General features: G+C 43.5%; 3 protein-coding genes across 9 annotated transcripts; all 3 read left to right on the top strand.

The window, feature by feature from the left end:
- Positions 1 to 256: 256 nt before the first annotated feature.
- On the top strand, positions 257 to 38,442 carry SLC22A16 (solute carrier family 22 member 16). 2 transcript variants are annotated; one of them, XM_065632866.1, is made up of 8 exons: positions 257 to 370; positions 19,502 to 19,978; positions 22,825 to 22,942; positions 24,855 to 25,404; positions 27,252 to 27,379; positions 27,772 to 27,881; positions 28,351 to 28,450; positions 34,115 to 38,442. In XM_065632866.1, the coding sequence occupies exons 1-8, from the start codon at positions 321 to 323 to the stop codon at positions 34,325 to 34,327; spliced, it is 1,746 nt and encodes a 581-aa protein (XP_065488938.1). In that variant the 5' UTR covers positions 257 to 320; the 3' UTR covers positions 34,328 to 38,442. The 2 variants fall into 2 exon arrangements, with proteins under 2 accessions (XP_065488938.1, XP_065488939.1); XM_065632867.1 differs by lacking the exon at positions 27,252 to 27,379 and having other exon boundaries at positions 34,115 to 34,289.
- A 3,477-nt stretch (positions 38,443 to 41,919) lies between these two features.
- Positions 41,920 to 58,832, top strand: DDO (D-aspartate oxidase). 6 transcript variants are annotated; one of them, XR_010605939.1, is made up of 7 exons: positions 41,920 to 42,135; positions 47,058 to 47,261; positions 47,459 to 47,567; positions 48,204 to 48,386; positions 50,932 to 51,088; positions 57,119 to 57,417; positions 57,532 to 58,831. XR_010605939.1 is itself a non-coding variant. In XM_065631412.1 (6 exons), the coding sequence occupies exons 2-6, from the start codon at positions 47,090 to 47,092 to the stop codon at positions 57,170 to 57,172; spliced, it is 675 nt and encodes a 224-aa protein (XP_065487484.1). In that variant the 5' UTR covers positions 41,920 to 42,135; positions 47,058 to 47,089; the 3' UTR covers positions 57,173 to 58,832. The 6 variants fall into 6 exon arrangements, 4 of the variants coding, with proteins under 4 accessions (XP_065487484.1, XP_065487483.1, XP_065487486.1 ...); XR_010605938.1 differs by having other exon boundaries at positions 57,842 to 58,816; XM_065631412.1 differs by having other exon boundaries at positions 57,119 to 58,832.
- A 6,394-nt stretch (positions 58,833 to 65,226) lies between these two features.
- METTL24 (methyltransferase like 24) lies at positions 65,227 to 116,086 on the top strand. The gene is made up of 5 exons (XM_065632203.1): positions 65,227 to 65,547; positions 87,812 to 87,910; positions 90,873 to 91,012; positions 96,508 to 96,736; positions 114,675 to 116,086. The coding sequence occupies exons 1-5, from the start codon at positions 65,248 to 65,250 to the stop codon at positions 115,011 to 115,013; spliced, it is 1,107 nt and encodes a 368-aa protein (XP_065488275.1). The 5' UTR covers positions 65,227 to 65,247; the 3' UTR covers positions 115,014 to 116,086.
- The last annotated feature ends 4,254 nt before the right edge of the window (positions 116,087 to 120,340 follow it).

The raw sequence follows: 120,340 nt of genomic DNA, 5'->3' as shown, positions 1-120,340 counted from the left end.
ATCGAGAGCCCTGAAGCTGTAACACGGGTATTTATCATCTCTGCTGCCCGCTGCCGCCGAGGCGAGCCCGCCCGGCTCCCCCTGCTCGGCGGGCGCTGCTCCCGCTGCGCTCCGGCAGAAGCGGCCGCCGGGACTGGAGCTGCCGCCCGTCCCGCCGGGCACCGACCATTGGGCAGCGCCCCGCCCGCTGCGGGGCCGGCGGGCGGGGCGGGGCGCGATGTCCCGCTGGGGGCGGGCGGCGGGGACGGGTCGGGACGGCGCCTCTTCTCCGCGCCTCCCGGACAGCGAGACCCAGGCTCCCGGCTTGCTGCCGTCCCGCCATGGCTCCCAGCTCCGAGCGGCTCTTCGACTCCCTGGGACACTTCGGCAGGTACCGAGGCAACTCCGTCCTGTCCCAAGCGGGGACCCGCTCGCACGGGCGGACAGACGCGGGGACTGTCACACATCCCCCAGCAGGGACTGGCGGACACCTACACAGGCAGGGTGTCAGAGCTACCTACCCCTACAGGGACCCACAGGCACACGTGGGCTGATACGGGGAGATATCACCGCATCGCGTGTGCCGACAGCATTGCTTGTAGTGCCGGGTGGTTCTCACACACAGACTGACACACGGGCACACACACAGAGGAACTGACACATGCACTGCACACATGCGCTCACACGCACTGCACCCCGCTGTATAAACTCACACTGCACAGACAGGCACTGGCACGTGTTTGCACCACTCTGCACACCCCTGTATATAGTTTTCCATATGCATGCTGCGATGCACATGTACGGCCACACACACTATGCACATACACCTGTATACGTGCCACATTCACATATGCAGATACAACCTATTCACACGTAGGCTCACACGCCTGTAGGCACCGTGTGCGTTCATTACACTATGCACACATGCTTGGCCACTTAACAGTCACACATTTCTTAGACATACAAGCGTGCACACACACATACACACTTGTGCAACACAGAAATACACAGATGTACACACACACAGAGCCCTGGGCCCTGGAGCAGTCTGGGCACTTCAGAGGCGATAAGAGAGTACAAGCAGTACATATAGGAGTGTTGCGTGACACACGGATGGGCTGTTTCTGCATAGGGACACAGGCTTCTTGTGTGCAATAGATGGCATGTTTTTACTGAGGTTGGGCTTGTTGCATGTGATACATGGACATGGAGTATATCTATATGTATTTATTGGCAAATTATTATCTTTACAGTAGGTAGTGTGATGCATTGTGACAAGTTTTCTTTGATGTGTTTCATGGCTATGATGTGGGTGCGTACAGGTCTGAGTGTGTTGGATGGGATACACAGATGGGGGGTGGGATGTGTGCATGCTTCTGTAGCTGTTGGTGCAGGGCTGGTGTGTGAGATTGCTAATAGCAGGTAGTGGAGAAGAAACGATTGGCAAGGAAATGAAATTTTAGAGGATATGAATTGTAAGACTAAGAGACCCATCCTCACAGCAGGTTCTGTTGTGTACTTCCACTTTGCACTTATCATGGATTTTGCAGGTGCATACTCCTCAGAGCCGATGTCTGGAATAGACCCATGGGTCACATGCTGGCTATGAGTTCAATCTGTTGCGTTGCAGCGTTGTGCTTTCTAACTCGATCACTGCAGACTAGCCTAACCCACTATGTTGATCTTTTTTCTCTATCCGGGGCAGGCAGGAGCAGCATTTTGAACAAAGTCTCCTTTTAATGGGAGAAGTGCATACCTGAGATCTACAGCAGAACAGGCTCTTAATAGTATGAGTGAGCAGTAGTGGTGGGTATCCACAACCTCTGCAGATGGTTAGGATGGAAAGACTTTCTCTTTGCTTAACTGGGACCTGTGCTTAAAATACATGTTCGGCCAAGTTGTGACTTACATGCACATCTGTCTGAACAATATCTCATTCATTATCTATTCTGGGTCAGCAAGAAAAATACCTTGTTCTGTGTGGATCAGGAGAGAAATCCTAGCAATAAGTTTATTTTGCTGCTACTCTTCTGTCTTGCTTGCTCTTTGTGGGAAGCAGGCACTTGACACTGAATACTGAAATAGCACAAAAGTATTTATTCTTAACTACTGAAATAATTTTCCTACTTGAGAATATTTAACACTACTTTAGATAAAGTTTTAACAACTACTTCTTGCAGTTAAAGGGAGAACGATTCTACAGTGATAACCTCGCGTTTAGGGGCCAGATTATTTGAGATGCAGTTCAACAGGGGTTGCTTTAGGTTTAGGACCTTTGAGATGAACTGCAGTCTACCAAAATTTACATAATCATGTTCGACTCATAGCAGTTCAAGATTTCAAAGACCATAAAGCTAAAAGTAAGTGTAATAGTAGCTCCTGAAAGATGCACATATTTAAAAATTGTAAAAACCTCTTTGATACTTCTAGAGAAATTATTATACTTTGTATAAAAAGTTGCTCTTAACTGTAACTAGGAAGTCAGTTCTGATTAGTTTGTATTTATGCATCATCATGACACTGACAGATAATCGATCATTTCTTCAGTCTCACTTCTGTGCCTGGCAAAATTATGGAAAAGATTATTCTGGCAGTTACTGAAAAACATCTGAATGACAATGCAGTCATTGGTCCCAGCCAGCATGGGTTAATGAGAGGAAAGTCCTACTTAACAAACTTAATTTCTTTCTACAACAAGGTTATCCACCTAGTTGACCAAGGGAAGCCTGTTGATGTGATCTTTTTGGATTTCACCAAAGCCTTGATACCATCTCTCACAGTCTCCTCCTGGACCAGATGTCCAGCACACAGCTGGATAAACACACAATGCAGTGGGTGAGCAATTGACTGATGGGCCGGGCTCAAAGGGTTCTAGTAAATGCGGTTATGTCAGGCTGGTGAACAGTCACTTGTGGGGTTCCATAGGGATCCATCTTAGGGCCAGCACTCTTCAATGTCTTCATAAGTGACTTGGACACAGGACTTGAGGGAATACTAAGTTTGCCAATGACACAAAATGGGGCATAGCTGTTGACACTCTCAAGGGCAGAGAGGCCCTGCAGAGGGATCTGGACAAATTGGAAAACTGGGCAAACACCAACCACATGAAGTTCAACAAGGGCAAGATCTGGAGTCTGCACCTGGGACATGGCAACCCTGGCTGTATGTACAGACTGGGGGACGAGATGCTGGAGAGCAGCTCCATGGAGACGGATCTGGGGGTTCTGGTTGACAGCAAACTGAACATGAGCCAACAGTGTCCCTGGCAGCCAAAGGGCCACCCGTGTCCTGGGTGCATCCAGCACAGCATTGCCAGCCGGGCAGGGAGGTGACTGTCCCGCTCTGCTCTGCACTGGTACGGCCTCACCTGGAGCACTGGGTGCAGTTCTGGGCACCACGGGATAAAAAGGATATTAAGCTACTGGGGAGTGTCCAGAAGAGGGGTACAAAGTCAGTGAAGGGTTTGGAGGGGAAGCCATATGAGGAGCAGCTAAAGTCACTTGGTGTGTTCAGCATGGAGAAGACTGAGGGGAGACCTCATGGCGGCTACAGCTTCCTCACAAGGGGAGGAGGAGGAGCAGGTGCTGAGCTCTTCTCTTTAGTGACCAATGACGGAACCCAAGGGAATGGCAAGAAAATGTGCTGGGGAGGTTTAGGTTGGACATCAGGAAAAGGTTCTTCCCCCAGAGGGTGGTGGAGCGCTGGAACAGGCTCCCCAGGGAGGTGTCACGGCCCCAAGCCTGACAGTGTTCAAGAAGAGACTGGACAAGGCCTCAGACACACGGTGTGACCTGTGGGGTTGCCATATGCAGGGACACGAGTTGAACTCAATGATCCTTGTGAGTCCCTTCCAACTCAGGATATTCTGTGATTCTATGATTCAGTTCAAGCAATTCTTATAAGGCCCATACAACCTATGCACTACATATAGATTCTATAGATTTGCCACAGTCAGATTCTGAGCCATCCAAGCATGACTGTTAGTATTTTCAGACTGTTTTTGTTTTCTTAAACTCTGACATATGCAGTAAAGAATGGCCAGCTGTTAATGTTAATGTGTATATAAATATATGCATGGAGTATGGATGCATTATTTATGTATAATGTATATAACTCTATATAAAATCTATTCATATACTACAATATATGAATCTTTCTGTTTGATAAAGGTTATGAATTTTGCAGAATTGACATTCACATAGATGCCGACGATATGTTGCTTTCCTTGTTGACTTTCCTTCAGAAGTCCCAGCGATGCTATAATTCCTACTAGGGTCTTGAGACATGGATGAACAACTATAAAAATGTAACAGCTTCTATTTCCTTTGTCATTAAAGGCAGACTTTATGCCTGTCTTTGAATTTGGGCATGGGTAGAATCTGTGCCCCATAAATTCAAGAAGGTTGTTTTAAACATCGTCCTTGAGTCTGTCTCTGGAGCATGAGTTCACTGCTTGCTATCGAAGAGGTGATAAAAAAAAAATCCCATTTGCCTCAAAAAAACTCCTCTGTAATGAGTTGCCAGGCCTCAAAGCTCCTAATTTACCTGCATCGAACTGCACCTTTCACAGGTACAGCCGTTCCTGCCAGACTGTGTCTATGGGCTCTCCCTCACTACCCCTGCCCCTTCCCCAGTCCCTTTCTGCCCCACCACTCCAACTGTGAAAACCTGCCCAGGGGCCTGTCAGGTAAAGAGGATATAGTCACGCAGTTGTGGTCACTGGTAGCCCCTGTACTGGGAAAGGGGAGACATGACTGCTGGGTGTAAGGTTGGTGGCACAGCGCGTGCGTATATCCTGATGGGGAGATGTGCCTTGGGCCCTGCTGGGCTGGCTCACACCGCCCACACATCAAGCTCTCAGGTAAACTAAAGAGCTTTTAATAACTTTAGTGATTTTAATCTACCAGCAGGACACAGAACTTGCTTATTGGGTTGCTGGTGAGAAATAGTCTATGTATTTTGCAGCTCTGATCTATACCATGGCAGAGTGCTGGAGACATGATCTAATCAGCAATAGCTGTCTAGAGACAAACCTGGTAAGGCGTCTCTTAAGTGTGGATTAGAGTAGGTTTTGATTTCCCAGCTGGAACATCTGGTAGCTATGAGATACAGTTTACATGTTATGTAGAATTTTCTCTATCATATAGAGTTTTCAAATCTCGGCTTATACTTTAGCTAAAAGCAGGTGGTAAAAATCATCAGAGAGAGAGGGGAAGATTGGGTGTCACAGGCACTATTTCCAGGTTTTGTAATGAAGTATTTCTAGAATCTTTTAAAAGATTGTCCTTTAAAGTATTATATCTCTTACAAAATTGAGTAAGTTATCCAGATTTCCAAATGTTGGTTTTATAAATAATGTATTTTACTATCAGTTAGGCTATTTAATAAATTAACAGTAACTGCCCTTTACTGAAATGTTTGTGTATTTATCCAGTTTTTAACATCTTTACATTGTTGCCTTATATGAACCTGTTGCCTGGTCAGTGGAGTTGCTACAATTCGTAGTTTAGAAGCAATAAATACAAGGGTTAGCACTGACTGCTAGTAGGAGCAGAGAAGCAGGACAGGCTGCCTGTTTGGATAGGGTGTGCACCTGTTGCAGCCAAAGATGGAGTTCAGTAGAGATTACTACACTTATCAACCGCTTCAATATTTTCTGTTAATTTAATTGGAACTTTTCTAGTGTTCAGAAATAGATCAGAGACTACACTTGGCTCATAAAGAAAGTGGCTTGACTTTCGCAGAGATTCTTTCAGTGGATTTCTACAATGCAGACTCTGCTGGTCAGCGCTAACATCGTTTCTCTTCTCCCTGCTCTGTAGGGCTATTGGTTTACTTCTAAATTCCTACACCAAACTGTCTATCTTCTTTTCACATCTCAGAACTTTTCCAGGCTCCTATTTTCATGCTGATGCCCTTATCCTCTCTCTTGTTTCATAGCTCACAGCTCTTGTTGTGATCACATTACGTCTTCGGCAAATTGTGCTGTGTACATGATACTTCAATGAATTCTTGGGTTTGTATCAAATAACAAAGAGTCCCAAGTATCTCAAAGAACATGTCCACTGTTTCTTTTCACAAAAAGAATATCAGAATACTTTCAAGCAATGATTTTTCAAACTCATATATTTTACAGATGTCTTGAGAAGTTCTTCCCCAAGAAAAATACATTTTTCAAGCAGAGGAGTGCACTTGCTTGACATGCAAATAAATTGGTTTAGTCAGTATGGAGAAACAGACAATCATATTCAGCATTTGAACAGATTACTAGCTTTAACTTAGGAAATGGAAACATTACAGGCTTCATCTGAAAGAGTAATACATTTAGTGTTTAGTACATCCTGCACAAAATCAATATTTTTAAACAAGGTCATGTGAATTTCTGTTTAAGCTTTGAGTCATTTCCTGAAGATGAACAAAATGCTATGGTCTAGAAGTTGTTTTCAAGAGAACTTCTTTTCTCCAGACACCGGCTACTTTATACCGTGGAAAAGTTTATCGCAACATATCTGTCATTCAGTTTTCAAAATGTATAACTGGACAGCTGTTTGTGTTTACTGGAATGTGCCAGACGGAAGAATCTCATTTCTAAGTCCTCCTTTGGCTCCTAGTCAGGGGTGGTGTTTGACAGAAATGCTTGGTAAATGTTCTTCAGCTTTATAACTGCACTATATTATGTCATTTGAATCAGCCTGTGCTGATCTCAAATCTTCATAGGACAAAAAAAATATACTTGGCTACATTTCATTTTTTTTCCTTTTTTTGGTGGGAGGGTGGGCGTCCAGATATTTTGCAAAGAGTGTTTGATCCCTTTGGTTGAATAGCATCATAATAGCCTTGGAGAAGTGAGACAAGCCATGTGTTTTCACAGAACGGACTCTACCAGCTTAAACAAAGATCTTATTATCTATGCCTGACCAGGCAAAAGCAGAAATACTCTCAAGACTCAGAACCGAAGTCGGACACTGGCAAGTGCTCCTGGATAATGGTGAGAACACAGTAGCAGCCCAGTCTGCAAGAGGTCCTAACAGTATTTGCTGGGATCCAGGTCACATTGGAGGCAGTCTAGCACAGGATCTGCATAGACAAAAGTGTATTGCATCAGATTGTGCTGGCAACCTCCTCCTGCCTGTTTCTGGATTGAAAAAGTAGATTATAATAATAGAGGTAGATTAAAAAGTAGATTACAACAATAGGAAAAGAAGGAAATAAAACCAGGATGAAAATGTATTTGTCTATGGTATTATCCATTGCTCCTCTAAGGCTACAATCTGCAATACAAGCAACACTCAGACTTTAAGCTAGTAAATCAATTACGATTTGTAAACCAGCTGCTGAGATTTAAACTGAACCTCTGAAATGTTGGCAACTCCCCAGGGTGGCTTCTAGACAGAGTTATAACATGACATAGTTATGGCAGCATAAGGCAATTATTACACACAGGGAGCTAATGATCCACTGCTTCATGCCCAAAATATTATGGTGTGAATGCAAATGAAATATATAAGGCACTGCACAGTGTGTTCCCTGTAATATGGTGTCTGGGACCAGAATATCACTCCTATAAAAGCTCTGTCAATAATTTTCTTATAATAGTCATGATTTTCAGCAGTATTATGATATCTCAAAGTTGGAAGGAGATGTTTTATAAAGGGCCTCAGAAGCCTTCAGCACATGCTGTGAAAATTTCTGTGCTACCATATTGCTATGCACACCAAGAATGGAACTGAGATATGTGCACAGCTGACATTTTATTTGAGGTAGCTTGAGGCATGAAGCTATAGCAGCTGAGCAAGACTACGAGATGCTCAGCTTCTCAGAAATACATAAAAAATAGCAAGACAGAAAATATCAACTGAGGTAATTATGTCTCAGTTGCAAGGCCAAGACTGGTAAAAGTGTGATGACAAACTATCCAAGACAGAGATTTACAAGCACTATTAATGATGGTTGATCTGTCAGATTGTCCATATACTTGGAGAGAAATCTCAGCTGTCTTCGAAAAATATTGAAATTACCTAGAGAGCTAATGTGTATGTTATTATCATACATTGACAGCCAAACAATTACACTCACCTCATTCAGAGCAGATGTTCTCTGAAAATCACATGCAATGAAAATGTGGTTTGAGGAAACTAGAAGCACCATCCATTGGATCACAGACGAAACCCTTTCCTCAAGAAAATATTTACATTAGGAAGTGAGGTTGGGTTTCCTCTTCCTGTTATTTGGAGGCATTACTATTAGGTAGCAGCATCAGAAGTGCACCTCTGGCAGCAGTGTTGAGGCAGGAATAGAGGCCAAGGCCTGGAGAATAGATGGAAAATGCTGATAAGGCAGCAGAAAGTAGAAAACAAGTGCCAAAGAAGTGCTTCAAAGAACTGGGAATAATTTGCCACTCTATTAAGAGCAGTCAGCACCACGCATTGCATGGAGCTCAGTGCCATTTAAATGTCTTGTATCCATGATGGCCTGGACTTTTCCAGCCATGTTGCAAGGTCCTTCTTTTCTCTAAGTTGTGAAAGAGATTTGCAGGGATCTTGGTTCCAACTTGATCCATCTCTATAAAGCCTACGGTGGCTCTGTGGGGAAATCAGTTGCCCAAATCAAGGCACTAGTGAGCTCAGCTCAATAACTTTACAGACCTGACATCTGTCCTTAGTCACCTTGTCAAGGGGGAGAATTAGACCCTTTAAGGGCATGATCCATCTGCCTTATTGTCATTAAGTGGTTTAGGAGAAGATGGATGTTGCACCTAGATTAGTCTGTGCTTCCCCATTGCGTGAAAAGGGGATCTAGAGAAGTAGTGTAGATGTATATGGATCGCATACTGTATGCAGCATATTACTTCCAAGTGTATGGTATTCATTCTTTACTTTCAGCCTCAACTGACTAATGAAGGCTTACCTAGAAGGTTGAGATGTGGGAAATGCTTCTGGCACGACACTTTCTGTGTCACAGCATCAGCCAGCATCTTTCTCTGAAGATGATGTGAAGCAGATACCAAGAGCCTTGCATTGCTCTGCTGTATGTCAGACATCAGAAAAACTGTCACGTATGCAACAATACTAATGTTACAATGCTTGCTACGTTATTGGTTTTCCATCCACAATCCTTGTTCTCGATTCTTTGAATACAGGTAATTCCAGGAAAGATTGATTTAGGCCAGCTGTTGAAACGAGAGCATTAAGATCAGAGAAATAAGAGATCAAGCCTGCTCTGAAAACACAGGAATCCCAAAGGTACAGAAAGTGAGGGAATAAAACCTGCAACTGACTTTCTGAGAAGGAAAAAGGAAGATTAATGCAGTCATTTAGAACTTACAAAGTAGGCAGAAATGCCTTTTTTTTAGCCTTTAAATTGCAGGCATAGATCTTTATGTCCTTTATGAAAAATTACTAATAATATTCATTTAGCCCTTGTTATTAGATAAATATTAGTATATCTGTGATGTAATATTTTGTTTGTTGGATGTCTGGCTAATGCTAGAGAGAAGTCAAATACAAAAGGTGAAAAATAAGCAATAATAAATAAGCAATTTCAAAAGCATTCTCTGACACAAAGCCACTGGATGTATGGTGAAATTATACTGATGGGACCACATTTCATTTAAATAACTTATATTCATGGCTTCTATTCCAGAACAAATTATTGGCTGGATTTTTTTCTGCATCTTTGGAACTGGTTTAGGTCAGCAGTGCTGGCCAATACCGTGAAGTTGTTACAACTCCATCCTTCCAAGAGAGAGAATTTGTGTTAGTCCCAGGGTCAGAGCAACTGGAACCTCATCTCATTTACACTTGTATTTTAGGCTCTTTGGAGAACTGTCATCTTTTGTAGATAAGTGTAGCCGAGCTCAGTTCTGTCTCATTTATCCATTGAGAAGAGAGGGGGCAATTGGTACAAAAATAGATTCATGCAGAAGAATCCTAGTAGGTCTGAGCAGAATCCATCTTCTTTATTGGATTATTGTGGAGAACAAGGGCCATATATTGCTTCTAAATATTTATATAAGGTCAGAAAATGGCATTATTCCAGATTCCTTCCTTGTATGAGCTACCACGACAGAAAGATTCAAGGAAAGAATCTGAAAGTAGTGTGGAAGTATAAGCAGGTAAAAGAGCATTACAGAATATATTTAATAAGAGGTCAAAGTGCATTCTTAGCCTTGGAAACAGTTAAATCTGTAATTTGCATTTATTTGTTTTTAATGTAAATTACTTCCAATTTTAACTCTATAAAGAAGAAAGGAATTAGAATCATCTTCCTTCAATGACAGGAAATAAAAAGGTTCCCTGCTTTCCATTAAAAAATCAAGAACAATATAGAATAACTCAGTCTGTTGGTCATGGAAGAGATAAATGACCAATAAAACTAAGGAAAAATATCTTTTATTTGAGGAGATCAATAATGCTGTTGTGATTTTGACTTGTCTTCTTTAGAGAGGCTGTAGAAAATTTCTTTGTCTAATTAAAATCAAAGGCAGTATGTCAAATATCCAAGATCTATTACATCAACTTTTTGGCGTTTCATACTATTTTATGTACTCTGCAATGTGTAAATCTCTCAGAGGAGAGAAAACAGAAATATTTTTCTTGTCCACTGAAGGCATAGGCTAGCCAAATCAATATCCAGGAAAGAAGAATATCCATACTATCCATGGCCACTATGTTTAAATTAATTATGCAGATTTCTTACTTGTTTTACCTTTTCCTATGAGAACTTTCAAAAACCTATAAGAAACTGTTTTTTACAATCATCTTCCAAGCAAGGAGGAATGAATTTATGTAGAATTCAGACTGAAAATGAGATGTCTGCATCCAAATCATCTTAGGTGTTAATATGAGTAGAAACCAAAAAAAAGAGTCCTTAAAACACATAATTTAATTAAGACAACAGTAAGGTTTAATTATTTTCCAGAATAGTCTACGAAGAACAGGTTGCTAGTTGCTTCAGAATTGACAGTTTTCAGCACTGTGAAGTAGATATTCAATCCACGTTATTTGTACCTACAGCTATTCCAGGTTCAAAGTTTTGAAACAGAAATTTTAAGTGGAATAACAATTAAGTAAGCACATAATTCATATGAAAAACAATGAGCTTTATTTCGGAATTATAGACAGAAAAAAAATCAGATAAAAAAAAGTAAACTTCCATAGTTCAAAGAAAGTGAGTGCAATGTGTCAGAAAATATCTGATTTGCTAAACGGGTAAGGGAGAGTGAAATACCACAGTTTATACATGAAGTACTGCCTATGTAGATGGAATCTAAATAAAAACATTTGCATTCTATTAGATGCTTTACAAGATGTGATGTGAAATAATTTGCTTACATAAGCTGATGGAAATGCTACAGCGTGGAAGGGAATTAAATAGCTAATTTCAATTTGTCTCCCCAAAGAGAGGGTGACGAAAAGAAAACAGTGTTGCCAAAGACCCTGGAATTGAGTTTTCCCTGTAAAAAGTAATGTTAGTAATATATAATGCAGACAGAGTACATGCTAATTTTCTAAATGGTAGGTGTTCATTAAAATGCTGTTCCTAGAATGGAAGCATAAAAGTACAGAGCTGGAAGTGTTACTACTGTTAAATGCAACCACTTTCCTGTGTTTAGCACTGATCCAAATAATTCCACAACAAACACAAATAACTTTAAAACTGCATGGGCATGTTCTTTTTAAGTAAATCACCCAGTATATACCCTTGACATATGTAAAGCAGGATGGACAAGTGGCTAATTGGACTGAAATAGCCCGACTCCAGCTCTGCCTCTGGAAGGTGTTGGAATCACTATTGCAGTTGTCGTCCCCTCCTGCTTGCCTGCCCTGCTCCCAGCGGGATTGCTGCTCCACTAGTAACTGCTGGAGCCCCACGTGAAGCTGTGACCTCAAGCTCGAGGATTGCTTTGCTGGCACTTGCGTGGGTGCAAATCTACCAGAACTATAGACATTTATTTCATATTGATTTTGATAATCAAAAAGAAGGCTAACCTGAAGAAGGTTAGAAATTGATGTGCACCTTTTAATATTTGACTATTATTTTCAGTGATAGTTTTAAATTTCTGCTTTTTTCTCCTCCCTTTTATTGATTTATTTCTACTAGTTATAAGGTAGATACTATAAATATGTTAAGGAGAAAAACTGTAGTTTCTCCTCACAGCAAGCAAGCAACATATTTGGTTGGCAGTTGTTATACAGGCAGGTCTTGTAGGTCTCTCTCATCGCTAGATAATCCGTCTGTGGATGGATCCCTCCATGGCAGGTTACATAGCATTTATCTTCCTTTCACTTAAGGAGCCTAGAGCATGGTGCAAGAGCTGTGCTAATCTCTAATGTTGCCAAACTGTTCCAACTCCATTGCTGACTTCTTCAGAATCCCTTGCAGTTTAAGTGTGCAGGACAGCTAGTGAATCTAGCCCCAGCAATTAAACAGTTACCGCTCCCAGTGCTGTGCTGTCCCTCAATCAGAAGTTACTTACACAGTAAAGAGTGGAACGTGTGTGTGTATTCTGGGTGCTCGAGTGCGAATCCAGAGCCTTTGTGCCTGGTCCAGTTCTGTTGTCCCAAAAGGTGGGATCATTACCCAGCATGCAGATACCAATGCACACACAGGGTTGAGGTATTTGCTTTATTTACAGTTCTGCACAGAAAAGGGTGCTGGGCGATCTTTCACAAAGCTAGTACGTCAGAAGTAGGCTGAGTTATTATACATATTTATACATTTAAACTTTTAACCACTCCTAACATATTATACGTATTTATGCGTACTCAAAGTTCATTGGTCTAAACTTTGCTCACTTCGATTTGAAGGTACAGTCTGCTTTTATTCTTCTATGCATGCTCAGTGAGTAGTGGGTTTTTCTGAGTAGGGGGCGTTTTTTGAGTCAGAGGTCACAATCTTCCCCTGCCACCTTTACCTTTCCCCTCGTTCCTATACCCTTCATTTCTGCCTTGGCAATCATCTGTCCTTTGGCCACCAGAGCTTCGAATTCCTCATTTATCTTCCTTTTTATCCTTCAGGGGAGAGTTAAATTTCAACCGAAGGTTCAACCAAGCAAGCATCTCCACATAATACTAATCCTAAGGTCTAGGCAATAAATCATTACATTTACAGTCATATAGTAGCAAAAGCGATTCGAATTACTTATTCATCTATATCAAAATTCAAAAACCGAGACATCAGTTCCACTGTCAGTTGAAGCAGGAGATGGGGCGTTGCACTGAAGTGGCTTAGGTGTGACCACACCATCCTTCTGGCTGGCTCTCCCCTGGGTGCAGTAGCCCTTGGCAGCAAGAAACATTGGGGCATCTTGAACGGCAGCTGCTCTTTCTCCTGTGCATGTCTGTCCATAGATGAAAGCTATGCTTACTAAACTGTTGAAACCCAGCAAAATGCATCAGCTGGGTTATTTTGTCACAAGTGAGAACAGAAACCTAATGTGCATGATTTAGATAGTCAAAACCAAAGAACTGTTGCACTAATTGAAAAAAAAAAAAGTATGGCACTTAATTCTGTAGCCCTAATTTTAGATTTTTACACTGATGCAACTTTCTACATCTATGTTTAAACTGGATATCCAACACAGTATCTTCTTCCTCTGAAAACAAATTCTCGAAATAACCACCCGTTGATGTGGGCTGACTCCGTGTCTGTGTAGTTTAAACTGCCCTTAGGAGGTACTGAAATTTAAAAAGTAAATGTGTAATTGCATCACAGCTTTTTGGTTTAGAGTGGAAAGAATGCTGAATGGCTTTTCTCACATTAAAAAACAAACAAACAAACAAACAACAAAACACACAGGATGGAATATAGAGGTGAAAGTGGTTACTAAACACAAATTCGTTCAGAAATAGTAACTATCTGGAAATTTATTTCCACTGAAGCCATCCTGTTGAATGCACACTGCACAACAGAAGCATACTGTGTCTTCTGACTAAGCAATTTTCTAACAAGGTGAAGGGAAAAACAGTAAAAATAGTTGTAAAACCTATGGAATAGTACAAATATTTTGCTAATCACAGAACAGCCTTTTGACTCTATCCTACACTAAAAGGATTTTAAAATTTTTACATTAGCTTTTTAGGAGTATCTAGTAAGTCTTCCTCTCTTCTCAGACAAGGAAATAAATATTATCAGAAACATATTTTATTTAACATACGATTAGTGTCTAAAACCAAGTTTTGTCCCAGCTATATGTTGTAATAACTGACAATGGTAAAAGTATTCCGAGGTTGGGGACTTATTCTCTAACATATATGCAGCAATATCCACTTCAGGTATTTTTGCATGCCACATGTACCACCTTTCAAATAGACTTGTGCAGATTGTTTGCACAGATGCAATACAAATTGGATCAAGCAACTGATCTGGCTTGTTTGATTTATTTTTTTTTTAGTCATCATCTATTCTGACTGTTTTTTTCAAGTCGGATCAGTTTCCCAGATAAATTTCACAGCTGGTCCACATTAAAAGTACCACCAAAACTGAGGGTAGAATGCAAGGGATGAATAAATAGTGGGAAAGGAGAAGGGAGGAAATATCTTACAGTGACAGTGCCAGAGAATATGTTGTGTCATGAGATTACAGCCAGAGCAACAGTGGTCTGAGATCTAGTTCATTATTTTTATGGAATAATATTTCTTCAGTTCAGGTACTGACATGATGATATTACCAGTTGCCTTTCTTACTGGTGAGATCTTAAAATGTGTGCAGAAGAGTCAGAAAATGTAAGTATTTTTTACTATAAGCTGTAAATTGAAAAAAAGAATAACCGAGCAGAAATTTCACCAAAATATTTTAAGAAAGAGAGGAATATTTTCATGTCGTGTCTTGCTCAAGCTTTTGTGAAGACAGTTTTATGCTCATTTGACTTCTGGCATTCATTAAGTGTCTCTATACTGGAGCAGTAACCTATAAAGTCTTCTTGACTTCTATATTTGACGCTCCTGGCAAGAGTAACAAAACGTACTTGCCAAATAATTATCTCCCATGGCAAGTCACTGGAGAGATGGAAAAATACTGAGAGAGATTATCATACCTTTTAGGACAGTCATCTTTCCACAGATCTTAAAAAAAAATATTAAAAAGAAAAAAATCTGTAAAATAGGTTGTTGAAAACTACTGTTTACAACAATGTGTGCTATGTAATCTGATGTATGTGAAGATAACTGGCATATAAAGTACCCTTGCCAAAAACTGCCCTTTTTGAGATCAGTCCAGGAAAACAGATCACAGAATTTGCTTTCTTTTGGCGAATTTCAAGAGTATTTATTGCTACCACAGTGGTATTTTCTTACCATTTAGATGCATGAGCAGCAGTCTTTATTCAGGGAAATTTAATTTTTAAAAAAGGAGTTTGGTGAGGTTACTAAAGGGATTATATTACGTTTGCCTGCAAGAGAGAGATTTAAGCTTAGTAATAAAGGAGTTTCTTATCAGTCCGGTGTTCTTAAATTAAGAATTCAGGAAAAAGGTTAATATTTACAACTGGTAGCAAGGGCAGCATAGACTTTAACCTGTGCCTGAGGGTCAGTGAAACATATAACTTGTATAGGTTCTGCGTGTCCCCCTGCCCAGCACAGCCTGTGGCAGGGGCTGCTCCAGGGCCCCTGAGCGGGACCAGCTGGGCTCCCCCAGCATCGAGTCCTCCTGCAAAGAGAAGCTGCTCAGCCCTCTCCTAAGCATAGGCCCAGAAACAGCCCCAGGGTTTTAAAACTGAGAAAGAGGTCTGAGGTAAAACTTGTGCACGCAAAGGTCCAAAGGGAGGGATGCCAGGCTAGCAGTAGAGCAGGCAGCAGCTTCGTGTTCCTCCTTGCTCAGCACTGTCTGCGGCCCCAACCTCTGTTCCAGCAAACCTGTGTCCACCATGAGGCTGAGCCTGTGTCTTTCTCTGTCCCTTGTCAATCTTCAGCTGTTCTGGAAAGCAAAGTTCATTGCATCTTCAGTATTCTCCCATCCCACCTCTTGTCCTCCCTACGTACTTTTCATGCGTTCTCTATGTTGTCACTAACGACCTAATTAATTCCTTTTTGGTAGCTATGCAATTTAACAAATTGCCTGACTTCTATGCAACTGGTCTTTATGGAGTAGAATCTCTTCCTGCCCACAGGAGATTCTCAGCAGCTCATAAGGCTGGACTTTTCAATCTAGCATCAGTGGGGATGCTGTTACAACACTGCTGTACTTGGCAATGAGCAAAAGAGGGCTTTCAGGTTGTGTTTTTCTGTGTGTGTACTTTACATAAATATGTATACAGAGAGAGACTTAACCAGCCCATTGTGGAATTTTACTGGAGAGAGCAGGAGGTAGTTTTTACAGGCCGGGGAGCAGCCCATCAGTGTGGTTGCAGGGCTGTGGGATTCCTTCAGCCACTGGTACTGCCAAAATTTTCTAGCTTCAGATCAGGCCTTATTCCTCTGTGTTCCTGCTTCCCCTGCCTGCTTCTTGGCTTTTTTTTTTTGTTGAGCAGTTAGAGGTTAAAAACTGCAGTGCAATGAAGCCTGACGGATTCTGCAACAACATGGCCATTTTGATGTAAAAACGTTTTCCTGTTTGTAAATGAAGCCACGAATAGCATAAGTTATGTCTATTAGTGTAAATCTGGCATTCTGTTTGACTTTTTGTGTTCACTTAGCATAGATGCTGCAAATTAGATAAGAAAAATAATGATACTACAGAGTGGGTTTCTTCATTGGAACTGAATAAGATTTTTGTGACATTGAAAATGGAATAACGTTTTTACAAGAATCAGTTATATCTAGTTCTAAGTTAAACCCTTGGAAGATGGGCGAAATATGGCATGACACAGCTATTTCTTTAAAATAAATCCTTAATTGCTTTTTATAGAGGTGGAAATTGCTCTATAGGACAGAAAGGAAAAATGAGAAAAGGGTAAGGGACTGTAATTTGTATAGTGTTATAATGTAACTAGAAGGGAGTAACTGATAATTCTGTACAGCAAAGTGATGAAAGACAAGGAATATTTATTCAAGGTTGCACAAGGATGTTTTATAAGCTGCTAATAGTCTTAGACTGGAAAAGGGGACATTGAGATTAGATTTAATGAGAAACTTTCCAACAGAAAGATTTGACCGTGGAGCAATCTGTCAAAATGGTTATTGAAGTACGATCACAAGAAATGTTCAGGAAGAGATAAGATAAAACTCCCAAGGGAGCAGTTAGTGCAGAGATTAGCTAAACCTGATCCAAATCATAGCCTTTGTGATACTCTTGGGATTTGGGTTTTTGAAAAATAATGTAGTGTATTGGTTCATGCCATCTTCTCAGTCTGTATCCTTACAAGTTGTTATCTTTGTTCAAGCCTCTCCAATAAGAAAGGGCATAAATATATCTTTCCTGCTCAGTCTTACTTGTTAGAAGAGAAATTATGACCTTAATATTTCTTGTACTGCGAGAGCTAATTAGAAAACTCAAGATGAATGTGTGGGAGTTTGAAATTATTTAATTCTTCCTCCGTCTGGGAAATACCAACTGGGCTATCTGACACAGCTGAATTTGGTTGTTGAATTTGGTCTTGCCCTGCTACTTCTAAAACAAGTTTGTGTCTTTTGATGAGACCAGTTAAAATAAAACTAGAACAAGTAAAAAATGTTGCTGACCATTTTTGTCTGCAGGAATAGGGGGACAAAGGTTACATTTCAGAATAATATCTTTTTCTGTGGTCCAAGATAATCCAAAAGCTTTTCAGAGCACATTTAGCCTTGCTTTGATTTATGGCTAGCTGCTTAGTCCTCAAGAAGCTGTCCTCTTGAGAGAGGATTGATAGGCTTAAGGGACGCTGTAGTTACATTCGGCTTCTCTTGACCATATCTCTTATGAGGTTTGTTGGGCAAGAGCAGCACAGCACCTGTGTGAGGATTGCCTTGCAGAGTCTTCAAGAGAGAAGTGGAGCCAGCTTTTGAGCTGCCACAGTGGGTTTAGCAATCCATCCCTCTCCTCAGACTGCTCTGGAAAAGTCAGTACAGCTGTCACCAAGAGAAAGTGCGATATAAAGTACCGCATCTGAACAGCAACAATGCCATTGGAAAGACAGGATAGGCAACTGGGTTTACATTTAGCAAGGAAAGAAATAAGCTAAAAGGTAGAGGAGAATGAGGATGGTGAACTGAGTTACGTTATACAAGAGAACTGTTTAATCAAAGGTTAATTGGACATTAAGAAAATGTATCCAGCAAATTCTATTTAAATACTTTGGTTATAGATAGTTTAGAAATTAATTAGTAATTGTGATGGTAGATGATTTGAAAGTCCTAGGCTAGGTACTGTTGCAATCTTTGTTCCAGGAATTCAAGGCTAGGTTAGACACATTTTGGAGAGGAGTGATCTGAAGGTCGCATTTGTTACAGGGCCTGAAATTGCCCAGATTTTTTCCACAAGACAATTCAAGGCAATTGTTTCGTGGGCATAATTTCCTATAACTCCAGCAGATACAGCCTCTGACCATTTTTTAAAAGCTGCTTTTTGTTTCATACTATCGAGGCCCACTGCATATTACAATGAGGATGTACATAGATTAATAGAAGCTCATTAAGTGCTTCTTCAAATTAGTACAATTGATCAGCCTTCAGGAAATAAAAAACAGAGAAGAAACCAAAGCTATGTTGTCTTTTCTGAACAGAATTGTATTAATTATGTGCATAATTCTAACAATTAATTGAGGAAAAGACTCCTTATGCTTATCAGAAACTGTCTAGAATTTGCAGTGATACTAGAGTTCATTGCAAGTCTTTTCAAATTCAGAATACATGTGCAATTTGTATACTAAGATTTATTTGCATCTCAAGCATGTTTTAAAAGCTGTTAAAATGCCAAAATTCAGGCTATGCATAAATCATTCTTTTACCGTGTTTGCTTTATGATACAATCTTTAATGGATAACTGCACACCCCCTCCAAGCCAAAACCCAAACCAGTTTACAGCTATGTTTTGGTACAAAACATTTTGCACTGTTCAGATTCTATCTCTCTCTACATGTGTCTACGTGTATTTTCTCTTTGTCTTTTGGAGGCAATAAAGAGAGATGGAAGACAGATGAAATACAGTTATATAGCTACAATTAGGTGAAATAAAGGGCATAATGTGATTAGTTTGGTTTATCTGATGCACATATCTCTATCCCTTGGAACCTGAGGTTGCAACATTTTGGGTGGTCTAGCCATTCCAGTAATCTAAGGCCTTATTTTGAGGGGATGTACTACAAAGAATTGGAGGGTAGAAGGTTGCTTCTAACTAAGTGCTTAAGTTCAGAATTGTTTCTTGTTAAATGATCTCTGCGTATGGCTAAACACTTGACTAAGAGCAGCATTTATTTCCTGAGAATAGATTACTTCTGCTGCTGTGGATCTTTTCTCATCTTTGGTCCCTTGAAGCAACACTGCATAACAAACCACTAGACACTTTAACGATGTCTTCATTTACTGATCCTAACAAAACAATTATGTTGGGGCTTTTTGTCACGTATAGAGGGCTTTTCTTCAGTAAACTTTTTTCTTTCCCTTTACAGATTGCAAGCATGTGTTTATTTTGCCTCTGTTTTTCAAGCTATGTCATGTGGTATCCATTACTTAGCATCTGTGTTCATGGCTGTTACTCCTAACTTTGTATGTGGGATCCCTGGAAATGTGAGTAATGTTCTTTTCTACAACTCCTCTGAATCAAGTATAGAGGACATCTGGACACTATGGACATCAACAGAAAATTACATTGTAGTCCAGCTGGAAAATGGAGAAATTTGGGAACTTAATCAATGCAGCAGGTCCAAACGAGAAGTCGGGTTGGATGTGGCATATGAATACAATGGCAACAAGTCCATATTTTCTTGTTCTGATGGATTTCTCTATGATGATACAAAGTGGAAGAGCACTGTTGTTACGCAGTGGGATCTGGTCTGTGACCGAGAATGGCTTGCAAAATTAATCCAGCCTACATTCATGCTTGGAGTCTTGATTGGAGCAGTGATTTTTGGTGACATTGCTGACAGGTAAAGTGCCATTCTCTGAAAACTGTAGCTTCAAACTGCAGTAACTCCATGTGTATCTATCTGTTTTGTTGTTTTCATTCATTGTGTATTCATAGTTATGTATTCACAATTCAGGAGGTTTGGATATTGTTTTGTTCACAGAGGTGTTTAACTCAATTTCTTTTTCTGGTAGCAAATACTGGTTTTAAAATGTATTTGCAAATCGTTCGCTTTTAGGGTTTTTTTCCTGCTTTAGATCATCCATCGTTCTAGGCCTTGATTCCTCAAACTGCCCTGTGCAGCTAGTATTTGCCCTTAGATTTTTTTTTTAAAAAAAACAGGAATAGCAATAATTAGTAATAATAGCAACAAGCCTGGGAGTAGATTTTCACCTTGTTTTTCATGAGGAGATCTTCCTCATGGGAACATAGATTTTTATTTCTGAATATGATAAACAGCTGAAGAGCTACTGGAATGTTAAAAATCCTGTATTTTAAAATCACAAATTTCCTAACCTTTGTCACGAGTACAGCTCTGTGGGGCTGATGCAACAGCTTCGAGGGTTTGATCAGGCCCCATGTTCTGAAAACAAACACCTGTACACTATTTTTCCTTGCTGTCCAATTGTAGTTTTTCCCTGAAAGGTTAACTTAAACTTCATTCTCCTGAAAGTTAGCCCAGATAGGAGGAAAAATGGTTGTCCATGAGCTGTGCTGTAGTTTCATTTATTTACCAGCATGTACAAAGTTCTGTTTGAGCAGGAGAGTCAGTCCGTGAAGGGTCTCGACCTGAGCAGCCCCTTGCTCACAGTGCCCGGGCTGTTCTTCAGCCGCTCCCCCGCGGCATTTCCACCCGGACATTACCTGGGATCACACACCGAGATCTGGCATCAGAGCTGGACTCAGCAGCAGCAGAGAGATCCAGGATGTACGTCTGTATCCTCCTGCTTCTCTTGGTTTTCTCTCTCCACGCAAACACACGTATTCCTCCCTCAGAAGAAGGACCAGCTGTGCCCCTCTATCCATACAAGAGTCAAACCCCTAAGCTATGTTGTACTTGGTTTTATCTCAGGCAGTTTATGTACCTGTGTTTTGCTTTGAAGACTGGTTTAGCATCATTTATCTCTTTCTATAAAGAAGCTTGTTGACTAACAACACTTGTTAGTTAGGTGGAGGGTGATGTTTTATCCCACAGTAACAGTATAAGCAGAAAAAGGAGACCAGAGTGTTGTTTTCTGATTCTTGTTCATTAGCACAATGCTATGGTGCAACAGTTACAACATGGGAACGCAAAAGGAAAAATTATCTTTTTTTTTTTAAGTTTGGCTTTTAGGACACATGGAATCAATCTTGCCTCCTGATCCAAGTCTTTGTAAAACCAAATTTAATACAAAACCAGAATATAATGCCAACATTTGTTCTGCATCCCTTTAAAACATTCATAGCTTTATTAATTAATACTCAGACATGATTTATAAGGTTATGATCATATTGTTCTCATTTCCATTAATTCAAGCCATGGACAACCAGTTAAGATAATCCACACATTCTGAGTTGCAGATCTACAACTGTAGATTTTACAGCTGAAAAATATTGTTTTCTGACACATCCTGGCTGGTGGGAAATAAGTTTGTGGGTTCCCCCCATTCCCAATTAACAGATTTCCCATCAGCAGAACTCTGACAGCTGGGACTCACTGGGACCTCTTCTGGCAGGAATCAGAGACCAAATGTGCGTGACTCCAGGTCAAGGTTGGAGAAAAACAGGAGTTGTTTTAATGTAGTACCAAGTACTCACAGACTAAAAACGACAAACAAGCCCACAATCCTGAAAGTCCTTAAACTCTCTGTCTAAATGTAATATCCACATCTGTGAAAAGCTGTTTGCAGTGGAGCAGATAATAAGAGTCCAAGGGAATATTACCAGGGAAGAAAAACAATTCCACACATTTTGTATTACAGGATATTTGTAGATAGAATATAATGAATCCTCAACAGAGTCTTGTATATCTACTGCAGATTTCTAGGATTTTCTCCTCAGATGAGCTGCTTATTGATAGCATGTGCTCACTTACTTAGGGACAATGGGCTCTACTTGGTATATTTTCTCCCAGAGACACAAGAAGATGGTGGGAAGCTTTGATGGTGGGAAGCTAGTATCTGACATGGGGTTTTTTGTTGTTATTTGGATTTGGGGTTTTTTGGGGTTTTTTGTTTGTTTTGTTTTGTTTTGTTTGTTTTGTGTTTGGGTTTTTTGTGGGTTTTTTGTTGTTTTTTTGTGGTTAGTATACTAGTGTCCTGGATTTTTGTGTTTCAATATGCATGTATGTGTGCTGTGATGCAAACTATATAATTGTCATTTATTAGAGAATTCAACTTGAAATAACTGGACAAAGATATGTCACAGAAGCCTTTCATTACTATCCAAATTTGTTGTTACTTTGGCAAGAGCATGTATCACAGCTAACTTTTGTTTGAAATTATTAACTAGACATTACTTAACATAAAATATCTGAAAAAGCAAGCCTTACCTACTGTCCTCATAAATAAGACAGAGTAAATCTGCAGATTAGTTATGTAGAAGTTAGACTTGAAACTGGAGGTGAACATATGTAATGACCACTTCTGCACATTGCTTCCAGCCAAGAATTGTGGAATGGAATTTCCATCCATAAGAGCTTCCTTTTTCTTGGAAGCTGGAATTACTGAAAAATTAATACAGGTAACTAAACCAGAGTTTCTATGGTGAGTGAAAGTTTCAAGTACAGTATTTTCAGACTCATTTCCAGATAGGCTCTCTGGAGTTGCAGGTGTATTTTAATAGATTGTTTGTGCTTGTTCGTAATTTTATTACTGCTGTAATTTGCAGACTGGGAAGACAGCGTGTTATATGGTTCACAAGTGCTGGTCAGTTTTTATTTGGCATCGCAGTGGCCTTCACATATGACTACTACAGTTTCGTGATTGTGCGCTTTCTCCTTGCTATGGTAAGAAAGGATGTTCACCCTGGCTATTTTAATGTGTCATTTCCTACCCCTTCTCAGGAAAACCTCCCTTTTTTAATTGTTTCCTCCCCTACTTCATTATTCTAAAGCCCCCTCTGTTGCACTTATTTCAGCAGAGCAGGGAGAGTCTGAATGTTCTTGGACCACAGCACTTTTCTTCTTTGAATTAATAGAAAGCGTCTGTATGAAGCAGTGTTTGGTACTTCCTCCATCCCAACCTCTGCTGGACTGGTAATTAAATACCAAGTGTGAGCAGCAAACTCTGGATTCTGCATCGCAGCTGCTGTTGCATTGCTCCTTATTGCTAGAAATGGTGTACATTTTTCCTGAAGTAACAAATCTACAATAAGCAGGATTTTTACCTCTACCATTTTGAAGTGATGGAGGAGAGATGCACATTTTCTCTTCCATGCATCTCTTTGGTCTTTTGAGCTGCATCTGGAATACTAAATACATAGGGAGACATGTTTAACACCTAGATGTTTATACTGTACTTAAGGGTATTCCAGTATATGTGCTTATGTGTATCTATACACATACTTTTATATGTATGTATGACATATATGCAGCATCTGATACATATTCGATGTTTATACATAGTAACTGATTTTAAATTACTATTTTACATCCCAAAATATAATATTTTTAGTCTTTCACTATATAATGCATAAAGAAATTAGAATACTATTAGAAGAAAAATTACGTAACTTATTTGAAGTAGGTTAGGAATTTGAAAATAATCACATAATTTATTTTATTCTTGCTGACGGTGCATTAGTCAAGACAGGACCTTGCACCTGGAGCTCCCTTTGCCTGATTAGAGCTCAGAAGGATTTCCTAGCAGGAAAAACCTGTGTAAGCATTGCAGCCTTGAACAGTGAGATCAACAGGAGTCCCTCTACTGACTCCCTTGGCTGTTGATGCTGAGGGCTGTGAGTAGTTTAGAAAAGCAAAAAAGTTCTGAGCTGACCAATGCTGTAGGTTTTAACTGCCACTGGAACTGATTTGTGAGACGGAGGTCTAAAGCTCCAGCCCTGTGCCACTGAGATCAGCACAGCTTTCCTATCAGGGTCAGTGGGTTCAGAATCAGATTATTAACTGGAATATTTTAAACCAGAAAATTGGTTAATCAAAACAATGTACTGGAATATTTTATAGTCTAGATTTTCTAGCTATGTTTTGAAATGTTTTGAGATACCAAGAGTCTGACTTGCTAGAGAAACTGAAATATATGGATTTATTTTCCATAATGTATACTTTCAGTGAAGAATACTATAGTGCAGAACATGCCATTAATTGCATTAGCTAGATAATGTATGAGAACCTATAACCATACATATGAGATTCTCTTCCAACGTTGTAAAAATTTGATTTAATGAGATAATTTACAAGGGTGTGGAAGGTAATTCTCAGTAAATTTGCAGTTCTCTGACATACAGATTATTAATAGTCTACTTAAAAGCCAAGGTCAAGATTTTCAGAAGTGGCAATTACTTCAGGGGACCTAATTTTCCTGAGCGTCCAGTTTGCGATGTCATTAGGGGACCCAATTTTTGGAGGTGAAGTGCTTAATGACATCAGCAAATTAGGCTCTTTTTTCAGGTGTCTCTTGCTGGCTTTCCACCACTGCAGAGAAGCATCCAAAATCACTTCACATTTTTAAATACAGTGTCCAGGCAGCCTGAAGTTTTGAGTGAACTTTTTCTCCAGCTGATTTGTTTCCAGGGTTCCCTTTTTTTTTCTGTCAGTGTGGGACTTGCCAGTGCGGTGGCAATTAAGCATACACAAATGTGGAACACTGTTAGCTGTTCGTTTTTACTGCTGTTGCACAAGGAGAATAGATACCAACCTCACTTGCGTTTTTTTTTTTTTTGTCTCTCCCCTCACCCCCCAGGTTTCCAGTGGCTATCTGGTTGTGGCTTTTGTTTATGTGACTGAATTTGTTGGCATTAAAGCACGAACCTGGGCTTCTATGCATGTCCATGCTTTTTTTGCTATGGGAATTATGGTTGTGGCACTCGTGGGATTTTTGGTTCGGACCTGGTGGGTCTATCAGATATTTCTCTCCATAGCGACTCTTCCCTTTATCCTCTGCTGCTGGATGCTCCCAGAAACACCTTTTTGGCTCCTGTCAGAGAAGAGATATGAAGATGCACAAAAAATAATTGATATAATGGCAAGATGGAATAAAGTGAGCACTCCCTGCAAAGTTTCTGAACTGTACTCTGTCCAACAAGATGATTTAGTAAGAGGCAGAACGGGTGACAATGGCACATCCTCAAGAAAGAAGCACAACATCTTAGACCTGTTTTGTAACTGGCACATTGCAAGAAGGACCATCACAGTCTGGCTGATCTGGTTCACTGGGAGCTTGGGGTACTACGTCTTCTCCCTCAGTTCTGTCAGTCTAGGAGGCAATGAATATTTAAATCTCTTTCTCATAGGTAAGTATTTTTGTACCTTATTCTGTTTATGACAGAACTAGAACATAACACTTAGAAACGTCTAGGGATTTGACAGCCAATTTTTTAACTTTGTTCATTCAATTACGAACATTGTTCAAAAAGTTTATTGCTAACTCTTCATAAAGTGGACTAACACAGGAGTATCATTCACTCCAGATTTCACTGTTTCTAAAAAAAAAGAAGAAAATTCAAAATTTGTTGGTGTACAAAATTCTTCTCCGTCTGTCCTTGTGGTTCCAAAGCTATATTCTGCTTGTCTCCCCTTTGCCCTGCAAGCATATAGCAGATCCACACACCAAGGGAAGTAGACCAGCAACATAAAAATCATATGCCTCTGTTAAAGGCACAAACTAGGAAAACAAGAGAAAACAAATTATTCCTTTAATCACTTACAGTCATGATATATTGAGCCTGTCTGTGTAGAAAATAGATTCATGATTCTCAGAAGCAAGAGTAATTTTAGTGTTCTCAAAAGTGTATTTTTAATTTATTTGTAATATTCCTTTAATTTTGTTGGTCTGACTGTAGTCTTCCTCTGGTATGTAAGTTGTTTACAAAGATGACTCAGTGCATTCAAGGCCCGATTCAAAGTTTGTTAAGATCAGTGAAAAGATTCCATTGACTTCAGAAGACTCTAGATCAGGCACGCAGCTCTGGGGCAGCAAAGAATTAAATCATGCGCTGTGCTTTATGCACCTGAGTGCTCTCAGTGGAGTGAATGTGACTGTGTACATAAGCACACAGGAGGACTGGGGCTCTCATTAATTCAGTTTATGTTTTCACGTATAACAGCATATTGGTGGACTGATGTGTTGAAGAGTGGATGCTAGTATTGCACAGATAACTCTTACAGTACAGTACAGTGCATAAATCACCATGCCCACCTCTTCTAAAAATATTTTAGCAGACTAACAGGCACTGAATAACTACAACCTGCTTTTACCGACACAAGCCCAAAAGATTTTTCCCAATATTACAGGTGTATTGACATATTATGGATGCCTAGGAAAAATGCAGCATATTTGTTCAGCACTGTATCTTATGTTCTTCCTTGACTCTACATTGGACATAGCGGCATTCTTCACGAGCAAGTTGGTTTAAAACATGTCCAAACTGGCTTAGGTTCAATATAATTTATCTAGGGGCAAATCATGTTTACACAGGGTTTGTGAACAGTTCTAGCCAAACACCAGTTCCTTTAGAGCTTCAGAATAAAGAAACATTAGGAAGAGAGGATCTGAACGAGAGCAGGATTTCGTGAGCAGCTGCCCTCTCTTTGATGGAGAGAAAGCTGGAACTGCACTCTCTGAATTCTCGGACTCGGAGAAACCAGACCCAGAGAGGCTGTGCTGGCCTTTTACACGGGGCTGGTTCTGGGCTGAAGCTGGGTGGAAGCTGGCAAAGCCTGAGAGGTGTGTTGCTGTGGCACCAGCAAGGGTCCTTCTGGACACGCTTAAGCTGTTCCTGTGAAAATACCTGGAGCAGAAGAGCAGCGAATGGAGAGCTTTCAGTCACAAGTGCCAGTGTCATAAAAGCAGGAGTGTGGCCTTGCTGTTTTCTGTAATTTTCCACGCCAAAGAAAACTGGAGGTGCTTTGTGCTGTGAAATCCATTTCCTTGTCCTTCTCCATCCCCCACTACCATATTTTAGGCCATGTTTTCTGCCATCTCTTGCCACTGCTGTTACCAAATGAACTAGCCCAACACACTGGTCATCTCTAGATTTCACTTATTACCCCCTAGATGAAATTAATCTTCATAAAGAAGAAGTTAGAGTTATAACATAAATATGTGTAATCATGACTTAAAATAATTTCATACTGACAGGTGCTGTGGAGTTGCCTTGCTATATCATTGCTTGCATTGGGATGGACAAACTGGGAAGGAGAAACACACTCATTCCGTTCCTTATTTTAAGTGCACTGATCTGTGTTTTAATTATGTTCATACCTCAGGTTAGTCACGTATCATTGAAAGTGTTCCTATAGTAGAAATCGATTTTAAAGGCTCTTAAGCCTGTAGATGCAGCTGCTCTTTCTAAATCATATAGTTGATTAAAGGCTGTTTTTAAATTGCAGCTGCCAGTCTAAGATAGATTTCTGTATTTTCAGTACAGATTTCATTATCATTGCTGGAGTCACATGTAAAATGTTCCCAGGGCTTCAGTGAACCAAGACGGGTAAAAAGTGACATGGACACCAGTTATATATTAAGACTGATTTTAAAAAAGCAAGCAATAAGTATTGCTTGTTGTTTAAAGAAGAGTTGCAGCTTTCGAAGGATTTAAATAAAGTTTGGAACAATTTTATTTTCTGGTAATTTATTTATTTGTGCTCTCTTTCAATAGGATTTCAATATATTAATTATTTTAGCAAATATGGCTGGAAAATTTTCAATAGGTGTGGCATTTGGCCTTATCTATCTCTACACAGCAGAACTGTACCCAACAATTGTAAGGTAAGAACTTTGGCCAGTTTTGTGGTTTTCATTACTTTGCTGTTATTTCCTTTCATTTGTTATGCTCCTGTGCCAGATCCAGCAGCTCTCAGTGCTGATGGTCTGAAAGACTTGGGATGGGATGAGTTCCTCAGCTGTTTCAGAGTTGTTTAGTGTTTGGCTGTACCATACATTTTTATTTATTTTTCATTTCCATGTGCATTGATTTATTTCATTGGGGAACTAGAAGAATAATCAATACTTTCTTGAACATTATTTAGGCCTTTCTTTAAAGTCCTGGTTGTTCATTCTGTGGTCTATGCTGAAGTATGATTATATTTTTAATCTGAATTATAGAAGCAGCTACATTTCACTACGATATGAATTTACACTGGCATACCGATAACTACTGATGTTTTAAGTGTCTGTGCATTCTAATTGTTTCCTTTATCTAGCAGAATTCTTATCAAAGTCTTTCTTTTATGTGTAGATCACTTGCTGTTGGAAGTGGAAGTATGATGTGTCGTGTAGGAAGTGTGGTTGCTCCTTTCTGTGTTTATCTGAGAAGTGTTTGGATTTTCATGCCACTTGTAAGTATTTATTTCAATGGTGAATGTTTCTGATTTTGAAAAGGTGTATGTGTCACTTGTTTTCTCAGGAACCAAAAGCTGAACTTTTATTTTGAAAAGGATCTTGAGTGAACCATTCTTGTTCTAAATTTTAAGTCTCAAAGATTAGTAACTTCATATTGTTAAAAATATGCAGCCAAAGCAAAAGGGAGACTTTGAGTCACTGAAATCTTCTGAAATGTTTTTATGATGGAAGACATAAAAATAATCATGCACAGAATCCTAGTATGAAATTGGTAAAAATGTTTTCCATAAAAATATACTTCAGCTACTGTGTACACATACGCAGGCACATCGCAAGAAGAGCCAGAGGCCACGAATGCATTGCAAAGAGCAAGTTTTATTTTAGTTACCTCTCTACTGGGGGATCTCCGAAGTCACACCTGAGCTCCCAGGCAGAGGTGACACAAGCGGGGACGCAGGCGCTGGTGAGTTCAGCCCTGCTGGAAGATCACTGGGCCTGCTGAGCTCGCCTGTATTTCAAGGCTTCAGGCAGGCGCAGCCTCCCGCTCCTTCTCACAACAAAGCAGGAATCTCAGACATAGTGATAAGGTGTCTCGAGTTTCTCACAGGCCTATGTTATCTAACACAGAGGTTCTACTCATCAAGCACACAAGGTCAGTAAAACAATTAGTGTGATGCATGTGCTTTTTCTACAGACAGGTGCAAGTCACTTGAGCATATTTACATTTAACTAACCTCCTCGCCAAATCTTCCGCTACGTTCCCATACAGCTACCATCTAACATTTAGGAAGGACCTTAGTCCATACGTCTTAGTCCATAGCTGCTCTGCAGGTCTAGCAGTTCTTGACCATGTTCCTGATTTATTCTTACCCTTTTCCAAAGGCACAGTTCTTCCACTCTCGGAATTCACCGTGGGTGGCAGTTTTTTCTTATATTATTCCTTAACCTTTTCCATAGCTTCCCTGGGACATTGCAACTTTGGAATAGCCTTCCAAAAGATCAAGAATGTCTTATGATTACTATACTTGGTCTTCACTGCTGTCCCAAAGCTCCCTTTTTGTGCTTTTCATTTACAAGAACTGAACAAAACAATTAATGAGACAGAAAAAGAGAAGCAAATGGTGTACTGATGATGTTCATGGTGACTTTGACAAGCAACAGAACCTCGGATTCATTAAGCACATCCTACTTGTAGGTTACTCCAGGTCATGCTACCATTAGGTTTTGTCTTCTAACATCAGTTGCCCCAGGAAAACAAAGGTGGAACCATTCCTTCATGGACTTTGGGCATTTTTTCTGCATTATGTAGCTTCAGATCCATTTTGGACAAAATATTTTATGTATTTCCTGCTCACAGATGAATCACATTTCTTCATTACATTTCTGTTAGGAGGCATTTGCTGCTGAGAAATCCTGCAGCTATTCAATCCCTTTTTTCTCCTGACGTATAATTTATGCCCATATATGTAAAACCAGAAGGAATTACAGTGTTTTTGTTAAAGCTTTAAGTAGAGGAAAGTTTATTAATGATTTAAAAATAGTCTGAGTTCTTTCAAAACCCCTTAGAATTCACTGTGACTAGCACACCAATGTTATTTGTAGATTATACATGTCAGAAGGTGAAAATGTAATGGGATATGTCTTTAACCTGGATTCTTACTCTAATTTTGTCTACTGCATTGGAATTTCCTGAAAAGGTGGCATTGTGACCTTTTGATTTTGCAACTATAAAATATTCAATTATAGATGCTAGAGCTTGGTTTCAGAGAATTCTCAGGAACTGTTTTCATTATTTAAATTATTATTTTCAGTTGTTTTGGATGAAAATCAAGAGGATGTAGGAGACAACAAATTAACTTATTCACCCAAGCTCCTAAAAAATGCTCTTAATAACGGCCCCACACAAAGCAAAATATCATCCCAGAAAAAAACGAAGAAACATTTGCACAGCAGAGTGGTCATGGGAGAACATTCTTTTTCTCTTGTCAGTGTTTTGCCTTTACTGGCTGAGATAAGCTTTATCTGTGCAGAAGTGCTGCAGTTAAACTGCAAATGGGGAATGCTCAAACATGCTGAAGAGCAGTGCAAATGGCTGTAAAACAGAGGAACTATTTCAGCTGTGAGCAACTCCCAATGTACAAAAAATATCCCAAGTATTTGTAGAGTTGCGTAGTAGTTCACAGCAAATATGTTTTCATTATTAGCTCCAATTATAAAACATTTGTCAGTTTATTAAATAGGCTTGACTTGAGTTGGAGCATAGTGTGCCAAGTCTCAGGTCACGTAGGTGTTTTGGAATGGAAGTGAAATGAAATGGATTACATTTGTAAGTAAACTGATATACATCATGTTGATCTATTGTATACACCGCACATTGTCAAGCAGTTACTATTGCTATTTGTTTGACAGTCTGCCTCCTGTACAGTTGTGCCACTTGTGAGTTATGCCAGCATCTCATGGAATGCCTATAAATCTTGAATAACTTGCCAAGTATGTTTTTCATGTGACAGCTTTCCAGAAAACTTACAGTAAAGGAACTGCTCCATGTATAACCTATTTCTGTTTCTCAGCTGTTAAGAATTATATTACAGTAGCCTGTTAACAGAATTGATTTTTCTCTCAGATAAACCACAAATTATAAATTAAAAAACCTTCACTAAGGTCAGTAAAGTTAAATGAATGCAAATCCTGTCTCTAATACTAGTGGATTTTCAGGAAAAAAAAAATAATGTTGAAGTAGGGTTTTTGTAAATAAGATCACATTTTAGATTGGTTCATAGCCACATCAGATATGTATATAAATATAAATAGCAGATTAGAATAATAATTTGTTCTCAGAAGTAAAAGTATTATTTTGTAGGGATATTTAATTCAAATTACCTTTTGTTCTAAACCAAATATATTAAGTCCTGGTATTAGACCACTGTGAAATTAAAATTGTTGCTACAGGTAGGGAGGAAGACATATGAAAAATAGTGGTAAATCTTTTTTTGAAGTTATTTATGGCAGCTGTTAGATGCTGCTGGCTGTACTGAAGTGTTGGGAATACTTTGAGAGTTTGACTAAGCAGAAAGTGACATTTCAAGTTAAGATGCTGAAAAAGCAATGAATTTAAGTAGGTCGTCCTCTCAAATTAACTTCAATGGAGCTTAAACATACATAAATACTTTTGCACACCAGTACACTTTAATCCATAAATGTTTAACTCGTTGACTATATCAGAAGAACATTCTGATGCTGCACTATATACATAAAATAGTACATACATAGACAATGTACACATTCGTTATGAACAAGGAAAGGGCTAAATTGTGTCACATACTTCATGAATTATGCCAAGATTAGTCTGCAAAAGACTTGCTTTCACTAAATGTGCATAACTTCATTGGTAAGTGTGAATACTGCCCCTGAAAAGGTAAATGACATTTGAAAAGTCCTTTCATTAATATACTCTGACTTAATTGCTTCATATTCTGTCCTTTGTAGGAAATATTGGAAAATGTTTTGTAGGGTCATGGAGAAGTGAAACACGCTGCATAAGTCTTTGCGTAGCAGCTTTCACAATGAAAAAATACAACTAGCACATGATGTAATAAAGTTAAAGAGAGCTGAGATGATGTGTGTGCTTACAGAATAGTGGGAGTTTGCAGGGGAATAAGAGGTAGATTCACAAGGAAGGAAAACATGAGAAGAATGCAAAATGTCCAAAAGACAAAGCGGAACAGAGGAGACACACATACTCAAAGCACACAGTGTTGCTTTAACCTTGTTCTGTTGGGCATCAGTACTGACCCTGTTCTCATAAACTCCAAATGTACCAGTATCCATACGCTTCAGTATCCTTTACAGCCCTCATTATCCTCAACTCTAAACTTATGACAGCTTGAAAGATGTGTATTAGGTTACTGTGGAAGAGCTGCCATGTGTCAATTCATCCTGTTTTACCATGGCAAAAATGCTGTTTTAATAGTAGAGATGAGTTTTGACTCTCAGAAGCGAGATTTTAATATTTTAGAATATATTTTTAAATATCGCTCCTGCCATATAGATATATGTCTGCAAGGATTTCCTGCAGTTTGTTACTCAGCACCATTTCCTCTGGTCCTATTACTGGTAGAATTTTTAAAAGTTTCTTACAGTAAGAGCATGACTGTTGTTTTCACTGTGGTTTGTAGTATCCAATAGTACTTTGCTTAATTTTTTGTCAGCCTCTGTATTTAATGCAGGTGCAAAAAGAAAAGTGTACCCAACAGTGTGGATTCTGCTTCTCAAAGGAGTGCTTGAGACAAGCTGTCCTTTTCTTTTTGGAGGGAAAGAAGCAAAAGCAACATGATGTGTTTGCATGCAAATAGGACTGTTCAAGGTTAGAATGGCGAATTCCCATTTTAAAGCACCTCTCTGACCTAAGGAGAAAGTCTGGCTTAGATGCAGATGGTAGCTGGCTGTTACTTGTCTCAAGCTGTGTAAGAGACACAGGCATAGTAATTCCAAATGCTCTCTCTCATACTTGGAAAGTATTAAACGGAACAGACCCAAGAGTCAGCATAGTGCAAGATAAGGATAATACAGTATCAAAGTGCACAGTCATAAAATGGAAAAACACTGAGGCCAGGCATGACATACCATGTGGAAGTATTTATACCAAGGGAGATTTGGGCCATTTATAATGTGGCGCTGGAAAAATATCAGGGTTTTAATGCTGTTCTGTACGTCAAAGGAGGGAAGTGTGAATTGTTCTAATTGAACAAGGGACAGAAACAAAAGGAAGGAAAAGATACTCCTGGAGCATGTGTGTGCTGCTGCACCTACCCCACATGATCCTGGTCCTTGCACCACTCGTGCTGAAGTAAGCTGTTGTTACAGAACCGTGTACACCACGGACAAACCCAAGGCGTGATTCCAGGGCAAATGTCAGTAGGTACCCACACCCCTGACAGATCTTTGAAACTGCAGTTTAGCAAAGTATTCCTGTTGAGAGTCAGATTCAGTATCTGCCGAAGAGCTCTCCTGAGCAAGGATGTGCACTGTTGCGGCTCCAGGCCAATGAGCCATACTGAGAAATTCCGATCTGGCTGTGTGGAGAAGGAACATGCACACACGTACAGGGCAATAGGGTCAGGAGCTGGAGTGCAGACTGAGACTACAGGTGGCAGGGAAATTGTAGCTCGATGAATACGCACGTAAAAATAAATGTATGGAATTGTAGAATCAGCTTTTAAATACACACCTGATAGTATTCTAGAAATACCAAATGAAGATGTAGGTATTCTGTTTTCTCAAACAGAATTATTCCTGCTTGCACTATATTGATCTGTTCTGGAACAAACCCCACCTGGACGCATTCCTGTGCAATCTGCTCTGAGTGAACCTGCTTTGGCAGGTGGATTGGACTACATGACCTCCAGACATCCCTTCCAACCCCAACCATTCTGTGACTCCGTGAAAACATTTCACTTGCTCTTCATTAATTCTGCTGCGTAATCTTTATTTATGCAACAAAAAAGGCAGATCTTTTATATGGTCAACATGTAAGACTTGTGATCTTTGCTTTATACTACAGTTCCTTGTGCTTTATTTTAAATGTACTTTCAAGCAAGATCAAAGAGATGCATAACTTGAAAGACATTTCTACCTTCACAACTACTGTTTATTTCTTCTAGTTGCTTGTTGGGATCATGGCTCTCCTGAGTGGAATATTAACAATAATGCTTCCAGAAACATTGGGAAAACCATTGACTAATACTTTGGTGGAAGCGACAGAAATGGGAAGAAACGGGAACAGCTGTTCAGGAAAGACTCCTCCAGCACAGAGCGGTGCGGCATTAGAAAAGATAGAGATGTTTGGTCAAGAAACAGTCAGCACTGAGAAATAAAACAACCCCGAAACAGCTGTTGCCAATTTTAATCACTATATAATTTATGAGATTTTTTATTCAAGAAATGTGACTGTTCTATAACATCTGTGCTTTTTAATTTGTATCCAGTCTTACCTTTTCAACAAAGAAAGTATATAAAACCTTTTCCACGTGACTAAGGTACTGCAGAAATTTTGATAGGATATCTAGAACCCTTATCAAACTCACCCAGACTTTAGAAAACCTATCTGACTTGATGTGACCAGTTGGAATGATTACTCTAAATGTTGGAACCTACCTGATTACACATATGTAAAAAAATATGCCAGTTCTTTGCTTCACATTTTCCGCAGTTAGATTTGCAAACTCACTACAAAGTGTCTTGTCCGCCCTCGTCCTCTTGCAGCTGACAGCTACAGGCTTGAGACTTCAGAACACAGTAAACTCAGATGGTTATAATTCAAGAGAGAAACTTTAACATTGCATCAAGTCATATCAACATTTTCAAAGTTAAACTATTTTTTTTTCAAATTTTCTACTAGAAAAGGTGTCATTGCTAACAAAGAAAAGTATTCTGTGGAACAACTTGCAACTGAAAAAAATAATACTAATTTTGCAAAATGTGCAAATAGTTTGTATACTATTCATTCTGTTGAATGGCAAATGTATTTTTATTAGTGGTTTAGAAAAAAATTGTTCACCGGATCTACTGCTTTCTTAGTAAGTTCTTTTTAGCTTAGTTAAAACGAAAATGTCTGATGCCTTCGAAAGCCATATTCATTCCAGACCATTATTTTAGTGCTCCCCCTCTCACTTATTTCAGCTCCGATCTAGCATCAGTTTCCTCATAACTTTCAAGAGCTACACCAGCATCTTTGCCAAATGCCTCCATCAAGGTCTCTCAGTCCTCAATGGAAAAGAATAAACAGCATATGGGTCTTAGGCTCACTTCACAGAGGTGGAATTAGTTATTAATGAATGATTAGTAAACACAGTATTTACACGCTGTTTTTCTCATAGACCAGATGTCTGTAGCTCATTTTCTCGTTGTACCACACAAAATCAGTTAGAAAAATATCATTTAAAAATTATCAATACAAGAGTTACCAGTTACTCTAGTAGTTTTAGTCAGTGTCTGTAAATATCCCACTATTGTTACACCTCATGTGTGCATCAACGCTTATTGCTGGTGCAGTGATCGTGCCTTATGAGTGTGGACCACAGAAAACTGGTAGACAGGAATGCATCATTCTGGCTGCCATTTTTATGCCTTTCTGTCCCACCTCCCCTTTTTCAGTCTACCTCCAGCCCTGGGGGTTTCTTCCTTGCCTGAAGATCTGTAGCTTCTTCTCTCAGCCACCCTTGGTTGAGGGGGGCAGCACATGAAGCTCCTGTATGGGGGTTCAGACAGCCCTCTCTTGCCTGGGCTGTGTGAACCCTGTCATCCCTGGTTTGAAATCAGAGTTCTTCACATCTTAGGCTCTTACTCTCATGCTAGCTGGTACTATCTCATCAAAACAAGTCTTCCCTTGTTTACTTCTTTGCCATGTACCCCAAAATAAGACATCTGTATTACTGTAGATAAATACTCCATATACTGTACAGTTTAATCATCACATTTTTCGATTATATCTGCACAAGTCATATTAGTTTCAATGACTTCTGAAACCAGAATAATGGTTTATATCCCCTAAAAAGATTTTTTTTTCTTCACTCCACTGTCCTAGAGTGTCAAGTAGCATTTTGGTCCTGGTATTAGGATAAAATCATATCCTATATGAGGACGAACATGCTTCAAAGCCAAGCAAAAAATCAGTAAGTTTAAGTTCAGGGAGTTTCTGTGTTATAATCACATGGAAAGTAGCGAGGGATATTTATGGTACCTTCAATTCTGTGCGTGTTCAGTATTTGCAGAGAAAACCTCTGAAGAGAACTACATAGAACACCATGCCTTCTGTCCAGATATATTAGTTCAGCAAAAGCATGTGCTTAACCTTACCCGCTTGTGTAATCCCACCATTATTCAGAGGATGACTTGAGTATGTACTTTGATGACTGAAGACAGGATTACTCACATGCTGTGGCTTTTTATTTTGCTGAAGAGCAGACCTGGTATTCTTCCACTGCTTTCAGATCCCTCTCCACTTTCCAGAGCAGGACAGCCCTCCTTATCTGCAAGATCTGCTGCCAAACCCCGCATGCCCTGACTTAAACAGGGGTTTAACCATGCTAAAAAAGAAAATGTCATGCAGTAGACCTAACAAGGAATTAAGCTGGTATTGGCTGACATTGCAACTACTCTCCCCCACCACAGAGCTCCAAATAATTGCATCATTTTGGGGTTCTTTCACACCCATACTCCCTCTTTTATTAGTACAAGGTCCTATCAAACTTCTTAGTCTTGAGTGCTGGGGACAGTACAGTCTATTTCCAACAAGGTACTAAACAACAATTAAAATTAATTTTTCTACTTCCTTACATGCTGAATAACTGATACTAGGGGTTACCTTGCTAAGAACAGTCAATGCATGTTATGTGTTCCTTTGACTTGAGGGATTCAGGACCTGTAATAGGTATACATAAGGTAAAGAAAAAGTAAAGTAAAAAACAAACTTAAATGCACAATGCTAGTAAGCAATCCTTACAGACTAAAATGTAAAGATTTTTCTAAAAGACAATGTAGCTTGATGGCTTTTAATCCTGAAAGCCAGCTCCTTCTGTTACTGAAGTCAGTTGGTATTTGCTCTTTGATTCAAGTGAGACGTGAATTTCCCTGAACTAATCATGTTACTTTTTCCCCTGGAAATAAAAAGTTTGTTGATCTACAGGTGCACTTTTCATGATTTTATGCATTAATAGCTTAGAGGATGCCTTGGGATATCCTATTATGTAACCTGAGGAAGGTTATTACTGTAAAAAATGTCTCTAGCATTTCTGTTTGCTTGTTTTTTCCATATGGACAAAAATATGTTTAACACTGGTCATGCATTATAAACATAGCATAGACAGGCTGAGTTGATTTCCTTCTCTTAAATATTCATAGTTTATCTAAAATCCTCTTGCAAGAGAGCATTGAGTTTGAGAACAAATGTTTCTGTTCCCGCGGGGCATGTTTTCCTCTCGTTGCTCATATAAAGAATTCCTTTTAATAGTTTCTTATCTGAGTCCTTAAGGTCTTTTATGTTTGTATTTGTCATCTCTATTTTAGTGCAAATTTATTTATGGAGTTACATAATGGTTTTATGAGATACTGGGTTAGAATTCTCATCTGTCTTAATTGCTGGTCACTATTGCACAATGACAAATGTTTTTATTCTAAATTTGATATCATATTCTAATAGACGGTCTTCTGTTGGCATTCTCCTATATCTTTCACAGCTTATTTTTACCAGCTCCTTACATGTAGTCACTTGGGAGGCCTCCATAGCATTGGGCTCAGCAACATGCAAGGCCTGCGAATGCTTCTTGCAAGGGCTTACAAAATGCAAGGTCACTTGTGCCATGGGGTTATCATGCCAGAAAGGCATTCGTGGCTGCAGAAAGGAGATCCTGTACCCTCCTGTACCCTATCTTAAAGATGCTTGTCTGAATCCCACACCAGAATCACAGGGGAGAAATTAAACTCAGAGATTAAGAAAAAAACCTATGAGTGTTAACATGGAAAATTCTAGTAAATGCAGTCAAGCAGTATCTGCATTGTTACATCTCTCATGAAGAAGGTTAGAGCACATCTAAGTACTAGTAACCTAATAATTTTGTACACAAGTCTGTACCAGATGGAATGTGTGTTTTGGTAACATGGGGGAAGTATATACTCATGGGAAGGAGTTTGTTTGCCTAGATTATGTGGGCTTAGTACAATATATGTTCACGGTGGTTTTTAATTTATATTTATTATCTGCAATTATGGGCATGAATAAAGTCAAACACATGTTACTTAATCTTTACACCTTTACACAATTTAATGAACTCCTATCACCAACTCTCGGTTTGGTACACGCTCCCTTGTAGGAGCTGGGCTGGTGCTTCGGCGTTCCACGGAGATCCCATGGTTTAGGCTGGCAAGTATCACGTGTGTGTCTTTTCCCTGTTTGTGTTTGCAGGTGTAAACCAAAGTTTGGGTAATGTGTTAGGTGGTGAATATGACAAAATGTGCATTAAAAATGTGACATGTTTTGCATTTGCAGGAATAATATGATTCTTTTTTGCCTTTATTTGTATAAGCTGGCTGGGGCAGCAGTCCCTCAGACAAATTCAATAGTGACAAAAAAAGCTGCAGGTATTGTAGAATGGGTATGAATTGATTAAAAAGAGAGTAATGACAAGACTGTAAAACTTGTAACCAGTTGCTGTGCAGTGGATGTGAAAACTAACTGTAAATTCTTCATTAAGGAATTGGAGTGGACAGACAGTGCAAGGAAAATTAGAATTACAGCAATCTACAGTACTATTCTTTGTGACTGGTCCTCCTAGCCCTTCTCAGGAACCTATTTATTTTCCATTTCCCTTAAATCTCTAATTAGTGCAAATTACTAAATTTTCCATACATATTTTATTAGTCTTATGTTTTCTGATCAAGTTACATCCATCACTTGGCTTCATTGTTCATGTTTTAATGGCTTTATGTCTCCTTGCTAGGTGATTTAGGTTCCTCCATGAAAGTAACCACACTGAAAGGTTCAAATATTTGTTTGCTAGAGTTGAGAAATTTGAATCACTGATACACTGATTTCAAGAGCACTGGGTTCAATCAGGCTGAGAAAAATGATGCCTAAAAAGTATATGCCTCAAATGGCGAAGTATCCTTTTTTAAATAAAACTGGCATATAAAAATGATTGCAGAGTGGTTTGCACACAGAACTAGTTCTTTCAAATAAATTAGTAACCCAGGTTTATGACAAATCAGAAGTAATGAGGAATATCTCATTTGGTGACAAATTAAGTCTCCTCTCTCTGCATTCCCGTCTAACACACACAGGCGTGGATACTGCTCAGGTGTTTGTTGCAGATGAGTAGGATCCAACCATGGAGCGCTCACGGGCATCTAATGATTAATGTTGCCTCATAGTGTTCCATGCAGAGATGAACTGACTTGCACACGAACAAGAGAAAAACAGCACCACGGGGTGATTCATGTGAAGATTCTTCTCTCCACAGCCTCATTGCCAGTGATGAGAATGAAAAGCAATTTTGACTGAAGTGATCAGGAACATAGTAAAAGAACCAGGGATAAATGGGCAATCTTTGGGTAAATATTTTAACAAAGCTTTTCAACAGGAATGTCAGTATTGGCGGTATCTTCCTCATATTGAGAGAATCCCTCCCAGAAGTAAGTAAATCACATGGGGAAACAGTAAAATGAGAAGCAGCTTAACCTCTTCTCTAAAATGGTAACTTGCCATGGGCATTGAAGCTTGACTTGATCTTTGAACTGGTTAAAGAAGTGGCAGAGAAGTGATACACGCCATTCATCAGATCAGAAACAGGTCGACACTGCTGCATTCACAGAGGTCATTGCTGCTTATTGCTACTGCTCTTTACAAGAGAGTGCACAAAGCAAAGGGAATTCTAAAGTAAGGGGTAACACCTCTTAAAGACTGCTGCAGCTGGGTGGATGGTGTGCTGGGATGCCACTGCCAGTCGTTGTTCAGAAACAGCTCCAAGTATGATCAGGATTGTGTCTGTTCTGTGTCAGAAGCCTGGTGCGCTTTTCCTGAGTGCCCAAGTCATGACTTGCACTCAGTCAAAGGATACAGCAGTCACTATCACAGAGTTTGTCAGGAGTGTTCTCAAAATACAAATAGGTGACTGTTGTACTTGGAACAGTATGTAGCCAATTTGCTAGTTCAAAATGACATACTTTGCACAATACACAGAATAATATACACACAAACATCCAGAAGGTCTTCAGCAGCTGGGCTGTGATGCAGAGCTTCTTGTCCCTTCTTGTTCTTTTCCTCATCTTTCATGAGAAAGCACCAGCATCTGTAGCAAAAAACTACTCATATCTTGAAGGCCTCAATACAGGATGGCTGATCTTTGGTTAATCAGGGTTCTGGGAGACGGACCAAAGAGTCTCTGTATTGTGCTGTTCATTTTAGTGAAGAGCAGTGGCAAGAAAAACAATGGCAGCATGAAAGAGTTGAAATTTATTCCCCTTATAGATGTCTGCATGGATAAACAAACATTTGTGGTGGGAAGTCACACATCTAGATGACATAGCAAGAGAGGACAAAGCTCTTTCTTCACCTTAAGTTATGGCAAAGCGCAGTGTGTTCGCTCTTGCAAAATACTTTATCCTATGGAGGAGTAAGAGTTTCTCAATGAAATTACTGTAAGATTTGGTATCCCAAACCAGCATGCAATTTCCTGAATCTCATTCACAGGAAAAGGCATGCTAGGAATTCCCTGAAACATCCAGCATTGCATGAACATCCGACACAGAAAATTTCAACCCAAATCATTCACATTGGGTGAAGTTCTAAGCAATGAGAAGTAGAGTCTCAGGAGGAGAATTCCTCTTAGCTGGCACTGTGAACTCTGTTCATATTGGAAGGATGAGAGATTTCCATATCTAAAAGGCCCCTCTCAAAAGCTATTGCAGATATCCTGCAATTATTCAAAATAGTGTACATTTTACAATCAATACACCAAGCCCATCAACAACTTCTAAACAAGCAAGCCTTCTCCATTCCTCTGCCTCCTTCCCTGTCTTATTCAACACCCTGTTTTCATATCTTCTTGAAACAGTCAGAAAAATCAAGCTATACTATAATTTTGGCAGAATTCTTTCTTGTTCCTTCCACTGTTTAAGGAAAAAAACCTAAAAATTATGCAGCTAAAAAGGTCAGTAATTACACATGTGTAAGATATCATGGCTTTAGTTTTACTACTTAAGACCATTGCTAGATTGGGAGGCGAGAACAGCCATTTGGGTGCCGTGCATGCTGTTACTGTATGTGCAGATGCCCTTTGGATGGTATGTATTTAAATGGCCACGAAGAAAAGGCACCTGCTTAGAAGATCCATGGCAAATGCCGTTTAACAGTGCTGGAGGGGAATGGGCTGCAAACACTGTCCTGCTGAGCCTGTTCAGGGACAAATGCTCAAGCAGTCAAATATTAGTCAAAATGTCCTGCAATGGCAAATTCCCTGGGGCTGAGAATCCCTGGTATGCAATTTCATCCCAGGGAGCCTGCAGACAGGGTTTTTTTGAACAAACTTTGTGTTTTTCTGCTGAGAAAGATTAATGCGAACAGTCCTGCCTGGCTGTGCTCATCAGGCATTTGTGGGGTAGCTGGGAACCGTTCTCCGTTGACCTGGGATGACTGAAACGTCCAGGCTCACGGACACGCTGTGTTATTGCCATTCTGACTGCTAGCCCGCTTCCTTAAGTACTATGGCAATCTCAAGGCAACTTCAGAAACATTCAGAACGTAATTAATTGCTTGTAAGAGAGGAGAAAAGACAATATATTCTGCTCGAGGCAGTGGGGCCCCGTGAGCCTCCTCTTGAGCACGCCGGGGAAACTACCAAGGAAAAAAGTTACGGGCAGGTGGAGAAGGACGCAGCTCTGGCAGCAGCACCGCGGGGCTGCCGTGCTCCCCGGGAGAGGTGCCAGCGCCGGGGGCGGCCTTTGCCCGGGCACAAACAGCTCCTTCATTAGCGGAGGGACGCGGAGCCGGCGCTCGGGGAGCGGCCCCGGGGAAGGGGAGCTGCCAGCAGCCCCTGCCCGGCCCCCCTCGCCCCGCCTCGGCAACGCGCTCCGTCCTCTCCCGCTCCGCTTCCCCGCGCTTCCCGGGAGGGCGATTCTTCTTCCTCGCCAGGTATTGCCGTCTCTCCCCGCTTGGTTTTGGGACTTAGCGCTGCCCCGGGGACTTTCCACCGGGCACAAAGCAGCTCCTTAAGCTCAGGCGGGGAAGGGTTGGGGCCAGCCCTGGAGGGGCCGCGCAGGGACGGCGCGGTGGCCGGCACGGCTGGTGCAGCCGCAGGGTTGTGAGGTCCCTGCTGCCCCGGCAACCCTCAGCTCCTTCCCGCTTCCCCCCCTCTCCCCGCACGGGGAGGCAACGGGCTCCACAACGCCCGCCTCGAGGGGGACGAGCAGCGCAGATCTCTCACATTTTGGAGAAAAGCAAGGGTAGTGCTGGCCGTGGAGGTGCTGCTGGTGGAGGCTGCTGTTATTGGTAGCTTATAGAGTGGGTATAATCTATTTCACTTCAAGAGGTATTGCCTGTGCATGCATATGTGAAGAGCTATCTGGAAGAGGGGCTGAGGCACCCCCGGTAGCCTCAGGCCTCAGTGCAGGTGGCTCAGACACCTGCTGTCTGGCAGTGGTGCTGGATGTGCACCCAGCAGAAAGGCTGAGGAGGTCCCGAGGAGCCTCGAGTGTCCCGTGTTCGGCGAAGAGAGGGCATCCTCTCCTTCCTCCTGTGGCAGGTCCCAAATGTACATCTGACAGAGCAGCCCAAGTGACAGAAAAGGGAACAGGCCAGAGTCAAAAGGCCAAAATCAGGGCCCCCTCCTCAGCAAACCCCCAGGAATGGATCAAGCTTCAGGAGCATCTCTAACTACCTTTAGCAAAGAACCTGGCAAAACTCCGCTCTGGGGTCAGGTGAAGGGAAGCAACACCGGGAGTACTTGTAAGCTGGGGAAGTGAATAATCAAAAGAGTGGTCTGAAAAAAAAGGCAACAGCACTCCGGTCAGGCACAGATAGGGATGGTGGGCCAGTGCAGCCGCCCCCGTGGACAAGCAGCATCTCTGAGAGTCCAGAACAGCTGGAGCCTTTGCTTCCTGGTGCCGCAGGCTTCAGGCAATCAAAAAAAAAAGTGTATTTCAGCACTTAGATGTGATGAGTTAGTATAAAAAAATGCACAGGACTTATAATGTAACAGGTTTTGGTGTTCTTTAGTTACTTCCTGTTGATCTGTTTTCTGGTCAACAGTTCAGCTGGGCTTTTGGAACTGTTCATTTGGGTATGTAAATATGCTTAGTTTGGCAGGTCAGCCGGGTTGCAACACAAGCTAAGAGCAGCCAGCCGGCTGGGAAAACACACTCATGGAGTTGGGCCATAGGGGAAAAAGGGCAGGGTGAGGGGCCCTGCCTATAACACAAAGATGCCAAAGCAATAGCGTGTGTGCAGCTCTGCCAGCTCAGGGATGCTGGTTTCCCAGAGGCTGTCAGCCTGCAGGGACCGCAGGCAGCTACAGCTGGCAGCAGGTGTGCATGTTGCTGTGCACATGTGCACTGGGGATCAGTGTATTTACCTATACTGGTGACTTTAGCCACTCCTAGAATGATGTTAAGACTGAGGGTTAGTGGTGATAACAACTATGTGAGGCAAGAAAGAGTAAGGAGTGGATCTAATTAAACCTGCAATTTAGACTCCCTTGCACCAACTGAGGCTGACATTGTCTCCTCAGCTGCAGGAGCTGGGAGATCAAGTCACATCACAGAATAGCTTAATATTTTAAAAAATAATTCATTCTGGCCTGGGAGGAGCAGGAGGGTGGCAAGGGCATGAAGCCTACGTCAAGCAGCCGGTGTCCTCTTTGCTGGGGAATTACAGCTCCAGGTGGCTCTGTCTCGCTTCTGTCCTGTTCTTCTGACACAAGAAAGGACAGAGAGCTAAACAGCACCTGACACCCTTCCCCTCCCTTCCCAACAGTTACTGCAGCTGATTTGCCTTTTAAATGCTGATTTTTGCAAAACCCTCAGCACAAGGCAGTCTGAGGCCATGACAAGTGTTGTCCCTTCCCTGCTGGCACTAAGCTGGCCTGCTAAACAACAGCTAAAAATAGTTCTCCTCCTGTGCCCTCGAGCAAGGTGCAGGGCTCCCAGCCGAGGTGGTCTGCGCTGGGGGGCACGTGGGCTCGTAGCAGGGTCAGGGGCTCTGCAAAGCCCAAGCTGCACTTGCCCATACAAGTGTGTGTTGCCTCTGCTTTGCACCCAGCTAATTTTTGGCACATGAGCACATTCAGGCTTGATGTGCTCCTGGATTGCAGCGACAAGTGCTAGAAAAAAGGCATGTTTGATGGGTGCTCATCATGGCCTTCTGAGCTGTTCCCACAGGAGCCAGCACCACCAGCAGCTGCTTTCCCCCCTCAGTGGGTTTTGTACCGTTGGGATCAGTTGATGTCAAACGGGCTCATCTGCGAAAGCCCCATCCAAATTAGGAAAACTCGTGAAACCTGAACCTCTGCCATGACACAGCTCCTGTTTCATCCCTGGTGGTGGGGAGGTCAGTCAGGAAATTCAATCTCCATCACGGTCCAAGAGCTTCAGTGAATGGGAGTGGTGAGAGGCAACTGAGATCACATCTCTGGCAGATGCATATAATGTACCTGCTCCATGTGTTCCGGCAGGACTGTGGTCATCCATGGGAGTCTCGCTGGATGTGCTGACAGCCACGCACAATTTCTACAGCTGCCAGAACATTTAGTAATAAAAATGTGTTTAGAGACCTTTCTCAGAACCAATTTTCCTAACAAAAGTAATTTCAGCATTATTAAAATGCCCCTAATTTCTTGATACTTTTTTTTTTTTTAATAAAAATTACCAGTACAAAATATTGTGGAGACTATGGTAGGGAAGCAGATGCTGTCCATGCTCTGACCCTCCACAGGTGTTCCTGGTGCAGGTGGCTGATGCAACCTGGGGCAATGGTAGAGCTGAGGGGTGCAGATCCCATTCCAATCAGCGTTTTTTCAGATTGTGTTTGTGGGTGGCAGTGATGCAGGCCAGTGGTTCTGGTTCAGGGTTCATCTTTCCGCCTGTGTCCCTGCTGTGTGGGCACTTTTATAGCCAACTTGTGAAACAAGATGTAATAATTAACAGGAAGAAACTTAAGGAAGAAGAGGGATTGTAACAACCTTCAGCTGCGATGTAGAAGGAATGTGATGTTGAGCAACAGTGCCTGCTCCTCTCTCCCTTCCTACATAGGAGAGATGTCAAATTTTAAGTAGTAAAACCTCAGGGGTAAGTGAGAAGCTGTGTGAAGAGTTATGAGCAAGTATCTCATAAATAAACCTGACCTGTCATAGTCCCACATAGCCTGTCTTGCCTAAACTTACATCAAAGATGCCAAAAGCCACAGTAAGATGGGAAATCAGCCCATCCTTATAACTGCAGGCACTGCTTTCCAGAACAGGTTCTCAGAAAGCAATTAGTGAGGCTGGAAGTCAAGAAAGAGCGAGTCCTGTAGGAGGAAGCAAGACCGTAAGGGAGCAAGACCAAAGGTGCATATCACTCAGCATCCCCTCCAGGAGTGAATATTCGTGGATACTCCAGGAAGATGGAAGGGCCGTGGGCAAAGGAGATTCTCCCCTCACATCCCTGCATAGCTTTTGGCACCAGCCCCTCAAAGGAGTGCCTGAGCCAACAGATGCACCCCAGCTCACCTGTTCCCAATCTGCTGAAGGATTTACCCCCTCTAAGGTTGTCCAGTCTCTTTTGGGACCATTTATTTCCTGGCTTTGGGGAGTTTGCAGGGTGCATAGAGTTGCATGGTTCAGTTGTGCTTCATGCCTCCACTGGTGTGAAACCTGTTAGCCGGTCATGGCCGGGCACACGGGCTCGCACCTCACTCGGATGGGCAGCAGGTGATTATCAACCAGGATCTGTGTGCCACTCACCAGGGCAGGTGCCAAGCTCTGGAACTTGGCCAGGGCAAGGGAAAAAAGAGCTGCTGCACTTCCTGGAGTGGTAATCAGCCCTTGAAGATGCTGAGGAGTGGAGTTGGAGCTGCTCCAGGACATAAAGCCAGTTATAAAGCAAGGCAGAGAGAGGCAAATATAGAGGCTCTTGGGGCAGCGAGGCTGGCTGGCTCCTGGGGACCACCATGGGCTGCCTGGAGACCCTGTGAGCCTCAGATGCCCACAAATCTGTCCAAGGCAGTGGGTCATGCTGGCAGGTACAGGGGCCAAGGATGGATTGGGGACCTCAGGCCACTAGGGGCACAAAATCCCTCAGGGTACAGGTAGCTTCTCCTCCCACACTTTTCCCACCAAGGCATTGTGGCCCAAACAATTTTTGGATGTGGGAGTGTAAACAGCCAGGCTGTACCCTGTGAAGCTAAGTATTGTGTTTAATAGCTAAAATTAATGTTTTCTAGGACAGAGCTAAGCAGGTAACCCAGTCCCCAGGGTCACAGGGGGAGCCCCACACAGCAGGGGAACTAAGGTGCATGTTAAGAAGAACGTCTTCCACATTGCACTGGACCCTTTGCTCTGCAAAACCAGTTTGTCTCCTGTGTGATTTGCTTCCACTGCCCAGGGCCCAGGCAGTGACAGACCTCGTTGCTGGAGATCCTAATGTTCAGACAACTTTTTGCTCAGGTTGCCTAAAAGTCGATTTCCCCAGAGGTCCAAAACCACTTTTGCCCCTGACACGATGGAAAACTTAATGGATAATTCGTTCTCTCAGGTTTTATTTAAAAAACCTTGCCCCACATTGCTGCAGCCTCAACACCAGTGCTTGTACATGCAGATCGCTCTCTCACCCTTCGCTCTTGTGCTGAGGATGGGGTAGTGGCTGCTGAAATACTTTTCAAAAATTAGTTGTCATACCAAAGGCTATGAGGATTTTTTTTTAATCCTTACCTCAGTCCTGGTTCTGTGTGTGCAGCAGTTAGCCTTCAATTAGCTGCCCTGGGGGGCTACATTACATCTTGTGTGGGTATTTCATAGCCTGACGAGGGTGTCCAGCAGGGATATTGGTGACACGGGATATGTTATTTCCAAATGCACGTAGGTGCCTCTCTGCTCTGGTTCTGCACCCCGGAGATGGCAGCACCCAAGGTCGCAGTGGTTGGCGCTGGAGTTGTTGGCCTGTCCACAGCACTGTGCATCGCGGAGACTTGCCCCAGCTGCTCTGTGACGGTCCTTTCAGACCAGTTCAGCCCCAACACAACAAGCGACGTGGCAGCGGGGATGCTCATCCCTCACACCTACCCAGGTGCGTGCAACCCAGCAGAGTGTTGCCTGTGGCACCGCATGCGGCTGCGTGCCTGGGTGTGCAGCCATGCACAGAGGTTCAGGAGGAAAAGTGCTGTGCCATGCATTCCCCATCTGTCCCATCTCCTCGACACTGGTTTGTACTCTTCTCTTCTTTGCGTTATTCCTCTTTGCATGTTTGGTTTTGTTTACATGCAGGCACACCAATCGACGTGCAGAAGCAGTGGTTCAAAGAGACCTTTGCTTACCTTTTCGCGCTCAGCAACTCAACCGAGGCATCAGAGGCTGGCGTTCACCTGGTGTCTGGGTAAGAACGGGTATGTGTGAGCTGTGTGCTGGAGCAGGCAGAGAGGCTGGTTTCCTTGCTGAAGTTAAAGCATATTCCCTTCATGGAGTAGCTCTTACGAAAATATTTCCAAGAAACTGCATTGCACTTGCTCAGATATGATGTATTTTCAAGCAAAATTGATGCATAGGTGTGTACAGAGAAACCAGTCAAGACTGGCCAGCACCGAATGTCTTTTAATAACTGATGTTTTCCATGCTGTCATCCACCAGTTGCTTGCAGCAAGGGTGGTCTTCATAGGGATGGGACTGCAGGACCCCTCAGCTTCAGCAGCTCGGTAGAGGGATGCAGTTAGGTTGGTGGGGGCAGGTGGGTGTTGGAGGTGTTTTAGGCAGCTGTTTTATAGCTGGGGGAACTCTCTCCAGTTTATTTCCCCCAGTGTGTCACCTGCAGGCTTGGCTGCAGCAGCCTGCTTGCCAAGGCGGGTGTCGCAGCAGCAGACAGCAATGTTCCCCTTTGCTGTTAACCTTGCAGAGTGGCACTGATGAGCAGGTACAGGTTCCTGAGTTCCTGGGTTTGTGCCAAGATTGCCGTGACATGTAACATGGCAGAGCAAAAGCAGCCAAGTTCTGCAGCTTTTTCTTTGTGCCCTTTTAGGTGGCAGATCTTTAAAAACACTCCCACTCCCAAGGAAGAGCTGCCTTTCTGGTCGGACGTCGTCCTGGGATTTCGACCAATGTCTGAAGCAGAACTACAAAAGTTTCCACAGCACCAGTTTGGTCAGGCCTTTACAACACTGAAATGTGATTGTCCACCCTACCTGCTGTGGCTGGAGAAAAGGTTGGTTTGGCTGCAGGCAGGGCACGCAGACAGGAGCCCAGGCAGAGGGACTGCGGGGAGCTGGGGACTCCTTGAGAGCCTTAGGTTCGAACAAAACTGGAAAAGGGCTGTTTTTCACTAGGGAAAATGCAGCAAGCTCTTCCTTGGGGAGGAGAACTAGGAATAAATACCCAGTCTTTCCAAAGTGTGAATAGCTCTACCTGTGCTATGTCCAGTTTCTAACACTGTGGTTGTAGAGGGGTCTTAGAGGGGCATCATCTCTGGGCACAGCACTGACATAGGCACAGGAGCTACGCTTGGCCAGCCAGACCTTGAAAGGGACATTGGGAACCTGCCATGTCGTATGAGAACACGTGGGTGCTCCTCGTTTGCCAAACTTCCCCAATACATCCCTCTGTTCTTGAAGATAAATCCAACCCGTGGGAGAAAATGCATATCTGAGAAGATGTCTTATTTGTGAACGCTTTGCACTTAGAATTAGCCGGGCTGATTAATCTCAAATTTGGTCAGCAACTGGAGACATTTCTTAATCTGGTTGGGTCAGAAAAGGTCAAATAGCATCATCTTGTAACAAATATTTTGGAAACATTTGCCTGCACGAGATGGGTGATGCACTCACTCCAAGGAGTCATGGCTTCAGAATTCATATCTGGATTGACATGAAAGTTCAAAAATTGGGCAATTTCCAAGTTTTCCCAAAATATGTGGATTTCAGAGAGCCATAGGAGAGTCAGGATGCAGATATAAAAAAGGTTCTGACAACTGGGATGTGCAGTTAATCCATTTAAGTACCCCTAAAGTGAGCAAGTAGCTGTCTCCGCTTGAGAGAAAGTGATAGGCTGCAAGCTGATTTGAGGTTAAGTAAAGAGACACGTACTGACACTGTGGTACAAATTGCCAGCTCAGCCAGTTGCTTGGATGCCTTTCATCTCACTGCAAAATGTGAAAAAACATTTCTTGCTCTAGCAGGCAGCCAGGCTGGGAATACTCCAGTGGCACCAGTGCCACGTGAGGTCTGTGCCATCTCCTCGGTGCACATGCTCTGTCATGTTTCATTGCCTAACTGGATTGGAAATTTCTGCTGAAGCACGACTGAGTTGTACAACCCATTTAGCATCTGCCATGTGATTTCTGCTATCTCCTTGTTCCTGCTGTAGCCTTCCTTATTTCTCAAAGGATGTAGTCTAATAAGATGATCAAGCTCCTTTTCTTTCTATTCTCTCTGGTGATGAGAAATGAGAGCATATTAAACTTGTAACTAATTCTCAACCCGCCAGTGACCTGAGCAGTATTTATAGACCATTCTCTTGGCAATCTACAAGGAAAATTGTTTTTGTGCCCACCTTGCTGGTCCAAAAATGGACTTCAGGAATTTTTTCCTGCTTGCTTGCCCGAATTCAGGAGTCAACAGTTCTTTTTACTGGTGTTTTTTTATGGCATGGTGGCAGAGTCCCAGTTACAACACTTACGAGCATTCCCAGCAAGTTGCCCAGCCAGAGCTGCTGCACCAGACCTCCCCTGTACTTCCCAGCCAGGCTCAGCATCCTGCTGCACCCAAACCTCAGCCCCCAGGGCATCAGCTGTGCCCTGGATCCTCTGCTCACTCCCTGCTTTGTGGGAAACCACTGCCTTTATGACAGGGTTGATCACTTTGCCAGCTGCCAGAGTATTGCAAAGGATGGGATTTCCCACTTAATGCGTCGTCGTCACAGACCTGTCTCCTGACTTGCTCATGCTAAAACCTCCAGTAAAGACCCCCAGCCACTGGATCCAGCTGACGGGAAGCAGTGACTCCATCTCATGCCAATGATTTTCCATGAGGAAGGGCTTCAAGCTTCAGGGAAGTTCATTGTGGAATTTGGCTAGAAATTGGCCTTGAAAATGAACCTCGAGAATGAGTGAATTTTGCTGAAGATCAGACATGGACGTATAGTGCTCTGAGTTGTCCTGGGTGATCCCTGGCTGCTGCTCTGGAAACGTGTGGGTCTCCTGGGGGGCCTGTGCCACATCAGCCCAGCCTGCAGGGATGTCTTAGGTACCCCAGGGCTTCACATCTGGCACTAGATGACTAAGTGGCTCCTGGTCTCAGGGAGGTGAGTTGGGAATTAACATGATGGCATGTAACAGGCACATTAAAAGGGGTGTAGTACAACAGCACTGTCACTAGCAGAAGCAAGTTGGTGAATAAATCTGACATTTTTCAGCTTGCTTGAGCTGTTAAAGCTTGGTACTGTTACATAAATGAATCAATGAGACCATGAGGACCTGACTGTCTGCCTAGGTCCTTATGCCATACCCTTCTCTAATATTGATCAACTTGCTGTATCTCTTCCAGCCCAAGCAAGCTAAAAATAGCTTCGATGAGATCAAATCAGACAAACCACAAATGGAAACCCCATGGCATTCTCTTTGCTTTTTGTCCCATCTGTTGTTTGGTTTTGATCAGTATGTTAAAGGCAATCTATCTCATTTACTCAATGTGCATAATGATTACATGGTGGGTTAGGGGGTTCTTTTCTGCCTCACTTCTGGAGTCTTTTTGCAGGTTGAAAGCAACCGGTGTCCAGATGTACACCAGAAAAGTTGCAGACTTGTGGGAGCTGCACAGCGAGTATAACATCATTGTCAACTGCACGGGCATTGGAGCCCACCAGCTGGTGGGGGATGAGAAGCTCTTCCCTGTCAGGGGACAAGTACTCAAGGTTCATGCTCCCTGGGTGAAAAACTTCATCCGGGATGGGGATGGCTTAACTTACATCTACCCGGGGATACACAGGGTAACGCTAGGGGGAACCAGGGAAAAGGAGAGATGGAGTCTCTCCCCTGATCCTGGCACTACCAAAGACATCTTTGACAGATGTTGCTTCCTTGAGCCCTCCCTGCGAGGAGCTCAGGATATCAAGGTGAAGGTGGGCCTGAGGCCATCCAGGTGGTGTGTGAGACTGGAGAAAGAGGTCTCGAGCCGAGGAGGAGTTAAGCTTCTGGTGGTCCACAACTATGGGCATGGGGCAGGTGGCTTCTCGGTGCACAGGGGCACAGCCAAAGAGGCTGCTCGCCTGGTGGGAGAGTGCATTGCAGCCCTGCAAGGCTCCTCATCGAGAGCCAAGCTTTGAATCCCAGAGCCTCCTTTTCCATTTATGATAGGCTAGTATTGCATCTCCTAGTAGCAGCTTTGGACTTTTATTCCATTACTGGATAGAAGGAACCTAAAACAACAGCTTGGCCATTGCAGATGCTCGGTGGTATCTCACCTGGCTTCCAGGTGCCACCTTGGAAAGGTACGATGGGTTGATCAAAGTATTAGTCCAGCTGTCCTTCTCATCCATCTGGCATTGTTTCTGCCCTGAGCATTTCTCCTAGCCTCATGTTAAGGAGAATGCAAGATATGTAAATATTCTTCAAATAACAGGGATCAGATTGCTGCAGTATAATATAGATAACATCAATTTAGCATTTCTTCATCTGCATCTAAAGGATATCGGATGCACTATGTTCAGATTCAGTAGAAACTATTTCTCTCCTCTTGAACAAAATCTAATCTAGTATCGCCCTTTCTCCTGCCATCTCACTAACAAACTTTACCATTTTCCGTATGATCTATAAGGAAAAGAAAACCCCGCTCAATGCTGCATTACAGTGCTCCAGGTCAGCTCTTATAGAAAGTAATGTTAGGTCACTGTCAGGCACAGTGTCCAGGCAAGTGTGATTTTAAGAGCAGATCTGTGACAGCGATCCCCGAATTTCTGCATATTACACCCCAGGGAACTTAACACAAAGTTTCTGTGAGAGGAAGTTGCCCCATATAAGCTACAGGTTTGTGCATATTTTCTCACATTTGTTTGTAAATCTTTTTTTCCTCTGAGCCTCTCAGACACAGATGTTTCCCTTCCCCTCAATAGCAGTATTGACATGGCCTGTGTTCTACAGAAGAGGATTTTTCAGGTTGGGCTTGGGCATGCAAGGTTCTCTTATCCACTTCACATCAGCACTGGCTGCTTTCCTTGCAACAGCTAATATGAATAAACTGATGAGAAACTAGCAAGGATCTTAACACCAGCTTCAGTTACATAAAATGGAAAGAGCTGTTTAAGAGTACATAAACACTCTAAAGACAAATTTGTCCATAACAGGACATGAGTGAGCTCCTCTGTTGTAAAGAAGCTGAGCCACCACAGCCCAGACCCTCACTCCATGGCAGAGGCTGAGCTGGGCTTTACGCTCCCCTCAGCAGCTCAAGCCATTTGATATGGCTGAAGATAAGTCACTCCCCAAAACTGGAGTTTGCTGTCAAAGTACAGGTCTGACTGTTAGTGATTACACCACTCATTAGATTGTAAATGGCTCGTTCAAGAGTGTTAGCATCCACTTTTTTCTAGGGTTTTTTTTGTCCTTACAGTAACAAAACAAATCAAAATCCTTCAACAACTCACAGGATTAAAATGAACTGCTAAATAAAGTTCTTAATAATAGAGCAAAAGTCACTTCTGTAGTGTTTCCTTTCATAAACAAGAGGTTTTATTTCATTCGGGATGGCCCAAGAAAGGCCACATTCAAACACGGCCACCAACTCCCACTGTTCCTAGGCGGGGATGAGGACAGTTATCCTTCACAAGGGACACCTGTCAAAAAAAAAAAAAACAAAACCAAAAAACAACCACCAAATTAAACTACAGGTCAGTTAGCACCTGGGATCAGCCTAAGATAATCTTGCCTTCAGCAGCCTTGCCCTCTTCTCCTCAGCTCTGGTGGCTAATTTTGCATCCCCACCCATCATTTGTCCTATCCAGCGGTACAAGAAGGCAGAGTTGCTGCTTTTGGCAGCAGTGTTGATATATGGCTTATCAAACTGCAGCTTTGTCCTCAGCTAACATGGAACAAAAACAAACCAAACCAAAACAAATAAACGAACTGAAAAAAGAACATGAGAATAGGCTATTTTTTCTTAATCTCGATTTTAATCTTAGAAAGTAACAAACGGCATAACTTATCCTGGACCAAGAAACACTACTAAGGTTGATGGGGTGTTCATAGCCCCATGAGAAACCAGAACTCTGGTTGTGCACTTCTGCTCTGCAGTGTGGCAGGGTTTCTTTTAACTTACTTCTAAAACTTCTCTGGTTGATATAAATGTCAAAATAGATTCAGCTGCAAGGCCCATCAGTCTGGTGTCCTAGCTCTGGCCATGACCAGCAGTGGAGAAGGCCACTTCTAGAAATTCCTGGCCCAGCAGATTGAGCCACTGCACCATGTACCGCCTGACTGATGGGTATGTGGATTAGCACTGGCCCCACCACAGATCCCTCTAAGAATCTCATTGGTGACTTCTCTCGACTGTGAAAAATAGATGATTTATCCTTACCTCACCTCTCTGTTCTATATGCAGTTGCTGACTCATGAGAGGATCTTCCCACTTATCCCATGCCAGATTAGCATCTTCATGAGCCCTTGGTGACAGACGTTATTAGGGTCTTTCCAGAAGTGGAGCAGATCATACCGAGCGCATTGCTCTACCCTGCAGCCTCGCTGGTTCCTCCGAAGCTGTAAGAGGATGGGGAAGCACAGCTCCATCGCTCCTCACTGCAGAGCTCTGCTTATTCTTCCCTCTTAGTCCATATCTGTCCTTGTAACTATTCTGTTATCATGGCTTTTACCATTTGCCTGCTACCAATATCAGATTTAGCAGTTTGCATTTCTCCAGGTCCCTCACAGCACTTAAAATAGTCACATGCCATCCTGTTTTTTCTTTGGCTGTTTTAAGTAAAGGGTTATGTACCAGCCCTAACAGTGTAACAATTTCCCATTAGAGTTCCTTAAAAACCCACAAGCGAGGAACATCTGCTTCTCATGAATTTGTTACTATCTGTTGCATCTATTTGTTATAAACCCTCATCTAATGGCCCTTCAGTCTGAGACAGCTTCTCTGCGTTATCCCCTTAACAAATGGCTCTGCCATGGGAATTTCACTGCAGCTTTTCTACACCTAACACAGACACGAGCAATCTGTTTAGCTGTTGTGTTAGGGCTTGTTTTCTCTCAAACTCCTTTGCCACCCTGATCGCCTGCTGACTGCACACCCAGGTCACCTGCAGACCCTCTGGCAGGGTCCCCACTATTCCTGGGTTGAAGAAAGCTTTTTGTCTATTAGCAAGTAATGTCCTGAAAATCTATTTTAGCCTGCCTTTCTGTTTCTGCTTCTAATTTGACTGAGTTCACGTCCTTTTCAATTCCCCCATTTGGATGGGGTCTATTTCAGTACTTTCACATGTAATTTTTATCATGCTATTACAATGAGCCAGTAATGATCTTTCTTCTAGAAACTCTCTGCTATTTCAATACCCTTATATAAAAGTCAAGCATTTTAGATCCATATCTTATTTTTAGGCTTATAGCAAACAGAAACAAACATACATTCAGCCTTATTGCTCCAGCTCCTATGCCCTGTTAAAAGGGGTTTTATTTGCTTACTTGTGGTTATAAAGATGTCAAAATGGCACCTTTAAGGACATGCCATCACAAACCCCTGCTCCTCTCTGCCTGCTTGCTTCCTTCCAGTCTCTAGCTTGAAATTCCTTTTTAAATTCTCTTAGTTCTTGCAGAAGCTCTCGTCCCTGCTAAGGCCATGCTACACAAAGGCTGAGCACCTACTTAGGAGCCTCAGCTTTTTTGTTCCACGAGCTTTCAATTTGCCAAGCATATGTCCTGATATTTTGGGAATAATTGGACATCCTTCCCTCCTTTTTCTCCCTAGGCATGGCAAATCTCAGTATTCTAAAATATATCTATACATACACAATGATGCTGCCCTGTGCCAACTGCACACCTGCCCACAAAGGGGAGTCACAACATTTCAATGCCTGCAAGCCAGCTCGCTGACACTGCCTCCTTGGCTTTCTGGCAGCTGAAGTCTGTTGAGATGAGTCCTCTCTTGCTTCAGCTGCTCAGCCTCAGGTGCCAGTCTCTGGCAATATCTCATCAGCCATCCCTGAGCTGCTGCTCCTCACCCAAGAGCCTTGCCAGGAGCTGAAGCAAAGATGTGGCCTGTGTTAACTCCAGCTCCAGCTGAAGCTGAGCTGGCAGCCGAGGCATTTGCAAAACTCCGTTTTGATCCTAAATCTGTCTGTGCTCTTGCACTGGCTCCATAACCTTCATCTGGAAATGCAGAGCAATTGTCAGGGAAACACTCGCACATGGGAAAGGTTTAACAGTGGAAGGTCATTAAACCTTGTGCAACCTTCACAACTTTACATACTGCTGAAAGGTGGCCTTAAAGAAAGACTTAGTTGTCATCTGTGCAAAGCATTTTATCCTTGTGCCGTTCCTTAGCTTGTGTGTGTCAGGACCGTACTTGAGTATTTCCTTCTTATCGCACATTCTGATCTACGTTGGATAGGAACTCCTGGCAGATGGCAACTGATCTACCACACTCACAGGGAACCTAAGGGTGTAATTATGGCATAGAAAGGGAATTGTTATATTTTGAGACATTTCTATCAATCCTTGCGATTGCAAACAGCAGATGGGCTATATGATGGATTTTAGAGCTTGGGCACAAAATAATAGTTTCCTGCAACAGAGAATTTTGTTTATTTTCCTCACAGAAGCAAAGCCATAAAGACATATTGTCTTGATATATGCTTTTGCCTACATTTAAAACAAATTTTCCAAATTTCTGAAAAAATACAAGAAAATGGGCATTCACCATTCATTACAATTTTTTTCCAGTCAAATACTGAGATAAACTTCAGTATGATACATTCAAATTCATTCGGAATACATGTAGTAATTGGAAAATCATGGCCTGGACCAAGATTTGTATTGTTTTCACAACTATCTCAAATCAATGTGTTATGTTGTACGAGGCTTTATTTTTATCCTGCTTTATTCCTTGTTTTCCACCAGAGGGAGATGTTGGATAAAGCAGTTAGTGAAAGACACCGCCACACTCCCCGATCTCAAAGAGCAAACTGCAGTGATGGTGAACTCAATGGAAATGTGGGTGCCTGTCGGGCTCCCACATACCTATAAAGCTTGGAGGACTTGGATGTTGCAGTAGGGCTTAAGAAATAATCGTGAATCAGTTAGGACCGTAAAATGTCATGGGCAATGCTTTAAAAAAAGGACACTGAGGAAATAGAAACATGAAGGTAGCAGCATACCAGAAGCTGTCATTAATAAAAGTAAAGAATTATAATCCCAGACAAAGCTGTTGCTATTGCAGCATGTCCCAGAGCTTTTTCGCCACTAAAAGGCTGGAGGGGAAACCACTGTCTGGGGTAGCCGAGTGCCCTCAGTTCCTCGCGTCCCCCAGCCCCCCAAGCCCCCTGGGCTGGATGTCCCATGGGGGGTCCCTGTGGGGCTGCAGCCTGGCCCAGGAAAGACTCCACTTCTTCACAAAGCTAAAGTCCTTGAGAAGCACTGGCTAGCTGGCTTTTAACAGTCCCTCTGTAAGCCTTGGCGGGCAAGGTCCATGCAGAGTATCTGCACAGTATCAGCACTCCAGGAATAATCATGGGGCAAATTGCCGTAGAGATTTGCAGCAGGATAATTGCCTCAAACAAGGATAAATAGCTTTTTCTGGCATTTAATGGGCCTCTTAAGTGAACGGCAATAAACTCTATGCGAACAGATGTTTTCCCTCTTTTTTTGTCCCCTTGCATCTTCTCCATAATTATGCACTAAAATGTTCCTGTCTGGGTTGCTGAGAGCAATCTTGCTGTTGTTCATCTTCACAGCGTAAGACTGAGCACTTCAGCAGAAAGATTGCACAAAAAGCCCTCCATTTCTAAAGGCTCCCGTCGCTGTACTTCAGTGATCATCATTTTTCCTTCGCGTTAAGCCTGAGAGAGGAGCAAGAAGTTAGTGGGAGAATTTTCCTCTTCCACCGCTGCTCTGCGGGTCCCAGTGCCGGAGTCTCTCCCTCCCTACACCAGTGCCATGGGCTCCATCCAGGAGGTTCCTGCAGTCGCCTGGCTTCCAGCATCAACCAATCCACAGCTCAGAGTAGTTGCTTCTGCTTTGCCTTGTGTGGAAGGTAAGTGTCCTCTGAGACCATCCTTCCTGCTCTGTGCCACCTCCGCTATACTGACCGGACCACGGGGAAAAGGCAGGGCAGGCTTTCCTCTGTAACCATCAGCTTTGCCTCCAGCCTTGCCACCGGGTCAAGCTCTGCAAAGAGTCTTTACACTTGCAGGAGCATGTACTTTACCTCCTGACAGAGTATAGAGAAATTACCTTGTTCCTGAAGAAATTCAATGCGTTCTGGCAAAGGGATCTCCTCCTAACAAGGAGCCTAAGAGCGAGAGCGGAGCTGGGGTGCAACCACAAGCATTAGCCTGGCCGAGTGTTCATCACCCAGAGTGATGCCTGCAGGGGTCCCTGCATCTTCACAAACACGCTTTGTCCTTCCCAATGCATCTTCGAAGAGTCTGGCTCGCCTCTGCTTTCTGTGTCCACAGATGAGGATGGAGGCAGACACACTATGGGAAGACACATGCCGAAAGGATGACCCCTGTGGTAACATCTAACCCATATACAAACTCTCCGCTAAGAAGGTTATTCCACTTTGAATTGATACTGATGTCTCTGCATCACTGATGCTGCTCTACATGGCACTGAGGGCAAACTGCCCTGAAAGAAGCCTGCGGGAAGAGCACAGACATTCATCCTCACTGTCTGCTCCTGGCCAGGCTGCTCGGCTGCAGGAGAGCCGTGGCGTCTTCTGTGCTGAGGGCAAGGCTATTTCTCTCCTCCTCGTTAGGATTTTTTAAAATATATTTAAAATGCAACTAATTGGAGGAGAGGATTGGCTGACCACCTGGTAATAATTCAAAAAGCAATCTTTTTGTTACAGATAAAGACAGCGATACTGAGTTAAGTGTCCTGCAAAGATGGGACACTTTTCAGATGTGGGTGCGACCTATATTAAAAGTGGATGCATATTATTACACTGGCCTGCATACTGGTCCAGGACATTTTTGCTCTGCCCCTATCCTATGAAATCTGCTTTTCACCCATCAGGTCCATCAAGGATACTGCCAGCCAATCCCAGCTTTTATTTTATCCTATTGCTTTCGAAGAGCTGTACAGATACATGCCAGTGTATCAAACAACATTGCAAGACAGGCTGTAGGAAAAGTGCACAGCCATTAATTATGGGTCTTCATTTGTTTGTGAGACTGCTGCCTGGAACAAGTTGCTGCTGTTTTTCTACTTAGCAGCCCCACGCTCTGGTTTGTATCTCTTCTTCCCTTGGAGAGTCCTTTTCTCCGAGCGCTTGCAGATGAAAGTCGCTCTCCGTGATCAAATTGTGACATCTGCTTGGTTACTCCAGTGCCGTTGCCATCCCATGTATAAATACTTTGACATTTGTACTGTACTATGTAAACCCATTAAAAACGTGTAATAAAAAGGCTTATATAACTTTTTAAAGCCATAATTACTACTCCAGCTGTGGTGTTTTGTAGACTTCTGAGCCTTATAGATTCATGCCTTTGCCAAATGACATTTTTAATGAAAGATATCCATCCTCAAGCTCAGAAGTATAAAAATGTCAGTAAAATTGATTGCATCCAAAAAAAAGGAGAAAGCAGAGTCCAGAGTAACAACAAGGTAATCTTTAAAATATACAGAAAATAGGAGTTTGTGATAGAAACTCAGGGTAATTTTTAAGCAAAGGAGGACACCTGTTTGGGATTATAGTACAGATACAGGGGAAATACAGACAACAAACTAATATTGGAAAAATTTTTGTGCACTAGTACATAAACTGCATATGAGCTATCACTGCTTAATTCCTGTAAACTGGAACATCTTTTTTGAAAAATGGCGATACAGATTTTCAATTTTTATGCCAATATCTGCTCAATAAAATTGCCAGCCCTTATTTTAAAAACCAGGCAGTGTTATGCTTGTTCAGAATGATTACACACTTTTGTACAAGGCAGACTATAAAATCACTCTTGTCCCTCTCCAGGAGTGAAACTCAGCTGCTGGAGGCAACCATCACATTTGTAGGTACCACAAAGATTAGGGTTAAATAAATAAAGGTAAGGCTCAGGAGTAGCAGAGAGCTGCAGAGCATCTTCTGCTGAAGGACTGTCTCATTCTCCTTCTCCTTCCTGCAGCAAATGTATGTGCACAGCTCCAGGTATGTATGTGTGCAAACGCACAAGAGCATGACTCAGAGGTAAATCTTGATCCATAATCCCCTTTCCAGGCCATTCATTATCAACTATCTCTTCCATCAAATGCAGAGCACACAGCCAGGCTGTGGTGTTTGAATCTCTCCGTAGCTGGAGGGAAAAGAGAGCTTCTGCCTGTGCCTTGTGCTGAGCCGCCGAACTGCAAGATCAATCTTGTGTTAAGCTGCCTAAATAGCTCACGAGCTTGAGGAGAGATAATGGGAGGCTACATGAACATATATTTTTTTAGCTGTTGTCTTCAAAGCTACCAGTGGCGAGCTGAGAAGTGGTTTTAATGATCCACGCAGTTGAGCTTTAGCCTTGACAGCTGTTCAGACACGTATTTCTCAGCAGCGGTAAGTGGGTAACAGACCAATGCGGCCAATTTACTTCTCTGCTGCTAACATCTACAACAGGGGTGTCAAACTCATTTTCACCAGGAGACACAGCAGCCTTGCAGTTGCCTTCAAAGGGCCGAATGTAATTTTAGGACTATATAGATGTACAAGTTGACAGAAAGAGATTCTTTCTCTGAGTTTTCAGTGGGATTTAAGGCAGGGGAAGGAGTAAGGGCTGTACCTCCCTTGCAGAGCTGCTGGCTGCATGTGGGCTCCAGGGAGGTCTGCCACTTCGTGCACAGAGAAATACTTCCAGGATTTCCAGCTGCAGTTTAAAGCAGCAGGAGTGAGACCGGACTTGCACTGAGAAAACACCCAGGGAGCTATAAACATTTAATCCCCTGTTCCTCAGGGCTATGGCAGAGCCTTGGTCCCTAAATGTGCAAGGCAAGAAATAAAACAGACCTGGACTGAAGCTCTGACTCCTGCAGGCTCAGGATCAAATGCACACGCATCTTCTGCAGGGACGGACACACCGTGCTTTTCTTCAGGCAGCCACTTTTAAAAAGACCTTGTGAAAGTTTCTGCACAAAACCTCTCTGTTTTCATGTGGAGAGACCAACGTCACTCCGGTTTTCAAAGCATTAGCCAGGAGTGTAGGAGGGAGGAGAGCAAAAAAAGTCTTCCTTCGGTCCGTCCTGTAGATTTTGGCAAGGGGCTCATACCAAGTCCAGCAGGGTTGTTAAGCAGAGTCAAAAAGAGCATTTTTATTCATTTACTCATTTTATAGGAGGAATGTTTGACTTCCATTAACAGCCCTTGAAGAATCCGGGGTATTCCCAGTGGTGTTTTTTCCTTCCTGGGATTTAATTTTGCATACAGATCTGGGCAGACATTTTGACTAGCCAGAAGATAAACAGAAGCCTTGACGGTCGATGGAGGCAGAAGATGGATGATGGTAGGCAAGATGTTTGAACTGAAAGTGGCCATAAGAGAGATCAACATTAAATAATGGTTGCAAAGGAGAAATTTTGCTACCAACAACATTCCAGGCAAGATGTAATTTATGAGCAGCAAAGACAGCACCGAAGCAATGAATTCCCATTGATGTCAAACTTTTTCATCTCAGAGGTTTAGCACTGTGCTCTCACCATAGACAAACTTGTAAATGTGGGAGGAATTTTACGTATTTAAAGACTTTTCCTGGAGAAATGAAGCGGGCTGTAGAAATCTGTGGTATCTACAAAGAAAGTAGATAGGCTAGGACCAATATCTGAGTCTGGTTATCAGGGCAGAATGCTTGCTGCTTTCAGTAGAAACTGCATGTTCATATCAGCATCGCTGTTTCGGTTACACCTTGCATTACGTGTCAGTACTTTGTGCTCTGTTGGATCTGGCATGATATATTTTCCTCGAACACTATCCATCTTGGTTTGGGGACAATAGGAAGGGGAGACTATTTGCTGCCTGACTCAAAGAGTGAGCATGTTTTGCAGCCGCTGTGAAACTTCACAGAAGCTGTATTTCTCAGCAATCACCTCAAAAAGGCTCAGCTGAACTGGAGCTGCATGCATTATGCTGCAATTTTAATTTGCTTTTCTTCTTAACAGGCATTGCTCACATATAGGTGTCTTTGCAGCAGATTCCTGGGGAATAAATTAGTTTACGATTCATTTGTTAAAATCGAGAAGATGCTGGAGAGGCGAGAATGTTTAAGGTACTGTCTTAATTCCCATTGATTCTGATGCTAATCCAGATAACATTTCTCATTGTTCCTGAAATTTCCTGAGATCCTTCTCTACCACTATTCCCTTTTTCTCTATCTTTAGAAACCCTCTGTTCTGTTTTAAGCAGGCAGGCTTACATTCAAAAGAGATGGGGGAGAAGCATGAGAAATTCAGTCGTTTGTTAAAATACGAAAGCAAAAGGAAAACAGAGTTAAATCCATGAACTGTTCTTTATCAGGGTCACTCTTAGCATCCTCACAAATTGGAGCTGATCAGCTTTCTGAGGAAGGGAATGTCTCATACAAGGTCGGCATTTAGAGTTACAGCTCAGCGATGACAAGAAGAGTAGCTGGATACAAGCATTTGAGCTTTCTGTTGAAGCAATACAAAGAGAGAAGAACAACAAATGAACCTGTGATGCTAAAACCAAGAAAGACCTTGTGGTTTTTATTCTGCTCAGTCATACCTCTTTTGTTTGAATATGCATTGTTCAAGCTCTTAGGAAAGCTTTGATATCTCAAGGATTAAACTTCAAGAGAGAGTTTTAAAATGTATTTGGGCACTTTATACTTTTTCAGCCTTGACCTTTATACTCCTGCCTTTAAGATTTTTCTCTATAACCATGCAAACACAAACTTCATTTTAATAGGACCTTTTCACTCCATTATTTATTGACCAGATGCTGATGGTTTAAAACAACCTTGGTGCCAAGAATTTTGTGTTATAATGGTTTTGGCTAGCAGTATTGCAAGTCTTATATTTTGTCATGTTTATCCCTGCACTTAGCATCCTCAACATACTTCTTCCCTGAGCAGCAGCTTTACTTCTGTCCTCCAGATGAACAGTGCTATTTCACACGGAGGAGCAAAATGATGCACAGGTAGCCCTCTACCAGCCCAAGCAACCTTCTGTTGATGAACTGCAGGCGATGCTCATGGATGAAGCTGCGTGCCCATCTCTTAAGCTGATGTCAGTCACGGTTGTTGCAGTCACTCGCTCCCTCTGCTCTCGTAAATATGTTCCTCCCTTGTGCTAATGCTGGGGCTTGTCTGATCATGAGCCACCTAAGCAGGGGAGTGGAAACAGAGGAAAAGCATGTGGTTGTCAGACAGGGCAGCTGTCAGAGCCAACTTGCTTCCCTGTGGCAAGCACCAGCGCCTGCCCAAGGGAGGGACTGGGACCCCCAAGCAGGAGAGAAGTGCTCTGGTCTGCACTGCATACCCCGGGAGGCATAAACCACCCAGAGGCTGTTCCACTTTTGCTGTAGGCTGAACAAAAGATAGAAGGGTACCAAAAAGGGTATCCAGGTCTATTAGGAAAGTGCTCCTAAAGAGTTTTTCTGGAGTTAATTTTCAGATGGGTTGTTCCCCTGGTTTGGCTTTGCTTAGGACAAAGGAGTTCTGCTCCTGCTACAGGAATGGCAGGCAGGACTGCCACCTATCCTCTTCCAGGAGAAGCCTCCATTTAGGGCAGTTCAAAACAACCACGGAATTGCTTTAACCTAATTCGGAAGAATATTTTAGAGGAGAGCAGCATTTAAATGGCAGGGAGCAAGTAGCTGGCCTGCCAGTGCATCTGTGCCTGGAGCCAGGCTTGAAATCCCACTTCTGCAGACAGATCGCTGCTCCCTCCCTTATCTTCCTGAGAGCAGCTCCCCATCCTGCTGCCAGCAGGTCTGCTTTCTCGGCTGCTGGTGGGCTCAGTTTCTCCCAGTGCTCTTCTCTGACCTGCTCCCCCAGCAGCAGCCGGCTCTGGCTCTGCCCCAGGCTGTGAGCAGACAGGAGAGGTCAGACAGGAGCAGCACAGGCTGCTGCTGGGAGAAGACAGTGAAATGGAGGGAGAAGGAGGTCGGTGCAAAAAGCCTTCTCCTTTGCCAGCAGACAAGGCAACGGCGCTGGAAGCACAGTACTCCATGCAGGGGACAAGACTCAGAACCTCCTTCTCCTACTCAGGAAAAGAAAGGGGGAGTGGGAATGCATCTGCATCCTGTGCGTCCCACCTGGGAACACATTTATTACTGGCTAGGTTGCATGTGCAGCAAACCGGCTGTCATCGCCCTCCTCTCCGTTCCCGCAGAGCTTGTCTTCTGCCACTGACATGTCTCCCTACCCGTGGTTCCTGCTTCAGAAAATCCCACCAACCACCACTACCTGCTCACCACTCAGCGATGGTTTAGTCTTGTGGATTAAGACCAAAGGCAGTCCGTGCACTTCAATATTTCCATTTTGAGACCTACCATGGAGGTGAGCGGGATGCTCATCTCCCACCCTGCCTTGTCAGCCCTGCTCAGCTCACCTGGAGCATTTCCCTCAGGGGTGAAACTAAAGATGTCATGAAAACCCACAGCTGGTCCATGTGGACTGAGGAGAGAGGCTAGAAGACAAAGTATAGACTTACAGGAGTAATTATTTTATTCATGCACATGAAGTGTCCTACCCAAATTGGAGCACCCCTACTGTGGTTTCACGCAGGGTTCTCATCCCCTTCAAACACTGAGGTCCAACATGATTTGACTAATCACCAGCACCCACACTACTGATTACTAATCATAGTAAAACTTTGCAAAGCAACCCTGTTCTTGCTGCTTGTCTATTGATCCAGATGTCCCTGAAGTCAGCCTTGCTGGAGTTACTTATCTGTAACGCCAGATGATGCTGGGAAGGTTTCAAAGACATGTCAGAGGAGTTGGGATGCTGGCGGTACCTTGGCTGTCCAGGGATATCCTTTATCTTTCATGGACACCTCTAACCTTCCAAGAAGCAAATTTTTTACTTCTAGGGCCAGATTGTCCTTTAGTTCATTTTACTTAAGCATAAAGCAGTCTCTCGTAAAATTCCACTACCACACACACACAGAATCACATAATAGTTGGGGTTGGAAGGGACCTCTGGAGATCATCTAGTCCAACCCACCTGCTAAAACAGGTTCATCTAGAGCAGATTGCACAGGAATGTGTCCAGAAGGAGACTCCACAACCTCTCTGGGCAGCCTGTTCCAGGGCTCTGGCACCCTCCAAGTAAAGAAGTTTCTCCTCATGTTTAGATGGAACCTCCCGTGCTTTGGTCTGTGTCCATTGCCCCTCATCCTATCGTTGGGCAACACTGAAAAGAGTCTGCTCTCATCCTCTTGACACCCATACTTATACGTTACAGTGTATAATGTGAGCTAACGAGCGTATTAACAAGTTAATACACTTCTATACTAAAAAGATGGGTTGATATAATAGTAGGGAGGTGAGTTTTCGTAACGGATTTCTCCTGTTACACCCAGCCTTGGAGGGCAGCGTGGGTCTGGCTGGGTGCACGAGTGACACACACACCCGTGACACGCTGCACAGCAAGGACCGCGGCCGTGAAGGCGCCAGCCCCGCACCCGTGCCCGGACCCACGCCCCGTGGGGCCGCCGGGGCGGGGAGCATCCCTTGGGCCGGCCGCAGGCGGGCACCCCCGGCGGCCCGGGACAGGGCTGGGGCGCCCCGGCCCCTCCCCGGCCGGCCCCGCTCGGGGCGGGGTCTGCCAAGTTTCGGCGGCGGCCGCGGGGCCCGGCCCGCCGGTGGCATGAGCCCTGCGGCGGGACGCGGGGGCGGCAGCGCCGGGCAGGGCGAGCCCCCGCCGCCATGCCCAAGGAGCGGCCGCTCTGGCGGGGTCCGGCCTTCCGCCTCTGCCTGCTCTCGGCCGCGCTCTTCCTCTGCCTCCAGCTGGGCATGAGGCGGTCCTGGTGCCCGGAAGAGAAGCCCCGGGCGGCGGCGGCGGCAGCGGCGGGGCGGGCGGCCCCCCCGGCCCGCGGCACGGAGCAGCAGGCGGGCGCGGCGGCCGGGGCGGGCAGGCGGCGGGTCACCTACGTGCGGAGCGGCCGGCGGGGGAGCGCCGTGCCCGGCTGCTGCCCGCTGCAGCCCCCGGCCGGCCGCCGCAGGAAGGTAAGGCGGGGAAAAATTTAATGAAATATAACAAGGGCAAGTGCAGAGTCTTGCATCTGGGCAGGAACAACCCCAGGTTCCAGTACAGGTTGGGGAATGACCTATTAGAGAGCAGTGTAGGGGAAAGGGACCTGGGGGTCCTGGTGGACAGCAGGATGACCATGAGCCAGCACTGTGCCCTTGCGGCCAAGAAGGCCAATGGCATCCTGGGGTGTATTAGAAGGGGGTGGTTAGCAGGTTGAGAGAGGTTCTCCTTCCCCTCTACTCTGCCCTGGTGAGACCTCGTCTGGAATATTGTGCCCAGTTCTGGGCCCCTCAGTTCAAGAAGGACAGGGAACTGCTGGAGAGAGTCCAGCACAGAGCCACAAAGATGATGAAGGGAGTGGAGCATCTCCCTTATGAGGAAAGGCTGAGGGAGCTGGGGCTCTTTAGCTTGGAGAAGAGGAGACTGAGGGGTGACCTCATCAATGTTTATAAATATATAAAGGGTGGGTGTCACGAGGATGGAGCCAGGCTCTTCTCAGTGACAACCAACAGTAAGACAAGGGGTAATGGGTTCAAGCTGGAACACAAGAGGTTCCACTTAAATGTGAGAAGAAACTTCTCCACAGTGAGGGTGACAGAACACTGGAACAGGCTGCCCAGGGGGGCTGTGGATTCTCCTTCTCTGGAGACATTCAAAACCCGCCTGGACGCCTTCCTGTGTAACCTTATCTAAGTGTTCCTGCTCTGGCAGGGAGATTGGACTAGATGATCTTTTGAGGTCCCTTCCAATCCCTAACATTCTGTGATTCTGTGAAGGTGGGCGGTGGGGAGCGCCTGCCGTGTCGCGACAGAAGCACCGCTGCGTCGCGACAGAAGGGGCGCCACCTCTCCCTGAGGAGGAGCTGAGGGTGACCGTGCCCTTGGGGTCCCTGTGCCGCCCCGGTCCCAGCGGCTGCTGGTGGACATCTGTCTGTCCGTGGGAAACCTGGCTCGCAGATGTGGCTTCTTCCCATCGTTGAGATGTTGCCGGCACCGTAGAAGTGGTGACTGGAGGGTGTCGGTGAGGTGTGTCGGCAGGTGGTGGTGGCTTCCTAGCATGACGCCTCGTTGTCAGGGGGTTTTGAGCAATGCTGCAGTAAAGGTGGGTACCTCGGTGCGAAAAGATGTCCATGGCTTGGAGTCACCGAGGTTGCTTAGCACGCTGAAGCAGCCCCGACAGGAGCAAGCTTGGGAAAGTCCTTGGCCCTTGATGTTCTTACCATCTCAATACTGCTTCATTTGGCTATCAAGAAACATTTCTAAGACGTGGTCTGCGTGAGAATTAATGAGTTAGTTAACGAGCTAGTAAATGGACCTGTAATTAGGTTCAGCCATGGTAATGAAGGTAAAGCCTGGAGACCTGAGGAGCACAATTAGCATGTGGAATTCAAGGAGAGCGAGGAGTGCCAGTACTAACCTCTTCCCCCAGTTAGCTGTGTGTGTGACCAGGAGCAGGGTGCTGCCATCTTCAAGCAGCTCCATGCCGCCTTTGGTTTTGGCAGATGCCAGTCTCTCAGGTATCACTTCAAATGTGTTTTCTGTTGAGTTTTCTTTGCAGCCTTTCAAGGGGAGAAGAGACAGCTTTCAAAGGCTGGGGAAGAGTAGTTTCTCACCTATTTTGAGGCCCTGCTTTCAGCATGCAGTACTAATGGTCTGTGTGGAAATGTGCAGATGCTTAAAGAAGCTGGAATGACCGCAAAGAGGAGCAAATAGGGTTTTGTTAGAGATGGATGGGACCACCTTCCTGGTCACAGTAAATAACTATTTCTGATGTTTGCCTTGACAAGAATAAAACCAGAGTTATCTGTTGAATGGCTAAACCCTCTCCTGTCCTTAAACCGAAGTTTTATCTGGGTTTGCTCATCTGGGAACTGGGTACCAAGAACAGCTGGCACCTTGTCATGTCCAGGTGGTATAGAAGGCATTAACTCACATCAGCGTGGTCTTTGGACTTTCTTCTGTGACCACTTTTAGTCCAGCTGCTTTCTTGCAGATCATCACTGTGATCAGGCAGCCATCCCAGATCAGGTGGAGGAAAAGAGTGCTGTGATGTCGTAGTAATTTATTTCTTGTTTAAAGATGAAGTGGACAGTGAGCTCATGGATAGTTTGAATTTTAGTTTCTGTTGTTTCACCTCATCTTCCATGGGGAGCTGTGATGGAAAAGTAAAACTGCTGGTTCCTGCCCCTGGTTTCCTGAAAGGTTTAGAAAGAGAAATGAGATAACCCCTTGCTTCCTTCCCACTGTGGCCATGATGAGGACAACAGGGTCACGTATTTCTTCAGCTTAATGACTATGTGGGGTCCCGATGTGCTGTGATGTTGATACCATGTTGAAGCACCTAGATCTTGCAGTGTTAGTTTTTGTGATTTTTGTTGTCAATGCCATGTTACTTGGTATTCTCCCAAAGCCCAAATTCTGAGAGATTGATATTATGGAAGAATTTTAGCATTCATAGGAGGAAAATAAATTGTAATCATGTGGGTTCAGACAGTTTCTTGAAAACAAGTGCTAAGCATGGCATCATACTGGGGAACTGACAGCACCTTGCAATGTTGCAGAGTTCAAGGCTCTGGGAAGCACCTGGTAGGTTTTGGTGCATCTCCAGGTGAAGCATGTGAAGCATCACTGCTGTGGTTTGTGGTGTTTGGCGTGTTACTGCTGAGGTCTCATTTGAATCCCACTAATTAAGTCAAGTCAAAAAATATTAGTAAATACAATGTAGGGTGCAGTTACCAGGTTATGTTTGAGACCACCAAGTGTCTTCCATGTTCAGCTATTTCACTTGAGCACATATATTGCTTCAGGCTAAGAAAAACTACTCCTTAAAGTGGAGATAAGGCTTTGGAGACAGTGGGAGTGAAATTCTGAGTATTACTGGTTTTGGAATAGAGTTGTTAAATAGAAATGTAGTGGGGGGGAAAGTGATGAGAAAATAAGGTAGAAATGGTCTTAGTGGTGACATTTTTTTTGTTGTGGACGTAGAGATTATGCGTGATAGCTGAAAAAAAAAGGTGGTTTTTTTTAAATTTTTTTTTTTTTTTTTTCCATCAAGAAACATTGTCTCTCACTTCAGACTGTTTTAAGACAAGATGAGGGCTCTTATCAGAAAAGACTGCTTAAATTGTTAAGCCGTGGCTTGAGACAGCAGCTCTGGGGAGAGACAGCAGCGGGCACCCACTGCCGGGGCAGTGTGCTGGTGTGTGTAGGTACTGCTGGGGGGAGAGGGACGGGCTGCCAGCTGGCCCACGTTGGGATTGCCTTTTGCTGTGGGTTTTACGTGGTTTTTTTTGTCTTTTATCTGTCCATAAACCATTGTCAGTCTGTTTTTGAAGCCTGCAGAGGCTTTCAAGTGTGGTGGTATTTTGTTTTGTTGTCATCGTTTTTAAATTGTTTGTTTGTTTTTTTCCTGGTGCTGGCTGTGGTGGTGGAAGGTGTTGCAATATGCGAGCCAGCAGAATGGCAGTAATGAAAAATCAGCCAAACTTAACTCTGTTTTTCTAGTGTCACCTGGTTATAAGTCATTTCACACTTACATCACTGGATTAATGCAGAAAGCTGATGAACAGAGTATTTCCGTAGGTCTAGTTGAATATCCTGCTTTGTGGCCATATAAAAAAAAAAAAGGGCAAAAACATGCAGGGAAATTATTTTATGCCTACTTTGAATCACTATAAAGTTTCCTGAAGCGGAGTTGTGTTCTTTATTTCCCAAGCACAACTGCAGTCAAGCCACCAGCAGCATCAAAAGGGGAAAAAAGAGGTGCAGACAGGATGGGAAAGACGGACACTCACCCAGAAATGGCCCCTGGCTCTGCAGGCAGCTGCCCTCACTTGTCCTGACCGTGGGTAAATCTCCCTCAGCGGAGGGAATGACTGTGCGGCAGATGGGAGGGTTTGACCACCGAGGTTACGAGTGTCTGTTCGTGATTTAAGATGCATGCATAAAAAATTGCTAAGCGAAAGCAGCAGGGAATAAAGTAATTTAGCTCTGGGAGCTGCTGGAGCTGCCTGTTCTGGTGTCTTTGGGAGCTGTGTTGCTCCCAGTGGAGCCTACCAAAGAGCAGACGCTGCTGCTCTTGCTGACAAATAATTAACAAATTCTGGCATCGAGAGCATATGATGGTCATCTGAAGAATGGAGAGAGTCATATGTTGTGCTGCAAATGTAAAGCAAATGGATTTTGTGTGTAATCCCATTTGTATTTTGGTAGGAGTGCTTGAAACTGTGGTGTCGCTGATAAAATACCCAAGTATGTTTATAAACAGTGATTCTAAGCTCTGGCTGTGTTAAGCACTGGCCTGTTAACATGGAGCAGATAAAAACTCTAGCTACATGGGAACATGCAAATTTTGCCACGTGTGCTTGCGGTAGGTATTAGTGAGGTCTGCACCCACATAGCACTGCAGACACATGAGGTGAGTTTTATAATAAAATGTTATTGCAGGGTGTGATGATTTAAAAAAAATAAATTTTTGATATAACAGCAAATTCTTACCACAGTGGTTGCAATGACAAGGTTATGTTGGCTCTTGTGCTCTGAAATGGGGAGGAGCCCTCTGTGAGTCTGGTTAAGAAAAGCTGGAGTCCTTTGCCTTCTGGGCAGATTTATTTCCATGGAGGAGGAAGAGAGGAAAAAAGTTCTATCAGGTTATGCATGGAAGAAAAAAGGCCAGTGTTAGTCAGGGCAGATGTTCCTGCAGTTCTGCTTGCTGATGCTGCAGGCACCGTGGCTGTGTCTCTCCTAAAAAATGAGGTTCGAGGTCTTTTTTCTGTGTGGGCATAGCTGGGCAGTGCAGGACTCCTGGGAGTCGGGCTTGGCAAAATGCTGGAGGCTGCTCGGCTGCAGCCACTGGTGTGTCTGCTCAAAGTGTGCCCGCTGGAAGACAAGCACGCTACTAAATTTAGTTTAAGAATTGTAATATCAGCGGGAAATCGCCTCGTCTGTTGTTGTGGCTGTCCAAAGGTAGCGGGGTGTGGTACGCTGCTGAAGTTAACCTGGTGTCATTTTGGATGCTCTTTCACCTCGTATCTACAGATATAAAAACGTTTGCCTGCAGTGATTAAAAGCTAAGAGTTAGGTTTTGCTGCCTAGGCCCATTTGTATTTTGTCTGGGATTAGAACTTATTTTGAAACATGAAGTACCATTGCCTAAAACAAAACAGTCTTGTGATATCATATTTTTATAAACATTATTTACATTTATTTGTGTTTTGATTCTTTGTAAATGTAGACTAATTGTCTTTTGCTGTTGTTTGTTGGGTTGGTGGTTTTGTTTTCCTTTAAATAGGGACTATTTCTGAGAGGTTACTGCTTCTCTGCGTTCATGACTGATAACAGTCTCATCTTTAATGTAATTGAAATCTGCAAATTATTTTGGACTGATATCTTCAAAGGTATGTGGTATAACGGTGTGACAGTTAATAATATGGCAGGTTCAAAATAACCTCATGCAATTTAGCGTTACATTATAGCTAAGTTTTTACTTAAATTTTCCATTTGATTTTTAATTTAAAAATGACAAGGCTACTTTGTTTATGTCAGCAATATGTAGGGCTCTTACGCAAAGAGTCCTTTTAAATTCTTCTACAAATCTGGTAAAAAAACGTATCAGGTGTTTTCAGTATCTATTTGTATGTACAGTGTTTTCAGGCTGACTTCACATCACTAAAAATTTGCTAAGCTTTGGTTACTACTTGAATAGGAAGTTACTCTGCCTATTGATGAGCAGGAGACAAAATTCTTGGAGAAGATTTGGTTATTCTGAAGTCGAATGTATCCATCTGTTTTTCCATATCCCATGGTGTAATAGCTGGCATGTTTTGGGTTGGGACTCTTATAACAGTTGATTCATTATGTATGCCTGGAGCAATGTTTTAACATTACAGCAAAGTTTAACAAGACAGGGCGTTGGGAGCTGTGCAGCGAGTCACATCAGGCTGTGTTTAAAGGAGCAGATCCGCCCAGGCTGAGCCAAACCGGGGGAGCTGCTGGGGCAGCATTTTGGACCTCCTGGTGAAGTTACATCCAGAGCTTATTCCAGTCACCTCACCGGTGTATCAGGCGTGACAAGCACTGTTTTTCAAATGTTACAGCAAGGAGCGAATAGTGTTCTAGCTTTGAACGTGAGTTGCAGGGAAGAAGTGTAATGCCAAAGAGCTGGATATTTGTTATTCTTTTGAGTGTGCTGCTTCTGAGCACCTCCTTTAATAGCAGGTAGCCAGACTGGAGAGAGTCTCGATGGGAGGAAAATGTGTCGAGAGGTGCAGGAACCCAGGACTGCGGGGAAAGCCTGGCAGAACTGGTACTTGTTTTTAACAGGGAAAAGTAGATTTTGAGAGTAAGATGCCAAGACTCTTCAAACTGAAAATAATTTTTTTTGAAGGGCAGAATGACTGATTGTTCTATAGGTCCACTGCAAGTAGGACAAGAAGTAACTGGCTTAATTTTTAGGCAAGATACTAGGAAAATCTTTTAACTCTGTGGTTAGTTAAGCAGTGGAGAGGGTCTCTAGAAAAAAATGTGAGCTTTGGGTAGTCACACAGGGAAGGTCTAGGTATCCTGAATTGTGCTTCAGGGCAAGGAGGTAGGGTCGAGTCAGCCTGCTGAGGTCCCCATCTACATTTACCTGCTCTGAAATTAGAGAAGCAGTGTGGCAGGTAGAATGTGATTAGCCAAGCTGGAGTTTAGCCTGAATGATGATCTAACATCAATGTAATAAAAAGAGGTAATAGGGTCTTTAAAGACCATAAGTGATCCTTGTCCTGGCTTTATACCTCACTAGAGAGACCAAACCCCACCATAATTGTCCTGTGATGACTTAGTGGACCCCAGAGGAAGGAACATTACATGTCAACTTTTTCCCTCCAGCACTTGGAGGTCTCTTACCAAACGTAAACTGACCCCAAATTGCTTAGCTTGTAAGATTAGCACGAGGTAGGATCTTATGGCCTTGGGCCAGGACTACCTGGGGAACAGCTGTGAGAGCCTTGATTGGTTTTTGTTCAGATATTTGGGCTGATAGGACAGATTGAGAGAGGTTATTGTGTTCGGAAGAAAAGAACAGACTTTTATTTATAGCAGTCTTTAATGGCAGACAACCAAATCTGGGGAGCACCAGGCAACTTTGCCTCTAAATGAGGCCATCTGATGCACCAACAGGTACCCAAGCAAAGGAATCCTTTTGCAAGTAGCCAAGCATGGGAAATACTGGCCTTTAGCTGTATTTTAGCTGCAGGTGAAGTGTGTTTATGGTAGACCGTAAAGAGGAGATGGTAATGTTGTTTCTGACAATGATGTCACTTGCAGCCTTGTGAGGTAAATGATCACTCAGAATAACCTTGATTCTTTTTATTACCTAAAATAGGTTCTTCCTTCATGAATTTTTGAGAAGCAGATGGGGAATATTATCCTTCAGAAAGTCATTACAGCTTTATGAGACCTAAGTATGTCCAATAACATAGATTTCTTTCAAATACCTAGTCAAGGCTTTCTTTCAGCATATAAAGACAGGGGAATAATATTTTCTAGATAACTGTGGCACAGAAAAATAATGCTTTTCAGGGTGTAGAAGCTTTCCTGCATAAGAACATAACCCAGGGACTGAGATAGTAATTTCTTCTGCAGATACCTTGCTCCATGATTGGTCATTGCAGCCGTGCCATCTTCTTCTTGAACCAGGCCAGATGATCCACGGGCCTTATACAAAACATGAATCCTTTATGAATGTGGCAGCGGGTGCAGGAAAAAACAAAACAAACAACATACTCATCCAGTCCCATTTGCTATCTTCAGCTCAAACTGTTGAATGGGGCTGCTGTGTGGGGAAGTGACCCACACTGCCCTCCTGCCCCAGTGGTGATGCTCAGAGAGCGGCTGAGCAGCTCTGGACATGGCCTCTGTGTCCCGCTAAAGGGCAGCGAGTCAGTAAACGCATCCTCTGCTCTCACCTCCTCCTTCACCCCTTCACAGTTCGCTGTGTTTGGGGTGCTTGCTTGTGTTGTCTGGTGTGCTGCTGGTTATCAGACCTGGTTAGCAGCCAACAAGCAGGCCCCTCCTTCACGTGCTGTGCAGAAGGATGTCTCCTGCACGAAAGCAGCAGGTGAGCACTGGAACAAAAGCCAGTTGTGCAGCAAGTCGCAGTCTTGTCATGGGAAAAGAGCAGAAGTCCCTGAAAGTAAAAAATTTTGGCAGCCTTGAAGGCAATGTGCACAGTTAGTACCAAAAATGATCTTTTGTCACATTCAGTATTTATACTAGAAATAATAGAAGTGAGGGCAGTTTTGAACATGCAGCTTTCCTTGCTCAGGCAGTTCTCAAGGTGGCCAAGGTTGCTTCATTCTTTTCTAAAACTTCTCTCTTTGGAGAGACCAGAGGCCAGAAAGAGAGATCTGGGACAAATCAAATTCTCCCAGAAAACCTTAGGGCTTTTCCTTTACGTCTCTGACCTTTAGCTGCCTTATGAGACACATTTGACTTTGTCACTAGAAGCGTTTTCATCTCAGTTTGTTCAGTCAATTCACATCAACATTTACCATCCAGCCAGGCAGTTAACAGAGATGTGTGTCTGCTTCAAGGCTGCATGGTAGGTGCTAGTGTGCCAGATATCTTTCTCATGGCACTTTTACTGAACTGTAGGCATGGTTCTGACTGAGGGGCAGCTGGTGGATCTTTGGTGTGAACCCCGAACAAAAGTCCAGGGGCCCATGAGAAGGGATGCAGTACTGAAATTCAGTGGTGAAGAACAAAACCCTCTAGCAGCTGCCTTGCAGACTTGTACTGACAATCCGACAAGTGCACCATCTCTCTTACAAAACAGATCTAAAACCTGGAGGTTTAGATAGCGTTAGTGAGGGACCTCTGGTCCTCACACAAGAAGTTTGGTTGTGGTGGACCACAGTGTCTTCCTCCTGCAGCTTGGCAGTGATGGCTGTCACTCATGGCACAGCATAGATAAAAGACTTATCAAGTAGGTGAGAAAGTCTGTGTGAACCACTGCTAATTTTTGACGGCATCCGCAGCAGCCCCCTCTTATCGCTTGTTCTAATATTAACTTGGAGCTGTGTTTGTCTTGGACGGCTGTTCAGCTCTCCAGAGCTCTGTGCGGTGGATGTGAGTCATTTAACCAACTCGAGTGTTTTTGTAGCTAGCAGATAGGCACCACGACACTTTTGTGTATGATGAAATGTTGCCCAGAGCCCTTCCGCACTGTTGAAGTCTAAGATCAAATGGTTCCAGTTCAGTGGAACAACTGAAAGGGGGAAAAAAAAAAAAGATATTTACTTTTTCTTTTAATCGTGTATAGCATGTATATCCTGGAATCTGTAACATACATTACTCCAATGTTAGTGTTTCTGTATGCAAAAGTGACAGGGTGTCACACTGTCCTGTTTTGAGTTACAAATCTCTAAGGGTAACAGAAACCATGAGCACAAATGGGCCGATGCCTTGGGTGACAATGAGATGAAAGTCATGATTTTGAACACACTCTTACAGCAACGACTTGGTCAATTTGAGCAGGAGATGGTGGAAATGTTCCCAGTTGTTTATGCAGTACTACGGAGAAGAGTTTGGATCTTCAGTGGTGTGTGTTTTCCCCTTCCTTGATCTTCCACCCCACCTTTGATAGTCTTGCTTTTAGATGTGCCGTCAAGAAAGGCGCTGGCCGTGCGGTGCTCACGGACTGCATCGTCAGGGAATGGGGGGACAGGGTGTCCTCGGGTGACTGCTGACGTCTGGAGGAGCACAAGTCCTGGGCCTGGCTCTAGGGGAACCCCTTGGTGGTTGTTTTGCTTTTTCATATTCTTCAAACATTTTAAAACTAACCCTGTAATTTATGTCCCTCCTGACATATGTATAAATGTGATAAATAAACCTGACCTTATGTCTTCGTGAACTGATAAATGTCATAGCTTCAGCAGCTGTTACCACATACACAGAAATCTTGTTTCTCACCGAAGCCTTCTCCAAATGCTCTGCAGACGGGAACAAAATGGCTTTGCAGTGTTCATTGAAAGTCAGTACCAGAGAACTGGTTTGGCTTTGCAAATCCCAAATCTGGGGATCCCTTGCGAGGGGTGTCCTTTCTGCTGCCACTTTTTCCCCATTATGCCACAGCAGCTTCTTTCTTCTTGGGAATATAGGACCAGGAGGACTTTTCAGTGAGCTGTTGGATTCTGAAGTCACTTAGGATTTTCAGGTCAAGCCAACTGCCTTGGGTTTTAGGTGCAAAACCTCTAGGTTTACGTGTGTGTTGCAGAAAGAGCCAACCAACAGCTGATTTGGCAAGTGACAAGTTCACTTCAGGTTCCACTTTCTGATAGATTTCAGGTGCATTTGCTGTAGGTTTTTCTGGAAGTGACAAAATTCTGGGTTGTTTCTGGGACTGACCTTGTGGCTCTTGAAGGCTAAAGGAATTGAACCCTCTGCCTTTCTTGGGATGTGGAAAACAAACTTTGTGGGCCTTGAAAGAACCAGTTAGGCAATTTATCTCTCTTAGAGGTATTGCTAAAATAGTTGATGCTCTGTGTTCATGCTGTCACTTTTGATGAGGTAATAGGTGGTTGTTTTGTTTTGTGGTGTGTGGTGGTGGTGTGTGTTTGTTTAGTGTTTTGTGGCGGGTTTTTTTGTTGTTGCTTGGGTTTTTTGTGTGGTTTTTTTGTTGTTGTCTGTGTTTTGGTTTGGTTTTTTTGTTTGTTTTGGGTTTTTTTGGTTGTTGTTGTTTTTTTTAATGTTGACAGGGTGATCTGCTGGGGAAAATTAACCTAGGTGAAAAATAAACAAATATCAGGGCTGGGCCTGGTTGAGAAGCACATGCTGGTGAAAATGATGTTAGAACCAATGCATATTAGAACCAATGCACATTGATATCATAGAGTCACTGTCGCTGCTTTAACCTCCTTCCCTTTGCCCCATCCATCCCCAGCCCTCTTCCTCATTTCTCTCCTAGCAGCTAGCTAAGTCAAATAATTAACTGGGAGCTTTGAAGTTGGTGCCCTTTATTTAGCATCCTCTTTCATATTTTACAAAGAGACAGTGTTTGAAATGCTAAGGGGAGGAAATTGATACAGCATGTAATGTTAAATAATACTTGCCACTCAGAAGCTTGAAAATGATGACAATCAGTTTGAAATCCTCCCTGCTCCCTGCAGAGTTGCCTGCACTAGTGGAGGGTCGAGATTTATCCCAGAGATGAACGCTGCAGGGTAGGAGCTGCCTGAAAAAAAAACCCCAAAGGGACAATAGGATTTGTTATATTGATGTCGTGTCTCTTTTTGAGCTTTCCTCATGGTTGTTCTGCGGCACTGAAACTTTCAAAGTGAACTTTGTTTTATCCTCAATAGAGCAAGGCAGTAGCATCTTGTTTCTTTTCCCTCACTCTTCTGAGAAAATTAAGCAAGAAGCAATTATCTGTCAATTTGCTGCTGCTGAGCTGATGCATTTCTTCTTAGTTAAATGTCTTGGTTAATGGTTTGATCTTGCAATTATTATTCATTATGAAATCTGTGGGAATTCTGGGTACATCAGGAGTTCAGGGTCAAACCATGTAGCTGTTCAGTGCTATATTCTGTATAATGCTCAGAATTAGTAGTAATACATTGGAAAATGTCCTCAGCTGAAGAGGATGGTGCACATTTGCCCAAGCCCATCCTCTATGGGCATATGATACTTGTGTCTATACTTGTCTTGAACAATAAATTTTTCAAAATTGTGTGCTTTGAAACAAGCTTGATTTTTCTTCATTATAAACTGGAAAAGAAATGTATCATCTTGTACTCAAAATCCTAACAGCTTGTAAGCCAGCTCTTGTTCCCTTTCTAGACATGGAGAACTCATTTCCCAACACAGTTTTATTTTGCTTGGAAGACTTTTACCTAGCTCTAGACCAATGGCAGTAATCCACAATCATATTAAAAACAAGAAAGAGAGTATGTTTCTAGACAACTAGCTAGTATATTAAAAAAAAAAAGCTGGTATGTATTTCCTTCTGTGGAGTTCCATTATCTTGTTTTATTAATTAATGCTTGCATGAAATAAGGAGTTGAAGAAAGTGAGGTTTGGCTTTTTATGTCTTCCTTGGGTATCCTGTAAAACCCAGTGTGATCAAGTGAACTGATGGTGGGTTGGAGGGATGGAAGCCCCTTGGTACCTATTGTGAATATTTTTCTATCTACCTTAGGCTTTATGTTATGAAATCTAAATACTTGTAGAAGTCCCTCAGCCTTTCCATTTACCCATGGGTAAGAATTAATGTTTACTTTCTTTATAATATTATAGATGCCTAGTGACAAATACTGCCTTTTCTTGCTCCCTGGATGTGGAAGGTCATCCTGGTCCTTGCCCAGGAGGGAAAGATGAAGGGGAGAGTGTCTTTGATGCTTCAGATCTCCCTTTAGGCTAGAAGGTTTGGTGGACCATTTCTGTTTAGACATTAGCACCCCCCTTGGATGAGAGAGAAAGCTGCACAAGTGTGAAATGCTCTTATTTGTGTGAAAGCATTAAGTTTTACTTTAAAGCACCGTCTTTTTCCCCGGTTCTTAGTCTTGAGCAGAGCCTGCTGAAGTCAGTGGATAGGCTGCCAGAGACATCCCTATCTATAAATCACAATTAGAGTGCTGGAATTTGCACAAAATAAACTCTGCTTCTCTGGCTAGCTGAGTATTTACTGATGAATTTTGTTTGTATGCTCTGGTTTGAATATTGCAATGAAGTCAACCTAGAGGAAAATATTTTTTTCTCTTGTATGGATTATGACATTTCCCATGTTTTCTCAACCAAAGCACTTCATTGAAAACAGTTATGAAAGCACATTAAAACCATGGTCTTGTCTCTGCTTAGCTAAAGTCTGAATTTGACAAGCAGTGACCAGTAGTTGCTGTACCTGTTTCTTGCTGTTATCCTTAAGTGCTGGTAAAGGCAGGCAGGCGCTGGAGGTAATTCAGCTGATTGAGCTTAAGCAGTTTCGAGAGTTTGCTTCCATAAATTTCAATCTGTTCTGGCTCTTGGTTTTATCTCCATCAGGTATAAATTACCATGCTGTCAGCCTCTGGATAGCACTGGAATGCAGCTACCTGATTATTTATTGTATTATTTTTACCATAAAAAAGAAAACCCACGCAACTGTTTTTAAACCTGTGTGTCTCTTAGCAGAGTAAGATCAATCTCTCTTTTAAAAAATGTATATTTCCCTGTGATGTTGCTTGGATTTCCAGCCACAGAGCTGTCAAATGACCTCTGAAGGTCCGAAGAGGGGTTCCCAGCCAAAAGCTGCCCTTTGCTAACTCTGCAGAGACCCCCAGAGCCTTCAGTTGCAGTGGATTTATTTTCCATTCCTCAGAGGTAGCGAAGGGTGGTAGTAATGCTATATAAATAATAAATTAGATGCAATGCTTTCTGAATTCATAAATACCTACAAATTAGTATTTTGGCAAGTGTTCTGAAATATGTGCTTTCTGCAAGTCACAAACCTGCACCCAGTGTGATGCACAGTAGTTGCTGAAGTCCAGGTCTACCGGTGAATTTACGGAGGGGAGCTACAATGGCTGATTTAAAGCGGGTCAGCTGGTTCCCAATACCCACTTCCTATGGAAGTCAGGATTTTTATTTGAATTCGGTGGCGCATTAGTCACCTAAAATCCTCTGCAGATCTGGCAGCATCATATTAGTTTTGGAAAGGACTTGTTTGTTTTTCCAAAGCCATTTACTAATTCTTAAAGGGATACGAATTCTGTTGAAGTTGATACCAAGCATCCTTTTTCTCTGCGTATGCTTTATCACACGGATGCGTGTTTGGGAGAGAAGACGCAAAACTCAGGAGTTGGAGAGAGCTTGAGTGTGGGCTCTGTGTGTGAAACACTGAACCTCCCATGGTATCAAAGGGGTTGGTGTTTCACATCGAGGTCACTGGTGTGGCTTGCTGGCAGGTTAGGCCAGCAGTTCCCTCATGAGCATGAGAGCTGTAATTTGTATACGTGTGGCTCAATTTCATACTGTTCCATGGGAAATCAGAAGCAAAAGGAGCAGAAAATAAACATGAATATTAACAAAAGGAGAGCAGAGGTGAAATGCTTTGTGATTGCTGCCTTTGCAGGGGTTATTATGTATGCATGTTCAGACTGATTTTTCTCTACAAGGGTAAAGAATCTTTTGGGTTCAATTACTGTGCACTAGCTCAAAGGTTTCCTAATGAGAACTGAAGGAAGAAAATTGTTTTCTTCATTTCAATGTAAAACTTTGCATTTGAGAAGTGTTGTGTGCTGTTTTTTGGTTGGTGTTTTGTTTGGGTTTTTTTTTTCCCCCCTGCTAAGCATAAGAATTTTACTTATAGTGCAAACTGCAGCCTTGGGAAGCAATTGCTGATAAACTGCTCTCAAGCGAAGCCCTCTGGGTGATACTCAGAACTGCATAAGTTGGCTCTCACAGCAGTTGCATTCTGCTCCCAGGTAGACAAATGTATGCTGGACCGCGGAGGCTTGAATGAGGTGATGCACGGAGAGTGAGGAGCTAAGGAGAGTTAAGTGCATCCTAGAAGTTCCCTCTTCAGTATAATAAAACACAAGCATCCAGACATAGAAGCACCCCTAGTTATTCTTCATATGCAAGTTGTATTGAAGACTCATTTAAATTGAAGATGCCCACTTACTAATGCATAAAGTGCTCTTATCACAGGACTGGTTTCCAGAGGCAGGATTTAATATGGTAAGTCACCTTGCTGCATGGGAGAGCCTGACTGTATGTGTTACGTTACTTGCTTGTCTCGGCACAAGGCTGTCGTTCCTCAGCCTGATGTTCTGTGATCAAATCTTTGGATGAGATTATGGATCAGATACTCTTCAAAGATATGTCAAAACCTACTGAAGATAGGGAGGTGATTAGGGGCAGCCAGCGTGGCTTCACCAAGGACAAGTCATACCTGGCTAATTTAGTGGCCTTCTACGATGGAGTGACTGCATCAGTGGACAAGCTACGGATGTCATCTGCTTGGAATTCTGTAAGGCTTTTGACACGGTCCTCCATAACAATCTTACCTTTAAATTGGAGGGTTTGATGAATTGACCATTAGATGGATAAGGAATTGGCTGGATGGCTGAATTCAAAGAGTTATGGTCAATGGTTCAGTGTCCAAGTGGAAACCAGTAACAAGTGGTGTCCCTCAAGGGTCGATACTGGAACCCACACTACTTCCTATCTTCATCAGTGACATACTGGGATTGAGTGCACCCCTCAGCATGTTTGCAGGTGACACCAAGCTGAGTGGTGCAGTTGATTTGCTGGAGGGAAGGGATGCCATCCAGAGGGACCTTGACCGGCTTGAACAGTAGGCCCATGTGACCTTCATGAAGTTCAACAATGCCAGGTATATGTTCCTGCACCTGGGTCCGGGCAATCACAAGTATCAATATAGACTGATGGTTGAATGGATTGAGAACAGCCCTATGGAAAGGGGCTTGTGGATAGTGGTGGATGAAAAACTGGACATGACCTGGCAATGTGCTCTTGCAGCCCAGAAAGCCAACCCTATCCTGGGCTGCATAAGAAGCAGTGTGGTCAGCATGTCAAGTGAGGTGGTTCTCCCCTCTACTTCACTCTGGTGAGTCCCTGCCTGGAGTCCTGCATCCAGCTCTGAGGGCCCCAACACAACAAAGATGTGGACCTATTGGACCGAGTCCAGAGGAGGGCCAAGAAGATGATAAAAAGGATGGAACACCTCCCCCATGAAGACAGGCTGAGAGAATTGGGGTTGTTTAGTTAGAATGCACTGGGGAGACCTTATTGCAACCATTCAGTACTTGAAGGGAACTTCTACAAAAGACAGAGAGGGACTTTTTACTAGGCCCCGTAGTGACAGGACAGGGGGCAATTGTTTCCAACTGAAGGAGAGTAGGTTTAGGTTGGACATAAGGAAGCAATTTTTTACAGCGAAGGTGGTGAGACACTGGACCAGGCTGCCCAGAGAAGCTGTGGATGCCCCATCCCTGGAAGTGTTCAAGGCCAGATTGAATGGGGCTTTGAGCAGCCTGGTCTCGTGGAAAGTGTCCCTACTGATAGTGGGGGCTTGGACTAGGTGATCTTTAGAGGTCTCTTCCAACCCGAAACCACCTGTGATTCTATAACATGCTGTGGTTTTACAGCACTGGGGTTCACCTGTGGGAGGGACTCCTGATGCTGCTTGTTCCACTGCAGCAACCTGACACATACAGAGGATGGAACAATCCTGTGGTGGCTGTGCGCAAACGTCGCTGTATGCTTGTGTGCAGTGTTGTCAGAGATGCCTTTGCTCTAGATCAATTCAGAAAAATTAAATATAGAAAAAATAGAACATTTCCTGTATTATTTTTCCAGTTCATCATGGCCTTTGTGCAGCATGTGAAATTTTGACTGTTCTCAGTTCAGGTGGCTGCAGGACAAGGTGTCAGCTGTGTCTCCCTGTGATGCTCCCAATGCCCTCAGAGGGAACACACTGCTTTCCTCTCAATATATGCATGTGTACAGAGCAAGAGTGTGTGTAACAACTTCTGAAATCGGGTTTCTTAAGCAAAACCTCATGTTTAAGAAAGCCAAACTGCAAAGAAAAACAGAAAACGATAGTAAGAAAAAAGGAAAAAACAGAAAGAAGCAGTTCAGACATGTATGGATGAGAAACCTATAAAGCCAGCCATGATAGAAATTAAATATGAGTCACAGTCACTTTGTAAGCCTGCGTTTTAAATTACAGCTTACTGAGCCTGTGCATGGCCCTGCTACTTCTAAATTAACAAAGTAATGTAGCATGTTTTTATGGGCATACCTCTTGTGAGCCCTCTGCATGATGCTGATTACATTTAGCTAAAGTGGAGCTTATGAATTGGCCTTTCTCAAGGAGCTCTTTGCCGAGGCATACTTGTTCTTTCCTATTGAAACCTCTGCTTTGAGGTGGAGTTTCTTTTACTTTTGCCACGTATTGCTGCTCCAAACATAAAACATTTGGAGTTATTGAACCCTGCTGAAGAATAAAGTGCAATTAAGCATTGCTTGAGGCTCACAACTAAAGAATAGGCTCAGCCCTCTAAAATACAAGGGTCTTTGCCGTGTGGCATGTATGATATTCTGGTCTGGGATTCCTCTTCTGAATGTCTATGGTGTAGGTGTGTCTGAGCCCATCCTCCAGGCCTCCTTTGCAGGTCACAGAGAGACGTGGACATTTCCAGTGTGTGACTCATCTTACTCTTAGACTTACTTTTAGACGTCTGCTTTCTAGTGAGGTGAATCACACCCTTAAAGAGCTCTGTCTTGTCAGATAACATAGCTCCCCAGCCCACTGTGGGAGCTTGGTCCCTGGTTGTCCTCACTTCAGGAATGTTTCTTCACTCCAAGATCTCCCTCGGAGTGGACCAGCTAATTGCCTCCTGAAGTAAACGTGGGCGTTCACGAGGGATCGTTTGCTGCTGGAGCTGCTCCGTGTCATCAGCGAGAGGAGCAACGTGCCAGGTTTGGCCGCCTCCACCCTCAGCAGCCCTCCCACTCATCTCAGCAGGCTTTGCACTTGTTGCATGTCCCTCGTGAGGCAAAGCCAGTACTTGAGTGGGCTGCAACACGCTGCTTTAACTATTTAGGGTACTTTTGAATTGAGGGGGGAAAAAAACCACAAACCCAGAAAATAATATGTTTAGGGCCACTGAAACTCCAGAGGGAGCCCAAAGAAAATGATAGTCAAGCCCTGGGGTCAGTCTACTCTCACAAGGGCCAGCCTTCGGGAATGCAGTCCAGTAAATGTACATTTGCCTTGTAGATGTCTGAAATTTGGCTATTTGAATCCCACCCATTGCATTTTAAAACAATTAAACCCTTGCAAAATTTCGCACATGAACAAGCTATGTTCCACTGTACCCTTGCAAAAGGGTCAAGCATGGTGATACACAGACTACTGCCAGAATGGTTGGAGATGATGTGTATGTCACTTGTTTCTATGGATAGCAAATATTTATGTTTATTGATGGAGTTTATTGCCGTAAGTGGTTTCTGCTCACATTTCATCCTGCCTCAAATGTAAAAAAAAAAAAAAATTGTTCCACAGTTTAATGAGAGGATTTTATATTTTTCCCTTGATTAAGACAGCTGTGTATGTATTGACGAGTGTTTTGTTTCTTCATTGGAAGCAACAGACTGCTTGGCAGGGCAATGAGATTTCCAAATTTTTGTTTATAAACATGGCTAATATGTTTCTGTATTTTAATAGACTGCTAAAAAGGAATGAGATTTATAGGAGGGAAAAAAACATTACTGATTTTTTTTAAAAAAACAGAAATGTGGAAAAGTTACTAATTCCCCTTCAAATGTAAACAGAAGGGAAGGGAGGGGTCAGGCTGTTTGAACGAGTGCACTGAAACTGTACAATTGATCTGGAAAGAATTTAATGATTAATACTTCTGTGTTCAAGCTTATGCTAGGAAAGCCAGAAATTTTGCAGACCTGCAATTTTATACCTGCTAGTTTGTGAGCTCTTTGCACATGCTGATTTAGACTTTTTATTATGATTTCAGGTTTTTAGGACAAATGATGCCATATGTATACTACCGATTATTAAGGGATTATCAGATGACTATCGTAGATGGCTGATGAGGAGGAAAAAATCTAGAAAGGAATGATCTCCAGGGAAAAGTCACTGTGGATTACTGTCAGATTGGTCTGATGGAAGCATCAGTCCTTATCCTTTAGTGTGAAGTACCTGGAAAAAAGTCAAACCTTCAAATGCATCTGGGTTTTCCTAACAAAGCAATGTCATTGTCTTAAGATTTTCTTTGCTCTGTAGTTATCTCATCTGGTGAAAATTTAGATGTTGGTCTGGACAGCACTTTCTAGATACGTTACACTCCTGGGGCAGCTGTAGTCAGTGTCTGAGCAGTGCCAGTCTTCTTGCTGAAGACTCTTTTCTTACAATGCTAATTTCAGGTAAGGTGTCTATAAGCGAAACAATATAAATATAGGGATACTTCAAGATATTCAGTAGGATATTTTTTTAAGTGACATTGTAACTTTCCAGGTACTTTCATCTCTTTATATTGTGGAACCAGGATACATTGGTGTTTGGGAAACACAGTCATGGTGTCTTGTCAGATGCGTCCTTACCGCAGGGAGACAGCACACCAATGGCGATAGCCAGAGAGATGCAGGATGTCTGAACTGGTTTGCTGGCTCCTCCTGGGTGACCTTGTTTGAATTTCATATCCAAAGATGCATAATACGGACCGTAACACCTCCTCTGCTCCTCTCATGTGCTTGCTATAGAAGCCTCCTATGAAAGGAGCAGCTCCTCAGCCTGTTTTGTACAGCAGCCACAGGAACTTACTCTTGGTTATTTACTCTAGAGGTTTCTGTGAGAGAAGTGAGAAAATCAAAGTCATGATGCCACAGTCAGGTTTGCTTTGAGGAAATGAAATTTTAAAGTTTAGAAAAAACTCCTCAAAATAAGGAAGATGTGTTTATCAGGAATAAACCTGATTTTAACAAAGCAGTTGGTGCATTTTACCTGTAGAGTTTGAGAAGGCATACATGGAAACAGTATGGAACAGGCTGAAAATTACCTGAAAAACTATAAAGAAAGGATAACAATGTACATAAGGAATGGCTCCTTCAAGAGGATATTTTGTGAGTCCTGAATGTACCCAGACCACATCATCGGCACCAGTGAGTTACCTGCTGGGAGGATGTACCTGGTCCAGGAGAGGTGCTGGATTTTGACATTGTTCATGGTCTGTGAATCTTATTGTAATGCAGGTGCCCCGTAGGGGTGTTTAGTAGGTGTTAGGAACAGACCTCTCTAATGTATTTGTTAGTCAATGGAAATTGCCTGCTGCTTAGTAAGGAGCCAGGAACTAAGTGTGAAGTTTGAGAAGCTATTAAAAAGCATTGCTGTCAAACAGGAGCTCAGATCTGATCTCAGTCACAAAAGCAGCGTTTGTGTAGCACTCCTAAATGTAAAAAATGATATAAAAGGTTATTTTTTTTTCTTAAGTGAAACTGCATTATTAAGTCATTGGGGGTTTTATCTTCATAGCCATGTGTTATTGATACATTTGGAGACAGTGGAAAAGCAGTTTGTCATCTTTAAGAACCTGAGAGAAAGCCACAGTAGCTCTTTGATATTGCACTCTGCTGAAAAAGAACCTCATTCACGTGGTTAATTATAGAGATTTTTTTTTTTCTTTTTCTTCCCCATCAACTCTGTGCAGAGGGAATTCTTGCTGAATGGTGCCACAATGGCCACCCTGCAATTCCCCCGCTTAATGAGCTACTTCTCACACAAATAGATTTCAGAATAACTGAGCACAGATGTTTCAGTGTCTGGAGGGGGGTTTCTTGCCTGAAAATGATTGTCAGTCTTCATTTTCATTTCAGCTTTCAAGCCTGTTGAAACAGCAGCATTCCTGTCGTTGCAAACGTTATTCAGCCATGTGAACTGTGACTTGTTCTGAAAGTTTCCAGGCATTTCCCTCCCCGGCGTGCCCCCGTGCTCCTGCTGTTAGCTGCTTGCCAGGCCACCTTCTGCAATCAGAGGGTCAGGGGGACGTGCTGCTGCAGAGCCTGTTCGCTCGCTCGCTCCCAGCCTTCTGCTGCCTGGCGTGTTGGAGCCCACGTTTGCTTCAGGCAGCAAGTTTCACGGTGGGAAATCCTGCTTTTGCCTGCTTGTGAGGGGGAAAAAAAAATCTCAAATGTCCTTTTCAGCATCTATTTACAGTTAAAAAAATTAATAAATAAATAAAAATAAAAAAGGAGAGAGCAAACCCTAAAGGAGCAATAAACCTCATAGAGACCTCCTGGCTTACCTTCACTCCAGACTATGCTTACTTAGGCTGCAAAAATACCAATCCATGATATCAGCTCAAGGCAAACTCCATCTGTGCTGGTGGTCCCCTTCAATCATCGTTCTTTTCTAGTTTCACCTTCTCTTTTGCTTTCCTGCGTTCCTCCCTGGTGTCAGAGGATCCCCGCTGTCACCGTGCTGGTTCTTCTCCTGGTGCCGCAGACTGACCCGGTGGTGGGGTTGTCCTCTCTGGTGAGGCCCAGCATCTCACTGCTCTGATCTGCCTCCATCCCCTCCAGTTAATTGCTACTTCCAAGTTTTCCAGGGCTTCATGTGAAATAAGGTCCTGTGGGAATCCTGAATGAGGTTTCTCTTTGGTATTTTATTGAACGTCAACATGAACCTATGGAGGAAAAACCCCATCCTGTTTGTTATGGTAGCTCTGTTAATTGGGGATGATTAAAGGGAAGCTTGATGCTACCTGCCCAGCCGTAGAAGTGAGTCATGGAGCCCCAGGATGAAGGGTCATGAGGAATCAATCTTAATTTAGTGCATCTTAACACCATGCTTGTATTTATATCTACTTGAGGGCAAGAGATAACACGTCTAAACTTCCTGGTGTGACAAAAGCAGGCAGAGTTTGGAGAAGGTGGTGCAAATGGGAGTGCAGAGCCCCGTTGCTCTGCAAGCACGTGTCTGAAAGACCTTTTCTGTCCCACTTTGTGTGGGAAGCGTTGCTGGAAAAGCTGACAGGATTCCCAAGGTTCAGAGCTGGGGGGACCTCACAGGGAGTGCAGAAAGCATCCACCAAAGCTCCTTCCTTGGGGCTGTGAAAATGAGGACTGGAAGGGCTACTGGCAGCCTCGCTGATGCTTTTTTCAGGAAAACAAAGAATTGTGGTGTATCTCATCAGGCAAGTGTGGGAAAGGAAGTGGGCTTTTCTCAAAGAACACATGAAGCATGCTTTTCTATCAAATCTAGATTTTTAAAAAAGAGGTTGTTTGCAGAGGTTTCCTTTGCTGATTAGTATTTGCAATCCAAGTTGTTCCCATGGACATTCAAATGGAGATATGCGATAGACATTAAAATTATATCAGTGTTTTCAGATGGTTTGATACAGAATTTAATTATTCGGGTCTTGGTTTTCTTCATGCCTTTCTACAAGCCAGGTCTTACTTGGGTGTTGAGACTTGTATCCTGGATGAAGAGCCTTTTCTTTCTGAATTACCTACATCTGCTTTCAAAGGTGATCATGATAAATCATAGTTAGATGCTCTTTCATCACTGTAGTTCAAACCCTACTTTATTCTGAAACTACTTTCATGTGTAGACAAGCCCTTAGGAAACTCCTTTTGTTTGAAATGAAATCTCCTTAATTTATTAGCCCTTGCATTGTATGCTTGTACAGAGAAAATTAATGCCGTTCTTTTAAGGTGTTTTTTGTTTTGCTTTTCTTTTCAGACTGTGAGATGGCACATTGAACTGCAACCATGGGCAAGTCCAACTCCTTCCCTCAACTATGAGGCCTTGAGGTTCCTGAAGTACATTAGCACTTCTCAGGTAGGTTTTTCATTTCAGTCTCCATTTAGATAACAATTTGCCTGACACAGGCTGTTCGCTCTCAGGTAAGGAATTAACTCCACACCAAAATGCTTTAAACTGCTTTAATTTCTAAAGTTCCTGAACCTAGCAGTGATGATCAACATGAACATAAAGATCAAAACACAGGGTAGAAAGAATGCATTATTTCCTTGCTTTTTATTTCTAGATGGGTTCATGTCCCAACAGAAGTACGATATGGCTGAAATTCCAGACGTGGTTCCTCTCCCGCTCTCTCTCTTTCTCATTCTCTCACAGACACAAAAAAATGCAGAGCACTCTGTAGCGAGATAACTGTATATTCAAAGCGCCTAACCTCTCAATAATAATGTGATAACCAGGCCTGTTTTAACTAAAAAGGATGCTTTTGAGGTTCCCAGTAAAACAAGAACAAGGCTTGGGGAAGTTGTCCCAATGATATCAATAGAATCTTGATATTCTGAGGTCAAAAATGATGACCTGGAAAATTAGCGTTTTTATGTGCTTTTTTCAAAGGTGACATTTCTAAATCCTGATTGCATTGATAGATACTTCCAGGGTTCAGCATATATGGAAATTGGGCCATCATGTCTTACCAGAGGCATCACTTCTGCATAACAGCATTTATGCATGCATTTCCTGTAATAATAAATGAAGAAGGTGCTGGATGCCCACAGTTCTGACAAGGCAGCTGCTTTCAGTACCCAGGTCTGTCAGCAACTGACCCTTGAATACAGATTTAACTGCACCACTGCTTACATTGGAGAACAGCAAAAAGCCTCAGGTGCTAATGTCACTGAAATGTCATTCACATACGAAATTCTTTGTTAATGAAATGCTTTCAAGGCTGAGACATGAGATTTATTTGAAACGCGTCTAAAAATATGCTGCTGTGCTGATGGTGTGGTAACTGGGAGGATAGCAGAGTTTATCCTCTAGCTTGTGGGTACCCCTGGCTAAATGCTCAAGAAAATGACATTTCTGCCTCCACTTATGCCAGCACTGAGAGGACAGGAGGCAAGATGTGTGTGTGGAGACAGCAGGAGATGTGTGTAGAACAGCTTGTTTTGTTGTACAGAAGTTTAGGCTGCAGCAGGCGTATTAAGCTGAAAACATCCTTCATCTCATTGACTTAATAAACAGTGTCAGATGCTGCTAAACTCCACTAGTTTGGTCAAAGCCTACAAGGACATCAATTAGCAGAGAGTTTATTGCTTCCGACACACTAATCGAGAAGTTTCATTCCCAGAGTAACTGACCCTGGTTGAGGGGGGACAAGCATAAGTGAAAACAAAAAAATGAGAGAAATCCTTGTTGCTGACCTGGCGGATGTTAGAGGATTGATAACTGATGGGATAACACCGTGACAGGTACGAGCACTTCTGGGAATGGGATCCTATTTATCTCGATGAGCATGGGATCTCATTTTCCTTGTTTGCTGAGCAAGGGTCTACTAATTACTGTGCCCAAGTTCAGCTCCCTGCCATTAGTGTAGAACAGCTCGAACTGCTGAGGGGGGAGATGCCATGTCAGCAGGGTCGAGGTGTGGCCAGAAAAAGCTTTTCCAATGCTGGTATCTAATGATCAGAAGAACCAACCTATGTGTGCCATTGTCTGCATGACAGTAGCGAGTAGAAGCCCAGAACAGGACGTGAGCTCAGTGCATCAGGGTCTGTAAATCACTTAACTGACTGGTAATGGTGCTAAAGACAGAGTTCAGGGGGTTTTATTTTTGATAGCAAGAGCTATTAAGTAGCAAGAGCTATTAAAATTGCTCCAAATTTTGAGTGTTGTAATTGCTCATAATACCACGAGTCAATTAAGTGCCAGCACTGCAGAATCTTACTTTTCTGTAGAGAGCACATTATTCTTCTGTGTCTTAAAATTAGTGCTTGCAATTGCAATGCCATTTATTCCTTGATTGTTATGTGACTGAAGGGGAACGGGTAGTAGGGTGCAGTGCAAATCATTGCTTTAAACTTAGTGAATCCTGAGAGCAGCATGAAGAGATGCTGTATTAGCTCTTATGAATTTTCCATGGGAATTATGAGCTGAGCAGGAGCAGGGAGGTGGTAATTCAGTGTGCAGCTCTTTGGATATAATGCTCCAGATAATGATCTTTCAGAGCTTAAGCTACTTAAAGAGTGAGAATTTTATTTACTTATAATAAGGTACATGGTGGAGCATGCCTACCACAGCAAAGGGTGGATTCCAGTTTTCACTTTCACCCCTGCGTAAAATTGTTCCATTTGCGTAGTTCTAGGTGGGGCCAAACTTGTGCTTTTTAGTTTGGCTAAAACCAAGAGCTGAGCCTGGGCAGTTTGCTATAGAGGAAGGAAGGAGCAAGATGGGAACAGTCAGTTCAGGACGGATGTTCAGCTTGGTTTTGTCTCCACTACTGTTCTTTGCACCTCTGATTCCTCTGTTTAGTTAAGAACTTACTTAAATCCCTTTGTTGTTGGAGAACGGATATATTGGGGTAATGATTAAATCCTTTCTGGAACTGAGATCCAGGATGCTCTAGGCAACGTATACAGTGGCACTGCAATTTGTGATTGCAACCTTGAATCATGGCATTATTTTAACATGATTCAGGATGCAGAATCCATTCCAAGGTTTGAAAAGAAAAAAAAAATAAACATTTTAATGCTGAAATAACTCGTTCTCAGGAAAATTGATTTTGGGATATACTACTAATGCTTAATTATTTGCTTTTCAAACTGTGTTGCCCTCTGGGGGATTATGTAAGCCTTAAATTTCACCAAGCAGAACAGATGAACAAGGGAAAAAAAATCATCAAATCTCCATAGCTGTGGATCACATTGACAATCAGATTTAAATGAAACCAATTAACATCTTTCTTCTTTCCACTGTTTCCCAGAAGGCAAATTAAAAACAAATTAACAGTCATGTCTTAAAATGAAACATGCTTTGATTTCAACAGATTTCTTGTGAACAAATGAACCCGAACAGCCCGGGAGGGTACTCCGAAACCACAAAGAAGCCCTGGTTTGTCTGTCTTGACGAGAGGTTTAGCCTCGTTCATCGAATCCGAAGCAAGCAGTGCCGTCTCTATTCCCTCGGGTAAGTGCTCTCTTTAAAAGACAGATAATTCTTTCATGTCACCTAGCTTCAAAAGCCCTATAAATGCAACACACAGGCTGCAACAAGGTTGTCTTTTAAATTACAGACTTCATTCATGTGTGTTTGTTACGTGTTGATGTGCTTCTGTATACTCTGTTTTTAGGGAAAAAACTTTCTCCATGAGGGTCTTTGTTTCCCTTTGCTTTTCTAATATCAGTATGAAAACAAATTGCTTAATGGTGAGTATTGAGTGGTAGTTCACACAGAGGAAGGTGGAAATTAATGAGAGAAACTGAGAAGCCAACGGCATCTTCCCAGAGCAGAAATGACTTGCATAATTGTGAAGTACTTCAGTAGCATTACTAATAAAGCTTCATTAACAACCCCTGGGACAAAACAGTGCATTTCCATATGAGAGTGTGTTTGCTGAGCACTTTGAGGTGACATGTGCCAAAGTCACAATAATAAAGGCAGTTGCAGCTTTATTTTAAAATGTTCGTGGTGTTTATGATGTTTGCAGCACTCGAGATTGAAGTTTTCACTCTTCACAGAACAAGTGCTTTCATGGGTAGTAAAACCACAAGTGCAGTCTGTTTCCCTGCTAATAAATCACTCTGCTTCCCAGGGGGATGAGGGAGGTCAGTCCTGGGAGTTCATCAGGCCACTGGCCTCTTGTGTTACCCATCAGTGCCCCAGGTGCATTAGCAGAATGATCGCTGCGATCTGGAGCTCGTTTCACACAGATCACCACATGGTTGCAGCCTAATAAAACTGTCTGTGCTGTCCTAGGAGCTAGCTTTAGCTGAGAGATGTATAGAAAGGTTTCACCTCCCTTGAACCAGCACAGTTTATTTCTGTGATTTTGCTGCTGTGGGTGTACAGAGGATGGATAGCGAGGAACTGTGTCTGGCTGGCGTTTCTCAGTGATGAGTACGTAGTAGCTAACACCAGCAATTAACACAAAGTGGATGCAGAGTGCACTGCAGGCAACGGGAGTGTTTTCTGATAATTTCTGTGGTCTTATATTTGGAGAGAGTTGCTCTCAAGGTTTGCTCAGCTACATTGCCCTGCGGCAGAACGACAATATCGTGCCCCTTGGAGACAAATCATATATATGGAGAACAAACTCCTCTCAACTGCTATTGCTTCCTGTTTTCTGAATGTCATTTGCAATCTACTTCGAATTATACTTACCTGATTTTAATCCAAATATAAGTTTACATGATTTGTTTTCCCTCAGTTTTTCACATTCCCATGCAAATTAGGAGAGGTGCTATGTTATCCCATGCTCAGGTCCAGACATCACCCACTTGACTGTAGTACTGACTCATTGTCTGAGGCTCCTTCTAATAGTCGCTAGGCAGAGCCAGGCGCATTCAGGTGGAATTTCAGCTAAGCTAAATAACATTCTAGTGGTAGGTGTAGCTTTCCTTTGACTGTAGAGGAAGTCTGGGATAATGTGGTTGCTGACTTTAGATGTCTTGGTAAAGTAATCAAAGTTCAGTGGAATAAATCTAGACCTTGTCCTTCAAGTTACGTGATTGTTAATATTAGACCTGAGTTCCTGTATTAATGTCTCTCTTCCCTTTTGCTATGGAGCAAGTGTGGGTTGAAAATGGCATTTCTGTTGAATTGGCTGGTAGACACAATGCAGAGTTGATTTAATCTGTGCTAGGAAATGCAGATTTGGCACAAAGCTGACCAGCACAAAGGTAACTTGCTAATAGTTTTGAATAAATCTGAGCTAGCTCGTGTATACCAGTGCATTATATGTGGTGCTGTTTTGGATATGGTACAGGGAGCCTGAATGCCAGGTTTTCTCTACTGATGGAATAGTAGGGCTTAGTAGAGATTGAAATTGATGTTGGCTCTCCCATCAATCATAAGATACACATGTGCAGTAAATACCCAACCATCACATGAAACAGCTAAAAAACAAAAGGAAAATATTTGAGGTTAAGGAGGAGCAGTCTTCAATCCCCTGGTTTACTTCTGCAGCCTTTGGAGCTTGTTACTGCATAATTCTTCTCTCAGACCTGCTTCCTTTAGCTTATGACAGGCAGAAAGGTAATTTTATTCTGAGTAAGACAAAAACCCCCTTTAAACATTTTTGTTATCTCAAACAGTTCATAAAGAGCGAAAGGGAAGCAGCTGCTTCCAATGAAGAACATTCTCTGTGGAGAGGATAGATGGAGGACAAATGTGAAAGTTCAGTGTGAGTGTTACTGGGAATCCTGAATTAAATCCATATATCATTAAAAATGGAACAAAACATGCTGCTTAGGCTTTGCCTTCTTGAATGCTATAGAAGAGGTTACTTGTGAGTGGGAGCAAGTGAAACATCTGAAGGTCTTCTTAGATTAGTATTACTTGCCTCCACTACTGAGAGGCAGCAGTGTTTTTGCTTGGGGCACAGGATTTCCCAGTATGACACATAATTGCAATATGCATTAGTGAGTTCTAGTTATTAGTGCTAAATCTGCTCAGATTAAGTCTGTTACAAACACCACAGGCAGGCACTCAAGCTGGGGTAATATGAGTGAACAGGATTTCAGAAACATACTGGTTGATGTTTAAAGAGCCTGGCTGCAGTACTGCATAAGAGCCCTTTCAGGTGGATCTTAAAGTGTTGAGGCTTTAGGATCCAGACAGGATGCTGCTTGTTTCCTGAGGTGGAGAGCTCAGTTATCTTCCTTTGGGGAAAAAGGAGGGGAGAGGGAGCACAGAAAGGGAAAGCTGGACCTTAAGGTGTGTGTTTTCACACCTCCGTCCTGTGGTCCCTGTGGGAGCTGGAGTCCCTGCAGTGATCAGGCTGTATCCAGATCCAGGTGCCCAGCAGCGCTGTGCTGGAGGTGACAAAGCGGTTTTTGTGCCACCTCTGTGTTTGCTGCGCTCCAGGACGTGGCAGGGGCCGGCGCGATGCTCGGTGCGGTGCCAAAGCTGCCGCTCGGCGTTCGTTCCGAGCGCGAGGCTCTGTGTGCCGTGACCCTCGGCGAACCCGGGGAGCAGGGGACAGCCAAGGGACACCGTGTCCTGCTGCGCTCTGTGCTGGGTCAGTGTCCCCGCGGAGCTGGCGAGCTGCCCCTTTCCCTTTGCAGGCAGGGGGCTGTTGCTGCTGCTTCAAGAGCCCACCTCTGCCCCCACTGCGGGGCACTGCCTGCGACGCTGACCCTGGAACCAAGCTCGCTTCTACTTTACAGTAAAAATAGGTCAGTTTCTTTAGCACTTTTTTATTTTGCTGTTGCTGGAGGCAGCAGCTGCTCTATCCTGACAGTGAGGAATGGCCTCTCTAGTCTTCCATGACCTCCACACCTTTCTTTTAATATCATGGTTCCTTTTTAAGTAACACAAAATCTTTCTTAGGAGACCTCCTTTGTTTACCTTTTTCATGCTGCATTATCCCTTAGCATGATGACATGTGAGCCAGGAATTTTTCAAACCACTTCTTTCGGACATGACCTTATTTTCTGTCTGAAATATTTGTTGTTGGTTAGATCTCTTCTTCAGGCATAAATGTGAGCTGGTAGCCAGAGTACTAGAAGATATATCAGCACCTTCTTCACCCTCATCTATTTGCTATTTCTGTTTTGCACGGCTGTGAACCTCCCTTTGCAGTCCACACGAGCAGCGTTCTGTTTGGAGGCAGCCTGAGGTCTGTCTGCAACAAAAGCATCTGGCCCTCTCGGTTGCACCAGCTGGCACTGTTAGAAGTGTCACGGACATGTATCTCCGTCAGTTGCTGGTAGGCTCATCACTCTAATGCTGTAACAGTCCCAACAATTCACATTTTGTTCATTTTTAGCCAGCTTCTCATTCCTAGGAGATTACGTTGCTCTTCGTTCATCAGTGTGCCTTCTGTAGAAAGCCACTTGCAAACAAATATGTCGATTCACTTGGTTAACTTCTGAACTTTTCTCCTAATGTGTGTTGAACGTATTAAAAGAAAACTCGTCTTTTCCTCCTACACATCTGTATGGGCTGGAATCCTGTGAAATAGAGTCATTCTTCACAGCATGCTGGGCTGTTTTTGCAAAGCCTGTCTCCTGCTTTCCCAGGATGCCTGGAAGGGAAGGTGGTTGAGGAGAAGACCTTCTTATAGGGCATCATTACATGGTGCTTAGCCAGTGTTACAGCGGATGTGATACCATATTGGTAACTTCCAAAACGCATGCTCTTCCAAACGTCGTTTCAAGAATTGGATTCATTTTAGTTTATCAGTGTGTTATCTGTGTGAAACACTTTATGTCAATTGATTGACTTATCATAGTGTAGCATGATTTATAGTGTTTTATGTATTGATGCAAATAGCCAGAGTTGTTTCAGGTTCACACCACGGTAAGGTCTGTGGTCCACATGTGTGATTGCAATGGTAAATACCAGTATTTTTTTTCTTTTGGTGTACCCTGTGTGAACCAATGGCCTGTAGGAGGTAGGAATATGGCACAGCCTTGTAGAACACATCATCTCCTTGCAGAGACAGGGACTGAGACAACACTGCTGTATGATGGGGCTATTAGCTGTTCTTCTTCTTTGAGGTCTTTGCGAAATTAGCAGCAATCATACTCTTAAGTCCATGTAAAAACTGCTGCTGTTGTGAAGGGGTTATTTTTAAAATTGCTTTTTTATCTGTATTTGCCTGTGCAGAGAGAGGCATTTGGTTCTGGTGTCTTGACCCTATTGGTGGCCATTACGGCTCATTTGGTGACACCAGACTATAGACACAGTGGGAAACGTGCCTGATTTTAACAAAACAATATTGTATACAGTATTTGCTGTCCTGCTTATGGCTTGGTTATTGGAAGTTTGCACAGTGGGGACTAAGGAATGTATTGTAATCTTGTTAAGAAAAGGCAAATTGAAAAGAGAGGAATATATAAAAATATGAAATATAAACAGAGGAATAATGGCAGCACAAAGGTTCTAACTTTTAATTTACTTTCTTATAAATGATGTCAACTTCTGAATTAAGAAAAAGCTCTTTGGGAGGGTTATTGGCCTGGCTAAAAGTGGTTTAGTTCTTGTTCTGATAATTATATGCAGTATATTGCATTGAGCTTGAATTTTCTGGTGAGGTTAGTTCATCCAATCCACTCCAGTAGTTTCATTCTATAAATGAAAAATTAATTAAAAGTTTCTTAAGGTCAGTTATGACTGTGACATTGGGAAAAAAACACATGTTCCTTTAAATTTCCTTTAACAACTTGTTCCAGTTCTTCAGCAGGGATTATTTTGGACTCTTAGCTTTATTTCTGGTTATCTTGTCAGAATGAGGGTTAGGTTGTGCTCAGTCTGTGGATATACCCTGAGAAGGAGCACGACAGCTCCACCACTTTGCTGCAGAAACAAATCGGTTGGATTTTACCTTCTTTTACTATGAATCATCAGAATGTTCTACTCACTAATAGTTCTTTTTGCAGCATTAGTAGTTTCATCTTTTTTTTTTGGTTTGTTTGTTTTGGTGGTGGTTTGTTTTTTGTTTTTTTTTTTTTTTGCAGGCTAGGCAGTGATGACAACCAGTTTGAGACCAGCATGGCCAACAGTGGATGCGAGGTGCATCGCTTTGACCCCAGCATCAAGTCTGCACACATTCAGGAGGGTCGGCACCTCTGGTATCACCGCCTCTCCATCGACTGGAGGGATCCCAATCCAGCCATCGCTGCTCATAAACTTCACAGCAACACGAAGAAGCTGGGCACCATAATGAATGAATTCGGTCATCAGAAGGTGAGGACTCCTGCATCAGGTTTCTGACTGCAGGGTTGGGTGTTGGGAATGCTGCAGGTCTTCGTCCTTGGTGTCTCAGGAGATCAGGCATTTTCCAAGGACATCTCCTGACAATGGGCCTTTCTTCAGAAATACTGATAATACATTTCTTGTAGGGGTGCCTTGTCTGTTTTGCTTTTTCTGTGTGCTTATAACAGCCACTTTGATTTTAAATCACTAGCCATATACTAAATACTTTCATCCTACTCCCTTCGTATTCTCTTCAACTAGCTGGTGACATTGGGTGCTTGCGTTTTCAGTCCTGTGGAAGTTCCGGTTGTTGCCTGGGTATGAATGCTGAACTACCCATACAGCCAAGTTTAGAAAGAGAAAAAAATCTTTGCAGCAGTAATTAGAAGAGGCAATGGATGTGCTGTTTACATTTTGAAGGTCACTGGTCCTAATTACAGTTGTCAACAACAAAAACATCCTGTTTTGAAATTGGCAGCGATCTGTGGGTTTTTTTAAACAGATCTCAGTTTATTTTTGAGGAACTGTAAAGACATTAGATGTCTTAAAGGCTCGAATAACCATTGCCAGAATACATTCGAGGAGGTCCCTTAGGTTGCTTTTAATAGACTTTTTCCTTCAGAGGATATTCAAGCATGAATTCAAATGCTAATATACTTCATTGCCTGCAGCTAGGTCTGCTTGTCTTTGTGTTTTAAGAAATAGGCAGTCTGAGCTAAGGAGGAACTTTTCCATAAGATTTACAGAGCAAGCAGTGCAATGTTTGTTTGGTTTGTTATTAGAAAATGCAAGATGTCTTTTTCAGTTTATTCCCTGCTTTTCTATTTTCTTTTCGGTTCAGCTCTACCGATTGGACCATTTTGAAGATAAGAGCTGAAAAAAAAGCTTTTTCCTACTTCTTAGTCATACTGTAACTATACTAGGCCATGCATTAGTGAAACATCTGGAGAGAGAGATGCCTTTCTTTTGATGTGTGCCTCACATTGATTTTTTTTTTTTTTAATTTTAGAAGAGTTAGTCACAGAACAAATGATTAATGACCTGATCCAGAAAAAGTATGAGTGTTTTGATATACCAGGCCTGCTGAGAACAGTCAGTTCCCAGGTTATCATGACAACATGGAGTGATTTTAAGACCTTCTGTGAATGAGGAGGGTGTAGCTATGAAGTCTTAGTATATAACTTTCTGGGCAAAAGGTGTCTTACATGAAAGCCGCTGGCTGAAGGGCAACCGAATAACATAATTCACATGTAACAAGTGTGATCAGGTTTTTCTCTAGCTGTATACACATGGCATAGGATTTGGTTAAGTGTGTTGTCGCCTTATGGACAGTGCATACAGCCTCTTGCTCTATGTGCATTCGAGTAGCTCCCCTGTGCAAAACTATGGCATTAGTAAAGTCAGGACTTTCTTCTGGTGAGGATGAAGCTGTTATACATTCTACAGTCTTCCGTTACTTCCTATTCGTGAAATACCTGAATGGGCTGACCCTCCTCACATTGTTCTGTTCAATTTGTCTTTAATTTGGAAGGCACCCTGAGAAGTTGTATGTTGCATAAAGACACAGAAAAGCTCCAAGTAAATACTGTGACATTCAGGTTTTCATTCTTCCGGTGAATGTGAGTGGAATGTTCCCGTGGCTGAATAAATAAGTTAATTCGAAACAGTTTCACAGAATATTTTCCAAAGCACTTTTTTCAGTTAGAAAGTTAAAACATGCTCTTTGTCCCATTCTTTTTAATTTTGAAAATCCTTCTACCTACCCTCAAAATCCTTCTGTCCCCACTTCAAGGCAAGAATTCCAGGCAGCTACATTTGAAGCTAATGCCTCATTTTCTCCTTGCTTTTGTTGTTTAATGTTTGGGACTTGATCCAAGCCCCTCCAAGGGATTGAGACTATTTTCACTGGTGTTAGGGACTTTGGATCAGGCTGATGAAGAAAGGACAGAGAAGGCCTCCTGGAGTTCTTGCTGTTGTAGCCTTGAAAAGAAAATGTGCAATTTGGGGGTTTTGTGTGCGAGAGAATCAAAGAACTTGGATGGGCTTGCTTACACTCTGGCTTGGATGAGAGCACACCTACTATTCCGCAGTCAGTACTTGGACCTCACCCACAGAAAGGGAAACCCATCCTGATGTTATGGCAAGAAATACAAACAGGTTTTTGGTGTGAGAGTGGATTTGAGGAAAGATTAAAAGAACTTGATCTTTCTAATTGGCTGTGTAGCATAACAGTCCTCAATTCTAAATAGCCTGGAGGCGGAAGACTTATCTAGTACTATATTAGGATGAGACTGACAAAGGAAACGTAGTCGGAGTATTTTGGGGAACTGTTAGAGTGTGAAATCTTTTAAGCCCTGGAATAATCAACAGAGGATGTTGTGAGAGTCCTGCTTCCTGGTACACATATCTAAGCTGAAAATTTACTGGTGTATCTTCTGAGAAGAGCAGTATTTTATTCGCCACAGGAAAGGATAAAGTTGTAAAAAATTAATCTTGTTCATTTTCCTTCCCTCCCCACAATTTTTTTGCTGAACGTGCACACTGTAGCACACTGCTGATGAACAGTGGAAAAAAAGGAAGAATGCCACTGAATGCACAAGACTCTCTTATTGCAGTGGAGTCCAACTTTGTGAAAGGTTTCACTTTTGTGTTCTCTAACTACCTGCTGTGGTGAGGATGCTACAGTGCTGGTGTTACCCATGGATTAGTGGTCGCTGGATGAGGAACTTTGTACAGAGTCGCTGGATAATTCAAGTCAGAAGGGATCTTGAGAGGCCTGTAGTTCAATCCTCTGCTCAAAGCAAGGCCAGCTGTGAAGTCAGACCAGGTTGTTCAAGGCTTTATCCTACACTGGTCTTGAAAACCACTGAGTCTTCTCCAGAATGGAGGCTGCACAGCTTCTCTAGGCCAGCTGTTGTCTGGCTTGACCTCGTTGTGAAGAAGTTTCTCCTTATATCCAGTCTGAAAGCCTCCAATTTCAATTTGTGCCCGTTGTCTCTTGTCCTACATCTGTGCACTACTGAAAAGCCTGTCTCTGCTGTCATATTGACCTCTTCGTAGGCTCTACAGTCTGTTAGTCCCCTACTACAAAGCCCTCTCCTGCCTAGGTTGAGCAAGGCTCATGCCCCTAGCTTCTCCTTGCAGGGCAAGTGTTCCAGTCCACAACCATATTGGTGGTTCCCAGCTGAACTCATCTCAGTTTATCATTGTCTGTCTTGTGTTGTGAGGACCCAAACTGGATGTAGTATCTAGATACACTCTCACAAGTGCTGAGTACAGGGAGATAATCACACTCTTTGGTCTGTGGGCCATGTCCCTGCTTATGCATCCTGGGATGCTGTTGGCCCTCATTGCACCATGAGCCCCAGGACCTTTCTCAGAGCTGTTCCCCAGCCAGGCAGGCAGTCCCTGGCCTGTATCATTGCAGTGGGTCTTTCCCAGGTGTGGGACTTGGCATTTGTCCTTGTTGAATCTCATCAGGTTCCTGTCAACCCACCCCTCCAGCCTGTCCGGGTCCCTCTGGATGGCACCTCTGCCCTTGAGGGTGTGTAATGACTGGTCCCACCAATTTGATGTCATCCACAAACATGGCAAGAGTGTCATCTAACACCTCCTCTAGGTAACTGGTACAGATGTTAAACAGGACAAATCCTAGTATAGACCCTGTGACACCCTACTTGTAACAGACCTCCAAGTAGAGCACAACCCATTAACTACTGTCCGCTGAGCCCAACCATCCAACCAGTTTCTTAATTATGTGGTTGTCTGTTCATCCACACTGTAATGTCCTGACTTGGATACAAGACTACTGTGGGAGTCAGTGGCTCTTCTAGACTAGTCACAGCTGGTTCCATGGTCTTGCAAGGGGATCATTAGTCTGAATTGCAGTTACAAGGAGGCCAATTCGGCTATCTAAATAAACCATTCACCTAGTCCTAGCATAGATCCGCGTCGTGTGTGGTATCGGTGTCCTGCTCAGAAGGTTGCTGTCTTCCATGTAGCCTGGATTTTAGTAAGCAATAAAAGTATAAGGGGAAGACCACATTGAAATGCAAGCAAGCTCCCTCCACTCCAACATTACCTCCTCTACCAAAAGCCTTAAGCCTTAACCAGAAATTCAAACCAAGCTACTACATGTGTTCTGTATTCCAAAGGTTGTGCTGTAAAGCAGAATTTAAAAACTTTGACAGAAAGGCTCTGAGCAGCAGCAGCAAGCAAGAGTTCATTCTGTCCTGAATGGGCATGCATGAGTAAATCATGCATGTTCACACATGCAAACTCTTACTTCAGTAGTAGTTTTCCTCTTTCTGGAGCTCTGTAGGACAAATCTCCTGTGGTGCCTTCAGGAAGCACTATGAATTTGCATTCCTTGACAGTATAGCTCAGGAGTGGATAAGACACTTTCTTGGAAAACAAATTAAGCTGGAAAGGGGAATCTGAGAACACAAAGTAAAACCTTCATTTCATCAGGAAGTGCTCATAGGCATAACTCCTATGAATTGCATCCTTCTGCAGAATTGGGTTCAACTCCTGCTGCTCAAGTCTTCTTGAAAAATTGTATAAGAAACCAAACTGTGTCATTGTTTATGATGAAAATAAATGCAAAGTGATCTTTGAGTCATGATTTTGATTTGAAAGCTTTAATTTACACTGGCTCTTCATGAAGATTTTTTTTCTGTGACAACATGACTAACAGGTGTCTGCTTCTTTTTATTGAATAGGCTTAGATTTAGGGTTTCAAAAAGAAAAACCACCCCCTTTCACGTGTTATTTAATACTCAACATAACTTCAAAACACTACACCCTGAAGCCATTTTGATTAATAACCTCATCTCCTTTTAGGCAAGTAATTTATCACTTGCTCCTCTCCTAAAGCAGATACTGTAGAGTCTATTTTGTGCTGCACTTTTAGTTTTGTGAAGACTGGTGTGAAAGATCAAAGATTAAGAAGATTGATTTACCATTTCAGTTTAAAATCAGATCTGTTGGCAGTACACAAATAAATGTAAAATAAAAACCCAGGGAAAACTGTATAGCAACTTAGTTGTGCATGGAGATTTGATTAACAAAATAAAAAAATTAATTCTCCAGGTTGGAAAAAGCCCACCTTCGAGTTTTGGAGCAACCAAATCCATGCAATTACTCTTTACTACACGCATCTCAGGACTGCAGGGGACAGAATAGTCTTTTGAATTCTTGAACCCGTCTCTGACCTAGACAAATCATTTTACTTCAATTATCCCTTGCAAGGGTGGACTTTGGTATTTCATGGGGAGCCTGGGCGTTACTTAGTGTGAGTTTTCAGTGAGGGGCTGCTGTGCGCAAATTCAACATGTGGATGCCACCAGTATTTATAAATTCTGCTCAGCTGCCATCCCAGCTCACAGAAGGTCCTCACTACCTGCTGATGGGCGCCTGCAGCCCTATCTCTGTCCTGATGTGGAAGCCTGAGCTCAGCATGAGGAGCTCAGAAGCCTGGGAGCTCTTGCAGGGAGGTGAGTCCTTGTCTCCATCGCTGCTGCAGCTGGGGAGGAGCCCCCTTGACCTTGCTGGAGGGGGAGGCTCAAGTCCAGATGTGCACTTTGCTCCATTTGGAGTGTCAGCAAGACCAAATGAGACCTGATCTCTTGAATCACTACATCATACAAATCCTTAAGTAAATGTTTGGAGTTCTGTCTTGAAAGGGCTTAATTTTTTCTTTGCTTTATTATGATTATTTGGGTCTTTTCCAGAATGTCAATTCTAGAGGAAAAAAACTCACCCTTCATCTGATTTTTAGCTTATTTTCACATCTAAGTTTTCTTGTGCAATCACTGGTCTTTAGGCTTAAGTGGCCCTTTTTCTGCAGCTGTTATTTACCATCCAGATATATTTGTGAAGAACAGACTTCGTTTTGGTAGGGTTATCGTACTAGATTCTCTAAGTCTCCTCCAATACGAGAGATCCTGCATTTCCCATAACATCTTCTTAGTGTTTCGCTCCCCCTCCTGCAGCTGGAATATCAGCAATCAGCACTGTTCGGAAGTCTTGACGGGATCTCAGCTCAGGCTGTGACTGCTGTATTTGCCTTCCTCCCTTGGAAATCTCTGCACTGCTGCTGCTTATCATCTTGTTTGCTTTTATGTGGATACATCAGACTGTCTCTTCGTTATATCTGTTTCTGCATGGCACAAGAGAAAGGGTTTTATCCCAGAGGACTGATCGCTGATTTTTTTTTTTTTTTTAAAGAGTAAGTGGCTTGTCCTGGCCTATTTATAGTAGGAGTTACTCTGCATATTAAGTCCTGTATTAGCACTGGACCGTTTCACACTAGGCAGATGTAATACCATAGCTCTGAGAGCTTGTAGTCTAAATAAATGACCTGCCAGGGGATGGAGAATTGTGGAACTCACTTCTATTAACTTATATTTCCATGTTTGAAATAGCTGTAGAGGTCCTCTCATAAACTGCACCTTAGCAGTTCCCCTGAGTTTATTTCATCTAAGGGCAGACATTTAAAACAGGCTGGATGATGTGAGCTGCACTTCTCAGATTGCCATTTAGAAGTTCGTTCCTCTTTTCTCTGTGCTCTCTTAAGCGAGCCTGGAATGCTGGTTCGGTTTTAGATGTCTAAGGCTGGGCGAGGTGCATCCCACTCGAGTGACTTGCCCCAGTATCACACAGGGACAGTCCAGCTGAGACTGGTGGCCACTTCTTCTCTTTTTCTTAAATAACAACATGTTGAGACATTCTCAAACACCAGTACTGCTGCAGCATTAGAAAATGCCATTAGTGGAGAAGAGAGAGAGAAACACATTCCCCAGACCTGCGAGAAGCATCTCAGTGGTGCCGTAGGAAATTATTGAGACACCCAGAGAACTGATATGTAATTCCCATTTTTCCGAGTTATTTTTCCTGGCAGAGAATTGTTTCAGCAGTTCTTAAACTGGATATTTGGAGTCATTTTTAATCAATTAGGAGAGCAATTTGCAGCTTCATATTTACTGTGGGTTGTTTTTTCCCAAAAATCGGAGTTTATCACCGTGTGAGCAGCGTAGGTCTGTTGTACTGAGGTACTGTATGTGCGTATTTGGGCTTCTGTTCTGTTTTGGTTTTAGCACGTGGGGGGAAAATGCTAGCAGATGTGACCTGAGCCACGCTGATAATGTGTGCGCATCTAAGTGATCCACGAAAACCAGAAGGGATAAGGGTAATGTGTGCCGCGGCTCTGGTGCAGGCGAAAGCAGTGTCAGTGGCTGGCGGTGCACAGCTGTGCAGCATGGGCAGATGCGGTGGGAATAGGAAAGGGGACCTGAGCAGTGGGGAAGGAGTGCACTCTTAAAAATTCCTTGTGTGCATTCCTCTGTTTTGTTTTTTTGCTTCAGCTCCAGCCTCCTATTTCTGTGTGGGAGGAGAAAGATATGAATGAATGCAGGAAGAGCGAAACCTGCCATGCAGGTGTATGGTAACCTCAGGGCATGCACAGGGGGAAAACCTGCAGGATGTAGGGAACTGTGGTGGTGACTCCACACTCAGCTCTGTGTTCAGGATACGTCTGTCTGAGATGCTGTCTGTGCTCAGCATTTGTCTGACAAGTCAGGATCAGGACTTCAAAGTTCTGCAAATGTGTCTCATATGCGTGGTGTTGGTTGGGCTGAAAGGGGAAAGCACCAGAGATAACAACAATGGCAGACTAGCCATAAAACGGTTTTGGTTTTTTTTTTTTTTAAGTCATCCAATTAAAGCAAAAGCTCAGAGTGCTGGAGGGCATGTTATTCTACAATAAGCATCTGCCCATAGGTCTGTAATTTGATTTATGAATTCTTGTGAGACATATTGCCTGTAACACAGGCATTCAGTCCCTTTGAGGTTATGTTTGTACATCCTGGGACAAATTAGTTTTCTGTCTAATGTGACCAATTTCCTTGGAGTTAAAGCAAGCTGCTGTTTGACCACTAACCGTTGCTGTGTGTGACCCTTTTGTTTAGGGGTGTATCAGTGAGTTAGCGAATTTTACTCCAGTTGCTGAAAAGGGGTGATTGAACTGGTGCACATGTTTCCAGCTGCACTTGGAAATGATGCCTTCTGTAACCTTGTAATGATTGCTCCTGAGTAATCTACAAGCCCCTGTCACACTATTTCTTTCTTGGATGTACATATTTTTTAATTCTAGTGATAATGAAATCAAGGTGGTAATTGCTCTGCATTTGCTTAGTCAGCTGAGGCTGCTGCTGCATGAAGTACTTTAACTGTAAATAGATTGAAGAGTTTGGCTGCAAGGAGAAGTGTGCTTGACAGCCTCATATTTCTGGAAGCAAAGGTCTTTGGACAGTGATTTACTCCTCACCACCTCTCCCACTGCCCGGATTGTGTGCACGGAATGCGTCATACACATTCCTTTGTGGAGTTTTCTCTTGGTCTCTACATCTCCTTTCCCCTCATTTAAATTCTTTCCACCAGGAGCAGTTTTCAAGATATTGTTAAGAATGGAGTGTTTCTACGGAGGGACTTGAAGGTGCTGTTTAGTATGCAGTTGTCAGGTGTGGAGCAAAGATCTTTTTGATGATAACGTGGGCTGAATGTGGTGCGATTTGTAGCCTTTTCTTCCCCTAGGAAAAGGGCCAGTGTAATGCCTGAATTGTAATGGAAGTATTTAGCTGTTGAAACAGAACTTATGCAGGTCTTCTTTTTAAAAAACAAAAGCAACCAAACAAACGAAACCCCCCAGAAAACCCCACACTTTCAAAGAATATTCTTGTCTGAAAAAAACTAAAAAGGAAGCAGGATTTTTTTAGGAGTTTATTTTCCTTTTTTTTGGCTGTAGTTGTTGTTAAGGCAGACCCTTCAGAAACATCAGGTGTTAAAAATCTGCTTTCCCCCAGCTTTACTAGAGGGCTGCACAACGTGTGTTCCATTCCCAGCACAGTGCAGTGCACGAATATACCATCCCACCTTCTTTTCGATGGCAGCAGCAGCATAACCACTATTTCAGTGTCAGTTGCATTCGGAAGAGCATGGCGCTCGCTGCAGGCACCATGGAAGCATCAGTGAAACGCTGCTGCTGCAAGAAGCTGGTCACTCCTGGTTCCACCCTCCGACCAAAACCAGAGTTGAGCAGGAGCAGGGGAACCTTCCCTGCTTCACAAAGTGGTACCAGATGCAGGGCTCCTGCTGAGCTCAGACCTGTATTTGTGCTCCCCAGCTCCTGCTTAAGCCATTAAAGCACCGGCTTAAGCACAGTGGTGTGAATCTGCATGGTTTTGATTCAGCCAAGGTGCTGAATATCTGCTCAGGGTGGTGGTCCATGACATGACACTTGGTTTTATGAGAATGGATAGCAACCTCCTTCCCATAAGCACCCTGGTCTTTCTCCATTACCCATCTTTTTCACAATTTCCAGGGAGTGATTGACATTAACAAGTTCTTTAGATAAGTGCCCTATCCAGAGCACTTTCCTCCATGTTTGTCTCTAGTAGCTCATACCTCCTCCTGTCATTGTTTACAAATTCTTGTCATTGGAATTGGCCATCTCTTGTTTGAATACTTTCACCTTTCTGGTCTCCTTTTTGAACTGACAGCAGTTTAAGGTATCCCTCCATTCTCAAAAACTTGAAACCCAGAGGTCAAAGTCACAGCAGCTCTCCTTTCCTCACTGCCTGTCTCAGATGAAATCTGATAGACGTGCAAGCAGTCCAGGGTGTTCCTTATTCACGTTTTCAGGAAAGTGCAGCTTTCTTCCTGCTGTGGTTGCAACCAGGGTGGGCAGACACAGATTGAAGAAGAAGAGAGGCAGGTGGACACCTTGGACCAGAAAAGGAGTGAAACAAATAGATTCCCATGAAGGGATGCAGTCTTGAAGGATTTTATTGCACTGGCTAGTGCAGATGGAAACCAGGTCCTCCACCAGATTTATTAGAGCTACCCATTTATGTGAAGGCTGCATGTTCTCATCCTCCAAGAGATATTCTTTAAGGTGTGGTGAACATTTTTGAAGGTGGAACATTTTGAAGGCCCCTGTGTGCACTGTATTAATAAACAATAGCAGGTCTTGCTGCCAAAATACTATTTACTATGCACAACTACTTTACAGTAGCCTAAACCCTCTGTCCCTTGCATGTGTGGCATGGGTATCAATTGCTGCTTAACTGTTTGCCTTCTAATGCCAAACTCCTGCACTGACTGCCCCCTTGTCCCCTCGTAATGCATTTGTTGTGATGCTGCTGGCTTTCACCTTTAGCAAGACCAGAATAACGTGACCTGATGTAAGGACAGAGCCAGGTCTCTCTGCCTTTGCTTGGTGCTGGGGCAGCACAAACAGATGGCAAATGTTTGTTCCCCTTTAATGAAGAGACTTGAGAGTCCAGCTTACAGCATTTCTTCTTTTGCGCAAACATCCGTTCCCACAGGCATCCAGCAGTGTCTGGCAGAGAAGATCAAAAGAACAGAAATGAAAAGATTTTCCCCCTTTGCAGGGGGAGCGGGCAGCGGGACATCTCCTGTGAGATTAGATGGCTGAATGGTTTGCAAAGAAACTCGTGTGCTTGGCCAGAGCTGTGCGTGGAGCGGCTGCGCTTCCAGCCTGGGCTTTTGGCTGCTGGTGGAATAAGTGCAATATTCAGACACATGGTGTGAACTGTGGGGTTGTCATATGAAGGGACAGGAGTTGGACTCGATGAGCCTTGTGGGTCCCTTCCAACTCAGGACATTCTATGATTCTATGTCTGTTTGCAGCACAGGCTTTGATGGGCAGAGCTCTTGCTGATGATCGAGCTGATAAATAATTTAAGATCAGGGTTTCTGCAGCTTCCTGGTGGGATTTTTCCCACTTGGGCAATCTAGCCACTGGATTGAGGGACATGGTATGGTCCTAATTTTCATCTTTTTCTGTACAATAAAAGATCCGTGTAAATTGAAAAAGGTAACATGGTGCAAATGGGAGCTGGGCACAGTGTTTTCGAGCAGGGATGATCGCTTGCGAGCTGCTGCCACTCTGAGCAGGCGACGAGGTCACTGTTTGCGGGCTGGTGTCCTCATAGTGGCTCTTCACCCTGTTGCCTCTGAGAAAGCATCAGTTTGAGTCCTAAGTTAGTGGTGAGGTTCCTGTTGCCTGTTCTGGAGACCGGTTTTGGTTTAAAGAGATGAGTAACCAAGATCTTTGATGCTCAGGATTTTTGTGAGGGGGAAGTCCTCTCCCTCAGCGTTGTCTGTGTATAGTGCTGGCCTGCCACATGCTTAGGGCTTGTGGATCCTATTCTCTGGGTCACTGTACAGGAATCCTGGTCTCGCTGGGTAGCAAGCACAGTACTTCTACCTTTAAGGTCATTGTAGCATAATGCTAGCTAAACCCATCAAACCTGCCTGAAAATTAATTCAAGCTTGGGGACATGTATTATTTTATGACCAGAAGATGATTAACAAGTGAGCTGCCGTCTCTGGCTGGTCCGGTGCCCAGAGTGAGCTAAGACGGGGAAGATGCCAAGAACTAATCCTACAGTGAAGAAAGATGTTCGTGATGAGAAGAAGGCCACAGGTGAAACCCTGCAGCCTCCTGACCAAACGCAGCCAGGGAGAAAGGATTTCAGGCCATAATGACCTCCTAAGTCAGGTGGCAGTTGTTTGTCGAGAGGTTATTTTGTCCTCTGCTAAAGTAGCATTGGAGGAAAAAAAAAAAAGCTTCCTGCCAGCTAAAAGGCCTCTTCTTCTATGCCTGTCCACTGCAGTAAGTGACATGGCTTGAATTGGGCTGGACTGAAGGAGTTGGGGGGGTTTCTCTTTTTCTGTAATGAGTCCGCAGAGAGAAATTGCTTCCAGATGGAGAGAGTGCGTGGGGAAATATCTTGGCATCAGAGACCAAGGGGAGAAGTGGGGAACAAAAGTGCCAGGTGGCCCTCTTGCCTGGGCTTCGTGGCTGTGGGAGGGAGTCACTTGGGGTGCCCTTGTGGGTCTGTGCTGGGAGCAGTTCACCATGGGACAACATGCTCGTAGTGCTGAGATTGATGCCTCCTGCCTGCACCGGGTGAGCTTTCCGGGTGGGTATGCCTGTGTATCTGGGACCATTACTGCTTCTGGCAATCTGTTGCTAGACTGACAGTTGGCTGCCAGAGAAAGTTAAATAAGTTTTCTTAATATGATTTTGAAACATTTTCTCCAGCTTAAGTGGTAAACATAAAATGACTTAATATCCTGCCCCTGCTGTGTAACGCTTTCATGGAAGCACTTCACCAAAACTGGGAGGAAAAAAAGATTCTGTCACTCTCAAGGCTATGGAGGATCAGCAGTGAGAGCAGAGGAATGAAGCTTGTCTGCACTCACTGCTGGTTTTCTGTTTCGTTGATGTGTATTGTATGAGTGACTTCAACTGGATGGTTGCCCTTTATTGTATGAAAAGGCCAAAGACCAGTTAAGCACCCGACTGCACAAACCAGCTTTGTGGCTTTGATGCCTTAAGCAGATACTTCAAGAAGTGCCTGATCTGTCGCTTTCGGAGTGAGTAAGCTCAAATGATGCTTTTGTCCTGGAGTAATTTCGAAGTTGGCCATACGGACCATCACGCAGCAGGGGGTAAATGTGAGTAGGAAGGCAGGTAATTTGAAGAAGTGTTGCTGTTTGGAGCTGTACATCACTGACCAGTAGTGATTGACTTTTCTCCTGATTTCAGTATCTTGTGTTGCTCAGACCGTGCCCACAGCGGTCCCCATCTCCCTGCTGGATGGCTCAGAGAGAGCCAGGATGGTTTCTGCTCCCCCCGACTGCAGGGAGCACAGGGGAAGAGGCAGTTGCAAGCTGCTGGGAGCACAATTTGCTATTAGGCTACGTGGCATCCTGTCTGCCATCAATTACAGACTCGGCTCGGAATAAAAGGGAATGAAAGGAACTTAACATCCAAGCTGTTGCCTGCTGGTGAGGAGGGGCTGGAGGCATTTTGAAAGGAAAGAAAGGGAGGTATCATGCTGAAAGACTGCAGATGGGAAAAGAGAAAAGCTATGTTAAAAAAAAAAAAAAAAAACAACACAAAAAACCCACCACACCCTAGAGTCAAGAGCCTGTTTATTACCTGAAAAGTTGTGTGTTATCAAAATATAAATTAAACAGATTTTTCTAGAGTTTTGTCTGCTGAAAATGGAGAAATGTGCTTAGGTAGAGACAGGAAAAATTGATGCACAAGCAAGTAGAGTTCGTCTTGCTGTACAGCTGGTGTCAGAATGGTAAGCCAGTATCAGGGAGCTGAAGAGAGCCCAGCTGAAGCAGGGCTGCTGAAGCAGCCTCCAACCCCGAGTGCAGCACTGGGGTTCATGAGGATGGGGTGGTTCTGAGCTCCTCTCCTCTGCCCAAAAGCCATAACCAGCTCTCCTGCTCCCAGCTTACACGACAGAACTGCTCCCACGGAAAAGGAGGGATCCTCCTCGCCTGACCTGTACCCCTTTTGCTGGTTTTGCCGTTCCTGGCTGCTGCTTCCACATGCTGAGTTCCTGCTGGAAGTAATACAGCTAAATTGCTTCCTCCAGCTACTCACTCTCAATTGACTCCTCTCCACAGGGAGCTTTAAATGGTGCCCACAGGGCAGCGCACAGCCTGAAATCCCCGTTAACCCTGGTAGTTCAAAAACAATGAAGGCAAACACAGCTCTGATCTCTGCTTTAGGAAGTGATGCAGAGTTGTAACAAGCCATTACCCTAAAAAGAAGAAATGAGCCTTCATACAGTATGTGTTAACCTTCACTAGCTAAAACGCTTGCTTTTTCAGCTGTTTTATATGCTTGGTTGTGCATGAGGAAAGGGGTTTGTGGGGTTTGTGTGTGTGTTGTGTTTTTTCTTTTTTCCAGGTGTCACTGGTACGGTACTGCAGTGCTTTTTCAAGGGAGCTAAACTCTGAGAAAACATTACAAAATCCACATTTTTTTACTTTTCCATGATAACCTAGTTAGTTTGTGGAAGATAAGAGGATTTGTGGAAGATAAGAGGAACCAGCCCTAGTCTGGGAGTGCTCGAAACCAGCAGGCAATTGACTGCCATCCTTTACCTTCAGGCACTGTAGATCTTTGCCCTTCAGGATTTACTCTCGGCAGCGGACTCCGACTGTGCTCCCAAACAAATTAGAGCTCTGAATTTATAGATTTGTCCACTAATCCTTTCACTGGCTCTTTGAATCAAGGCATCTGGAAGGTGGGAGTGCATTTCTTATCAGTAGTGCTCTGCTTATCGCAGAGGGTAAATATCTCCTGAGCGGTCTAATCATCACAAAACTTGCGTTCGGTGTTAGCTCAGATAGTCTGACACAAAGCTGTTCTGCTGGTTTTTTTACCCCATCTGTGGCATAAAATGGAGACTCTGGGCTGAGCTGGCCCCATTGCCTGGCAAGCCATCACAACAGGTATCTTCCTCCCTCTGGGTCTCTGTGCAGTGCGAGGCACTACAGGTAATCAAGAGCCTCTGGATTCTGTGTATGGCACATTCCCCACTAGTATTGTGTGTGTGTTTAGGCAGTTATTGCGGTAAGTCATTTTATCCTACTGAAACATTGGTTAGCAGCCACTTTTCGGATCAGTTTCGCAAACACAGTGCAGAGCGTGCAGAGTGCCTGCTGAGCAGTTACTGTCACGAGAGAAAAACAAACCAACTTGGATGATGACTGGAAACATTACCATGGGAAAAAGATGTCCTACTGTTGCCATAAAGTAAAATCATGGGAAAACAAAAGAAACCCACTTAGAAACATTCCCTCCCTGACCCCCCTCCCCCAGTGTTTTGAATAATTTATCTCCTTTCAAATTTACACAAGTCTCCCAAAGATAAAAATCTGTGGTTTCTGAAGTGCGATAGCACAGCACTGTGGCAATCACACCGATGCGGAATCAAAACTACCTACAAAATTGCATTACAGGTAGAGCTGCAAGTTGCTATCTGAAAAATAAGTAACCTATTTAAATGTATAAAGGGAAACAAGTGAGCTCAACCATGAAGTACTTCCCAGCTGAAATGTCATGAGCAGCATCATTTACATTCAGCCTCCTCTTGAACCCAAAGGAGCATTATTCTAGACTGTTTCACTGACCCACGTATGGACGGACTGACAGGCTCTTTGTTACGGAGTCAAGTTTGGAAATACCAGAGCTAAGGTTGTCTGTGCAACCTTCCTCTCCCTGTGCAGATGTACCACAATACGGGCTTTAATTCCGTAATCCCTCGGTCATTCTCCACTGGCCCCCTGCCCTCCCAGTGCGGAGGAGGCACAATGCCGCCTTAATGAGCAGACAGGCACCAGTTTGGCTTGTCATTGTTTGGTCTGTGACTGTGGACCTCGTTCAAGTCCCACTCTCACAAGTCCTGCTCTGAAAACACAGTGTTTTACAGCTTGTCCCGCAAAAGTGTCGCAGCCCTTCATGGGCACAACTCTTGCACCCTTCAGCAGGAGTTCGGTGGTTAATACCCTCATTTTACAGATGGAGACAGAAATGGCAAGTGTTTGACACCTACCAATTTTTGCTATCCCATGCCCATCCATAGTGCCGGAGCAGAGCTGCTGAGGACAGCTGATGTGGTTGTGAGCGCTCGGCACCTCAGCAGTTATGACCGTAGTCCCCCCAGTCAGCCAGAGAGAGAACAAGGGAAGGTAGATGTGACCATCTTATTGGAAACTAGGATATCACCAAGCCCTCCATGGCAGCTGCCTTGCACAGGGTCCTCAGATCTTGGTCCTACCCTCCTAACCAGTCCCCTTCTGATGCTTCACCCTGTTTGTCTCTAACACCTCTGTTTTCCCACTGGTAGCAGCATTATCCTGCCCATGGCATAGCTCCAGGTTGTAGTAAGACAGGTGGGAGTAGCCATACACTGTCCTAGCCTTTACACCATTGGGAACGAGAACAGCCCAGGGCCTATTGCTCCTCTTGTCTCCCTTCTCTGACTTATGCGTTTGCAGTTGGGAAGCACCAAGCTCTTCACCTTCCATTGGTTTTGACCCTCTTTCAAAGACCCTTTTAAACCCAAGGAAGAGGAGCACTCTGTATTGCTGCTGCTGTGCTCTGGGTGTACCTCATTACTAAAATTTCTTCCTCCATTACATCCAGCCTTGACTCTTAAATCTCTGCCCACGCTCTCCATCATACTCCTTTTTTCCAGCGTCTTTCACCCAAACCTTCAGTCCGAGGATAACTCCTCCATCAGTCTCTGGTCCCAGCCTCTTCAACCTCTGCGCTTCTTGTCTTGGTGTCTCTTCCCTCTGCTGCCAGTCCTGCCTGTGTCTTGTCTGTCCCTCAGGCAACTGGGGACCACAGACTGCAGAGCTTTGGGCATCCAGGTGTGATCATCGCAGGTGCTACAGGTCCAGATAGAGTGGAGGGATCTTTGCCATGAAGCAAGAGGCCCTGTGTGGGAAGCCCACACAGTTACTGTTGTTTATTTTTGACATGGGGTTAAAATTTGAAATTAATTAATTCACTCTTAAAACTTCTTGTCCAGTGTCTTTTGACATTGTGGTTTTGGTTAGGGGTGGGGAAGATTGTGGCGTGACAGCTATATGAGGAAGCCTTCCTCCTCTCAGCTGCACCTACCTATGGAAGTGGATGGTCAAGTTATATACAGCCCTGAGCTGTGCCCTGGGCAGAGGGGTCCATGGGGCACAGCCTGATGCCAGTGGGGCCTCCTGGGATGACACAGCTTAGGAAAGCAGTTGCCTTGGCAATGCTTTTACACTGTCTGCCCAAATTTCTCTCCTGTACCTGTGCAGGTGCCTTTTCTGACACTGCTACAAGAGTTAGTGTAGGCTGCCGAGACGGCCTGTGGTTGTGGGGTTTTTGTTGTTGTTGTTTACTTTGTGTGTGTTTTTTGTTGTCGTTGGTTTTTGGTTTGGTTTTTTTTTTTTTACTATTCTTGATGCTAAATAAAGTCTTCAGTTTTCTCTTCAAATGCATCTTGAGTGTGAGCAGACGGGCAGAAGCTCAGGTGGAAGTGGCACAGGCAAACCTCGCTCTTGCGGAGGAAAGTTTCCCCTGTTCAGCTCTGGGAAATGTGAGCCCTTGAGCTCTGCAGCTTGTGAGCACTGCAGCAGTCATCATTTTATACCAGGTGTGAAACTTTGATGAAATGTTCTTTTTTTTGTTCAAGCATTTAAGTCCCCTCCTCCAAGGAAAATCAACCTGCGGTTGTCTTGGGCTGTGAGAAGTTATTTTGCTCATTGTCTATGGACAAAACTAAATAATGGTCTAAAATTAAAACAGGGCTCTTGTTTCTTAGTTGTATTTTTTTTTTCCTTCAGGCAGCTCCATAGCTACTTTCCTTTTATCCCTTTCTCTTTGGAGGAGCTGCTCTTAAAACCCTGCAGAGTCTTTGAATAATTCTCCTTTGAATTGGTCCTCCTCAGTCAGCATCCCTAGTGATTCCTGCAAAAGCTTCAGGCAGCAGCTTGGCCGTGGGTAGCTGGTGACCTGAGCTGCTTGTAGTGTTTATTTCACCTTGGCCTTGTCTTGCCTTGTGTGGTGCATGTAGCATCTGGCACACGAGGACCCCGCTCTACTGTGGTGGTGCAAGTAATCACTGTTGGTGTGTTTTGTTCTGTTGCAGGATTTTGTGATGGAGAAATAAGGAACAGTAATTCCTGTCTCTTTTTTTTTTAGTGATGTGTATTTCTTTTTTCCATAGCTTTGATGGCACCACAAGATTTGTGAAGGAACAATAACATGCTTTGATTGTAGGATCGGCGGCATTGGGCACCTCAGGGCACAAAGCTTTTCAGCACAGGAGTCGGAGGCAGGAGAAGGGCTGTGAACAGGCAAGCATTAAACTTCACCTGTTGTTCATATTAGCCCTAGGATGTTCTGAGATTTTTAAATTTTTTTTAACACTAAAGGGACATACATCAGAGCAACTATGTATGTTATAAAATGGACAAGCTTGGCCTCAGATGTTAATTACAATAATTGCAAAGCCTCTCATTTTCACATTTTTTGTTGCAGATTGATGTCCTTAAGGCAGACATGGAGAGCGCTGAGTGGAAAATTTTGGAAAACCTGATCCTGGAGGATGTTGTTGAGCAGATAGGACAGCTGGTGTTTGAGGTGCACGTCCACTGGCCCGGGTTTGAGGTCAGCGGCAATGACAGCACCGTGGTGCGGTACTGGTACAGTCTGCTCCGAGAGCTGGAGCTGAAGGACTTCAGGCTTTTCCATACCTACAAAGACTTATCAAAACCACAGATGTTTCTGAAAAAGGAAGCCTTCAATGCCAGTAGCTGTTACACATTGAGCTGGGTAAATACAAGATGGAAATCACAGAAAGGAATTTATGATGTGTGACTGCGAGCCATCTGGCCACATAGCGTTATTGAAGAGGACTTTGGCGTCATCGGCTGAAGTTGCTAAATATGTACACAGTGACTGCTAACAAAATGGACCGCTTTTTATTTTTGTATGTTGTCAAAAGAACTGGCACTAGGGGAGAAGATACATGCTGCAAATTTGTATAGCAATATATTTGCCGGCGAGTGCGCTGTCTCGGAGGACGGAGGTTTCTGTAAAGGTTTGTTTGGGGCAGCTGACAGTGTGGCTTTCCCAGGCTGCCCGGTGCCTGAGCATGCCAGCCCGGGGGCATCTCTGGGGCTGCTCTGGAAGCTCTGCTCACTGAGCCAAGCCAGCCCTCAGGCAGGATGGTGCTCACAAACACATGCCTTTCGCAGGAAGGGTCAAGTTTTACTTCTCTGTAAAGCAGTTGTCTTTGATTTGCACCTTCTTTACTTTGGCCTTGTTTCCTATGGAATGAATTTTAGGCAAGAACAGTATGTTCTCCAGCCCACTGGCAAATTTCAGCTGAATTTGGCAGAGGCAGAAGTCACCACCAAACTAAATTCCTACCTGTTCTGTTGAGCAGCTTCTGAGTGCTCTGACTTGGGCTCTATGAAGCAATCTGGCTGCGGGAAGCCAGTTCAGTGCTTCACACGTGTGAGATGATGGGGCAGAGAGACTCAGCTGCAGGAAAAGCTGCCACCAGCGCTCGCCCTCCTCACCCTCCGGGGACTTCGGCCACAGAAGACGGCTTCCCTAGTTCATCTGCTCAAAGAACATATTGTTTTAAATTACTCTTGCAATGGCTGTAGCAAATGGTTTTTCATCTAGCGAGATACTTATTTAAAAGAGCTGAAAGTGAAACCTGCTCTTTTCTGTTCATTTGTTTTGAGTCTCAGGTGAATATTTTGCTGTGTGCCTTCTCCATTGCTGCGCCGGGGTGCTGCGGCCGTGCTGGGGCACTGTGGGCTGGCATGTGGGGTGTCTGCCCCCCATGCCCAGGAGCCAGCCTTGGCTGTTCCCTAAGGAGCTAAGGAATGGCGAGAGCTAAATATATATATATACATATATATATATATATAGCAAGTTGGTTTTTTTCTTCTCTTTAAAATAGTTTTGACATTAAACTTTGCATTAAAATACAAGATGGCACCGCTTCCTTGTCTCTGATATACAGCCTTTATAACTGTATTTGGTTTCCAACTTCTGCAGGGTGCAGTGTTCCTCTCCTTGGTGTGCCTCAGCCCAGCGTTGTGCTTTTAGCAAGTCTCTCTCTGTCCCTGTGTTGTTCCTTCTCTTGTAATCCTGGCATTTCCTTCTCTCTTTTCGTGCCCTCCTTCCCCTTCTCACCCTCTCCACTGCCTCAGCTCCCGCATCCCCTCCTTTCCAGAGCAGGGCCCTGCATTGGACCAAACATGCTCACAGGGTCTCAGCAAGCAGCCAGAGGAGAGGAAAAGAAAAAAATAAGTGTAGGAGGTCCTCCTTCCAGCCAGGCAAGTCAGCTTTCTCCCAGAGGAACTGCTTCGCCTCACCAGTGGATCGAGCCATTCCCCTCACCATCCCCAGGCTTCGCCCCAAGCCAGGCATCTGCTTTCCTCCTCTCCCAGCTCTCCAAGGGCTCCCACTGCCCCAGGGCGGGCAGGAACCTCTCTCCCCAGCAGTGACTGGTTCAGCCCTTCAGCTCAGCTCCCTTTCTCCCAGGAGAGGGTAGCAGGCGGGTGACACCGCTGCGGTGACAGCCTTCCTCCCACCGCCCCAGCTGTGGGGCTGCGGGGAGCCACCTGTCCTGGCCCCAGAGCCCGCCTCCCACCCCGACCTGCAGAGCCCGTCATGGGGCTGGAGACTGCTGCAGTGAATCCAACCTTGAGCATCCCTCTTGGCCGCACAGCCCGCAGACCTCAGGCTGCTATGGAAGGTGCAGGAAAAAAAACCCTGCCTGCTTTGCTGGTGAAGGACTAGGGTGGTGAGGGGCTGGTGGAAATGGAGGGGGTTTTAATCTCTACAGTGAAAGCCAGCTCTGTGCCCTTGTGTGTTCAGGTTTGTATCAGTCTTCCAAATCACATTTGAAATTTTAACTTGTGGCTAAATGTCAAACCCTTTCTTTTGTAACAAATGCACGCTGGTGTTCAATCTACTGCCTTTCAGTCACGCTGACAGTGCCTTGTGTTGTATGGAGTCTCTGATTTACTGCCTCCCCGGTTCTATTTTCCTTTTAAAAACAAATCCATCTATTTCTTTAGTTACAGTAGGATTTCCTGAAGTGGAGTTTAATTCTCAAGGCACTTAATGTGGGCTTCTGCACATCAAACACCTCATTTAGGGAAGAAGGAGAATGGTGCAGCTGGACCGGGACTACTGACCAGGCGATGATCCTAGCTGTGCCTGTGCTGGAAAATTAAGCAGTGGCAGGCAGTGTGCACAGGAACATCTGTCTGGTTAATTAATGAGATCCCTGGCACAATTTTGGCTCAGGCCCAGACAATTCCTCGGTACAGCCAAGGAGTTAGCCCAAGCCAAGGACAGCTGGGGTGCAGCCACCTTGTTCAGGAAGCTGAAAGACATGGCCAGGCCATGTTTCCCAGTTTGCCTCAAGGCTGGGGAATACCTCCTGGCACCATTTTGTTTTCTGGTGCAATTTAACAAGAGCGAGTGCCAGATTCTCCACCTGGGATGGGGTAATCCTGGTTATACATACAAACTGGGGGATGAGAGGCTGGAGACCAGCCCCATGGAAAGACATCTGGGGGTTTGGGTCAATGGCAAGTTGAACATGAGCCAACAGTGTCCCTGGCAGCCAAAGGGCCACCCGTGTCCTGGGTGCATCCAGCACAGCATTGCCAGCCGGGCGAGGGAGGCGATTGTCCCGCTCTGCTCTGCACTGGTGCGGCCTCACCTGGAGCACTGTGCGCGGTTCTGGGCGCCACAGGATAAAAAGGATATAAAGCTACTGGAGAGTGTCCAGAGGAGGGCAACCAGGATGGTGAAAGGTCTCGAGGGCAAGACTTCCGAGGAGTGGCTGAAGTCATTTGGTCTGTTCAGCCTGGAGAAGAGAAGGCTGAGGGGTGACCGCACAGCAGTCTACACCTTCGTCACGGGGGGCACTGGGGAGGGGAGATGCTGGTCTCCTCTCTCTGGTGACCAGTGACAGGACAGGAGGAAAGAGAACGAAGCTGTGTCAGGGGAAGTTCAGTCTGGACATTAGGGAAAGGTTCTTCACTGGGATGGTGGTTGGTCACTAGAACAGACTCCCCAGGGAAGTGGTCATGGCATCAAGCCTGTCAGAGATCAGGGAGTGTCTGGACGATCCTCTAATTCAAATGGTTTAGTGTTAGGTAGTCCTGTGAGGAGCAGGGAGTTGGACTCGATGATCTTTATGGGTCCCTTCCAACTCAAGATATTCTAGGATTCTATAAACATAGCTTCTGTTTCTGCTGCTCAGCGCTGCAGCACTCAAAATCAAGATGACCTATTGCAGATGTGTTAGATTCCCCATGTTCAAGACATTGGGCAAAGCGCCTTCTGTGGGGCCAAGCTACATACTGCTGTCCCCTGAGCCAGGTAATACAAAACCCAAGAGAACTGTGACCTCTGAAAATGGGAAGGAAATGCCTTCTCTGTGACAGTCATGCTTGCTGCAGCCCTCATACATTAAGTACTGAGATGGTTTAGCAATGAGAGGATTCATTAAAATGCAGGAGGGTGCCAGGATTTCCTAAAACGATATCTAGCTTGTTGGAGCAATCACACTTACTGTACCGCAGAATGACTCAACTCCCATTTTTCAAATAATGGGGTGGCAAAAGCCCAGCTGCAAGTCCTGATTTCTTAATAATGCATAAAATATGTGCTCTAGGACTGCACAGGTTTTTCTTCCTGATTAGAGTAACTAGCCTAGTAGCCTATTATCATTTGTTTAAGAAACCAATAAATAGAGGTTAAAAAACAGATTACGTGATCTCTCTCAGGTGTTAAAATTGCAAAGGGATGCACATCTTCCATGATTTATTGCCCTGAAGAAAAAATGGTGATGTGTATGTAAATTATAGAAATGGAGTGGAGGTCCATCCTGGTTTTTCTTTAAGACATAGAGTTTAGTAAACCTTCAGCTAATCTCTTGCTCAGGATTGCCAGGTAGTGTCAGGAACAATTTAGGCAAGAAAATATTCCAATAACTATGATAATTTTTAAGGAAACCTTATCTCAGATACAGGATAGATAAAAGCCATTTATCATCCTGGAGGCAGTTATGTGATATTATGGGAGAAAATGAACAGCTCTTATTTTATGCACTATCTGTGCCTTTCTACTTAGCGTATCTTAAAGTATGGTTACAGCCTTCCTTGCTTTTGTGCCCTTACGCTTCTCTTCTATCGATCCCTTTTACCTGAAGGAGAGACACTCAAATGAATTCAGTTCCCCTGTCCTAACGACTGGGCTGCCAGGTAGGGGCACAGCGGCAGAAGCCAGCGCTGGTGACTCTGCCACATCAGCCAGGCTGGCACTGAGGGACGGCAAGTGGGTAAGTGTGTCCCCGAACGGCCATACCCAGGCACGATGGGCCCCTACCTGCTGCAGCGTCCCACCCTGCTCAGGCGGTATCTCCAGCCTGTTAGGTACAGTGCTGAGAAAGAAAGGCGGGATGCAGGACTGCTGGCATCCACAGGCTCTTGCTGCTTCAGCCAGAGCTGAAGATCCACCAGCCATCTCCCCCCGTCTCTCCAGATTTACTGCTACGTGCTGGCTCTCAACCACGCCAGCTACCCTGGGGACATCCCCACATGTTTGGCACCCGGGTTTGAGCCTGTAGGATGGCTCCTTGCAGGGAGCATTGCTCTGACCTGGAGAAGCTCTAGAGGAGCTGTTGGAGAGACCGCAAAGCAGGTGAAGTAGTTTGTTGAGATGATCTCCCTGCAGTAACCATGTGCCACATCTCTTCCCAGATCAGACCTGCACAGAAACTGGGGTGGCTGCTCACTTCTTCGACTGCCTCATTAAAACCAGTGTGGGCAGGGCATTCTCCCGGTATAGCCGCATTCTGGAGACTGGTAACTGCATGGCCGTGCCCAGGCAGGAAAAACGGGCCACTGGCCTGTCCTGGCATTGCTAAAATATTCCTGAGTGTGCAGTCTGAGCAGCACCCAGCATCTCCAGCAGACAAGGCAGTAAAGCCTTTTCTTCCTTCTGGTTGGACTGAGAGATGACTCACCAGAGACCCGCTGTTGTGCCCTGCCCTCCACAGCACCTGAGGGCTGAAGTGAGACTCATCCTTCAAACTCCTGCTGCCAGGAGCAGCACAGCAAGGTGCCCGGACCAAATCAGGGCAGGGCAGGAGCACAGGGGCC

Source organism: Caloenas nicobarica, chromosome 3, assembly GCF_036013445.1.
Source record: "Caloenas nicobarica isolate bCalNic1 chromosome 3, bCalNic1.hap1, whole genome shotgun sequence".
In the NCBI taxonomy this organism is placed as follows: Eukaryota; Metazoa; Chordata; class Aves; order Columbiformes; family Columbidae; genus Caloenas; species Caloenas nicobarica.
Note: the sequence above shows the minus strand (reverse complement) of the source record. Positions and strands in the feature narration are given on the sequence as shown.

Excerpts from the sequence above, each read along its gene's own strand:
- METTL24 (XM_065632203.1), top strand. The coding sequence starts at position 65,248 with ATGCCCAAGGAGCGGCCGCTCTGGCGGGGTCCGGCCTTCCGCCTCTGC. Across the intron at positions 87,911-90,872 it reads AGTACATTAGCACTTCTCAG|ATTTCTTGTGAACAAATGAA; the intron begins GTAGGTTTTTCA and ends TGATTTCAACAG. Across the intron at positions 96,737-114,674 it reads ATGAATTCGGTCATCAGAAG|ATTGATGTCCTTAAGGCAGA; the intron begins GTGAGGACTCCT and ends TTTTTGTTGCAG.
- DDO (XM_065631411.1), top strand. The coding sequence starts at position 47,090 with ATGGCAGCACCCAAGGTCGCAGTGGTTGGCGCTGGAGTTGTTGGCCTG. Across the intron at positions 47,568-48,203 it reads GGCGTTCACCTGGTGTCTGG|GTGGCAGATCTTTAAAAACA; the intron begins GTAAGAACGGGT and ends GTGCCCTTTTAG. Across the intron at positions 48,387-50,931 it reads CTGCTGTGGCTGGAGAAAAG|GTTGAAAGCAACCGGTGTCC; the intron begins GTTGGTTTGGCT and ends GTCTTTTTGCAG.
- SLC22A16 (XM_065632866.1), top strand. The coding sequence starts at position 321 with ATGGCTCCCAGCTCCGAGCGGCTCTTCGACTCCCTGGGACACTTCGGC. Across the intron at positions 371-19,501 it reads TCCCTGGGACACTTCGGCAG|ATTGCAAGCATGTGTTTATT; the intron begins GTACCGAGGCAA and ends TTCCCTTTACAG. Across the intron at positions 22,943-24,854 it reads TGCGCTTTCTCCTTGCTATG|GTTTCCAGTGGCTATCTGGT; the intron begins GTAAGAAAGGAT and ends CTCACCCCCCAG.